Genomic DNA, 144179 nt, shown 5'->3' with positions numbered 1-144179 from the left:
GATCTTCGGTATTGCGTCGTACAGCAACCGCACCTCCATCGGTTGCTGCCTTTAGTTTCCCGGATAGGGGCTCACGGACCGGCCCCGCGCTGGGCCAGTGTATGGTCGGCGCTGCGGCGACAGGTAACGTCCTGGTGACGGCGAGCGTGAGGGTCGTCGTGGTTGCCACTGGGCTCCGGCGAGGTAGTCAGCGATGTCGCGTGGTCGCTCGCCAAGCTGTGGACGTGGCGCGTTGACGGCGAACCCTCGTAGGCCCATCTCGCGGTATGGGCATCGGCGGTAGACATGGCCGACTTCCCCGCAGTGATAGCAGAGCGGGCGGTGGTCGGGGGCGCGCCAAATGTCCGTCTTCCGCTGGTAGCTGCGCTGGGCGACGGGCGGGCGTGCTGGCGGCGGCGGCGGTGGACGACGGAACTGCGGCGTTACGGGGCCCTGGCGCGAGCGCGGAGGGGGGCCTTGACGACGGGCGACGGCGGCGTAGGTCATCGCTTGCGGCTGTAGTTGAGGCGATGCCGGAACTTCTGGCACTTCCAGTGATCGCTGAACCTCTTCTTTAACTATGTCGGCGATTGAAGTCACCTGAGGCTGCGACCTTGGGAATAATTTCTGTAGTTCTTCCCGTACAACAGCTCTGATCGTCTCGTGCAGGTCGTCGGCGCCTAGAGCTTGTGCTTCGGCGTAGTTTGTCAGCGCACGGCGGTTGTATTGTCTGGCTCGCATTTCAAGCGTCTTCTCGATCGTTGTCGCCTCCGAAACAAATTCTGCCACAGTCTTGGGCGGGTTGCGCATCAATCCAGTGAATAGATGCTCTTTGACGCCCCGCATCAAGAACCTAACTTTCTTTTCTTCAGACATGTCGGGGTCGGCGTGGCGGAAGAGGCGAGTCATCTCCTCCGTGAAGATCGCGATGCTCTCGTTCGGCAATTGAACTCTGGTTTCCAGGAGAACTTCAGCCCTTTCTTTTCGTACGACACTCGTGAAGGTCCTCACGAAGTTCTCGCGAAATAGGTCCCAAGTCACCAGGGTGGTCTCCCTGTTCTCAAACCATGTCCGAGCAGCGTCATCCAACGAAAAATAGACATGGCGCAGCTTGTCATCGTCACTCCATTTGTTGAATGTCGCGGTCCTCTCGTACGTCTCCAGCCATGTTTCAGGGTCTTCAGCTGATGATCCACGGAAGGTCGGTGGCTCCCGAGGTTGCTGCAGCAGGATGGGGGACGCTGGGGCTGCCATTGAGGTCGTTGACTTGGCCTTGATCGCTGTGGTCTTCTCGGGAAGAAGTCCGTATTCTGGCAAAAGACCTTGCTGCCTACGGCTAGCTCGCTGGTCCTTGGCGACGTTGGTCTCGTCCTCCGGTTTCGGGCTTGGGTCGCGGCTTTGCAGGGGCGTCCGCTGCATGGACACAAAAGCACCTCCACCAGATGTCACGTAGTAGTGACGCTGAAGAAAACAGTCGTAAAACTGTGTACAACGAAACTGGTTGTTTATTGGGCGAACCTGTGCCCACAAAAGCAAGGTACACTCAAAGCACAACGATAGCGGCGAACACAGTCGGCGATCGTCGAAAATCTGATCAGCGGCGAAACGCGTCGGCTTTTATACCTGAGTCATCGAAGGTTCTAGATTAATCCCTGATGCCCGCGTGTCTTCCAGAAAGTTCTAGACAATTCGCGTCAGTCATGCAATCAGATAACATAAGCGTCGGTGAAAACAGGCAATGGACAGAAGCATCGATAACGTTCTAGAAACTTCCGATACAGGCGCGTCCTGCGCCGAGCGATAACGTTTAACATTTGTTAGCCGGTGGAAAGCGGCCACCGGTGAAAGATAAACATCTATACGTGTCAATATTCATTGTTACATGCTTAATTAATGTTGTATACTTAATACTGGTATTGCGCGCGCTATCGCATCTTATCCTAAGAGGATCATTTCGTGTCAACAGCACGGTTTTGAAACGGCCTTGAGACGGACACCCCACCATGAGGTATGCATAAAAGGCTGTCGCATTAAAAAAAAAACATCTGCGCTAAATAAATCATAGTAATTCTGCCGCTTTCATCATAAAACGCCACCACGAAATCGCACTGGTTACGCTACCAGCGCGCAAGCAGCGCTCGTTCTTGCCCGGAGCAAGATGGCCGCCAACCGGTTTTCCAGGCTTCAGCCGGTCGCATGGGCGCGCATAGGGGATCTCCACTGCAGAAGTTTTTTTATAACCTCCTTGCTAGTGCCTACCAAGCGAAACTAAATTCCGACGAGCTAGGGTTGCCAGATGGACCCAACAAAAAATAGCCAAATGATCTCAAAATGTAGCCCAAAGATAGCCAGACCCAAATTTTTTGTGACCCAAAAGTAGCCAAAAACATAGCCAAAAGCTTGATGATGTTCTGCAGGTGTCTTGTAGATGGTGCAGATGGTTCACCGCGTATTTCCTACTCCAAAACTACTTACGCCGCATGCAACCAGCACAACAGTGGCCCCAAGATCTGCGTAAAGAATTCTAGTGAGAGCTGCCACTCAGGCGTTGATTTCGACACCACTTATTGAAGAATTTTGTTTCCGATTGATTCATGACGCTATGAGTATTTACTGAGCCATGTTGTGAGCTAAATTTAGTTCACGCCTCGCTTTACTCCAGGCATTTTTCTATAAGTGTCGGGCAAAATACTGCCAGCTCCAGCCTCTAGGATCACCTTCGGCTGGTCACGATCGAGTGCCCAAGAGGCGGCCCGAGCTCAATGCATTTTAGAATAGCGATGCCTTTCCTATGCCTTATTCATAAAATAAGCATGTTATTTCTATCCCCCTCTCTCTCTTTTTCTTTCTCAATTTTGTATTTTTTACTCGGAAGCAGCTTGATGCTGAGTTGGCAAATGCTGCCGCTTAGAGGCCCACTGGACTCTGGAGAAAACTTGAAACCTTCTCGCATTTTACTCGTGCAAGAAGGGAAAGTTGTGACTGCAATTCGCCTTTGAGTGCAAAAACGTAACGACCTGCTGGCCCGTAGCAGAAGAGGTGAATTAAAGTTTACAGTTTCAATTGCCACCTATAGATTACGGCGCTGGCAATAATCCAGGTGGTATTAGTATCGAAGCGTTGAATTGCGCAATTTTTAAACAGGGATTCCCTGACAAGATTTATGCAATCTCATAACGTGTGCGTAAGTTTCTGTGAATGCAGGCACGAATGCGTGTGTTGCCAAATTTCCGAGGGGGGCTAGCCCGTGTACCTTACCTTCAGTGTGACTTGAAAAAATAAAGAAATGTAATTCCACTAGGAGACACGTACGCGCGCGGCGACGATGTTACCGTGTTAGGACTTTAGACGCAACCTCACAGCGACGACCACGACAGAAATGCGCTTGGAGTGTCCATAGAATTGCTATCGCAATAAAAGGAAATACCTCTTGCTCAGTTACCTGTTATTTTATCACAGACAACCACTTTTGTTAAACCTAGTGAAAGCATTCTCACGTTCCAAAAATACTCATTTTACGGGTGGTCAGCCCGCAGGGGCAAACAGTAAAGGAATTGAGCCCGCGTACTCTGATAACTTGTTCTTCACGAACACACTTGGCTCGACCAGGCTGGCTCACCCTCCGTTACCGTCACTATGTTAAACTAACTTAAAATGGCGCACGTGCGTTCTTGCTTCTGCAAAAAGAAAACGCAATAAATATCCCATAGCACATTCGATTACCCTTTCTTTAATAAAGCCGGTGGGCCGGCAATATCTGTTAGTTTCCAAAGACTAGAAGGGCAAGAGGGGACGTAACGGCAGCGGTCCTGAACCCGCACCTTGCCGTGGCTTCCGATCTTGAGATAACGGCAGACGATGAGCGAGTACAAAGTGCGTCCACCGCAAGTACGAAGTGCGACAGTGCGCTCGCGCCTGTGCCGAAGTACGTGATCATGTAGGAGCCTCACGCAATACCTTGACCCTACCTTAAAACATCCTCATTCTTACCTGCAATATTTTAAATTTTGAATGGCTTTATATGCTTTGCAGATGCAATAGTTGCCTTCGAATGCGGAATGAATTTCGGACATTTTGTAATAGAGTAAGAAATTTGCCGAGTTTCTTACTCCATTCAGAAACAACGCACCACCAGACGCTTTTAAAACCAAATATGCGCATAAAGTAAAATTTACCTGTGAAAGAGGGGTCCTTCTCCCATTCCTTCTTATATGCACGGCTGTATTTCGCCCACTTGCCCATGCTTAGTTTTGAGAACAGTTTTCTTACTGAACCACGCGTGAAGCGGTAGCAGATGGCGCCGAAACCAAAACAAACAGAGCTTAGCCTGGAAAGACTTGTATACATGGCAGCGATGACTTAACGCCATCCACTCAGCGCCGACATTGCCTAAAAACACAGCCTTCGAGATTGCCTACATAACATTTTCGCAGCAATGAGCTTTGGGTTTTTATAAACAGGCGTTGGTAAATTTTGTCAGTGCTGACGTGGTCCCCGGAAGTCCTTAATTCAAAAATAGCCCAAATATAGCCATGTAGCCAACTCGGAATTTTCGACGCCAAGCCGCGTAAAAAGTAGCCCAATTTGGCTATTAATAGCCCAATCTGGCAACCCTAAGTCGACAGCGCCACCGCATTTTCGTGACGTAGATCCGTGGTGTAGGTGTAGGCCACTCTTTTACGTAGTCGCCGCAAAGCTTTCGTTTTCTTCTCATTTTGCTCGCGCGAAATTTCTCTTGACGCGCCACAGAAATGCGTGTTGTGAGCATGCGAAGGTTTCCGTGAGCAGGCTTTCCAAGCTTGACCCTCACTGTCGTGTCTGTCTGAAACTGTTCTCTCTCTCGCGCGCGCGTGCGAGAGAGAGAGCAGGCTCCGCGTGGCTGCAATCCACTCCAATGAAATCTCTTGAGGGGGGCAGCGGCGGCAGCGGGCGGCGAAGCCCGGGGCCCGTATATTCAATGTTGTCTAGGCGCCCTAGCGCCGCTGTCGCCTGGCGCGCTCGCCAGGGGACCGTATATTCGATGTTGTCTAGACGCCCTAGCCCCTCTGTCGCCTGGGTGTCGCCAGGGGACCGCCTACATTCGTTGACCTGTTGCCGTCTCTCGCTTCGTGCGCGACAATGCCGTTATTAAATGTGCGATGGGTGCGGTCTCCGAGATACTGTCGACGCGCGGTAAACTTTTAATCGGTCATACCAGAAGTTGTATGAATGAGCGCTTAGAACTTGCCCTTTCGATAAAGAACGGAACCAGATCATATTGTCCCTTGAAGTTGGAGTTTATTGGATAAATCCGAATTGGCAAAAATTTTACCGGCGAATGTTTATCGGATTTTTTCGGATAAAAAAGAAAACATGGAGCCCTACCTAAGGCGAACAAAATTATTCGCCGCGATCATGGCCCATAAAGGGGAAGCTGTCGCGATCGTTTTGAAAAACAAAATTCCTTTCTCGCTTGTGCCCCACATTACCAATGTAGAAATGGTACGAGTTTCTGCGTCACAATCCGTCACTGTAACATTCTTACTGGTGCAATTTATAGGTCACTCAATGCTGATATCACTGTCATGAAATCGCTACCCGATTCTTTAAACGAGCACAGCAAACAATTTAAGTGCATCATTATGTGTGGATACTTCAACCTGCTAAAGATAAACTTGGACCTTTTGTGTGCAGAGGCATCAAGTACGCACACTGAATCGCTCATGGATTTAGCTTTCTCTTTTAATCTTAAACAGATTGTAGATGAGCCGACAAGCGTTCATTCAAACTCAAGTGGACTTGTCGACCTTGTTTTTGTCTAGCCTGCCGTGAGCGAACGTGGTTTTGGGGTCGAAATTCTGCTCGGCATATCGAATCACGCAGCAATACTTTTTAGGAACGAACTACAACAAATTCAGACAAGTGAGGAACCTAATGAATATTTAGATTTTAATAATGCTCCAGACGAGAGTGTGCTTGATTTTCTGGACAGGGAATACGATGATTTTTTCACTGAAACGTCCATATGGCCTTGCTACCGTTAATGCTCTGTGACTACAATTTAATAATGCAGTACACCGATGCATCAATCAATATGTGCCAAAAAAGTACAAAAAACGAACGCGCGTCGACCCGTGGATCACTCGTGAGATCATTCAAATGAAACGTCGCCTAAATCGACTTTCACTTTCAAGCGTCAGCGTTTGCAAAAACAGTTTGCAAACTCTTCGTGCAGAGATGCGAGGATAAAATAAAATCATGCAAGCATCACTTCTTTACGTGAAGGTCCACAGATTCTTAACAGACCCGCGGAAGTTTTGGTTGCACATTACAGGAAGTCAAGCCATTATATAAGCAAAACGCAAATCAACGACACCACTGTCACTGATAGCTCCGTCATTGCGAAAACTTTCAATACATACTTTGCCTCTGGCCTTCTGGCAGGTAATACACAGCTCGTCAATTTCAATAGCCCAGGTATTGACTTTTCAGAGCTTACTCGGAGTAAGGAGGGCGTATTCGCTACTTTACTTCATTTGGACACACAGACAAACAAATCTGAGGACCCGAATGATATACTAAACACCATCCTTTACAGATACGCTGAATGGTGTTCAAAGTACTTTTGCATCATATATAACGAAAGTTTGCTGAAAGGGAAGCTTCCCGTGGACTATAAATTGGCTGAAGTAATTCCCATTCACAAATCCGGCCATAACTGTTCTGTACCTAACTATCGAACGGTCTCACTTTTGTGTACCTCGAGCAAAGTACCCCAACACTTCATTTACAAGCACCTAAGCACCCATTTAGAAGACAGAAATTTCTCCGAGAGACAACACGGGCTTCGGCGGGGCCTATATCAACTGTTACACAAGTGCTCCACACGACTAATGACGTAATGACAGCACTAGACAAAGGAGGGCAAGTATATATATATATATATATATATATATATATATATATATATTAGATTTCCAAAAAAGCCTTCGATGGTGTAGCTCATGCCAATCTAATGATAAAAATTAGGTGCGTTCTTCTAAATCAGCAGATTCCTCAATGGCTGGACTCCTATTTATCCAACAGAAAGCAATATGTTCACGTAGGCGCATCGGACTCCCCACATGCACCCGTCCTCTCAGGCGTGCCACAAGGTTCAGTCCTTGGGCCACTCCTCTACTTATTTAGACGACCTAACGCTTGATTCACCAATGCGTTGCCATTTAAATTATACACAATTGTGTTCTCTACTTGAATATTTATTCAGCTGATGATCAACTAATATCGGATGATTACCTGAAAGCCATAGACAATTGGTGCCAGGAAATGCAGATAAGCCTTAATATTTCAAAGTGCGCTCACATATGTCATTAACAAGAAAGAGGAATTCGTTAGAACACACATACATAAACGTCTCTCTCTCTCTCTCTCTCTACATAAACAATGTCGCAATTATGAGGGTTGACAAATACAAATATCTCGGTGTGATCATACACAACATACTGAACTGGAATGCTCACATTGAATACATAGCATCAGCAGCCTTATACAAATTGTGGTTACTGAGACACTGTTTGACACACGTTACAAGAAAAACAAAGCTGGTCGCTTACACATCATTAGTAAGACCGTTACTTGAATATGTTGATGTCGTTCGGGACCCGTATTCTACGACATATATTGCCCTTATCGAAAGCGTACAGAAAAAAGCACTTCGTTTCATTTATAATCCTACAACCGAAATGCATCTGTTAGTGAACTCCGAATTCGATCAGGCCTTCCAACACTCGACTCACGCCGTAAATTGCATCGACTAAAAATGATGTACAACATTATGAACAATCAGACGAAACTGGAATTGGAAACATACATGCAGTTAAACAAATCAAGACGCATGAGACGTAAGTAAGAAAAGACTATTCTAATACCACAGTCACGAACATCCGAGTAACGGTTTTGTTTTTCCCACGAACTATCGCGGAGTGGAATTCACTGCAGGAAGAAGTTACAAATTTAGCGAACATTGGGTCATTTTAGCTGCCCTCCCTGACCAAGTGTGATCTATCAGATTTGCTGCATCGATTTTTATTTGCCATATCAGAGGCGCACACTGTTGTCTTGCTACTATAATGTCTATTTTTTTTTTCCAGTACACTTGCTGTCCACTAATTCATCTAGCTCTTCCCATTTCATCGGTGTAATGTCGAATTATCATTGAATCTGTGCTCTTCGTTACACGAACGTGTTTTCAGATTATTTGAAAGTGACCTTGATTGTGCTCGAAAACCTTCTTGCTTTTTTATTTATGCTTTTTTCTCCTTGTATTTTTGCTGTTTTCTTCTCTTTTACTCTCTTGTTCTGAAATGTACGCCCCTGTACCTAATGTAATGCTAGTACTTCATTGTTAACCACTCCTGCTCTGGCTGCGAAAAGGCAGCTGGCAGTATTGTACAAATAAAATAAAATCATCTCCAGCCGCTTTCCCCCGGGTCATGTCTTGCAAGGCCCTTCTACTTGATCGTTAGTTAAAGAAGGAGCCTCTGTATTCTTCTCATCACTACTTCGAATGAAAGTAGCTTGGTTGCGCTGGCCACTGTACAGGTCAGTATAGAATTCTTGCCCTGCTTTTACTACGTCAACGAATTTGCTGATGATATTACACTGCTTATCTTTCAGGGCATACATCTCGCCTTTTCCTATGCCAAGTTTTCATCTCACTGATTTCAAGCTGCGTCCGTATTTTACGGTTTCCTCAATCTTTCCGATGTTATAACTTCGAATATCCCTTACTTTCTTCTTGTTGATCAGTTTTGACAGTGCAGCGAATTCTATCTGATCTCTTGAGTTCGACACTTTCATGTTTTGTCGTTTCTGTTTAGGTCCTTTGTTACTTGGGAGATCTTATGTACTTGTTGCCTTGGTGCCTTAGCTCCCACTTCAATTGCTGCTTTTGAGATCACCCTAATTACGATTTCATTCATTAACTCTATGTTTTCTTCATCTTCCTGTTCTAAAGCTGCATATTTGCTCGCGAACACCCGCCTGAATTGGTCTGCTTTTACCCTTACTGCGTCTAGGTTGGCCTGTTTCCTCTTCACTAATTTTACTCTTTCTCTCTTCAAATTGAGAGAAATCCTAGACCTCACTAACCTATGGTCACTGCACTTTACCCTACTTAGCACTTCTACATCCTCCACTATGCTGGGATCTGCAGAGTGTATGAAATCTATTTCAGTTCTTGTTTATTCATTAGCTTTTCCACGTCTACTTCCTGTTGCTGCGCTTCCCGAAGAAGGTATTCATTATTCGGAGCCTATTTCTTTGCGCGGATTCTACCAAGAACTCTCCTCTAGTGTTCCTAGAAGCGATGCCGTAGTTGCCAATTGCTTGCTCGTTAGCCTGCTTTTCCCCATTTTTGTATTGAAGTCGCCCATGACTACAGTATACTGAGTTTGCACCTTTATCATCACTAATTCAACGTCTTCATAAAACTGTTCTATTCATTCATCATCGTGACTCGACTGTTGGGCGTAGGCTTGTAATAAACTTTATTACGACGACTGCTACCCTCTCATTAATGCTGTAGAATTCATCAATATTGCCCGCCGTGTCCTTATCGATTAGAAATCCTACTCCGAATTCTCTCTTATCTGGAAGACCTCTGTAGGAGAAGACGTGGCCGTTTGTTTGTCAGCACTGTGTAAGCCTCAGCAGTTCTAACCACACTAAGGCCAATAATATCCCAGGAAATGCCTGACAATTCCTCAAATGGCCCTGCTAAGCTAGAATCACTCGAGAGCTTTCGCGGGTTGCCAACGTTAGAAGGTTCAGTTGCCAGTGGCAGCTTCTCCGGATCCAGGGATTCTTAGCACCCTCTGCCACGTCGCAGGTATGACCGCCGCTTTCGTCAGGTGCTCCACTGCCGCGGGAGACTGAGGGCCATTCAGGGGCGTAGCCAGAAATTTTTTTCGGGGGGGGGGGGGGGGTTCACCGCCCGACCGGGGAGGGGGGGGGGGGGCAAGCTTCTGCTTTCCTCTAGGTCACGTGATCGATAATAAATGGCGGTAGTTTAAGCACACTTATACATGTATAACAAAGACATGGGACCCCCCCCCCCACACTCGCGTGTGCTTGTGAAGAAATTAAGTAAAAAGTAAAGTAAGCTCAGTAAATACAGTAAGTACGACAGGTACAGTGGGCGTTTGGAGCAACGGTCTCTCATCGCGCCACTGAATGGACCAGTCTTCGAAAACGCATCATTGAGACGACCCGTGCGATCGGAGAAGACATCATTAATTGTTAATTTCCGTTAAGCGTAGATGGCGTCGTCCTCGTCGGGGCGAAGTGCGTTTCACAAGTCAAGCACGGCTATACGCATGAAAATGCACGTGTGACCAGGCTATACCTACTCCCATAGCAATAGCTTGTTCGCTGCGTCTTTGCGCTAGAAAACTTAAATACGCGCAAAAACGCGTCTTTTTTTTTTTTTTTTTCGAAGCTTTCGTCGCCCTGCTCCCTCATACGAGAGGGTTGCATTTCTTGCGGCAAGTGCATGGGCCGCTGTGTTACAGTGTACTCTAAAATGCCATCATCTAAAATGCGGCTGCCGCATTTGTTGCTTCATTTGTTGCACATTTGTTGCTTCATAATGCGGCCGCCACATTCTCGCCCAAAACTTCACGGAGTGTCAAAGCGTTGACAAACACCGTGACAGCTTTTTCCATATGCAGACATGATTCGCTGTAAATTACCAACCAAACGGAAGCGCCCAGGAATGAAATTGTGGTAGTAGCACCGGTTTCATGAATTATGTCAGCGCGAAGCGACGAAAACAAAGGGCGGCCGCGCGTAAGGGGGGAGGGGGGGGGGGGCTGCGGAAAAAATTTCGGGGGGGGGGGAGATTTGAACCCCCCCAACACCCCCCCCCCCCCTGGCTACACCACTGGGCACAAGAGTCGATAATTCCAATGCTCTCAATTTCCCAAAAGGATTTAAGCTCCTTGGACAAGCTGGTTGCGTCAGCGAACACTCCGGCACGAAGCACTGCCATGGTTGAACAGCAGGCAGCTGAGCTACTGCTGGGAATCGCTCCTTGCAGGGTCCAACCAAATTCGGTCTTCACCGCAACCAGTGCACCTTGCAGCTTCTTGACTTCACCACACATTAAAGTCCAGTAATAGTCAGCACCGATAAGAATGTCAATCCCGCTTCCCGTCAAATGGGCTGATGGCACAGTGACATCTGCCATTTCATCCATGTCCGCTTGCACCTTCTTTAGGATGTGCTCAGGAACATGAAGCCGATCAGAGCAGATCTCCGGTATTTCCAGAGCTTCGATAGAGTGCTCTTTACGGTCGTATTGACTTCTTAGCCAAATTCTTACTCTTCTGCGCTTGTCTTTCATAACGTTTCCTGTTCCTCCGAATGGGTAGATTGTGATGTCCTCTTCACCTACGACCTCTAGCTGCAGTTCGCGTGAGAGGCTTTTAGTGACAAAGCTTCGTTGGCTACCTCCGTCAAAGAGGAGACGGGTGAGGGCTCTTCTTCGTCCTTCTGCCCATACTTGAGCGGTTTGGAGAAGCACAGTTGGTACTTTTTCAGATTTCTTTTCTGTCGAAGAGTACAACTCTGTGGCTTTGTTCTCGGGTGGCTTCCATGTCGGGTCACACATCTGAGTCAGATGTCTTGTGCTACATTCCTTGCATTTTATTCTTTTGTTGCGGCAATCCCTTGAAGTGTGTGCTTTTATGCAACACCGGAAGCACCGACCAGCCGCTGTGAGTCTTTTCTTCTTTTCATCCAGTGAGATCTGCGCCTGACACTCGTGAGTTGCATCATTCTTTGTAGCACAGAATGCACACGGATCGGAGTGCTTTGAATTATCAGCAGAGAAAAGAGAAGCTGCTGAACCTTTCTGAGGTTTGCTTTTTCTTTGTCTCGATGCCTTCGACTTAATTCGCTGGCTTCGCGATTACCAGTCTGCAGTGCCTTTTTCCGGCTCTCTACTTCTGTTTTCAGAAAAGCCTGCAAACTCTTGATGCTGAGCCCGTCATCTTTGCTTGCAGCGGAAAGTCCTTTATGGTATGCAGTGGCGCACCGACGGGGGGGGATTCGGGGGTTGGAATCCCCCACCCCCCTGAGGCCGACTTAACCCCCCATTTTGTTTAACCCCTTTTCTTTCCTTACGCATTTGAGTACTGCAACTAAGATGTAACACGCGCAATCGTCTGCACACTCGCAAAAGGCGCATTTTTTTAACAATTTCCCGTGAAGAAATCGAAATTAGTGCTGTTTAGATGGTATTGGCAAACTGTCACCCCCCACTGGCAGAGATTCTGGGTGCGCTACTGATGGTATGCGACAACAAGATCGGTTGACAGCATTCGCAGGAGTGCGGAGGAGAGCAGGGCACCGTAACTGTCTGCTTTGACTCCAAGCGCAATGAGACCAGCGATGTTGCGTTGCAGGTGGTCATAGAACCGACGTAGGCCGATATGCTACTTTTCATTCCGTACCGGTGGCAAGTCGAGAAACCGAGTCAGGTGTTCTTGTATGAGTGCATCTCGTCTACCGAAGTGCTCCTTTAGAAGTTCGATGACACTGGTGTAATTTGCCCCAGTCACTTGAATGCCGGCAATGGCCACTGCGGCTTTTCCCGAAAGTGACGATCGCAAGTACAGAAACTTTTCAGTGTTGGAGAGGGCGTCGTTTCCGTGCACCGCTTGCTCAAACTGCTCCCAGAAGGACTGCCACTCCGTGGCGGCGCCGCTAAATCGTTGTAACTCGAGCTTCGGCAGTTCCACTTTGAACCTTGCCCGCTGGCAAATGGGGCTCGAGTCATGGTGTCGGTTTCGGTTGGGTGTGGCGTCCCTAGGCCTTTGTTGTTGAAGGTGCGCCTCGTCGACCGTTTTTGCCCGACGATCGTTGCTGGTTTCCCCCGAGCTCGTTGTGCGGTTGACGTCTGTTGAGCTCGTTGCCTCAATGGGAAGTTCGATCGTTTCTCCCGGGTTTCGGCACCAACAGTTTGAGGAAATTATGGCAGGTCAAAAAGAACCGAATGCTTCGTTTGAGGGGAACAAAACAACTAACTTTGTTTCGATAGGGATGCCCGTTGCCGAGCGAGTTCGGAGGAGTACAGGGTTGCCCGTTGACGACGAGAATGAGGCTAAAGTTGGCAGTTTCTTCACGCGTATCCAATCCCCGTCCTCGAGCCAGCAGGCGACACCTCACCTGCTAAGCTAACACACTGGGACATGGCGCACTGATGGCATCGTGGCAAACACGATTCGATATTAGCAAAATAAGTACCTGCATCTGTCACGTTACGGGCAAACCATCTATAAGTAAACGCACCAGGACCCACTTTGTGCTCGGTGTCTTGCTCCCATTCTTTTTTATACTTTCTCGCATACTTGGCCCACTTCCGCATGGTTCGATTCTCCTCTCCGAGGAGGATTCGATCTGAAGTCTAACCTATGGAAATGAACCTCTAATGTAAGCACAAAAAATTCATCTCTCAGGAAAAGGAAAATAGAGATAAAGCTTAGCGTGAGAAACGTGAAGCAGGTCGAAAGCTGTGCCCGGCGCGATAGTTGACCAAGAAGCCATGGCCATGAACACACTGGAGCGTGTCATCTACCCGTGCTTCTATTTTATTGCTATCTGAGCATAGCGATGTTAGTACAACAGTACTACAGTGCACTGTGAAACACCCTCTACTCCCAGGCTCATCCCGATACTCGGAGATCGGGTGTCTCACGGTGAAGCGCGATGTAAGTTTAAGTACATCAAAGATCAAAGCCATCGGCTCAGACAACGGCGCAGAGAATGGAGGGGGAGGGGAGGGCGGGGGGCATTTCTCGCACGCAGGTACACACGCACAGGCGCGCCTGCCGGCTCAGTCAGCTAAAACATAGCCATCGAGATTTGTTTCTAAACGATCAGAGCAACCTCTGGAGTGTCCATTAGGGCGCCACTTATAGCCCGAAACAAAGCCAAGTCGCAGATTTTCACTAGCCCAAATATAGCCACATAGCGAACTCGTCCAAGTCGACGCCAAAATTTTTTGTAGCCCAATTTGGCTATATGTAGCCAAACCTGGCAACACTGGACTTCGGAGCGCTGTGGTGGGAGAGGTTATAGGGAGAAGGAAAAATGCGAAAAGGTATCATTGAGTACGACAATGGAACGTATGCACAAGCAAGTGCCTGATTTTTGTCGTGTGTGAAAGTGTGATAATGTGATGTATTCAATAAGTCGATAAACAGAAGTGATCGCCGTGTGTTTAGATGTGTGACATAAAACCCCTGAAAAATAAACCTATTTTTTCAGGGTGTTTACACTGAGAGTTTATTACGACTTGTTCAGTATTTTATGGCTACATCGTGTTGGCAGTGCTTTACAGAATATTTAAGTCAGCAAAACGCTTGTACTGGCAAAAACCATCCCCGCAAGCAAGCAGGGCTGGACCCGAGTGTGTTTGAATGCAGACGCGCTCAGCGTGGACGCTCCTGAAGGCACTGGAAATGGACATCCGGGTAAGCTCGGCGCAGTAGCGCACCCAGGATCTCTGCCAGAGGAGGGGGGGGGGGGGGGTTGACAGTGTGCCAACAACATCTAAACAGCACTAATTTCAATTTCTTCACGGGAAATTGTCAAAAAATTCGCTTTTTGCGAGTGTGCAGACGATTGCGCGTCTTACATCTTAGTTGCAGTACGCAAATGCGCAAGGAAAGAAACGGGGTTAAACGGGGTCAGGTCGGCCTCAGAAAGGGGGGGGGGGGGGGCTTACACCCCCCCCCCCCCCCCCCCCGGCGGTGCGCCACTGGCTCGGTGGCGCTGAGAAATCGCTCGTTTTCAACGTGACGCACTATGTTTTGAGAAGGTCGAGAATGCGCCATCTCGAATGTCTATTCGCGTTTGCGTTGTGTACTTGATGCGATGCAGCACGCGCACCTATTAGCAACGACGAACGCCGAAGACGCAGCTCCCGCGCTAGCGAGCGCGTGCCAGTCCAATGCCTCCTTTACTATAGTAAAGGAGGCATTGGCCAGTCGAGCCCGGCCGTGCTCGTGGCTAGCCAACGCCTCCTCTAAAAAGTAGAGGAGGCGTTGCCAACGCTCCCTTTCTAGAGGAGGCGTTGGGCTAGCGCGTCCGTAGTTTCCTTGTTGACCGCAAAGAGGCGCTGCTGCAGCTGCTAGGAGAGGAGGCAGAGACGAAGGAGAATACGCACGAGGCCGCGGCGGAGGGATAGTCGAGCGAACAACTGGCATTCGAACAGTAGCTCCTTGGCCGCCATTACCTCGTTCTTTTGTGCATTCGGTGAGACTGCAAACTCTCGGTGGAGCTTTTTGTCCGCTGCTGCTCTGGTGTTGCAAGAAAACAGAGCGACCTGTCAAGCATGGAACGTTCGCTGCTTGAGGCTACCTGTGCCGGTGGCAGCCGGTATTTCTTTTCGTCGTGGCCCGATGAAGACCGGCTCTTTTTGCGCCAACTATACCGTCGATACGCGTCCGCTGGGGTTCACTCCATGCAAGAGAACGCCGCCTCATGCGACAACCGCAGCCAGTGGCCGCTGTGGAACTTTCTTGCATTCAAGTTGCAATACTCTCTTGATCGGTCAGTGTCACCCAAGCAAATCGAGCAGTTCTTCACTGAAGTGGACGGTGGAGGTGAGGGGCTCGACAAACTGGACTCCCTGCTGTTTCCAAGGGATTCCCCTATGTCCACGTCGGACGACGGAACCGCGGCGGAAATACGCGAAACCAACGGTGGCGTCCCTCCGAACGTAGGGTGGGAAGAGACGGAAGTTGACGCGCCTCAATCTCGGGAATGCAGCGAGAAGCAGGCCTCAGACGCAGGCCGCGTCGTTGGAATGACCGAGAGCCCTTCGGCCGAAGTGACTCTTGTGTCCAAAGACGGCCGACGCGCATCGGATGGCGCGGTTGATGCAGTGCCCGCGCCAATGAACACCGACGTGCTTCCTGCGGCGGATCCGACGGATTCGGTGTCTGTGTTTCCAGAGAGCGACGCACTCGATGACCTCTGGGCGCTGTTCGGCGAAGACCCCGTCGTTGACAACGAAAGCATCGGCGACGACGTAGCGCGGCGTCGAGCGCCGGCCTGCGACGCGAACGACGTTGCTGGCGTCGACTCGGAAGCTCAGTTCACTGCGAATAGCGGGAACAAGGAAACGCAACGCAAATTCGATGGAGACATTATGTCCGAGTTGATTCGTGTTGAAATGGAGCTGAACATGCTGTTTCGTAAAATGCAGGTGCCTAAGGAGTAACCAAGTGCATGGGTGCTTTGGCTGTGGTAAAGCCACATGCTTGGCGCGCTCTGTAAACACGCTCGTGAGCAACTCCGCGATATGCGTGATCGTTATGCGTTCATGTGCTATTTTCAAACTCGCAGAATTGAGTGTTTTAGTTTTTTTCTCTGTTAAGTCTCCGTCGTAAATAAAGTCGACGCATACTCGAATTTCTCGCGGGTGAAAAAAACCTGACGTCTTCCTTTTTCCTTAAAGCAGGTAAGTTTTTCTGGGTATACATGCACGTTTTCTTCGACATCTACCTTAGCGAAAGAGCGACAACCCTGCTCCTCTTCCGCTCTGTTCTCGTCGCCGTGATGTTCTGTATAAGTGCGATAAAATGTGCCTCGCTCGCCGTATGTTGGGTTGTGAGAAAAATGTCGCAGTTTCACCCGAAATGCGAAGCATCAATTACGATAGGAAATTAGTAGAGGGCGGATAGTAGTTTTATCAGCTGTATAAACTTGGGCATGCAGCAGCACCAGCAACGCGGAGAACTGTTGTCGACGCCGTTGGCGTTTTCCCCGCGTTCGCACCGAACGCGTGCGGCGTTGGTGAATGCTGCTGGGGCCTCTGGGGGCGGTTCGGAGGTTTTCGACATTATAAGATGAAAAGTTCGCCCGCACTTCCGGAAAATGCTGGGCTACGATCGCCCAGCTTCGCTGTTTCAAGCGTTGCACGGCCGAGTGCAAGGTTTTAGTGAAACGCCGACTAAAAATGAAAAGTTTTAAATAACTTCAAGATGTTTTCGGCTTCAGTACGCCCATTTTTCTAATAGCATACGTCTGTATAGTAATTTGTGTACTCATAAGAGTAAGTACAGAAAATGAATGAATCCAGACGTTTCTTCAACCCAATGAGAATGGGGATAGTCTGCTACAGCTCTTGCAGTTGCAGCCAATGGGACGCGGAGGGGTTCACAATGAAAATTGCGCTCGACAACCTTTTTGCTTTATGCTTCTTTGTATGTTGCTGTTTTCTTCTCTTTTACTCTTTTGTTCTGTAATGTCGACGACGTTGCTGGCGTCGACTCGGAAGCTCAGTTCACTGCGAATAGCGGGAACAAGGAAACACAACGCAAATTCGATGGAGACATTCCTGTGCTAAGGAATACCTGGATTTGTCACACTGGATTATGACCATTAGTAAATCTAAAAAAAAAAAAAAGGATTGGCTACTAAACAGCACGTCAACGAGTTAACAAGTTTAGTTCAGTGGACGCACTCAACAGTGCCGATTGTAAATGTAGTGCTGTGACGTAAAACTAAATTTTGAGGGTTTATGTGCCAAAATCAAGATCTTATTATGAGATACACGGTAATGGGAAACTGCAGATAAATTTTCAGCAGCTCGGGTTCTTTCACGTGCCCGGAATTCACGGTACACGAGCGGTTTTGCATTCTGCCCCCATTGGAGTGCGGCCACCGCGGTTCTAATTGTACCCGTGAGCTCGAGTTCAGCAGCACAATGTCACAGCCACTGGGCTACCGCGGTTCGTTGCGTTCCACGACCAGAAAGAAACATCAGCGTACACTACACTGCTTTTGAGCCCCCTTAGAAATATAAAAACAAAAAGTGGCAGTTTCGCCCGAAAGACGAAGCTTTGATAGCTATAGCAATGTATTAGACAACTGCGCGAAGCAAGGTTCGTAGTTTCGTCGGCTGTATAAATTGCAGCAAACATTCGTTTACAAATTACATTAGCAAGCATGGGGGTCACGCGCGCACGTGCTAACAAGAACAGATCTCACTCAATGACCGCGAATGCTTGCTATCACTGCGCTGGCTTGATGAAGAGATGAAGAGCGCAAACAGAGGGGACCGAACGCTTCTGCTGCTTCTTTCCTTCAACGCGTCTCCGAAACTTGAAATTACGCTACCTCGGCTCACCCCGCCTTTGGACCCATCGGAGATAACCTCTAACAGGGCGAGCGTGGCGCAATACCGGTTTAGAGGAACCGGAAGGGGTGATGCGTGCTAAACCAACGCCTCCCTTCCCTTCCCCCGCGCGAAAGGCTTTCGCGCGTGTTATCACGCCACGCGCGCCCATCATGCCACTAGCCATCTCGGGTCACGCTCGAACACTTGCTCTCACGTGCACAGTCAACGGCGTGGCTTAGCATCTTATCGCACTTGGACTTCATACGTAAGCTCACGGCAACGCCAACAGATAAATTTCACCGGTTGTGTCCATATATAGTCGCTATAACAAATAAACGTGAATAGTTCTACCTTGTTTAAATTCATGGCCGTTTCATTCGTGAACATTATTCACGTTAAGCAAAATTATCAGTGAGCAAAACATTTTTTTTTTTCAACGCGAGGAAAGAAAACCGAAACTTGCGCCTGTGTTGTGCGGCCCCAATGTGATCCAAAGCCGAAGGCTCGAAGCCATCAAAAGCCTGGCGCCATTTTGTAGTTGTGTTGCATCATGTGCGAGCACGCTGTCGTTTACGGTGGGAACTTCTTTCCATGCTACGTGATTGCGACGGAATGGACGGCCAGCAGCAGCGTGTCGCCGATTTTGTCTTTGCCGACATCGAACAAGTGAAGCTCGCCAGACCGTGGCAAGCACCCGAAGTGTTGCGGTCTGCACTGCGTTGTCTTTCGCACAGAGACGGCCAGATGCATATGAAAGCCTACCAGCATGGAGTGACTGTGCTATTTTTCTCCTAACGCCTCAGGTGAGTATATCAGTTTTTGTTCGAGTTTGCAAACGGCGCGTACTCGGCTCCTCCGGTTTGGCTACATTTTGCGCGACGTTTCTCATGGCAGTTATAGACATTTCCTCGGCCATAGCCTCCTCTATAACTTTTGTGCCTGCGCGGTCGGTCCCTCACCGCCGTCCCCTGATTCTCTCTTTTTACGCCTCGGCGTTCCCCTAGGGGCGCTCGCGTCCCATAATAGCTCACTCGGCGTTCGCTGCAACAGCAGGTGCACACCGCTACGCTGCGGTTTTCCCGCCGCGTGCACAATCAGTTTACCGTGCTTGTTCTAAAACTCTGCTTGCCTGTTGATGTTCTTTCTAGTGTGGTGCGTGTCCCCAAAGTGCTTTGCTAACTGCAGCACTCACTGAGACAGCCGTGCCTGTGTGCGCTTTCTTCCAACTTTTGGTCGACTCGGGTAAGTTCTTTGTTAAATGTGTTACATCGTAAAGAAAATTCGCTTGTTTCAAGGCAACATGCCTAAAAGTGGTATTTTTGTTGTCTGCAGCACTACCGATAAAGAGAAAAGGCGGCTGTCCAAGCTCAGAAGTTTGGTTGCGCCCCGAATGCTGCACAATGCCGTACTGCTGCGTACCGCACTGCAAATCATGGAGCGGCTGGAAAGAAACCGGAGTATCATTCCACGAAATTCCCAGTGACCAAGAACTTCGCGAAAAGTGGCTTAAGGTAATCTCGAGAGACAACTGGACCCCAAATAGCACATCTTGTTATTCCACTGTTTGTAGCCGACACTTAATTCGTCCCGTCCGACTTTAAAGAAGGGTGCACGACGCGAAGACTGAAGAAAGGCGTTGTGCCCAGCGTCTTCCAAGAGTATCCATCATATTTGCAGCCTCGAAAGCAAACCGAAAGAAGCGATGCAGCCCTCAGGAAACGTACCACGACCCTCGAGGAGCATCTCGACAGGGGGAAGACGTTGCTCCCAACACCAGATGTTGCTGCACTAGCAATGGTTGGTGGATATATCGCACGAAAAATCCACGAAACCATTTCCTGTGATGAATGCTTCACTCTAGTAACGAAACCAAACACTTCTACGCCATCGGATGCCTTAATTAGGCACCAGGACAGAGGTGGACTCCTCTATCCGTCTGCTGAGCTTGTAATGGTTCTGCATTCGCTAAAGAAGTACATGGAAGTTTTCCTCGCAAAAGCGAGAAAGATGAAGCAGCCACTAAAGGCTGCCGTTGACAACGCCGCGAAAGTACTTCAGAAACGTGAACAACTCAAGTGCTCAGCCCCAGGCCATCATGAAAAACTCTTGGACGTTGTGTTTATGAAGTTTCTCCGTCCACTTTTTGTGAACTTCGCGACGAGCGTGACTGACAAACACGACTTTGCGAAAGATTTCCACGCCAAACCGTTGTCTCGAAAAGTGCTCAAGCTATGAGCGCGAAATCAAATATAAAAGTTCGCATTGCATTCCGCATACAGTGTGTGTTAAAAATTTCATGTGTGCACCCTATTTAGCGTATACGCATAGTCTAATGCCATGAAGACGTTTCTAGACGATCACCAATGCAAGCGTGCACATAGGCCACGTCGTCTGCTCTTATTGTGGGATCGGGGCGGCTTCTAGCGGCAAGCACCGGAACTATGAGGGACGGACGGCGCCTGTGTATTCCGCGCCAACGCGCGGGCACGAAAAGTATAGAGGAGGCTATGCCTCGGCATGCGCGTGCGGATGCATGCTTACTAGTGGCAGACGGAGGCTTCAGGAGAGAACCTGATATTATAACGAAGCTGTACTGCTAGGATAAACACCGTTTTTACCGATCCTAGTGACGAGCGGCCTGTCGCATTGAAAAATCCGCAGAAGCTATGCAGAAGTACTGCATAGCTTGAAATGTAGAAACAATAGTAGCACCAGTCTGACATTCGCTGCCGAAGACAAGTCGTCGAAAACGTTGAAGACAGCTTGTGTATCTTGAAGATTCACTAGCGCTTCAGGTACATTACCGATAATAATAAAATCACTACAATGCTGTATAAGCATTGAACCAAAATAAATTTAATGTCTTTTTGGCTGCAGGTCAGAAACACATTAGCGAACAATCTAAATCGACATATAATGTAATATTTCTCAAGGGATCTTTATTTTCACTGTTACTATTTAAAAGCATGAATTTGCTGCAACCTTTATATAGTAAAACCTACTAGGCTTCGTGTTCTGTTATGAATTCGTAATATTATTACTGGATTTTCCATTTTGTGTCTTATGTTTTATGGAAAGAAGGTCCTTTCATTTGTATTTTTGTTATTATATTTGTATTTGTATATTTAGCAAGCAGTAATGAGTTCATTGCAAAGTTGTACCTCCCAGTGAGCTGCGTATGAACCCACCCAAGTTAAACCTGTCTTGGCTATTGTAATGTACGTGTAAAAATTTCAAGTAAATACAGCTGTCGTTGGCTTGATTGCTGTAGGATATTTTGTTGTAAAAGTAGAATTCTTGGTATTGTTTTACTGCTTCCATGCAGAAATACCTTTTTTTCGTGTACGAAGAAACTCTGACAGCATTGAATGAAATATGATGAGGTGTGGTGTATTATTCTACTAATTAAATTTTTTTAAATTTCGTCTGTCATGTATCAGAGATTAGTTTACCTTCTTGTAGAAACAATGTTGTGTTATCTCCTACTCTACTGCTGTTTTCCTGCATATTTTTGTAATTTGGAAATGTATTTTATTTTAGGTATTGAAGAAGCGGCAACAGCCACAGGAAGTAGCCATCTTATCCAGCACGTTATGGGTGAGAAATCACAGCAGGCACTTTGGCATTTCTCCTTAGCAGTATGATGCTATTCGTTGCAATTTTTTTTGTCCTCATTCCTGCCTTATTCATTTTAGTATTATTGTGCGAACGGTAATACGGTTACATATAATCGCTCAAGGACGACACATGGCTGGAGGAGACAAGACACACATGCCTCCTTTCTTTGTCCGTGTCTCAATGTTGTGCAGTTACTCTGTTATTTACCAACAAGCCCCAATTTCTCGTCAAGTACGTTTACTAATTCTCTATTACAATTTAATCAACACAACATTGAAAGGACATATGTACACACGCAGGAAGACGGAGACTTCAAATGATGAAGAGCCATAGAACAAGAAGCATTGCTGGAGTCAATGTTTCGGCAAGGAGAATAAGACAAGTCCTCTTGTCAGCTTGTTGGCTCCAGCGACATTCCTTGTTCTACCACAATTTGCCGGTAAAAGGAACCATTATTGCTCTTGCTGAAGTATTATGCATTATGGAATAAAAATTAGGGTGAAATGTCAAGAATCTGAAAATTTTTCTGTATTCTAATGCTAGAGCCAAGACACAGGCAGACAAACAAGAATAAGATTTAGAGAAGCACTTCTTCACTACCCGGCTGACCAGCTTCATTCGCAGCTTGCACTTTATTGCATTAATGACCATAGAAATTCATTAATTGAAGTAGCTTGATGATTTACTTATGACAAGAGATGCTGAACTTGGTATAATGCAGGTTAAAAAATATACAATAACATTTTAAGATGGCAGGCTCCAGCTGACAGGCACATCACTTGATGGCGTGAGCTCAGGTTCGGGTTGCACACTCTTTTTTTGTCTTCGTTGGCACTTTCATGAACATAACTAACTGCTGCTTCGTTTTTGGTGGGATTGTAGTTGTGTTGTAGGACCTAACTGTTTAACTTTATTTGTATTGGTAACCATTTTACACAGACAACTGCTGCATTTTTGTAAATTACGACATGGTAGAACTTGGAACATTTGTACAAATTTGTTGCAGGTACAAGTTGGCGGCTCCTGCTTCTGCGACCACCCTGTCTCGACTGCGCCCACTAGAGTTGGCAGCCTTAGTGATGATGCCCAGCAGGCCAACGGCAGACAGCAAGATGCAGGTAAATACATGTAATCCAGCACCATCTTTTTGACTGAAGCAGCTTGTAGCCACTCAGCAATGAATTACTTGGAAGTAGTATAGGTGCCCCACTATTGGTGCAGCAATGCTCAAGTCCATGTAATTTGTTTTAGCCACCAAAAGGCTATGTGGATTAGACAAACCACAATGCACATTGTCATACTAGTGGAGACCACTTATACAATTTTTTTCTTCCTTAACACAAAAACTATGTTGATAAAGCTTTACCAATTTGAAAGCAATACAATGTGCTCTCAGATCTGGTATTTGGCATATTTTTCCTAGGACCGCCTCATTGTTAAACCTGCAGGTAAACATACGCCGAAACTGAGTTTTCTGCAAGTTCATCCTCATCTTTGTGCACTTCTGCATGAGATATATTTCTGAAACCAGTTTGTGAACTCAGTACATGTCCTGAACACTTGGATCAAGTTAGTTGCCAGCTTTTGCTAGGAGCCATTTCTCTGAAAATAAATTGGGCCATTTTGCCAGTTTTAATGGCCCATAATAAACTGAACATGTTTTACTTTGCTTAATCTGTATTGATGATTCATTTCTACATAAGTTCTTTACTTTATTTGTTTTGGAAATTCCTTCATTGCATGAGCAAGTGCTCTTTTCCGTGCTTTGTACTTGCAGCTGATGGACTGGATTGGTATTCTGTGCACTGTTAATTTACATCTGCTAATGTCATTATCTCTTATTATCATTGTATGCCACTCCTGCTTGGGCCACGCCAAGGCCTGCAGTATTGTATAAATAAATAAATAAAATAACAATGGCCAATGCTCAAGGAATACAATTTTAGGTGTAAGACATCTTCATTTTCCTGAGAAAAATTTGTTCTGCTCTCATATGCCTTTTGGTGCCTTAGAATAAAAACTCACATAGAACTTACGCTAGTAAAAAAATGGGTCACCGAGAAATATTTCATGAAATGATCATTTGTTCTTATATTGAAGGGCCTCCAATTTTTCAAAAGGAAATCCCAAATAGTCAAGCGCCAGGTTGGGACAGTTGGCATGCAATAGCCTTCGTAAAGAAATGGGGCATACGGAGGGCCAAGTGATGTACCCCTGACGTTACGGTAAGATGCAATGATTGATCCACGCAAGACAGAATGACAAGCATTCCATCCTATAAGTAGTTCCTCACATTTATTTATACTTTTTGCACATTTATTTACCTTCAGTCTGGTGACCTGTGTCTGCTTTCATTATTAGCTTACCATCATAAATGGTAAGCTTCAGATTTGTCCTATGGTGAAAAATATTTTGGTGCTTGTAGACGTGGACTTCTGTTTTTCAGGTTGCCGCGAAATTTTACCCAAGCTGTGCCACACTCGAGCCAGGCCTCTTGGAAAGGACGCATAACCAGACTCCATGCGTTGATGTCAGATGATGCCAGGGATCAAGGCAACCTGATGTGCCCCAGCATTCAATGCTTGGTGACCCCTCTACATGTTTCACATATTTCGCAGCTGTACCTCGGCTGCCATCTATCCAAACAGCATTGCCAACTGTGACCACTTATCGAACCATGAGCAAATATTGGCGTGGAGTGTTCCCTCGGCTTGACATTCTATTTGCTCCTTAGGATTCTTAGCAAATACTCCTGTTATAATTTATGTGTTTTTAGTACCCACTTTTTAATATTTCCTTTCTCTTAGAATTCTTAGCATCTCCTGCTATTATACCTGTATTTATGCCCAGTTTCTTGTAGTTTTTTTGTACTTGTGTAGGTAATTGATAGGTTCTTAACTCTTGTAATGCATAAGGCTTAAATGCTGACTTACGTCATGTTTTGTTCATTTATTAATCTGCAGCGCTGTAGAATGTTAAAAAAATTTAACTTCACTAGGGCTCTATGGCAGGATAAATTGAAGAGCAACATAGAGCACTTATTTTAAGTGCCTATTATTTTTGAACAAGGAAAGAACATGGGAGCGTGAAAAAGAAAACAGTATTAGAGTATGGAAACCTGGCTGCCCATCATGAGTGATGTAACTTCCTTTCAGTGCAAGATACCAGTGGCACTGGTGGACGTTTGAAGCATGAAATCCATGACATCCTTGGCATTCGTCAGCATGGCAAATGGGTTTGCGACACTTACGAATGCCAATGGTATTGTATGTTTCATGCACACATTGGTTGTGTTACACCTTATGAGTATTGCATTTCTCGAACATGAAGGTTTACAGCAGTGCTTTAAATGACAAATATATTTCCTAATTTTCAGAATTTATGAATGCAAGAGTAATGGTACAGCTCATGTAAAAATTATTTTACAGACTATATGTCCATAGATACACGCTTCTTCTGATGACATAGCACCGACAGGTGGTGGCGGGATGTATGTCATTATTTAAGATTTAAATATTGCCTTCCATGCCTGGGTTAGTCTACATTGAGGATTCTAAGCCAGAGTCCATGCACTAGAGGGAAGTGAATTAAACTAAGAACCATAACCATCAAAACATCTTGTTCGTGACATTAATATGACAATCAGCAAGGTTCTTTCTACATTCATTTCCAAATTTGTGATATATTTTATATGACTGGTTTCATTAATGTGAGAACAAAAATTTGTTTATTGTCAACACAGTTGATGGCACCCATTGCACACCATTTCTTTACAGGCTAAAAATTCTATATATTAATGGTGTGTTTAAGCTTTTGCGCACTCAATGTTAAGGGATGAAAATGGTGGCATAGAACAGAATGCAAGAAAGAAAGGAATGCAAGTATGGCATTGGGCTTTGTAGGCAGACGCTTTGGTGTGCTATTTCTAAAACTCCCTACGGTCTGCCTAAAGGCATTGTCTAACGCTTCGGTTGAATACATTGGCAGCCACTTATTAAGGGGAAATGTCCCCGAAACAAATTTTTAAAATTATTTCTGCGAGAGATTTGAAAAAAAAAACTGCTGCATAGAGTTTTTATGTATATTTTAGCTCCTCAAGTACGCTAACAGGGAGAGACTCAAACATCTCACTCCTCCTCACATGTTTAAGGACCTCGCCCTCAGCAGATCCCAGGAAATATTTATCAATAAAATACTTGCCAACACAGCTACTACCCCTGACAGAATTCACAAATGGCAGACAGTGGCTGACCAAAAAAAGGCATTGACGCCTCTGCCCCCCCAATATGCACCTTCTGCCACTCCGTATGCGAAGCCAACTTGCAGCATCTCATTTTACACTGTCCCATGTTAAATATGTATCGAGACGACAGCAATATCTTTCAGCATTGCCACATTGAAGCTTTACAGAACGACATTCTCGAAAACCCCGATCACCTGGTAAAATTAGCCCACTTCGGCGTTGCTAGCGGCCTGGCTCGCGCGATTTAGTGGGTGTCTACCTCTCCTCGTATGTCCCTCCTCCCCCACCAGCGACCTTCGGTCCTCCCTTTTCTTAATAAAGAATTCATTCATTCATTTTAAATATGTCAGTGGTTTTTGTGTAGGTGCTATAAATATTTAGTTATGTCCTACACAGTGGCAAAGTATCTGCGGGCACTTTATTGTATGTAACAGTTTCACAAGAATCATCGTGCTGTATCTTATTCAGCTCATTGTAGACCGCAAAGTGCCGATATCTACCCAAACAACATGTAAAAGTACTGAAACTATGCAAAAAATTCATCATGGGCCTATATTTATGTCCACTGCAGGAAGAAGGCCTCTCCTTGTGATCTGCAATTACCCCCGTCTTGTGCTAGCTGATTCCAAGTTGCGCCTGCAAATTTCCTAACTTCATCGCTACACCTATTTTTTTGCCGTCCTCGAGTGCGCTTCCCTTCTCTTGGTATCCAATTTGTTAATCTAATGGTCCACCGGTTATCCATCCTATGCATTGCATTGTAATTTCAATTAGATATTAGCATTCTACATATCTTGAAGAGTATGTATGCCAAATTTCGTTATTATCGGACAATTGTAAGTGCACAAGGTTATTCTCGTGGGGGACTGTGAAAAAATTATTAGAGTTTACTGAGCTTACATGTTATTTGGATAGATATCGGCACTTTGCCATCTACAAAGAGCTAAGTTAGCTACAGCACAATGCTTTTTGTGAAAATTTAATACAGAAGAAAGTGCCCGCAAAGATCACTTATATTGTGCCATTGTTTGGGTCATAACTGAAGAAATGTAGCTGCTAAACGAAAATAACATATACGAAATCGGTTTGAAGAACTCCCTAATTGGCTTAATTATCAAACCTCTAGTGCAAAAAAATAAAGAAAGCATTTCGAGTAGCATCTCCCTTGAAAACAAGATTTAATAAACAAAACTGTGTCCCTTGCTATAGTCACCTATAAAATAGCGACACAAAGTTGAAGGCACTTGTCTAAGCGACTCTGGGCTGTCTTCCCTTGGGCTGCTGTTGCACTGAGTTTTCCTGCATTCTCCAGAAGTGCAATACTAAAAATTTTATGAATGTGCCCTAACAGGGGGAAGAAAGTGCCCTGGAACGCAGATAAGACTATCAATTTGTTCAACATTTACATGTTGAATCCATATCCTTGTTTCGTGTTTTGTTCTGAGTGTTTCAGCGGTGACTGCCTCTAATTATTGAACATAACTGCTTCAAGACAGTGTGGCAATTTTTGCTAACAAAAATTTATAGCAGTGGCAGGCATTAGAATTGCAGTACTCAAGAATTGTTGCTTTGTAAGAAATAGACTAGTGCCAGTTCTGAGAAACACATCCCCAAAAGCAATGAGAGAATAGGATTTCTGTTCCACATAGAATTGTGCTACAGGGCTTACAAAAGGCTTTGTGGCAAAGTAATATCTGAAACAGCAAAGCATGCTCCACCAAGTATGGCAACAAATATTTCAGGACTGCCGGTCTGAGTTCTCTTACAAACTACCATACGTTCAGTGCTGACTAGCCTCAATAGTACAATGTCAGCATTCTGCTGAAGTTGTTTACTTGCTGAAATTATTCTACTTTAATTATTGTGATCTTGTTTAAGAAGACTGGCAGTTATCACACACTTGTAATCTCTTCAATTTTGTAAATATTTGGCAATTATTTTTCAGCCTATGATTCTTGGTGATTCATTGCAGAAAGAGCTAGTACATTGTATTTAATTATACAGGTACTAGTCATTCGTAGATTTTTTGTCTTCAGCATTTGTTCTGCCCCACAACTGTTTCTTGTAATCTGAAATGATGTACTCGTCTCCTTAGCAATGTACAGTGAAATCTGTCGGTATGTCTTGTTTAAAATACAGCTGATAGACCAGATAGTTAGGCTATTTGTTGTTATAAATTATAACGATGATAGTGTAAGATCATAACAGGATTGGCGTTGACTCAGAACTGTGCCCAGCTACATCCACGCAGCTGTACCATATGTGCATGTGCTCAGAACAGCTGAACACCACAGATAAAACGTAATGGCCACTCTAGGCTTTTACTCGTCGTGTGTCATCTTTTAAGAGCAGATTATGCGCCAGATGTAATTTATCATCAGTAAATACATAAATCAGTTATGTGAGGTGTCTTATTTTTATGTTGCAAGTGCAAAGTTCTTCTGATCTTGCTTGTTTTTATTTTGTTGTAGGTTGAGTGATGTAGGTTGCCTCGACACATATTCTAAAAACTGTTTCTTCATCACTGTGAGTCACGAAAGTTAATTTACACATAACTTTTCCGGTTACTAATATCGCAGGCTTCACGTTTAATTTTCTTATGTTTGATGTTATGTTTATCTACCAACTCGTTTTGTCGTACATTGCAACATATTCACCCATTGCACAGGAGGCACCCAAGTTATGAATATCTGTTCTTTCTACCTTGCTCTGGTGTTTTCTTAGCTTAGCATTGGTGCAATGGCCTGTCTGCACCTGCAAAAAAGTAGCAAAGTGGCTAAAGTTAAAGATAACAAGCCATATATTCAAAAGTTTGTATACAATTTAAAAAAATGTGACATGCCCCTATGGTGTGAGAGTTGCTTTCGGCATCAAATGAACTGCGTAGCATATTTGCTAGAGTACACAACAAAGCAAAAAGTCACTCTAGATAGGAGCGCTCGGTAGTGGAAAGTTCAGCACAGAAAATGTTTTATTTCACACACCATTAATATGGCTTATCTGCTCCTGTTGTGTTGTAACGCATATGTTGAGTAGACCAGCCTTCGCACCAATGTTACCTTAAGGGGGCACCATAGAAAGGTAGAAATCAAAAACAGATATTCACACTTGGCTGTGTACTGTGCATTCTGTGGATGTTTCACTGTACAGGTGCCCACAAAATAACTCTGAACACCGGACCGGTGGTCGCACGTCGACGGAGCACACCCGCGGAAAAATATAACCATGGCTTGGCGCGTGCGCAGCATGCCTATAAAGCAAGCCTCGCTCCCTAGTGCATCTGGATAAACGTTGCCTTACGTCAAAAAACTTGCAGTTTGTCCCTCTTAGCGCTGCGACAACACATCTGGGAGGAGGGGGGGGGGGAAATCGGGGCATCTAGGCGACAGTGTGCTCACGTGCTACACAGCGTAATCTCTAAACGCACGCGTAATCCTTATGACGTATTCTCGTCAGAATCTGCATTTATTTTAAGAGATAGTCGTGCTTTCTGGATAGCTTCCGGGGATGGCATCCATCAGCGTTTATGACTGAGTGCTGACCAGTGAGTTCACCATGCTTTACTTTTAATTATACCTAATGTCTTGCGTATCTGAGGTAATTATTTCACCTAAAGAAACTATGAATTCATAGCTATTCTTTCATGTGGGCGAGCGCCACGGCTCGCCTATAATAGCACTAGAGCGCACTTTTTCAACCTGATTATCGTGTTGCACGAAGTATTTTAGTCGTGGTTCAATTATATCCCAAGATGTATTTACTACTTGGGAATAAGATCAGACCTTCGACTGTAACATGACGGCTCCTTTGACAAGGATGACTGCATGCAGTAATAACAGCTTCCAAAATGACATCAGACGGCATATTCAAACACGCCAATTTCATGCATAGGAATTAATTTTATGCATGCAGCACTATAATAAAGGTCTCTTAATGCTTCGCAGTCACAATGAACATAGTGTGCTATACTTATTTACGAAATCTGGCCGCTTCGCTGCGCTTTTAGTAGGGAGTATACTTAACATTTGATCGCATGTCTGCGTTGGTTGGCGCAAACATTCAATTTTTTGTTCAGTGTGGTGATACGTTGCCGATCAAGGGGGTGTTCAGCTGTGTGAGTTAAATGCGTATGAAAAAAAAAACATGCAGTGAGTTCCGATATCGATTGCTAAGACGGCTTTGACGGCGAAAGCTTTAATGCGTTGACGTCATTTCATTTGCAATTGGTTGCTTTTGGTTAAGCAATGAAATAACTATTAATTGGTTATAATTCGATATAATTATTTTCTTGCTGTTACGGAGTCTTGATCCTAATTAGTATGTACTACACTATTTGGAAGTCTTAGTCTTACTTTGGCGTTGACCAGTCTTATCACGGAGTCTCGAATTAATGTTAAGTAGTCTCTATTACTGTTCGCAACCCCTCATTACTTTTAATTATTTGTAATTACTCTTAGTTACTTAGCAATTCACTTTAGCATGCTTTAATAAAGGTGTCGTATGATGTCCATGTATTGGTCGGGTTAATTACCCTAATTACGTTTAATTAGCCTTTGTGACTCTTGAATTACTGTTAATTACTTATAGCTACTTGGTGATTAATGCACTTTTACATGCTTTATTGAATGGTAGAGCTGTAGTACGCCGCTTTCTGATTTTTGCTGCCGCAAGTGTTGTCCACAATGGTCACATTCCGCAACTAATGAGCCAGTTAAGCCTTTCACTTTAAAAGGCGGCGATGCACATTAGCATGCACGCACGAGCGCTTATGCTTCATCGCGTGCACACAGCAATTTAGAGACCATATCCGCACAGCCCTCCTGTGACAACGCTAAGAGGCACCCAGTGCTATTCTTTTGGAGCAAGACAACACTTACTTAGATGCACTGGGGAGTGAGGCGAGCTTGCTAGGGAGACCGCGTATGCGCAGACCCTGGCACTACTTTTTCACCGGCATGCTTCGCCAACGAGTGGCCACCGGTCCGGTGTTCCAAGTTATTTTGTGGGCACCTGTGCAAAAGACTACTGTGGTAAATAATCACAAAGACAACAGAATTAAAAATTAGTGTTATGTGTCAGTCAACCTTCTGTGACCTCCAGTGTTCATAGAAACCCCTTTTTTCTGTATGTGCCAAGCCATAGGGAGGCTTTACGTAACTTAGTCATGCTTTCTAAGTTAAAAATCAGAACAAGAAAAATCACAAGAACTTTATATGCGTGACATGCAAAGGTGGCACCTAATGTAACTTAATGCATTTACTGAGGGTAGATTACAGCCGGTACCTAATCTGCTCTTACAGGGTGGCTTGTGATGAGTAGAAGAAGCCTTCTTCACGTCTCTGCTTTCTGTGTCTTTTGGCTCTTCATGCAGCATGTGTATTGTATTGTTACAGCTGCATGTGTGTAGCTGGGTACAGTTATCGCCTGGTCTGCTTCCTTCCTTGTCCTCGTCATTCATGCGCTATCATTGTCGTAATAAAATACAGCTACCTGTGCTACATATTTTGCCAGCGTGTTTGCTTATGGTTAGTCTTGTATTAGTGCTTATTGCAATCAGTGAAATTGTTGGTGTCTTAAAAAACTTGGTCCTGAAAAAACATGTTTATGTCAACTTAAATAAAATGTTTAGCTTAAATATTGCTGTATGTTTTTTTGTAATTTTGTCAGTTATTAAGTTTTTATGCACTGTTGCAGATTGTATTAAAGAATAAAATTGATGCACAACTTTTTAATATGGTGTTTTTCAGATCAATTTTCAACTCAAGCTAAGAAACATGCATGACTTGTGTGGGAAAAGTGCCAACAAGAGTACCATAAGGTAAGAGCTGTTTTTACTGTTAAATTGGATTATCGATTGCTAACCAGTTGCTGTCTGCATTTTGTAATGCATAGATTATGTAATTTAAGTTGGAATATTCTTGTTATTGCACTTCATTATCTGGTTCTCCTTTTTGCATCGGTGTAGCCCTTCGTTATATTTGTGTACTTTATTTGCATAGGAGGTTAAATTAAGTTCTAAATTAAAATATGCATGTGAGAACAGTGAAATAGGTTTAGCTTAAGAAACTTTTGACATATTATAACCTTATGACTTGTGTTGGGGTGACTTGAACTTTTGCAGGAGTGATTTACTATTTCGGGGTGTCAATATGGTTCAGAGTGACATTGCAGTGCAGTACAGAGTGACATGCAGCTGCAAGATGCATATTGGGTGTTTCTTTAAAACTGCTTTGCTTGGTTAGCCATTGATTCCAGTTTAATAGTAAAGAGAAGTGTCTTGTGTACATGGTGATTCTCTGCTGACTGATACATTTGACACTTCCAGAAGACAATAACAAAGTGTTGAAATATTCACTTTTTGTTGCTAACTTGCCACATGCTTCTTAGAAGATTAGCTATGGATTCGTTATTATTCTATCTTGTCTTTTCACAATAGTAACTTTGCACTGTCAGCAAAATCTTTTGACTCATTTTGAAAAGCGGCTTGACACTGCCAGCCAAGAGTCGAATGACTTAAATGGATTAGTTAGTTTACTCTGTGCAAGAGTCCTGCACCACGCACTAGGGGTAACGCGACACACTAATGGAGTCATCAGACTCATCAAGAATAGTTACCTGACTCCTTCAGCAGTGGTCATGTGACCCTTTATCTTGAGTCGTCTGACTCATCTAGAATAGTTAACACTCCCTCAGGAGTAGTCATGTGACCCTTTATCTTCAGTCGTCTGACTCATCTAGAAGAGTTAACAGACTCCCTCAGCTGTAGTCTTGCAACCCTCTTGAAAGGGTCAAGAAGACTACTAGAAAAGAGTGTGCATGACTATTGTGTGAGGAGTTAAGTAACCACCTTGTATACATCACAGATAGTCGTGGGACTTTCTGGCGAAAGAGAGTTCGGGTGTCTCCCCCAAAGTGTGTCATATATGCAGACTCTGCGAAAAGAATAAGGGATACTCTTTTTTTTTCTTAGTGTGTAACACATGAGTTCTTGATATCGATACTCAGCCCAACATAATATTTTAGCAAGAAGCAATGACCTTTCATGTTACAATTACCCTAGCGTTTACATTCGCACAACAAAAGCACTTCAGGTGTGCGCGGACTGCAGCCTGCGTGGCACTCTTTCAGAGGTGAAGTCGAGGCAAGCGCTGGCTTTAACCCTGCTGGTAAACAATAGCGGGCACCTCCACTCCTTGGTTTGCATGCAGATGCGCTCAGCGTTGATGCTCCTGAAGGCAGCGCTACTGCGCTGGAAATGGACATCTGTGTAAGCTGGGCGGCTGCTAAGAAATCGCACGGTGTCAAACGTCACTCACTATGACAATGAAAATTACTTATTTCCAACAAACTTTGTTGGGGGACCCCCAGGCGAAAAGCTGCGACATACAGCTTGAAAGTGCCTGAAGGCCCTCACATGGCAGCAGTAAGTCTCCTATCAGCATACGTTCAACGTATCAAACACTCATCTGTTATGATGTACAATTACAGTGAGCAGAACAAAAACTGAACATGTAAAGAAATATTCATCTTTTCAGATAATTATATAGCTTTTATAATAAAATCAATTATGCGGAGTGAACAACAAAGCTAAGATGCATATTGTATTATACATCCCAAAAGATTTCTATCAAATTTCAAAAATAAGCAGAACAGTCAACATGTCTAGGATGCACCATATTATTATACAGTGGATTATGAAACACTGAGTGCAAACGAATATTACATACAGTAAAAAATGTCAAATAGAAATTACTTTTTTCCATTCTTATTGAGCATTCAGTCCAGTTTACAAAAATGCGCTCTGATTTCTTATCCATGCAATCAAGGTACTTACGATAACATTTTGTTTCCCTAATTTATTTAACAGCGTAGGTAGGGTATGTCTTAGTGACTACAAGAGATAATTTGTGTGCACCTGTATGGTACTAACCACCTGTCTTTGCTTTGGGTACGCGCGTCACTTTTCTCACGTTCGAGTCGTGACGTATGTTTTTAGAAGGTGGAGAAAGTGATATCACGAATGTCCGTTCGCTTTTGCATTGTTTACTTGATGTAGGGTGTACTAGATTGGGGGAGTGGGTCTAACGCAGGCTCCCCGCTGAGGCTTTTTTAATTTAAAAGTTGGTGGCGCCACTGTCGCTTTGTTCTGATTGAACGGCCCCGCGCGCCGGCCGGACGCTTGTCGCGTCGGAGACCCTGCCACAGCTGCATGGAGCTTTGACAGGCGCTTCACTCTGCTGAACCTAGTTTAGATACTCGGTGGCGGCAACACTGATATACTCCCCACCGATCTTATTGTAAATAAAATGGAAAAAGAGCGGCGGCAAAAAATGCAAACGACACAACGACGGTGCGTCAAGCAGACAGCTACTGAGCCCGTGAGCTCGCAGTAGCCAATGGGCGCTGCCGAAACAGCCGGAGCCAACGTTTATTTGCCCGAGCTTCAGAATAAGACGACGGCAGCGCCGCTGCAATTTCAACTTTTTTGCTTCACCCTCGGCGCTTGCCAAGGCGTCCGCTGGACCCACTCCCCCATTCTAGTACATTACTTGATGCGACGCAGCATGCGCACCTAGGCAACGATGAACGCCGAAGACGCAGCTCCCGTGCTAGCCAGCACGCGCTAGTCAAGCACGACCGAGCTCGTGGCTCGCACGTCCGTAGTTTCCTTGTGGACACGAAAGAGGCACTGCTACAGCTGCTGGGAGAGGAGGCAGAGGCAAAGATGAATACACAAGAGGCCGCGGCGGAGACAGTCGAGCAACCGCTGGCATTCGAACACCAGCTCCTTGCCCGTCATTACCTCGTTGTTTTGTGCATTCGGTGAGACTGCAAGCTCTCGGTGGAGCTGCACAGTTTTTTTGTCCGCTGCTTTGCTGCTGCTCTGGTGTTGCAAGAAAGCATAGCGACCTGTAAATAGAACGTTCCCCGCTTGAGGCTCCCTGTGCCGGTGGCAGCCGGTACTTCTTTTTGTCGTGGTCCGACGAAGAGCGGCTCTTCTTGCACCAACTGCACCGTCGATACGCGTCTGCCGGGGTTCACTCCATGCAAGAGAACGCCGTCTCACGGGGCAATCGCGACAACCGCAGCCAGTGGCCGCTGTGGCACTTTCTGGCCCTCGAGTTGCGATCCTCACTTCATCGGTCAGTGTCACCCAAGCAAATCGAGCAGTTCTTCAGAGAAGTGGACGGTGGAGGTGTGGGACCCGACAAACTGGACTCCCTGCTGTTTCCAAGGGATTCCACTACGTCCACGTAGGACGACGGAACCGCCGCGGAAATACGCGAAACCAAAGATGGTGTCAATCCCAACGTAGGATGGGAAGAGACGGAAGTTGACGTGCCTCACTCCCAGGAGTGCAGCGTGAAGCCGGCCTCAGACGCAGGCCGCGTTGTTGGAATGACCGAGAACCCTTCAGCTGAAGTGACTCTTGTGTCAAAAGACGGCCCACGCACATCGGATGGCGCGGTTGATGCAGTGCCTGCACCAATCAACCCCGACGTGCTTCCTGTGGCGGATCCGATGGATTCGGAGTCCGGTGGTTCCAAAGAGCGACGCACTCGACCTCTGGGCGCTTTTCTTTTCGGCGAAGACCCCGTCGGGGACAACAACAGCACTGGCGATGACATAGTGTCAACAGTATTTTGGGATATGCCTCGGAGAACGATGCACTCGATGACCTCTGGGCGCTTTTCGGTGCCCGTCGTGGACAACGAAAGCACTGGCGATGATGTAGCGCTAACGGAATCTTTGGGATATGCTGCAGAGAATGACGCACTCGATGACCTCTGGTAGCTTTTCGGTGCCCGTCGTGGACAACGAAAGCACTGGCGACGACGTAGCGCTAACACGGCTTGTTTTTGGGTCCCTCGGAACAGTGAAAACAACCTAAATGAAAATGAGGGTAGCCCGCACCACAAACGTATCGCAGGCTTAAACCAATCAAACAAAAATGAATAAGGGTATAACCCAAAAAGTAATTTAAGGAAAAGCCAATTGGAAAAAAAAAAATTTTTAAGAATGCCGAGGGTGAGCCGACCCAAAAGCAGAGAAGATATTCGGCCAGATCCTGTAACAAGGTGGAAGCTAAGTGTCTCCCATGGCATGGCATGTCGCGTCTCAGCTGTTTATTTGAAACACACGTAGTTCACAGACATACATACATAGAGTAAGAAAAGGGGAAAAAGAAATGTAGAACTAGATAGACAAAGGAATGACATAGATCGAACAGCAAGGGAAAGAAAAAGAAAGAAAGAAAAAGGAAAGAATAAGGAAAGAAAAGAAAAAAAAATTAGAGCGAACACCAGCAGCAATAGTCCAGACAGCACAGTTGGCGTGCATGAAGAAGGCGTCCAAGAGGCATCAGCAGTACCGCCAGTCCGGGCCCGTGACATCGAGCAGGACCCAATGACACCAATGACGGACGGCCTGGAAGGCTAGTTCAGGGATGACTTTTAGGCTCAAAGAAGGAGTCATGAACAAAAAAAAAAAGGTGAGAGTGAGTGATGATGATAATGGTATGGACCAGACATTCCGTCCCAACTGTCCCCGGAGGCAAGCTCCACCTTTGTTGGCATAACAAAGGACAGCAGGAAACGAAAGCTGAAAGTGAGTAAAAAAAAAGGGGGGGGGGGCACGCGCTTGAACATGGTTAAATTACGCAGTTGCTGGGAATGTGAATGAGGCTATGAGGTGGTACAATTGAATGAGTAAAGCTCTCTTCCGCCTATTATTGAGCAAAGCATTATAATGATTAGTTGTTATTCTCTTTTGAGAGTTGTCCTTTAACAGGCGGGCGAGATGATGGGTAAGAGGACATTCATTGAAAAAGTGTTGCACGTCGGTGCATGGCAACCCACACGCACAATTGCTATGAGGGGAGAGGTTGAAGCGGAAATAGTAAAAAGGCATCCTGCCATGTGCGGTAATAAAGTGTGCAAGTGGTTTTGGAGGTGGGAAAAAGACAGGTATATTGTTTATGTTGGGAATCCACCGAAAGAGTTCCGTGTCCGTGTTGTCACGCGTCCACGCCACGTTCCACTGCGCATAGGAGGAAGTGCGCATTTGAAGATTTGATGGTGGTCGGGGAGGCGAGGACGAACCGGGACAGACCCCGCGAAGCGGCAGAATTCGCAAAGAGGTCGGCTAATTCGTTTCCTTCAACTCCACAATGCGCGGGGACGTGAAAGAGAGCGACGGGACGGAGCGCACCAATTGATAACAGGTGTTGTTTGATGTGAAAGACATGCAGATTAGTGGTAGTGAGAGATGATAAGGCGGTCAATAGCGATAAACAGTCAGAGTATATATGAACCGGAGTATTGTTTGACAGAGAGCGGATGTATGCGAGAGCTTCCAGAAGTGCAATCGTTTCCGTTAAATAAGAACTTGTGGCGCCAATGATTTTGTATCTGCCAACTTTGGTAAGCCGTCCGTGAGCGTTAAGAAGGAGAAAAGCCGAACCAGAGGAACGTGGCGTGAACGATCCATCCGTGTAAAGATGGTAGACTGGGAGGGATGTGACAGTGGGCACCTCATCAATGTGGAGGCGACGAAAAAGGAAGCGGTGTTTCCGGCTGGGGTGAATGTCCCAGGGATTAAGAGGGAATTGGATTTGCTGCGGGTAGTAGGTGGTAGGGCCATAGGAGGTAATGGCTTTGAGTGTAAAGAGTGAGAATTGAGCATTTAAACGAGTTAATTCTATTGGGAGTGGTAAAGTATTTGCCAGGACTTGTAGTGATGACGTTCTAGTTGTGCGGAATGCGCCGGTGAGTGTTAATAGCAGGGTGCGCTGAATAGATAGAAGTTTTGTCTTAAACTGTGAAGTAGGAAATGGCGGCCACCAAACGGGAGATGCATATGTAAGAGACGGAAGCAGAACCTGATTATAGAGAAGGCGGAGAGCAGATGACGACATCGAGTAGTGCATGCGGAGAAAGAGGAGGAGACGGGAGGAAAGAAGATCTGATTTATTTCGAAGATAATTCAAATGATCATTAAAAGTGAGGTGCGTGTCGCTAACACGGCGCTGAGCGCCGGTGTGCGACGCGTAGACTTTGCTGGCCGTGATCGTGAAGAAGGTGCAGTTTGTTCGCCGGCGTTCCATGACGGGGCTGCGATGGAGCCGGCGAGAATGGCGTCTCAACAGACGATGATACTCCATGGACAGCGCCGACTCGGAAGCGCAGTTCACTACAAAGAGCGTGGACAAAGAAACACAATGTGAATTCGATGCTGATTTTATGTCTGAGTTGCTTAGCGCTGAAATCGCACTGCGCATGGAAGTCGTGTGACTGGGCATGCAGTTGCGTAAAATTGAGGTGCATAAATATTAACCTTGTGGGTGCTTTCACTGTGGCAAAGCCACATCTTGGCATGCTCTGTCAAGACGCTCGTGAGCAACTCCGCGATATGCGTGATCTATATGCGTTGATGTGCGATTTTCGAACTGGCAGAATTGAATGTGTTCTAGTTTAAGAACTCCGTTACGTCTGCGTCGTAAATAAAGTTGACGAATACTCAAATTTCTTGCGGGTTAAAAGAATCAGACGTGTCTTTTTTTTGTTGCGATAGCAATTATATGCACAGTTCAAGCTGATTTCAGCCGTCGGCGTCGCCGCGAGGTTCCGTATAAAGTCCAAGGGCGATAAAATCGTCGGCGCGAGCTGTATGTGCAAGTGAAAGCGTGCGGGGGACGTGCGCTATCACGGAGAGCGAATGCACGGCGGAGAGCAAATGCGCGAAAGGCCGTGCGGGTATGGGAGGGAGCGAAGGGGGGGGGGGTGGCGCTGTGCTGCGGCACAAAATGTGTATCCTGCAACCGGGCGCAAACGGAACTGGCAACTCAATCTCCCACGCGAAAGGAGGAAAGCTCGAAGGCAGTGCGTGAGGGAGGGGGGGCAACTTCTACTCTGCCAACAGCAGCGCTTGCACTTTGTGCCGATGGGGACTGTCGCACACAGCGTATCTTGAAAGTTTTCCCGTGGCACAGCCTTCGTCCACGCTGCATTTTGAGCGGAGTCCAGCGGAAACCTGTACACGCGCACTGCCACTGTCGCCGAAATCCCGGAGATCTCACAGTGGTGACGTAAGTGCTGTAGAGAGGACTTGCGCAGGCCTTCTAGTCTAAGTGGTGGTGGATTTCGGACGACAGTGGCGGTGCAGCACGCATGTCCTATGAAGTAAACTGTGGTAAGCACACGTTTTCGCTGGCTTCCCGGTAGGCATGCTTCTTGCAAGAACAGGGCCAACTCAATCCGCCTTTTGCATGTCCCGGGTGCGCATGCGCTGTACCCTAGCAGCGAGCACCGGAAACGTTTTGTGCGGCGTCGGTGGTTCGTGCAGGTGACGACGCACGCATATGCAGCATAGTCGTCGAGGACGCGAACTCTTTATTGTCAGCACTGGGCCGGTCGACGACGCGGTATTTGCGTTGTGTTTCGGTAGATACTTCAGCTTTTCACAGCGATATTCGGTTAACGTCCGGTACATCACAATATATGCCAACACGACACCGATGTCAGTCAGAAGTTGACCTCACGCCGGCGCCAACGCTCGGACGGCTATAGTTGTGATATTATGCCAGTGGGAGACCTATATTGTCATACAAGTATGACGAAGAAGCGACCGACGACAGCAAGGGATCGTAGTGTGATAACGTTCTGTGCCGACGCCGCCGACAAAACCAGTGTGCTGATCGCCGTGCGAGCGGCCGCCGAGTGAGAACATCGCACCAACAACGTGAATATCGCCGCAAATGCGCTCGTGTATGTATTTATTCATGCTCAAATTTAGTTGAAACGTGCTTCCGACGCTGATATGCACGATTTCAAGCCCTTTACAGCCCTCCACATCAAGTTTGAGGCAGTGTCAATCTCGTTAAGACAGCTTCATTAGGCCTAACACAGCCTACGAGTTCGTCCGCTACCGGCGGACCTGAAATATAGGATAAGCAAGTACGACGAAGGAAACTGCTTACGTAGTTCCGTACTGACCTTACCGACTTGAAGTGAACCACTTCGATGCAGCATGCATCGATGCAGAACCAGTACAATGCACGCACAGAGTGCGGGAAGCGGCGACACGGTGCAGTGCAAATACCGTGGTACAGGCACTGTTCTTGAATGAAGGCTGTCAGTCGCAGTCGCCGGCGCTTCCATGTACGAAGTGCAACTACGGAGAGTATTTTTACGCTGCCAGATTTAGTAGTTACCGAAAACAGTTTGCCTCTTATGCTAAACAGGCAACAAGTCATGGCCCTTTCCATACTGCATCGTAAGCAACAACACCAACAGTGCAGATGCCCGCCACGCGAGTAAGGCAGGCATCGGCATTTTCGCGTGCCAGTGCGGCTAGGTGGTCGTTGTCACCGTTTTCGATGTGCCCGAGACGTTCATGCCTTCTCGTCTCAGTGTGATCGCTTGTGATATGTGCATGAGAAGTGTTCATATATGCTTTGAACATTTCCTCATTATTTCGTGTGAGCGGTGCACAGTTTCTACTGTACTTGAAGCGAACAGCGAGCGGTGGCCGTACGCGTGACGATGTAAACAAATGCGACGTTCTTGCATTGCATAAATACTCTAGGCGCAATGTCGCCCCTTCAAAGAGTTATGGCCACTGTGGGCAAGACTCAGCTGTAAAAGCAGTTTTTATCATCCTACTAGCGTACGTTCACTGCAGATCTAGCAGTGGCAAATGCATGAGCTCGGCTACTATATACGATACGGCTAACCCCCGCTGAGCGGAATCGACCCCAGCTTAAACTTGATGTGGGCGGGGGGCGAGTGCTCACGCTCGTGCATTTCAAATTTCGAAGCAAGTTTGGACTCATATTCGGTACGAATAAATATGAATAACGGGAAGACAAGCATCATAGGCGCTGTGTCAATCGCATTACGGTGCGATGTATTCGTTAAGAGGCACATCGCACGTTGACTGGTTTTGTCGGTGTAGCTGCACGAAATCACGTCATCATATTTCGACGACTTGCGGTTGTAAGTCGCACCAGCTGTCATTGCTGGCCTAGGCATCCTGTACAACAAGCGGCCACTCACACAAAACGAAAATTACGACTGACAAATGCACAAACCCATTTGAGCTCGCTTCTTGCAGCGTGCCTCTGCATCCCGTGGGGCCCCGATGCCGTACATATTGTTTCTCGCGGAGCCCGCTAAAGTGGCGCCGCAGTGCAATGCAAAAGGCGGATTGTATTACATGATGCTTACAACCGTTACGTGCTATTTATTTATTTTATTTATTATTTATTAGTATACCCTCAAGACCCAGAGGGCGTTACAGAGGGGGTGGGTACAATGTAAATAAAAAACAAAACAATAAAAGGAATTCACAGGAAAACAACATTAGTTTACAGCTACACCAGTAACTGCCAACTTGAACAATGCTTGGTCCTCAGTGGCAGCGATGGAGGGGGCAGGTGATTCCATTCTCTACTTGTCTTCGGAAGAAAAGAATGTAAAAAAAGATTAGTGCGGCACAAAGGAACGGCTACTTTATTTGGGTGGTCAACACGTGATGAAAAGTAGGCAGGTTCTGAGGTGAATTCCTGTCGAAGTACTTGATTATGAAAAAAAATTTTATGAAAAAGCAAGAGACGGGAAATCCTTCTTCTCATTACCAGGTCTGGAAGGTGAAGAGTGGATTTCATCAAGGTGACACTGGCAGTACGAGCATAATTATTGAGTATAAATCGAGCTGAACGGTTCTGGACCGATTCTAAGGTGTCAATTAGCATTGATTGAGTGGGATCCCATACGGCTGAAGCGTACTTGAGCTTTGGACGGATTAATGTTTGATATAGCTGTAGTTTAAGGTGTGGTGGCGCTTGGCGAAAGTTTTGGCGAAGGTAACCAAGAGTACGACAAGCATTGTTAGTAATGTAGTTAATGTGAGAGTGCCATGATAAATCATTGGATATGTAAACACCAAGGTATTTGTAAGTACTAACCTGCTCCAATTTAGTTCCATTCAAGGTGTAGGTAAAAGGTTCAGAAGTGTTAGAAAGACGCGAGATTGCCATACTTTTACACTTATTTACGTTAAGAGTCATTAGCGATGTACTACACCAGTCAGAGACTCGATTAAGGTCGGCTTGAAGAAGGTAGTTATCTTTTTCGTTAGTTATTCTACGGTACAGGACACAGTCATCTGCAAACAGTTTTATGGATGACTTGATGTTACGCGGAAGGTCATTGATATATATTAAAAAGAGCAAAGGACCTAAAACTGATCCTTGTGGAACGTCAGGTTTAACTGCGCAGGGATGTGCGGAACAATCATTAGCTGTTACGTACTGAGTGCGGTTGGTCAGAAAGCATTCTATCCATTTGAGGATATTGGAGTCGATGTTTAGCGTGCTGAGCTTAAGTAGTAATGGTTGGTGCGACACTTTATCAAAGGCTTTTGCGAAGTCTAAAAACATACAATCAACCGGAATTCTATTATCTAGCGCTAAGATGACATCATGCGTAAAAGACAGAAGCTGAGTTTCGCACGAGTGGTGCTTACGAAAGCCGTGTTGGAACCTGCTGAAGAATGAGCTGGTTTCAAGAAATGTTATAAGGTTAGAATAGATTACATGTTCAAGCATCTTACAGGGGATACTTGTTAACCAAATTGGTCGGTAGTTTAAGGCAGAGTGTTGGTTACCGGATTTAAAGATGGGAATCACCTTCCCCACCTTCCAATCAGGTGGCAAAGTGGAGCACTGAAGAGACTGCATGAATATGTGTGACAAAATTATAGAAGAGTACACTTCAGTGTTTTTCAGAAATTTCGCGTTTATCTCATCGGTGCCGCAGGCAGACGACAGCTTAAGTTTCCGGATTAAATTAATGACTCCTTCAAATTCAATCACGAGAAAATCCATTGGAAAAAACCTGCTGTCGCATAGCTGCGACACCGAAATTGCTCTTGAATCAGAAAAACATTGTGAAGAACGGAACAGCATTCCTCGTTGCGCAGTGCACGCCCATCGGAATCAGTAAGTGTTATTACGGTGTCTTTCATTGGTTCAACGCTTTTACAAAACTTGGATGGGTCAGTAGACAACAGCGAGGGAAGCGTAATGTTGAGATAGTCACTCCTGGCGTTTTGGATAGAAGTGCGATATGCGGAAAGAGCTTCGCGATAAGCGTGCCAACGAAAAACACTGCTGCAGAGCTTTGCAGAACGGAAGAGGCACTTTTTCTTAAGAAGCCTTTTTAGGTTTGTTGTAAACCATGGCGCTCGCTGCTTTTGGATATAACTTGTGGTACGTGCCTGTCGATCAATGAAACGACTTCGTCTCTAAAGAGGCTCCAATTCTGCTCGAGTGACCTGTCAGAAAAGCCAGGTATATAATTATCGATGAACTGTTCCAGTTTCTTATTTATCGCTGCATAGTCCCCTTTCTTGTAGTTTATTATAATTTTGGTAATAGTAGTTCGGGGTGAAATGTCCACGTTCAAGGTAAATTCAAGGCAGCAATGGTCACTAAGACCAGGAAAATAAGTCAGTAAGTGCACTAAGTTTGGTGTCGTGGTCAGAATCAAATCCAACACGTTAGCAGACGTAAGGCCTACTCTTGTTGGTTTGGTGACCAGTTGAGTGAAATTGAAATCTAAACATAAATTAACAAATAGTTTATTCTCGATGGTCATTTCAGTGTTTGTAGGGCCGGTACCTGACCAAGCAATTTTAGGGAAGTTAAAGTCTCCTAACAGAAACAAAGGAGCATGCGGGAATTGTACAACTAAGGAGTTCAACGCGTCATGTAATAATTCACAAAAATCAGGCGTCACGTTGGGCGGCCTGTAGCACACACAAAAAGAGCACTCTGATGACGCAAAGGGATGTTCGCACAAACAAGCTCAAAGGAAGAATTCACTGGTATCATATGTGACGCTAGGTTATTGGCTACTGCTATAAGTACACCTCCCCCTTTTCCGGTGCGATGATCACATCGATAGACACTGTATTTTTTATCGCTGTCAAATAGTTCGCTGTAAACGTTTCTGTAAGCGCCACAACGTCAGCAGAGCATGAGTCAACGATAGCCGATAACATGTCTCGCTTATTGGTTATGCTTCGCACGTTTGAAAGCAGCAAGGATATGCTTCGTGGAACAGGGGGCGAAACGTTTGTTGTGCTAGGACAAGTAAGTGGCACGACCTGCAGACGTAGAAGCGGACGAGAAATCGTTTGAACTTACGGCACTGCCAGATTCTAGTTCACAAATACTATCGGTTGCTCGCGAGTAGACAAAGCACTTTTTGTGTATATATAATTTGTTGTAACGTACCGTGAACTGCTCCTTACTAGCTTTTCCATATTCAAAAAGCTTTTTGCGCACACTTGTAGCTTTGCTGAAGTCTTCATTAATCGACACGTCACAAGCCCTCAGTTTGGCTCTTGCAGCCATAATGCCCTCACGTAGCTTGGAAGACGCAAATTTGATTGACAGGCTGGCACTTTCCCGGTGTGAATTTCCCCAGCCTGTGCGCACGAGATATGCGTTCGTCATCAGGACCCAGGTTAAGCTTCAACATTGTATTAAGGATTTTACACACCTTTTCTTCACACTGGGCCCATGTTTCGGCAACACTGTCTTCAATGCCATGTAATATTAGATTATCTCGGCGAGAGGGATCTTCAAGCTCGCAAAGACGTTCGGTTAAAGTTGCCAGTTGCGGTGACACGCCCAAGCACGCGTTTTCTCCAGTCAAGTGCATAGTGTCTTCTACCAGAGAAAGCCTGTTATGAATGTCGCAAATTTTTTCCTCAAGCGAGTTCTGCGCTTCTTTGACAGCGTTCAGAGATGACATAACTTCATTGTGCTTTGCATCAACGTTCTTGTGAAGGGATTTTATCAAGGAAAGAAGTTCTTTGTGCTCTTTGCTTGGCTCCTCCTTTAGCGGCCCAGGGTTTAACTCCACATCACCGGCGAGAAACAATAACTTTGTTACATATACACACTCGCAACCAAGAGAGAATAACGCTGTGGGCATGGAAGTACTAGCAAACGATTGCTAGATCTTTTACAGTTCAACGAAGGAGAAGAACCCATCTGCAAGATAAAGCAGAATGGCGATTGAGGCGGCTGCATCACTGCAGTACGTCCATGCCCACTGAGCGGGGGCGGAGGAGGCCAGCTGCTTAAGAAGCCCTCTTGCGATGCATACGACGATGTGGAAGACCAGGTTACGGCGAGTACAGGCTGGTACTCGTGAGGAAATGAAGCGGGCTCATCGCAACAGGCAAAAGGTGTTGCTCGCAGTCCAAGGGGGAACACGGCGTCACATCAAGGAGACGGTAGCTCGGTTTCTGCGCCCGCTTTGCTGGATCCACGTGGTAACAGTTATCAAAGCCTGCACGATAAAGCAGAATGGCGATTGAGGCGGCTGCATCACTGCAGTACTTCCATGCCCACTGCTATGTGCTTCATAGAGCAAAAACGGAACAAATGACTCTGACGCACTGTGTTTTCGTGTCATTTGTTCTGTATTCATGCCGTAAAGCGTGTAGTGCACTGCAAGCCTCAGTTGCGCTTCTGCTTAACCAGAAATCGATTTATCGCCATGTATTCTCGAGTAAAACTGTCTATACCGAACAGATTATGTGGACGGCATAGTTATGGTACGATGTGAAGCGTCCGCCATGCTTTGAGTGCAGAACAAATAATGGCTTAGCAGCACTAATTAGTTTGTAGCAGCACCAGCAACGCGCAGAACTGTTGTCGATGCTGTGTGTGTTTTTCCCACGTTCGTACCGAACGCACGCGGCGTACGTAACTTGCCCGTGCCTCTGGCGGCAGGTCGGAGGTTTTCGACCAGATCAGAACTGGGCATTTGTCGAACTGCGTCAGAAGTCTTTGCAACCCTCTCGCCTCGCAACGTTTCTATAAACATAAGTTTCTGTTGTAACATTTGTGCTTACTGCGCGCATAAGTAACTTCTTCAAACAAAAACTTAGTTATAGAAACGTTGCGAGGCGAGAAGGTGGCACATATGTCCGACGCTGCTTCACGAGTGTCCACTTCTAATCTGGTCTAGGTTGGGTTGGTTCAGTGCGAAGATGGGGAAAACGTGGACGGCGTTGACAACAGTTCTGCGCGCTTCTGGTGCTCCTACATGTTCTTTATTCCACCACGTTTTGCATAGTTAATGGTACAGTATCTGCGGTTTAATGTCCCAAAGCCAGATCCACTAGGTAAGAGAGCGTTGTTGATACCTGTGTAATCGTGGTTACTGTAATGAATCGGAGAAATAGAACAAAATCCACTGCCTTATCTGTATAAGTGGATCTCTGGAATCTTGTGTAAAGTGTCAGTTTCGTCTTATACTGCGTTTTTTGTGCTTTTGTTACAGGTCTGTGAGCGCAACTTCCTTGAAAGTGACTTCGTAGGCTACACCGACAGTATGACTGGGAAAGTGATTGAACTACGCCGCAAGCTGAGGCGATTGAAGCCTGCTGCAATCCCAAGCATCTTTCCCAATTGCCCTGTATACTTGTCTCGCCAAGAAACTTCAACACGCGAGAGCCCAGAAGAAAACTGCTCTCGTCTGGACACCGAAGCGTTACAGGAAGCAATACAATTATCAGTGCATTCCCACGAAGCGGAAGAAAAGAAGAATGTCATCGCCTCATTCAAAGACCTGTTGACAGTAGTGAGTGGACTCCCTGTTACTGATTTCTGGACTAAGGTGGCCACTTAAAGTACTCTTCTTGAGCGTCAGCGACCAAGATGCCCGAGTTGTGCGTTGTGCAGTGACAGTGTCCTCCGACCTTTCTTAGCAGTGTACGTTGGTGAAATGAGGTTAGAAAACCTAGGTTCGTTTTTGCTTCCTGTGACACTCTCCGACTTGAGAGCAGTTTACAAAGTTCTGGGTTTCATGGAAGATGTCATGAATTCTGCAAAAAAAAATGAACTCCAACTGGAGATTCTGCTGAAGCATGTTGTGGCATTCCTAGAGCAACTGTCGTCTTCACCTCTCCCGCACGAGTGGCAAGTGCAAGTGGTCAGATTCGTGACACAGCAACTTCAGGTTCTAAGCAAGGCATCGATTTACCCTGCTGATTTTCTTGTGTTCTGCAGCTCTGTGTACACAATATCACCACATGCATACAGATTTATTAGAAGCACAGCAAAGCCGAAGCTCCCACATCCCCACAGAATAAGACGCATTTGTACATCTTACCATGCTAGCCCATCCACAGAGCAGCAAGAGGCTTCTTTCATTTCTTACGCAAGGAGGCTGGCTTCAACACTGAAAGACCATGAGCGCTTTGTGACGCTTATGATGGACGAGATCCACCTGCAGGCATCATTTCAGTACAAGGGTGGATGTGTGACAGGTTCAGCCGCGAGCAAAGAAAACGCAGCAAAAACAGCATATGTCTTGATGATACAGAGCTTACTATCAACTGACAAGGTTGTTGTGCATATACTTCCAGTGACAGATAGAAGCGAAGCAGCTGCATGATTTTCTCGATCTGCTGATCAGGCACTTGGAAAACATTGGAATACGAGTGGTTGCTGTGGCGTCTGGCAACAACTCGATCAACCGCAAAGCCATGTAATTTATTGCTGATCCTCCTAAGTTGAGCATTGTTCATCGGCACCCATCAAACCCACCAAAGCACTTATTTTTTATTTTGGGGTTCATATCCTAAGTGCCTCCGAAAACTCTGGATGAATCAGCATAATAGTGGAAGGTGCATCTTCTGTCCAGATTTTAGTGCCCTCTCGGAAAACCATCTGTGCTGACAGCCTCCTTTAACACACTGTGCAAGTTGCATGAGGGAGAAAAAAATGAGCTTTTGCGACTCGCTCCAACTTTGATCAAGACCGGCAGAACGTAAAGCTCGCACTCAGGATATTTAACAGTTCGACTATTGCAGCACTAACAAGCACCGAAGTAGCACTCGAGCATACAACTAGAACATTAGAATTTATTATCATTGTCTTGACATGGTGGAATATATTGATTGTCAATGCACCAATCACAGGCCAGCGCCTCCGAGACTCATTTCAAGAACACATAGGTGCACTGCATAGCCGCCAGATGGACTATCTAAAGATTGTGGCTTGGTTGGACCACTGGCAGAGCCTGAAGCATGATGCTGGCAAGTTAACTCGTGAAACGTGCACGGCACTGCGTCATACCTCACATGCCATTGTTGAGGTGTCAACATACTGCATTGAAGAACTTGGGTTCAAATATGTGTTACTAGGGAAGTTTCAAACCGACAGCTTGGAGGACCGCTTTGGCAGATACAGACAGCTGTTTGGTGCAAAATATCACGTTTCAATACGTCAGATTTATGAATCTAAGCACAAACTGAGATTCCAAAAGCTCCTTGATCTGCCCGACCTGGATGCCGTTGCACCTTGCGTTCCCACCACTGATCTAGAAGTTCTTGTCAAGCAATTTGATGTTGCAGTGACGGATGATGATGTGAAGCAAAAGGAGCCAATGCTGCCCGCTACCTTATATGTAGCTGGATATTGTGCGCAAGCTGCAGTGAAAAAACTTGTCTGTTCTTCCTGCCGAGAAAACTTGATTGTCGAGAATCGGAGCACTGAACTGGAAGATGGTGTGCCGATAGCAAATGCAACACGAGGGGGACTGAAATTTTCACAAGCAGTAGTTGTGCATGCCGTACTGACCATTGAAATTGTGCTTGATAAGCTGAGAAGTGCGAAGCATGCATAAAAATTTTTGCTTGTTTAAAGCAAAAAAGTTCTTGTGGGCCTCACGACTTCCCTTGTCGAATGCAATGAAGTCCTGGACTTCTGTGATGGTGGCCACTCACCTGAACTAGTGCTAAGTTATGTTCTCAGCGCTGCTGTCAACACGCTGCTGAGCAATCTGCAAAGTTGAGAGCAACAAACTGACAGAAAGCAAGGCTGCGAAGCGGAAGCTGAAGGCTCTGCAAGCGTAATGCGCTTGCTGTTGAATTGTTCTGCCTGCTTGCATTATAGTATGTGTCATCAATAAATGTATCTCACAATGGAACTCCATGCCTCTCTTAAACTGCACGAAATAGTTGTGCATGCTGTTGACAATCTCATTTGTGCATCTTGATGAAGTGCCTTATGAATTATTTCAAGCCGACCTGTATTTAAACATTCTGCAAAATATAGGTAATAAAAATGTAATTTTGTGTATCGCCAACAAGGCAAAAAACAATCAACAGATTGGTAAAAGGGCAACTGGGAATGAAAAACCGCGATCATGTTCGGTAAAGCAGACTTTAAGGTTGATCTCACTGTGGTGACCTCACGCAGCCATGCACAGGCCTTCTCCTAGTCTAGGTGGTGTTGCGAAATCCCGGAAATCTCACAGCGGTGACGTAAGCGCTGTGGAGGGGAGGACTTGCGCAGGCCTTCTAGTCTAGGTGGTATTGAGCAAGGGCAGCCGCCGCAGTGAGCGAGGGGTTCGCGCGGTCTATCCCTTCAACGGACACGGAGTGGCGAATGCACAGCGCATACAAAGGTCAGAGCCGTGTAAAGATCGCTTTCAAGATACGGTGCGCGCGACAGCCCCCACCGGCGCAAAGTGTTGGGAGTAGAAGCTGCCCCCCTCCCTCCCGCGCTGCCTTCCAGCCTGCCTCCTTTCGCGTGGGAGGCCGCCACCGTCGCCAAAATCCATCACCATTTAGACTAGGAGAAGGCCTGCGCAAGTCCTCTTCTCCACAGCGCTTACGTCACCACTGTGAGATCTCCGGGATTTCGGTGACAGTGGCGGCGCACGCAGCGCGCGTGTACAGCTTTCCGTCGGACTCTGCTCAAAAGGCAGCGTGGACGAAGGCTGTGCGACGGGAAAACTTTCAAGGTACGGTCATAGAATAAAGACCAACTTTAGAGAAGGGAAACTGTAGCTTCCACAGTGGTACGAAAATAAGAAGCGGCAGCGCATGGAACTCACTGGGGTACCCGACAGATGGCGCTGCTAAAACAGGAAGCGGAAATTGTTTTTTTTTTTTGTGCAAAATCCAATATGGCCGTTTTCTACCGGTCGCGCGCGCTGGTACGCGCCGCGCTCGCCCGGCTGGCGTTGCGGCGTGCCTTGCCGCTTAGCTTGTGCGTTCTAATTGCCAGGAGACCAAAGAGCCTCTACTGACGCCCGTACAAACAAGCCACAAGTGAGTGAACAGGACGTACGACTTTATTGGTCGAAGACAAGCAGTGCACCTTCTCGTACAAGAGCAGCAATAAAACTTGCATGTTGAGATACGCTGAAACAATAAATGCGAGCTCGTAAACTGCTCACTTTCGTCATCGCACATGGCGGTCCGGCAACGTGCGACAACCAGCAGCGCAAGCAGATGTTTGCACCGACAGTCACCGTTGAAGATTAGCAACTTGCATACCGAAGCTATCGGGTGACGCAGGCATCTGCTGCCGCACCCAACACAGCAACATGGACTACCATGCGTTTTAGCATTACCTCCTTTCCAAGCTGTACGTTTATGTTTGTCTATCGGGGCCGCTAATATGTCACTGACACTCGGTGCCCCCTTTTCTCTCAATATGTAACTTCATACCATATCAATGCATATCATGCAACATATCAACTTCATACGCTTCTGATCATGTAAGCACGTATGCCAAATTGCGGCTCAGGAAGCCCACAAGCACAATTTGCCCACGGCTGCAGCAGGAAAGGACGGAACGGGGAGCGCCAATCACGGCACGGTGCGTATAAATTGGGAGTCTATGTTGCTGCGCAGACTGCAGGAGCAGGTGCTTACCTCGAGAGACTGCTTCCCAATGCAAATGACCAGGCCGTCACATCCAAGCAACGTAATACCGCGACCATAAACAAGTGAGATAACAGCAAAATGAGATTGCGCATTCAATCACCGCATAAGGGTCAGACAATACATTATACATTGACGTGGTAACAGTGAGGAATGATGTACACGGGTCACTTAGGAGCATTCAGCAGTCCAACTACAGGCACAGTGCTTGTCCTTGCCTTCGTTGCACATGGTGGTCTGGTAACAAGCGACAACAAGAAACGCAAACCGATTAGGCAGCATATCCCACCTGTTTACACCGACAGTCATCATTGAAGATAAGCAACTTGCATTGCGAAGCATTCGGATCACGCAGGCATCTACTGCCGCAGCCAACACAGAGACATCGACTACCCAGCATTTTAGCGTTAACTCCTTTCCAGCCTGCACATTTCTTTTCTTTCGGGGGCCGCTAATATGTGGCTCACACTTGGTGCCCCACTTTGTCTCAATATGGACAAGTCGGTTTCTTAGACATCACCTTCAGCAGTCACTTCTGTGGGCCTTTCCACCCATGTGGCTATCACCTTCATACAATTTCGGGCCATGTACACATGTATGCTGCTCTCTGTTGACGCCAAATCACGGCCAACGAAGGCCACAAGCAAAATTTGCACACGGCTGCAGCAGGAAAGGGCGGAATGGGGAGCACCAATCACGGTGCGTGTAAATTGGGAGTCTATGTCGCTGTACGGACTGCAGGAGCAGGTGCTTACCTCGAGAGACTGCTTCCCAATGCAACTTACCAGGCCCCGCAAATCCGAAAAATTTAGCACAGCGACCACGACCAAGTTTCTGCAACCAGATTCTGCAATCAACCACTTCAGTGTAGCTTGCACAAAAACCCAGGCTATTGAGCAAGAAGAGCAGTTTTGAATGAGACCAAGAATTAAATATGGGAATAAGAAAGCTTGCATTCAGCAAGCCACTCTGCTCTGCAAGCAGTGAAGGCCAATAACATTAAGAAAAGTGAAATGCTACATAGCACACGGTGCAAAGCTTAATGCAAGACACATGCTGATGCCGTATCTGCTATTTCAGGAGAGGAATTTAACATGGCAACGTACAGTAGAGAATACTGCTACAAAGATGTTATGCTAATAGACAATGACGGGCCTTAAGTATGAGCAAAGAATCAGTTCACCTTTATGTTTGGATAAGGAAGAAAAATGATATCTAGCAAGAATGGGGAATGAAAAAGCTTGCATTCATAGAAAAAATATATACTTGGTACAAATTAAATTTGATAAGGCCAGGAAGCTGATTAAGGAAGGGCAAACTGATGGAGCTCTTTTGGCCAGCATCGTCCATGCTTGTTCAGAGGTTGCAGGTGCATCTGAACACGAAGAATTTCTTTTGTTGAGGTACCTGGATGACTCTGCCAATATGCGTGCTGGTGGAATGATGGCTGAGGCGCTTTTCGGTCTTGATACAGTCCTACGTAGACTTGGTATCTCATCCAAATACTTCTGGATCCGCTTCTTTGTTGGTGGTGTAAGAGCCTTGTGAGTTCGGCTCCAACCCCTTCCTGTTGGTGTAGATATATGAGGGCTCCTGTGATGAGTGCCAAGATGTGCTTGGTGCAGACTCTGTTGGGGCAGAACAGTAACACATGAGATACAGCAGAGGTTACCCAAACTCGTGTAGTGCTTTCTATGTTTGAATCCATTATGCTGCACCGTAAATATGAAGAAACATTCATATCATCTGCTACAAACAAATGACAATGTATCTCAAGACTAGCAAGCAATGCAGCATATATCAAGCATATTTATTTCTGAACCCGGTGTTGTTTACCTTGTAGTAGCAGCAAAAGTCCACACGATGACCTGGTTGTAGCAGGCAGTAGCTTCTCTTTAGTGTGTGTAGTGTGTTGCTTTACACTGTGCCGTCCTCTTTACTTCATGTCTGGAAGAGAAATTTTGACTGCATCAAAAAATTGAAAAAAAAAACAATTTCACAATATTAAATGCAAAAAGCTGTGATATATATATATATAGTAATGGTTTCTGACCGCACAACACATGTAAATGTACACTGTATGTTCTAGGGAGCTTAAGCAGCATGTTAAATAACCAAATATTGGTACTAATTACTTAAATTAATTAATTAAATTATGGGGTATTACGTGCCAAAACCAGTTCTGATTATGAGGCACGCCGTAGTGGGGGACTCCGGAAATTTGGAACACCTGGGGTTCTTTAACGTGCACCTAAATCTAAGTACACGAGTGTTTTCGCATTTCGCCCCCATCGCAATGCGGCCGCCGTGGCCGGGATTCGATACTGTCCATAAAATTGATGTCTGCCTAACTACAATGCGTTTGAACACCTGAAGTATTATTAGGATCACAAACGAGAACATTTTTGCGCTCATTTATACACTAGAAGATCTCACACTGCTGGTTCCACAAGCAAACACATGAAAGACATGAATTTCATGTATTACAACTGATGCATTCTTTTTTTGCATGACCGCGATGCACCGCTCCACTACTGCAAAAATAAATGCCCTAAGGTAAACCAAACTTAACAGCAAGAACACTTGGAACCAACAAGTACGAAATATGGGTTAATTATTATGCGTGCAATTGTTTAATACATTAAATTCAGTACTTTCACTTTAGTTTACCAAAGGGTAAATCGGTTTTGTGAACGAAAGAAGTTGCCGGCGGACTCGAAGAAAAAAAAAATATTGATAAGGCTACTCAGTCACCCAAGGCCACGGCTACAACGAGATGAGAAACGTGCTGCGCGTTCCGATATCGCTCTCTTTCTTTCGTGTATGACGACGCTCTCGCAACTACAGGTTTATTTCAGAAACGGCAACGTAGGGTCCCGACTACCCATATGTAATGCAGGATTTAGTTCGTTAACTTGTCTCCGCCTGTGAATTAACGAGACGAGTATTAAATAACGATTCAAGCAGCAATGTTAAACGACTCACCGGTATTGCCATCCTCAGTCGCAGCAGAATCCGGCTCCCGTTTCGATGCATACTTGTTCCGTATGGTTCACGATCAAAACCTAGCTTTCGGGCTTACATCTCAGCTCGCAAACACGTCACTTCACCCGAAGTTAAACAACGCGAGCTGTCGAAGCGTAATAAAGTGGTTTTAGCACAAATAAGCAACCAGCATAAGTGCACCGACCAATGAATCCGTGCTTGCCGTGTCCCGAAAATACCGGTAAAATTTTAAATTCAGGCGAGAGGTCACGTGGGAGGTCGATGATGATGAACGTTATTTTGCCTCTATAATGACAAAAAAAAACAATAGCGTTACTACTCAAAAGTAGGATGTATAATTAGGAATAATAAATATGTACTCTTTGTTATAAAATAACACTTCGATAAGCGCGGGAGTAAGTTTGTAGGTTGAAATTGCGCTTACTACGGCGCCTCTAGCGGGAGACGACGGAACTCACTGGGGCAATCTTTTTGAAAACGCACTAGGCTTAGTTTATTAGCCGCGCCCGCGCGGTCGATTTTTTCGCCCTCTGTGGCCATTTGTTGAACTTGAGAGTGTGAGAGCCCTGGTACAGTGCGCGCGACAGCCCCCACCGGCGCAAAGTGCAAGCGCTGTTGGCAGAGTAGAAGCTGACCCCCCTCCCTCCCGTGCTGCCTTCCAGCTTTCCTCCTTTCACGTGGGAGATTGAGTTGCCAGTTCCCATTGCGCCCGGTTGCAAGATACGCATTTGGTGCCGCAGCACAGCGTCCCCCCCTCCTCGCTCCCTCCCATACCCCACGGCCTTTCGCGCGACGGAAGTCGCGTTTGCTCTCCGCCGTGCATTCGCTCTCCGTGATAGCGCACGTCCCCCGCACGCTTTCACTTGCACATACGGCCCGCGCCGACGATTTTATCGCCCTTGGACTTTATACGGAACCTCGCGGCTACGCCGACGGCAGAAATCCGCTTGAACTGACATATAATTGCTATTGAAAATAAAAAAAAAGCCAAGTCGGATTCTTTTCACCCGCAAGAAATTGGATTATTCGTCGACTTTATTTACGACGCAGATGTAACAGAGTTCTTAAACTAGAACACATTCAATTCTGCCAGTTCGAAAATCGCACATCAACGCATATATATCACGCATATCGCGGAGTTGCTCACGAGCGTCTTGACAGAGTGCGCCAAGATGTGGCTTTGCCACAGTGAAAGCACCCACTAGGTTACTCCTTATGCACCTGCATTTTACGCGACTGCATGCCCAGTCCAACGACTTCCATGCGCAGTGCGGTTTCAGCGCTAAGCAACTCGGACATAAAATCAGCATCGAATTCGCATTGCGTTTCTTTGTCCACGCTCTTTGCAGTGAACTGAGTTTCCGAGTCGGCGCTGTCCAACGCTGACCATGGAGTATCGTCGTCTGTTGAGACGCCATTCTTGCCGGCATCGGAGCGCTGACGATTGCCAAATGCCGGCTCCGTCGCAGCCTCGTCGTGGAACACCGGCGAATAAACGGCACCTTCTTAACGATCGCCGCCAGCAACGTCGTACGCGTCGCAGGCCGGCGCTCGACGCTGCGTTAGCGCTACGTCGTCGCCAATGCTTTCGTTGTCCACGACGCGGTCTTCGCCGAAAACGGCCAGAGGTCATCGAGTGCGTCGCTCTCTGGAAACACGGACTCCGAATCCGTCGTATCCCCCGCAGGAAGCAAGTCGGTGTTGATTGGCGCGGGCACTGCATCAACCGCGCCATCCGATGCGCGTCGGCCGTCTTTGGACACAAGAGTCACTTCGGCCGAAGGGCTCTCGGTCATTCCAACGACGCGGCCTGCGTCTGAGGCCTGCTTCTCGCTGCATTCCCTGAGATTGAGGCGCGTCGACTTCCGTCTCTTCCCACCCTACGTTCGGAGGGACGCCACCGTTGGTTTCGCGTATTTCCGCCACGGTTCCGTCCGACGTGGACGTACGGTAATCCTTTGGAAACAGCAGGGAGTCCAGTTGGTCGGGTCCCACGCTTCCACCGTCCACTTCTTTGAAGAACTGCTCGATTTGCTTGGGTGACACTGACCGATGAAGAGAGGATCGCAACTCGAGAGCCAGAAAGTGCCACAGTCGGCCATTGGCTGCGGTTGTCGCGATGGCCGCATGTGGCGGCTCTTGCATGGATTGAACCCCAGCAGACGCGTATCGACGGTACAGTTGGTGCAAGAAGAGCCGGTCTTCGTAGGGCCACGATGAGAAGAAATACCGGCTGCCACCGGCACAGGGAGCCTCAAGCGGAGAAGGTTCCATGCTTGAAAGGTCGCTCTGTTTTCTTGCAACACCAGAGCAGTAGCGAAGCAGCGGACAAAAACAAAAAAAAAAAACTGTGCAACTCCACCGAGAGCTTGCAATCTCACCGAAAGCACAAAAGAACGAGGTAATGACGGCCAAGGAGCTGGTGTTCGAATGCCAGCGGTTGCTCGACTGTCCCTACTACTGGTGTTTATTATTAATAAGGAAGTGACGCCTAATTCTGCAGCCCATCAGGGAGCATGGCGCAGCATCGTAGGGGAGAGGGGGAGTAGTAGGTAAAGAGGAAAGAGAAGAGAGATAGTTCAGGGGGCTCGTCCGCACATGGGTAGGCAGAAGAGGCGGCAGGGACCGGCAAGGGCAGGTACGCTCAGCGGTATGCTGCTATCCCACTCGCCTCCACGAACTCCACGAGGCTGTGTAGTGCAGGGAGATGAGAGCGGGATGGGAACAGCAGGTTGGTAAGTGAGTCAGCAGGAAGTCCTTGCAGTCTATAGACTCGGATGACCTTCGAACGTTCCTGTGCTAGGGCCGGACAGGCGCAGAGGAGGTGTTCGAGTGTCTCGGGACTGTCCCTCCGCCGCGGCCTCTTGTGTATTCATCTTCGCCTCTGCCCCCTCTCCCAGCAGCTGCAGCAGCGCCTCTTTCGTGTCCGCAAGGAAACTACGGACGTGCGAGCCACGAGGTCGGCCGTGCTCGACTGACGTGCGCTCGCTAGCGCGGGAGCTGCGTGTTCGGCGTTCATTGTTGCCTAGGTGCGCGTGCTGCATTGCATCAAGTAGTGTAGTAGAATGGGGGAGTGGGTCCAGCGGACGCCTTGGCAAGCGCCGAGGGCGAAGCAATAAATGTTTAAATTGCCGCGGCGCTGCTGTCATCTTATTCTGAAGCTCCGGCCAATAAACGTTGGCTCCGGCTGTTTCGGCAGCGCCCATTGGCTGAGGCGAGCTGATGGGCTCAGTAGCTGTCGTCTGCTCGACGCAACGTCATTGTTGCGTGACGCGCGTACTTGCAGCCAAGACAGGTGGTTAGTACCATACAGGCGCACAAATTATCTCTTGCAGTCACTAAGACATACCCTACCTACGCTGTTAAATAAATTAGGGAAACAAAATGTTATCGTAAGTACCTTGATTGGATAACAAATCTGAGCGTATTTTTGTTAACTGGACTGAATGCACAATAAATTACGAAAAATGAAATTTCTATTTGACATTTTTTACTGTATGTAATATCCGTTTGCACTCAGTGTTTAATAATCCAATGTATCATAATATGGTGCATCCTAGACATGTTGACTGTTCTGCTTATTTTTGAAATTTGATAGACATCTTTTGGGATGTGCAATACAATATGCATCTTAGCTTTGTTGTTCACTCAGCGTAATTTATTTTTTTATGAAAGCTATGTAATTATCTGAAAAGATGAATATTTCTTTACATGTTCAGTTTTTGTTCTGCTCACTGTTATTGTACATCATAACAGATGAGTGTTTGATACGTTGAACGTATGCCGATAGGAGACTTACTGCTGCCATGTGAGGGCCTTCAGGCACTTTCAAGCTGTATGTCGCAGCTTTTCGCCTGGGGGTCCCCCAACAAAGTTTGTTGGAAATAAAGTAATTTTCATTGTCATAGTGAGTGACGTTTGACACCGTGCGAATTCTTAGCGCCGCCCAGCTTACTCGGATGTCTATTTCCAGCGCAGTGGCGCTGCCTTCAAGAGCGTCAACGCTTAGCGCATCTGCATGCAAACCAAGGAGTGGGGACGCCCACGATTGTTTACCAGCAGGGGTGAAGCCAGCGCTTGCCTCGACTTCACCTCTGAAAGAGTGCCACGCAGGCTACAGTAGAGCACTCCACGGGCCTGATTTTGTGGCCCGAGCCCTGCCTGGGCCCGTAATATAAAGCCTGAACCGGGCCCGGGCGTACATGACCGAGACCAGCCAGGGCCCGTGGTTTCAAGCCCGGGCCCGGGAGTTCATTACTATATAAGCTTAGCTGGGGCCCGCGTGTGCATGACCAGGCCCGGCCTGTAAGAAAAAAATTCTGTTTTTTTACTTACAAATTGTACCGTACCTGTGAGCCTCACCTTCTCGAGGTTTAATCAGCTGCAGTATATAAGCAATAAAAGACCGAAATCTTTGTTTCTTCCACGGGAACATCAGTAATCCGGCCCATTGCCTGTGCTGCTATTTTTCCGCAGGTGCCCATGCACTTACCTTGATTTGTACGATATGGTTCTGTGATGTGATTTAGCATACAAATATGCAGGGTGTTTTATTTTAGCTGAACCAAATTTTAAAAAAAATTGCCTGTGGCAGATAGCAACAATTACAATCCTTGATCTAAACTACTCGATGAGGCGGCCATTACTTCCACGAGAAATAAAAACGCCTAATTGAAGAAATAATATAATTACGCTATTTACTTTTTAATTAAGTATTTTACTGCACATTTTTAAATCTACGAATTATAGCCGCCGTGTTAATAAGGCGTATCCACTTGGAACGAATTCTCAGGACTAAACCAGTTTCGAGACAATAATTTTCAAAGTGTCCGACGAAATCAATCAAATCAAATCAATTTAGTCTTCAGTTTACATGCTGGACGGTCATTTTAGACTAAAAGCTACAGGTCTTTGACATGACCCAAAAGACCAGGCAAGGCAGTAGTACAGCAAACAGTGTGCGCACATGCACAATAATTCACATATATTTCTAGCTATCGCTGGAATTCCTCATAGACGAAATAGCTATTGAAAGACAAAGAATATTTCTGTCACAGCGAGTTAACAGAATTGGAAAAAGTTTTAACAGAATGCATTTTAAACAACACTACAATAGGAATACTAGCTGTAGAAAACAACGCAACACGAGCTATACAACATAGCATGAGACTGAATTTTATGTGATTAACATTTGCTAAGAAAATGAAACAGGATGTACTTACATTATATACTCAGAACCATACACATAGGCAGAATAATAATCACATCAGATACATTACAAGCGACCAAAGTATGAGCTCAGTTCTTTCTTACTGAAATTATCGACATTTTTGTATCTGCTCAAAGTTAATGGTAGGTTATGTATTAACGACTGATGCTTATACAGTGTTCTGAAGTATGGAATTGACCATATCTCAGGATTTCCTGTGTTCGCATTAATGCGACGACGCTCTAAGGAGGCAAATTGTTTTATGTAGTTCCAAGCTAATTCTGACATGGATGGCCTAATGGATGGTCAAAACGCCTAATTGAATATGTAACAGAATTACGCTATTAACTTTTTAATTATTTATTTTATGGCACATCTTTCAATCTGCGAATTATAGCCGCTGAGTTCGCAAGGCATATCCACTTGGAACGAATTTTCAGGACTGAACCAGTTTCGATGTATTCATTTTCAACGTGTCCGACGAAATGCATGGGCGCTCCAGTTAACTTTTTGAGGAAAACACTGTTTTATGCATTGAAGCACAAAAGTAACTGTCCCTAGCGCTAAAATAATGCCATAGTATCGACACTGGTAATAGTGCAATCGCAAAAGCGGTAACATGGAAATGGTTTGAGGAGTGGTTCTTTGTATAGTTTATTTTTCCTTACGCGGAAACAATGTTCGTTTTTGCGGAAAAGAAAAAAAAATTAGCGTAGCTTGCACTGGCGGCGCAATGCTAAAGAGACAGCGGAGCTGATGGGCACCTAGCTAGTCTTGGCTTTTGGGCTAGGCTAAGCACTACCAAGTCATCCCCAGCATTTCCCAGAATTTATTTATTATTGATTGATTATCAATTAGCTATTGATTGGCTATCGATTGTCTATTGCAAGATATTGGCCACATATTTGGCCTAGGCTAAGCACTACCAAGTTATTCGAATTTATTGATTATTGATCGATCGTAGATCAGCTATTGATTGACTCCTTTACAGTCTGTAAAGGAGTACGTTTATCTAGGTCAATTACTCACAGGGGACCCTGATCACGAGAAAGAAATTTACGGAAGAATAAAATTGGGTTGGAGTGCATACGGCAGGCATTGCCAAATCCTAACTGGGAGCTTACCACTGTCGTTGAAAGAAAAGTGTACAATCGTTGCATTCTGTCGGTAATAACATATGGGGCAGAAACTTTGAGGTTAACAAAGAAGCTCGAGAACAAGTTAAGGACCGCACAAAGAGTGATGGAACGAAAAATCTTAGGACTAACGTTAAGAGACAGGAAGAGAGCGGTGTGGATCAGAGAACAAACGGGGATAGTCGATATTCTAGTTGACATTAAGCGGAAGAAATGGAGCTCGGCAGGCCATGTAATGCGTAGGATGGATAACCGGTGGACCATTAGGGTTACAGAATGGATACCAAGAGAAGGGAAGCGCAGTCGAGGTCGGCAGAAAACCAGATGGGATGATGAAGTTGGGAAATTTGCAGGCGCAAGTTGGAATACGCTAGCGCAAGACAGGGGTAATTGGAGATCCCAGGGAGAGGCCTTCGTCCTGCAGTGTACATAAAATAGGCTGATGATGATGATTGATTGACTATCGATTGTCTATCGCAAGATATTGGCCACATATTTGGGCTAGGATAAGTACTACCAAGTCATCCCCAGCATTTCCCGGAATTTATTGATTATTGATCGATTATTGACTAGCTATTTATTGGCTATCAATTGCCTATCGATGACTAAGTTTAAGTAGTCCCCACCATTCTTTTTTTATTTTTTATTTATTTTATTTACACAATACTGCAGGCCAGTAATTTGGCCTTAGCAGGAGGGGCTACAAAGGATAAATACAATGTAACGAAGATAAACAACAACAAAAATCAAGAGAACACAAAGACCGTAACAATGTTCAACCATCGAAGCTTACAATGTGAGACTCGAGTTCATTCATAAAATCGGCGGATTCAAAAACCTTTCGGGGCAAAGAATTCCATTGAGACACCGTTCGTGGGAAACTAGACTAGACTTATCCTAGACTTATCCTATAGCTAGACTTATCCAGGCTCAGCTTCGCTAGTTCACACGTGTATGTGCCATTGCGCTTGGACCCTTTCTGCACTGCTGCCACGATCGCCCCATATTTTCGGATTCAGCAGACACATTACGCCCGGCAGAGAACTTAATCTGTTTTACTATTTTCTTTGATAAGATATACAGTCATCTGATAAGATATACAGTCAAGAGAGCAGTGTGGATCAGAGAACAAATGGGGATAACCGATATTCTAGTTGAAATTAAGCGGGGAAAATGGAGCTGGGCAGGCCATGTAATGCGTAGGATGGATAACGCATGGACCATTAGAGCTACAGAATAGATACCACGAGAAGGCAAGCGCAGTCGAGGACGGCAGAAAACTAGGTGGGGTGATGAAGTTAAGAAATTTGCAGGCGCAAGTTGGAATACGCTAGCGCAAGACAGGGTTAATTGGCGATCGCAGGGAGAGGCCTGCGTCCTGCAGTGGACATAAATATAGGCTGATGATGATGACAGTCATCTTGCACGTGTCACTTCAGCTTGGCACAGAATGCATTGAACCGTGCAATGCATAACGATGGCGTGTGCTCGAAGGCTTACTTAGGCCCTTCAATGAGCGGGCCCTAGTAGGGCCCGGACCCGTGGCTTCAGGCCTGCGCCCGGCGCGGGCCCGCGGCTTTAAGCCTGGCCCGAGCCCGCCGACAAACACTTCGGACGACCCGGCCCGGGCTTTCGGGTCGGCCCGAGCCCGGCGCGGGCCCGCGGCTTTCGGGTCGGCCCGGACCCGTGCAGTGCTCTAGGCTGCAGTGCGCGCACAACTTAAGTGCTTTTGTTGTGCGAACGTAAACGCTAGGGTAATTGTTACATAAAAGGTCCTTGTTTCTAGCTAAAATATTATATTTGGCTGAGTGTTGATATCAACAACTCATGTGCTACAGCATTCAGGTTTCCTCCTAAAACCAGTTAAGCACAGATGTGTATCCAGCAGGATGTTTACAGCGAAATTATCCATCTGAAACATGGAGGCGAAAAGAACGCGTTTCCTATATTCCACTATTCCCTGATTTCTCTTCGTGGCCTGAGTAAGATGGCAGCGGTCTGGATTCACTTTCGAAGTTTTTTTTTTAAAAAAAAACGTCCTTGGTGCTAACGCATTCGGGCCCGGCCCTGCTTGCTTGCGGGGATGGTTTTTGCCAGTACAAGCGTTTTGCTGACTTAAATATTCTGTAAAGCACTACCATGACATGGTTTACCTATAAAATACTGAACAAGTCGTAACCGCACCATCGGCATAAGCTCTCAGTGTAAACACCCTGAAAAAAAATATTTCTATTTCAGGGGTTTTATGTCATGCATCTAAGCACACTGCGAGCACTTCTATTTATTGACTTCATGAATACCGCACATTTTTACACTTTCACACATGACAAAAATCAGGCATTTGCTTGTACATACGTTCAGGGGCGGATCCAGGTTTTTTCTGAGGGGGGGGGGGGGGGTCAGCTTCTGTCAATGATGATGATGATAGTAGTAGTCTTATTTACCGTTTTTCCTCACGATAAACCCGCGTTTTATACGGCTAAAGCAACACCTGTAGCCCTCCGTGGTGGCTCAGTCAGCTCAGGCGTTGTACACGAGATCGCGGGATCAAATACCGGCCGCGGCGGCCGCATTTCGATGGAGGCGAAATGCAAAAACGCCCGTGTTCTTGCGTTGTAGTGCAGGTTAAAGAACCCCAGGCGGTCAAAATTAATCCGGAGCTTTCCACTACGGCGTGCCTCATAATCAGAACTGGTTTTGGCACGTAAAACCCCAGAAAGAGGAAGAAGACCTGTAGCGAAGCCAGGTATCGGTTTCTCCGAACTTATAGGAAAAGGACGTTACCCAATACAGCCATGTGCATGCTTGGCGGCTGCGCCCAAGCATGCACATGGCTTGGGTGTTACAGGGTGTTAAAAACTAAGCTTTATGGTTTTCTTAAAGTTAGGCACTGGGAGGCATGCGAAGACCACCTGTGCAAATAAGTTATGTGGCTAAGGGGGCACAAAGTGAGATGATAATTATCGGTGTGAGCAGCCCAATTAACTAAATTTGAACAATTATTTTTTTGTTGACTGCAGTAAGTGGGTATGTTTGTATTGAAAACTTAGAGACAGTCGAGTTTCTACACAGTATCAGTCGGAAGAATTATTCTAGCGTGTCCGTGCTCCGATATATCAGACTCCAAATTTCAATTGTCGTACTGCGCAGAATAATCGAGAATAAGGACGCGACAATTCTCATGAATTCCCGTGAATGATCATGAAGCTCAGTGACCACTTCTGTGGAGGGATGGCGGTGCCATCTTCTCTCTTGAGTCGTGGTGGTGTGTTGACTAGAGGAACGTTCTTGAATACGGGCGTAACTGTCCGCTCCAACGCAGCAATCACTACTACGCTGGTTGGTTACGATATGCGAATCACCGCGTATGAAGACTCGCGACGCCACCTACAAGAATAACGATGTGGCGTAGTAGGCGAGAGCGTGAGCCAGCGTCTTCATGTTTTGTTTCCCACGCGACGTCATCCTTTTACACAAGGCACGCATCTGCTCCCGTTTCTTTAACCACGCGACGCGATCCTAGGCCCGCGCGCTGGCGTTGGCCGCTGATGTCGCGCTCCCCCACTTCGCAGCCGCGGCTCGAGGCTTCGCCCCGCTCCGCGAGAACGCCCACTCAGATAAACGGATCCGGTGGGCTTGAGCCTCCTATGCTTAATGTACAATAAAACTGCGAAGTTACAATGAAAAACTTGTAGTGTACGAACGGTACTGTGCTCGTACTGGATATTGTCAACGTGTAACTGTGATCACGTTGAGTGCTACAGTTAAAAAAAGTTGCCTATGCGTAGTTCTTAGTTTAGCTGTTAGTTGTTATTATTTATACATGAACACTTCAGCAAGAGATCGCTTTCATTAAGCAGGTTCGTCGCGGAACCGATGACAGCCAATGAGGCAACCGTTGACACCCCAAGGTGAAACTAAGTTAATCAGGCACGAAGGCGCTCGAGCGGACCTCGGCGTGTTTGGCAAAAGGGACGTCCCCTCGTTCATTCGACGCCACCGACGGGACGAGTAGGGCACGGCAGGCGCCAGGAGGTCCAAGGTGTTCATGAGAAAAAATAACTACGGCAACTTCGCGACACCACACTCCTACGGAATACAACTAAGCTTGTGAGCGAGCTAGGTTTACGTCTACATGGCTGATACCACTGGTACTCGCGAAAAATACTTTTGAAGAATGCTGGTGGCCATTTTTTTCTTTTTGCGACAGGGCCATCCCCCTGTCAGCGAGGGGGAGATGCAGAAATCTGAGGGGGGGGGGGAGGGGTCAGGACATCCGGACATCCCCCCTGGATCCGCGCCTGCATACGTTCCATTGTCGTACTCAACGTTACCGTTTCGCATTTTTCCTTCTCTCTAACCTCTCCCACTACATCGCTCCGAACCTCACCGGCCTGGTGTGCCCTAGCGCGATAATTGCACCAAGAACATCTTTCTGGACAAGAGCCATGCCCCACAACATCGAGTTAGTATACTAACTCTAGAGGAAAAGCTGGGCGAAAAAAAGCGGGAACCGCGATGGCGCCGGCATGTTGCTACGACTCGTTTTTGTAGCACTAAATATATTCAATATATTAAGCAGAAGCTTGCAAACACTTGTACGCAGCACGTAGGCACGGACAATCTTTGAAGTTTATTCCGAATATTTTTCATAAAGACCGGATGGCTATTTAGAAAATTGTGTCGAGAGATTTACGGTGTAAAAGGCTGTGTTTGCAGGTGCCTTAACTAGATGGCGCTACCGTACTGACGGCGGCTCGGGATCGCGTTGATAGCGCGCCTCGTCTGAATCGCATCGCATCTCGTCGTGTGCGCCTGCGCGCCTGCATAGGGTAGCAACATGGCAGCGCCCTTGCGGTTCCTGATTTCAATACTTGGGCGCTTTGGGAAGTTTTCCCTCTAGAGTTGGTTATATTAACTATATCACCTCAACGAGCGCCTCCTCTATTTTTTCAATGCCTCTTTCAGTTTACAAACTCCGGCGCCGCGGATGTCACCCTTCCCTGTGCCGCCGAGAGGGGGCGCGCTCGTCGCCGTTTGACTAGGATGCCTCGATGCCAGCGCCGCCGTTCAGGGTGGTGCCATCCTTTGACCGAACCCGCGCCGCCGCTTTCTCGCTGCGACGCCATCTTGAGTCACAGCGAGCGGTTGCGAGTGCTTGGTGCCGGTGCTTAGTTCGAGACAAAGTGCGCGCGGATGCTTCGCTGACGCTTCTACTTGCTGGACAGTGTTCAGCCGCATGAATGACAAGCTTGTCAAGTGCATCGAGTCGCCATGACGGGCTGTTGTGTTCCCAAGTGCATCGGATCGACGCGTAAAGGGCTTCGTTGTTTACGCTTCCCCCGGGACCCAGAGCGAAGGAAGAGATGGGAAGCCCAAGTAAAGCGGTATCACTGGAAGGCAACGGATAGCTCCTACATTTGCGAGGTAAGTGTCAAGAAAGTTTAGACTATCGCATCGTGTTTTTCATTTAAATAAGAAAGTATTCTCTGATCCTCGCTCACGAACTAAGCACTGCACCGATGCTGTCTGAGTAGCCTATGGTTTGCGAGCGCGCGTCGCATAGGCTTTTGCCGTTTTGATCGGCGCAGTCGATGCGAGTAGTAGTACCCTTATTTTAAGAACTGACGAAAATGCTTCGCCGCGAAATAGCCTTACATTAGCTACAAATCGTCATGTAAACCACCTATTTTACTTTTTCACGGGAAGCACACATCGTGTGTCTCTTGTTTCTTTTTTTTTTTCGCTCAGTTTTTTTCCCTCAGTGTAAGTGGCAAGCGAAGCATAGTGATTTTCTCTGATTTCTCAGCAGATATCTTGCGGATCTCAGGTTGTTACGTTATATAGCTGATTTTTTAGACAAATATATTTGTAGCGTGGTGCTCGTAAGCCGATGGTCATTCGTGCTCATTCCCGATCGTAGTGGGTACTGTGACGGTCTTTAAATGCCTGTGCACGGTATGCCCAGGTGTAGTAGAGTTAAGGGGCATCATGGGACCAAAATGTTTCGGCGCTTTCTGGCATGGTGTCTGTTGTAGCCTGTGCATTTCTTCGAAACGTGTGAAGCGAGGTAATACAGCATTACTTCTGCGAAAATTTATTTTTAAGCACTGTAATGCATTCTCTGTATTTACAAGGCAACTTTTCATATCAATAATCACTTTTGTTGTTTTACTTGTACTTAGAAACACTTTGAAGAGGACCAGTACGAGGGAAATCGACAGGATGGGCGCCGTCTGTTAAAGTCAACAGCCCTACATCATCATGGACTATATTTTCGAAGTGAAAAACATTGCTAATCTGTATTTGACTGTCTTAGTTTCATTTACGGTTTTGTACGCGATATGTATGCAGTGTTGTTTATTTTTTCAATGTAGTTATCAGTGTTCTAATGGTTATTTATAAAATGTTCTGTACTCGCCATCGATGTGTTTGGCTGATGCGGCGTATTCGATGGTAGCTGATGTATTCTGGCTGGATATCTTGATTAATATTACCCGCGGTTACGTTTTCTTGTTTGCATTCTTGTTTTCGATTTATATTGTGTGTAATAAGGTTGATGTACTCACTTGAACCCCCCCCCCCATGTAATGAATAAATTAAAAAAAACTCTCACTATCCCGAATTGTGTGTCGAGCCTACCTTGCGAAATTTTTTATCTCGTCTTTCAACATAACCTTCAGGAGCCACACAGTACATATAATTTTTCATGTACATATCTCTTTCATGATTGATTGTACTAGACATCATAAGGAAATGTATTTTGTGCATCGTTTGGTTTCTTGTGTGTACTACGCAAGATTGACACAGACAAGTTACGTTACATGTTTCTCTACAGCACTAACTAAACCTTATTTTCACATCGCAGTTATTTTTACACCAGCTTAATCCTGTCAGCACACAGTTTTGTGGGGAAAAAAAGCAATATTGCGCGTAGATATCGGCACATTATTGCAACGAACGCGAAGAGCACGCGCAACGCAAGGGAAACTAACCGCCGTGCGCGAGTGGCTGGCTACGGTAAAGGAGGCGTGACGTGTAAACCAAAATACAACAACGAAAAAGAAAAACTTCCACACACAGGGGGTCGCAAACCTTATATACCAAGCATCGAAGCGCAAAAAAATGTGCGTATTTCAAACATACAGACGGAATGTTAAATGTAAATTGAATTAGGCAACTTGGGGCATGTTCCCGGCGCCATACATTTACGTCTTGGACCTTCGACGAGTTAACGGCTATTGGTTATAAAGATGTGCAGTTGCGATACCGATAAAAAAATCCTCATCAAGGCAAAGCACTTGGAAGTGCGCCGCGAGTAACACTATTTATGAACGCAAGCGTAGCTGAGTCAGCTCGTGTGACTCAATATGGCGGCGCCAGCGGGGTTGTCTCCACCCTGGACGGCGGCGCTGGGCATCGAGGCACCCTACGTTTGACTAAAGCCCCTCGATCTTGAAAGTAGCGACACTCTCCTCCGCGCGCGCGCTTTCCTCCTCAATTCTCCTCGCCCGCCGCCTGCGCGCGCTGCGCACGGCACGCTATTGCGCCTGGGCTCCCGCGGACGGGCCGCAGAATTCGATGGAGGCGCATTATTTTGGGCCAGTTGCGCGCCCCAGTGGCGTAGAGTATTTTGAAAAATGGTGATAACAGTATGGAGAATGCTGAAGGCAACGTTTATGAGGAGGTTGGTTCTATCTTAAAGCCGTATGAATGACACACACTGATGTAAAAGGAGCTTTGAGGCGAGTTCTATACTCCAGTTATTTTTTCTGCCACACGATACGCTGCTTTACTTTTTGCATCTGATCTAGTATTGCTTGTGGCAGACCGCTCTATGTTTGGCAGTTTTTTCTTGTATGTGCGCGCATGTGCACCGCAGGTATTCACCGCGACAATATTCAGTGTGCCTTCTTATAATGAATTACTGGCGAGAGCATCGTCCGTCCATGTGTTTGTCTCAATGTCAAAGTAGCTTTTGCGCTGTGGTTTCTGCATTGAATAGGACGGTTGCGCAATTTCAGTACGATGAAACGGTGCCGGCAGCCACTCATCACCCACAATAACAGAATCTGAGGAAAGGTATTTACAGATTATTCTTTAGGCGTCGGTGTCAATGAAGCTTAAAAAATAATCGGTATACCTATGGGAGAAGACATTCTATATTTTTAGGCAAACGAAACGCCTCTGGAAAAGGTATTTTGATAGTTCACACCAACATACCGTTAAATTGTGTAGTAGGCGGATAGTTAAAATTATGATTTTGATTAGAAATCAGAAAAACATTTATCACACAAAAAACTAAAAGAATGGTCAGTAAGATGCTTTATTTTCGTGCACACGCAAAAAACGTTATTTGACAAGATACAGATAACGTAGAAGAGTATCATATAATATTCAGAATGAGAAACAATGCTAGTGTACAAATATGCCATTTCCGATTGAATAAGAGTTGACGACATGCGAGGTGATGGAGTCCCAGCAGAATATTCAGCATTCTGAGGAGAACCCCATTTTTATGCAACGTACAAATTGCTGCAGCAAAAACGCTAATGAGCAGGCCGGAAGAATTGAAAAAAATACAGCATTAGGGGATGCTTTGATACGTTGCAATAAGAAAGGCGCCTTACCTCGCAAACAACACTGTTCCTTGTCGGAACAAAGTTCTTCCGGCCAATGTTGTGCAGCCACTGCTTCTTGCGCAAGCCATCACGCTTTCCTTGCCGTATCGTAAAAAACTGTATAGCCATCATCACGCTTCTTGCTGCAGTTATATGCGCAGCAGCACGGCATAGCGCCAGCAGAGTGCACGAAACAGCGTGCAATGTTAGCGTGCGACGTCTCTATACGCCGAGCTGAGGCGCAAAATGGCGCGAACGAAAAAGCAAAACACAAGCAAAACGCAAGCTCCGCTCGTTTCCAAGGGCAACGGCAGGGAGACAAATCATCGTGCAGGAAAACGGGCGCAAAACCCTCTGCCGCGGAGGGGACTCGCGAGGGGCGAGGAGGCAAGGAGGTCGCGCGCCGGCGGCCGAGTACAAAGAGTGGCGGTACTTTCCCACATCAAGGGACTTTACATTTGACCGGTTTGACAGAGGTAACGGAGGTGTCGGCCGGTGTCCGCGGTGCCTACGGCTTCTTGGCCGCCACGCTGGCGTAGTCAACGCAGGCGTGGTTTTGTGCCGGGTGTCTTTTTTTTTTTTGCCTTCAACAAATCTAGTTACATTGCGGTCAACTTTGTTGCGTAGTGATCGCAATCCCTGTGAGTCTCAGCGAGATATATCGACGCAGCTCGTGCGGCTTGTGCTCCCGCTGCAACTTGTGACAAGGATGCACTTTTTCTTTCGAGATTTTAATCATCGATTAGAAAGCAAGGAAAAGATGGCTGAGGCAAACTAAAAAGCGCGTCTTTTGTAACTTTGGCTTTTGAAATGTGATTCCCAGTTGATGTTTGTTGCATTGTTCAAAAACTTGACAGTCACTTTAGCATACGCTAAAGAGAATGAATGCGAAAGCATGCGCGCTCACGAGAAATTCATTAGATAACTTGACATTCTCATTCGACTGCGTCGTGAGCTTTAAAAAATAATTAAATTCTGGTGTTTTATATGTTCCTAAACCACGATATGATTATGAGGCACTCCGTAGTGGGGGACTCCGGGTTAATTTTGACCACCTTTAACATGCAATTACTTCGTATTACTTGTTCTTTCCCGCCAAAGGTCGTGGGTTCGAGTACCTTAATTAAGTGTACCCTAATGAACTTCTTCCTTATTAAAGCGAAAGTCGTGGGTTCGAGTGTCTTAACTATATATTGATTAAATGTGCCCTAATTAACTTCGCCTTAATTAACACCAATTAATGGTTGAGGATTCGACTACCCCCAACGGTCGTGGGTCCGCGTGCCATTCTAATTAACTATGTCTTAGTTCACTTTGCCTTAAGTAACACTAAAGGTTGTGGGTTCGAGTGTCTTGATGAACTCTGTTAACTAAAGTAGAGTTAACTAAGGCACTCGAAACCACGACCTTTGTTGGTGGCACCATGAACTTAGGTGCCGTAACACCGGAGGAGGAGGAAATAAATTTATTGAGTCCTGAGGAATCCCTCCCCACCCACTCTTGGTTTAGTGGTCGGCAGGGGTCGCGGGCCGCACCCACGTTGGGACGGGAAGCCCGTGAGCCTCTGCGCTTTCGTGAGCCCTCTGGACGGCCCGGAGCTGGGTGTGGTGGTCGTCGCTTCGCAGGGCGTCCTCCCAGTCTTCTTCTTTAGTGAACATGGTGCCACTTAACGCGGAGCATTGCCAGAGCATATACGCTAGCGAGCAGTATGATTTGCCACAATCCGGACATTGCGGCTCTAGCTACCTCTGGTGAATAAAGCTCACACCGGACGTCGGATTTTTCGGCCCATGAGCCATCTACGGTTTTCGCCTTAATAAATTGTTTTCATTTTGACTTGTGTTGTTCTCGTCGTCTTTCGCATTTTATAGCCTTAAAAACAGCGAGCTTTCACTGAAGTACTTCGCTATCTTGCTTTTAAAAAAGCGTATCCTGGCATTGAGTGTTCTCGAACAGACGAGTGGTTCTATATTTCAATATTTTTCGGCGGCATCAGATACAGATGTTCCGTGACCCACCGTAAACAAGTAATCTTATATAGAACTGAATTAAAAAGAACTGAAGCCAATTAATCTTCACAGCTGAATGGATAAGAGTCCCGCATAGCACAAGCTAGATTGAGGCATCTCAGTCACATCTCTGCCGTGTGGAATCGCTCTAGTGGCTGAAACGATACTCTAGTTGCACAATCGAAATAACGTTTGCTCACAATCTCGAAAATAACTCCCCGTACACAGAATTAACTGCGTAAATTGCGTTTAACGCAGCGCGCAGGCTCCGTAACCATGATGCAAGCGGGCTAATGGCGTCGGAAGCGCCACCTCGCGAGCGGGAACCGAAATGGGCCACTTTTAGCCGCTGCATCCCGGCGGAGTTTGCAAACTGGCAAAGTAATCTAGTAACGTGAGCGCAATCGCCCGCTTCGCAATGGTACAATGGGAGCCGCTGGTCCGCCTTAGTTGAGTGAGCTGCCGCGATGTGACACTACCCAGAGGATACAACTAAAGTCCCTATGTAAGAAAAGTACCGCCATCCTTTGATAAACGCCGCTTCCCTCTCTCCTGTATCTCCGATTGGACGATGATAGCGCGCGCTTTTCACTTCTTTATATTTTCTTTTTTTCCGCCTCAGAGCCATGTTGAAAGTCCTCTGCGCAGCCGCAGTCGCCGGCGGCGGCGGCGGCGCGCGCCCGGCGCTTCAACGTGGACTTTCTAGGTGCGCCACCGTCGACTTGGCTTTCGCAAGCAAAAAGTAAAGAAAAAAGCAAGCGCTTTAGGAGAGGAGGCGGCGGAGGAAAGAGTAGATGGCGCTACTTTTCTTATATAGGGACTTTAGATACAACTGCCTGCGTCACGCGTGCGTCTGAGCCGCTGAGCGCGCGCCGCTGCTGTTCCGGGGGAGATGCGGTAGACGACGCGTCTATCAGGATTACTTCCTCCTACTTCCGTCGTGAGGCGCCACCCTTTCTTTCTTTCTTTCTTTCTTTCTTTCTTTCTTTCTTTCTTTCTTTCTTTCTTTCTTTGGGTTTATTAAAGGCAAATTCGGTACAAAATTGCCTTGGGTGACACGGCTAAAGGCTGAGGAAATGCCTGACCATAGCCTCCTCGATAACTCTGTGCCTGTCAAACAGCGCTCGATCGGCCGTCGCTTTCCCCTCTCCCTATTGGTCGTTTCCACCGAGAGCTGGCGCCACCGAAGTTGACTAGCTCATGACTCCTGCCGTGTGCCCGCGTCTCCGTCTCTCCGTTACCTCCGCTGGGATCGCAAGTCGGGTGCATTGTTTTTGTCGGTTTTTCTCGTGCAGTACGGTCAAACCTCGCAACGTTGGTGCGGCCCACGCATTTTAAACCTTCTTGGGTGATCGTGGACCTGAGCTTAACGCTGAGCGACCGGGATTGCTAGATGCTTTTGACGTGCGATCACGTTATTAAAAAAAAAAGAAAGAAAAACCTTCGAAGAGGCCACGCTCTTTCACAGACATCATGTGCGGGTAAAGCACCGTGAACTTCTTCACGTGGATACATATGTAACTTCGAGCAACGCATATATAGTGACAGAAGCGCCCTCGGGATTTTGTATGTCTGAACTGTTTGCATCTCGGGATTTTTTTTTTTTTTTGTACGTCTGAACTGTTTGCATCTCGGGATTTTGTATGTCTGAGCTGCATGCATCGTTCAACAAAGCGTTTGCAATAAAATATTTGCTCGCATATTGCTTATTCAAGGCATGCGGCGCTTTTTCTATAGGTCCTCAAATATTTGTTTCTATTTTTCCTGGTCGCCAAGGCACACGGACGTGGTAGAAAGTGCAAATGTTTCTGGGTATAAATATTCACGTCGGCCACAACGCTCATCTGGTGCAAAAGGACTTGGGGAAAACTTGTCTGAAAGTCGTATAAATAGTATGCTACTAACGTGCGCCGAGGCCCGAAGGACGGCTCACTATAAGAATGAAGGAAGAAGGACGGCTCACTATAGAGCAGCGTCGCAAGCAGTTTTTGACAAGATATAGCTGTAAGAACGCTTGCGACTTGCGTATTCTCTGCACTTTAATACGATAACTAAGAGCGTATTAACCACAATAAACAAACTCGGGCTTTTTTTTTTTTTTTTTTTTGCTACGTGCGACGCGCAATCCACTTTGACGCTGCAGTTGCTGCAAGTGCGCTCGCACTTTCACAGACTGTATTCGAGACACTACCATGGTGCTCTACAGCGTTATAATAAACAAGGCTCTGGTCACCCAGTGGATCGTTGTTCCACCATCGCAGCAATTAAAACAGTCGGCGTCGCGCCCGCCACGCAGACGGGAGGCGCGGTGGCACTCTACGTCGATGGCGCCCTCAGCGAAATGAGCGGCGGCAGTTTGCAACTCTGCCGACGGCGCCTCCCTATTGTTCTCTCGGCGTCTTAACAGGCACAGAGTTTATCGAGGAGGCTATGGCCTGACTTGGCCGTGCCACCCTGGCAGCAAAGCAGCGACATGATGCAGTGGGAGAAAGAGAAAAAAAAAACAACAATAAATGCATGTTTATGCTGTACAGGTAAAAACAGAAAAGTGAGTTGATTGTACATACAAGTAATCGGTGTCCGCATGAGAGAAATCGCAGTACTAAACAAAATTGTGAAAGGCACTATTAGCACTATTGCACAGATATAAGGAACAACATGTCAAAGTGTTAAGGTACGTCAAGTGTTTTAGACATCGTGAGAACGTTCGTATTCTTCAGCTAGTAGTTCTCTTGTTATTCTTTTAAATGCTTTAGATGAAGTTCCACACTCCAGTAAATGTAGTATGGTTGGGTATTGATTCAGCATGTCTGGTATTTGATAAGTTAATCGTTGGTCTCCGTAGTTGGTGCGTGATCGAGGTTTGTATATTAAGCTCTGGCGTAGGTCGTATGGGGTTTGCGTAACATGATATGTATCCAATAAAAGTGATGAATTTAACCGATACTGACGTAGTATCTCCAAACATAGCTTGTGTCTGTAAACTGCTTGATAGGCAATATTTTATAGGTTTTGAAATATGGTCGTGTGCTTTCGCGAAGTGAAATGTTTGAAATTGCACGTATTGCACGCTTTTGAAGAATTAGGAGGGAATTAAGGTTTGTGTCAGTCGTTGTTAGCCACACCAAGGAACAGTATGTTAGGCGGGAATGAACTAGAGCGTAGTAAATTTGAAGCTTAACATTCGATGGAACGTAATACCTTAGTCTATTTAAAATGCCGATTATCCTGGAAATATCTTTTTTTATCATGTCAATTTGGGGGGACCAAGAGAGATGTTCGTGGAAATGCACTCCTAACAATTTTATTGTTGTCGATTGCTGAATCTCGCTACCTTGGAAGTAGATTGGTCTGTATGGAATGTTTGTTACTCCTTTAGGTTTGAAAAGCAGGTACTTTGTTTTAGCTATGTTTAACTGAAGTTTGTTTGCATTTAACCATATATTTAACTTGTTCATCCACACGTTAGCTTCTTTATACAGTTCACATACGTTTGGACCTGAGAAAAATATGTTTGTGTCATCAGCATACAATATTATTTTCTTATATCCCTCAATATTTACTATATCATTAATGAACAGCAAGAACAGGACATGTCCAAGGATGGATCCTTGGGGGACACCATATTTAATGAATTCAACTTGAGACTGTACATTATTTACTGTAGTGTATTGCTTTCTGAATGCTAGATAGCTTTGTATCAGTTGCAACGAGGTACCACGAATACCATAGGAGGGAATTTTCCGCAAAAGCCGGTCGTGCTGTATGCAGTCAAATGCCTTTCTGAAATCCAGAGATATCCCAAGTGTATATATTTTATTTTCAATGTTGTCAAGAATGTATTCTTTGATGCTAAGTAAAGCGGTCTCTGTAGACTTGTTTTTGCAGAATCCATACTGCTCTTTTGTGATAATACTGTTTCTCGTTAAAAAAACCTGTAATCCTCTTATTTATAATGTGTTCAGCAATTTTTGCAAATACAGAAAGGACAGATATCGGTCTGTAGTTGTTGAGTTCATCAAACGACCCACCTTTAAAAATCGCAGACACTCTAGAAAGTTTCATTTGATCGGGAAACACGCCTGACGTTAGTATTAAATTATAAATGTGCGTCAGCGGTACAGCGACAATGTGACTTATAGCTTTTAATGGCTTCGGCTTGACGTCATCAAGGCTGCATGCACAGTTATCCTTTAATGACAAAATTAACTGTTCCACTTCGTTCTGGTCAGTAGGATACAGGAAAACACTGGACGGGCAGTCTGTGGCTATATAGTTATCACAAGGCGTTTGTACGTTGTCATTTGTAAACCCTCCTACAGTTAGAAAGTGTTTATTGAAAGTATCGGCGATTTCTGCATCCCTCATGCCCGGCCTTTGGAACTTGACTCTTCTTGTGCCTGCCTTTTTGTTAATTAGCTCGTTAATTGTGTCCCACAAGAGGCGTGTGTCTGCTGAATGAGCAGCAAATTTGCTAATATAGTATTCTGACTTAGCTATTTTCAGGTCTTTATTCAGTTTATTACGAAATTGTTTTGTAATTACGTAAATCATTTCCATCTTTGGAGGACAAAAACACTTGAAAAGGCCATTTCTGAATTTAATTCTGCTGGAAAGTTCAGCTGTTATCCACGGCTTCCGGCATTTTCTGTGTTTTTTGAGGGGCTTAGGAGGGAAACACTTTTCATAGATGGATGTAAAGTAGTCTAAGAATAGGTTGTAGGACTTATTGGGATCGGTTTCTTCGGTAATAGTGCTCCAATTAACACCATGCAGTGGCGAGGTTCTTGAAGATGTCTATATTATGCTCTGAGTAATTCCTAAATAATACTTCATCATTATTTTGGATTACACAGTTGCCTGGTAGGAAGCAATATATTGGGAAATGGTCACTAATGTCGGACATAATGGTGCCTGCTTTTACGTCATCAGGATCGAAGCTTGTGATACATAGATCTAAAGTTGTTTCAGATGTAGCGGTTATTCTTGTTGGTGTGTTTATTACATTTGTACAGCCGTATGTTTCGATTAATTCATTTAGGCGTACATAGCAGGGGTTATCTAGTGACACATTGATATTGAAATCGCCAACTAAGACAGTTTGCAAGCGAGATTCAAGAGATCTTTCCAGCAGTTTCTCAGTGAAATTCAGAAAACTTTCTATTGATCCAGAAGGAGGGCGATAAATAACAGAAAATAACATATCGAAACACTCTATCGTTATACACTCATAGCTATCATCTACGATCTTAAATTCTGGGATTAATCTATATGGCAGGTTTGTGCGGATATACATACAGACGCCACCACCACGCTTTCCTAATCGGCATGCACAGACGCAGTCATAATCGTCAAGCATGATACTATCATCATCTGATGAGAACCATGTTTCACTAAAGCAAACTAAGTCAAACAGATAATTAAATTCAGATAATAAAATATTAATTTCATCAAATTTGTTCCGTATGCTTCTTGCATTTAAATGAAAAACTGAAAGTCTAGAGCCATTTCTTAAAACAGGGATATGGCGTAGAAATTCGGTAGTGGAGTACGACATCAAGGTCACCAATGATGCACATGCATGATGCCACCCGCCTTCATGTCAAACGTGACAGGTCCTCGCTTCCTCGAATGACCGTCGCCCTTTCTCCGCTTGCTCGCCTCACTAACACTTTACCGTTTGTATGCCATACGAATGCAAAACCTGATTTCGTCGCCCATTCCTTGGCCATTGAGAGCAGCTCGCGTGCCTGTCGAGTCATGTTCTCGCATATGTATGTACTGCTGCTTTCGCTTCTGAGCAGTCGCCTCTTTGAGAGCCACTTGTCTCTTAATTCCTGGTTAGCAAATCGTACAATAACACCGCGTGCCCTGCCTGGTTTAGCGGGTAGGCCGATGGATGTTTTCAAGCTCATTTCGGGACACAGGAGGGAGTGACATTTGTTTCGCAATTTCGTTCACTTTTGTCATGAGATCCTCATTTTCAGTTTCTGGAATCCCGTGGATTTCTAGATTCAAACGCCGGCTGCCGTATTCTAGCTTGTCTAAATCCTGCGCCATCTGCTAATAAAGTATTATTATTATTATTATTATTATCAGAGCTAGATCTTTATTTACCTTGGTTTCCTCTAACTTATCGACTCTTTTCGTCAAATCTTTCATAGCTGCTTCTTGGGCGTGCAACCGTTCGCGGAATTCGTCAAATTTATTTGACAGAAGCTGCACAGATGTTTCCATGGCTTCAATTTTGCTTGGTAAAGCGAGGAGTGCGTCGATTTTGCGTTCGACCGAGTGGAGCTGCTGCGCTACAATTCTGTCAGTCAACGCCCCTTCCGTTTCGGCCCTTATTTCTGGGCACCGCCCTTGCACTTATCACACTTCCATGGCTTTCTCCCTCGCTTTTTGTACGCTTCTTCCGAAACGCCTGAGCATGCATCTAAGTGGAATGCGAATTTACAGTCTGAGCAAATCGGCTGGGAGCGTCCTTCTTATAATTCAAGACGGCACGCACAACAACGTAATTGTGACATATCACTGCGACCACAGTGTGATCAACAATGCACCAACGCTTGGCAGCAGCGGCAGGGAGCGAGATAATGTCACTAAAGTAGTCACCAACCTGTAAAATACGGAGCAAAATCTCAGACGTTTGCACGCTGGCCGCTGCTGCCAAATGGTGGGTCACACCCTTCGAGGAACTACGCTGGTCGTGTCCGGGTAGCGTCGCTGCCTGCAGCCGGTGACAATCTTTTCGCGATAGTTTTTTTTTTTCGGTGAAAGGATGGCGCCACACAGGTGCCCAGGAGCGCCGGCCAGGTACGGCAGTCGATGTCTAGCGTCCCAGCCTTTTTCCTGTTGCAGGTGTAAAATACGGAGCAAAATCTCAGACGTTTGCACGCTGGCCGCTACCGCTGCTGCCAAAATAGGTACTCTCCCCCACGACCGTAAAGCAGGCGCGGGAGAGAGTAGGAAAGGGTGATCGGAGAGGTTGGTGAACCGTTGGATCGGCCGCATCTGGCTAGCATTGAAAAAATAGAGGAGGCGATGCCTTAACTAACTTGATTTACAATCTACTAAACGCACGAGAGAGGAGGTGCCAGCGCACTGACACGAATGGCGCTACTTTAAGCGTAAGCTGTTATGGGCTCATTCCAATAGCCGTTTCGGGTCGCGATGATGCTTCTGCCGCGTAACCGCTTTCGCCAGAAACGCGAAAAAAGTACCCGATTCCCACCGCGATCGAGCCCGCGCCCGCTGCGTGGAAGCCGATACTCTACCACTGAGCCACGCTAGCGCTTGCTATAGCCTATCGGGTCGCGGAAAGTATACCCTTAATGCAAGCACGCAGGGGGAGACGACTCGAGCCTCCGCCAGTATGGTGGTGCCATCTAGGTAAGATGCCTGCAAACGCAGCGTCCGCAGGCGCAGACGACGATATGCGATTCAGACGAGGCACGCAATCAACGTGCTCCCGAGCTGCCGAGCCTCCGCCAGTGTGGTGGCGCCATCTAGTTAAGGTGCCTGCAAACGCGGCGCGCCCGACATGTAAGTTGTAGTTGTAAGGCTTGATCGGGCTTAGCAGACTGCTGTGCAGAGAACAATACAAGCCTCAGCTCGCCGTCGACGCTGGGCGGACAGTTCAGATCGTTCTCATCAAAACAAGGCGAACAGACTGCCGCGAAGACCCTGTTGTGCGTGGTGCCCAAATTGAAGCTACTCTTGAGCCGCTCCACCAGCTTACGCTGTGACTGTGTTGAGTGTGCCGCGCAGGCCTTTTTTGCGGGAGCTTTAGTTTTTGTCGCTAGTGCGGACATACCATTAGGCCGGGCCGTAGCTCCATTTTTCTTCTGACGGGTCTGGGCAACGACGGCACGCAGCGTCGAGCCGAGACGTCATGGCGTTCAAACGTGGCTTCCTGGTAACGCGGGATCGTTTGTTGCCGTGGGTTATGCGTTTATGCAAAGAAGAAAACGTCATTATATGCCACGATGCTGCCCGCAGACCTGACAGGAGGCGTGGCGCCTGATCTACGCTCAATGTGATAACTGATAATAGCGTCATTGGAGAGTGAGGGTCCGATATTGCCTGATGAGGAATGCACGTCGGAAGGAACAAAGGAGATCTGCGGGCGTCTGACGCGAACACACGACGAGATGGGAGCGAGAGCAGGACGAGAGAGCCCGGAGAGAACTGCGCATCTCTGTGTCGATGATCATAAAATGACTCTTGTGCGTCACGTCTCGTTGCCTGCGGTGCTCAGCTTGACAAGCTTTAGGAGATTTGGCTTCTGGCCATCGCAGCGAGGCGCTTGGTATGTCAGCGACTGCGCTTGCTCATTCCATCTATCCCTGACGACCCGGATGTTTGAATGAGAGGACATGTGTGCGTTTAGATGAACATGAAGGGACACTGAAGGGAGCTTAGTGCGGGCAGATGCTGTCGGCAATGACCTGCGTTTGCATGGCCTGTATGGTAGTTGGCGCGCATATGAGTGTCCCAAAATTCAGGCGCCATGTAATTGTGATAGAAAACACAAGGTTTATAAACAAAAATGGTTAATTACAGCGCAGCTGTTTACCTCTAGCCCCCGTATGCATCCCCCGTATGCGATCCAAGGGGGGGGGGGGGTACCCTGGTCGCATTACGTAACATGGCGCGTGGAAAGGAATACGTGAGCCGATCCCGGAGGTAGTGCAATACCGGGTTGGCCGCGGCGGTGGCGAAGCAGGCTTCAAACCCTCCGCCAACTTCCAAGAATAAGTAATATCTTTGGTCCAAATAGCACCACACAATTTCTACGCTGTTTATGACATTATGTTGCCACGTGGTGTGGCACAGCACACCATGTCTCGGCATCGCGCGTCGACGCTTATGCTTCATAAAGTACAAATGCCTGGATACTCACCCAACGTGTACTGCAACAAGGTATACGCGACAATTTGGTGGAGCTTGCTGGGTACACTCAACTTATGCAGGAAACCCCACTGAGCAACAAGAAGACCGCCCCACAATTGGGGCTGACTCCAGTTCACCGCACAAGCCGGCGAATCCGAGGCCTCGCCCCAAAATTTGGAAACCTCCACGAAAAAGTGGTGACTGCGACCACTGCGACCACTATACGGAAAGGGCGACGCCGACTTATCTGACGATGCTCAACCCCCGATTGCCGACGGCTTTTCATGGCGACACATTTGAAGATGTGGAAGATTGGCTGTCGGAGTTCGAGTGCGTAGCTGCGCTTAACGAGTGGGACAACACCACCAAACTCAGGAACGTCTACTTCAGCCTCCAGGATGGTGCTCGCACCTGCTTTATGAACCGCAAAAGTGCCCTGTCATCATGGCCTGAGTTCCAAGGCAAGCTACTGGAGACTTACTCCAGCCCCGATCGCCAGGAAAAAACGGAGCGAACCCTTCAGTCACGCGTTCACAAGCCCAACGAGAGCGTCACGGTGTACATGGAGGACATGACGCGTCTCTTTCAGCGTGCCGATCCGAGCATATCGGAAGAGAAGAAGGTGCGTCATCTGATGATAGGCGCAAAGGAACAGCTCTTTGGCGGTCTTGTCCGGAATCCGCCCATGACTGTTGCGGAGTTCTTCACCGAAGCCACCGCGATGGAGAAGACGCTTCAGCAACGGTCCAACTTGTACACCATCATCATTATCAGCAGCCTATATTTATGTCCACTGCAGGACGAAGGCCTCTCCCTGTGATTTACATCCGGCAAGTAAATGTCGCCTGTACTCCGGATACGCCGGTGGGCTTCGGGTGCGACGTCGCCTTGCTTGGCGAGCTGATTCGCTCCGTGGTTCACGACGAGCTGCAGAAGCACCACGGTACGTCGCCACCTCCAGTCAGCTTCCTCGCCAGCATCGTACGCAACGAAGTACAGCAGGCACTGGAGGCATATCTCTCTCCAGCAGTGAAGCGCCGCCTCTGCCAAGCGAATTACAGTCAGCTTCCTCGCCAGCGTCGTACGCAACGAAGTACAGCAGGCACTGGAGGCATATCTCTCTCCAGCAGTGAAGCGCCGCCTCTGCCAAGCGAATCACAGTCAGCTTCCTCGCCAGCGTCGTACGCAACGAAGTACAGCAGGCACTGGAGGCATATCTCTCTCCAGCAGTGAAGCGCCTCCTCTGCCAAGCGAATCACAGTCAGCTTCCTCGCCAGCGTCGTACGCAACGAAGTACAGCAGGCACTGGAGGCATATCTCACTCTAGCAGTGAAGCCCCGCCTCTGCTAAGCGAGTTCCGGCGCAAGACTTAAGCCCCAACCAGACGTACGCGTTGGAAAGCGTCCGCACGCGCCGCATCACGCCTGGGCGCGTACGGCGTCAGGCGCGGAGACTGCAGCGCGTGTGGACGCGTTGCGGCGTGGACACCTACCACTGCTAGGTTTTCTGCGCCCGCGCCGGAAGATGCCACCGCATCGCCCGCGCGACGCTCCTCACGTGACCACAGAACGCCTATGACGTGACCACGGCGAACCAGCGTGACTTCCGGAACGACTCCTTGCGCGGCGTGCAGGCAAGCCCGGGCAAGCTGCGTGCTTTGTGTTGGTCGTTCCGCGCGTTTGGTAGGTGAACGTGGCAGCCGCGACAAAACGCGCAGGGACGCGCGGCAACTCGCGCATCGTTTGGGTGCGCGCCCTCTTTCTCTATCGGACGCGACGTGACGTGACGTCGAGTGAGCGCGGCGCGTGCGGACGCTTTCCAACGCGTACGTCTGGTTGGGGCTTTACGCAGACAAATTGCTGAGCCCCGCCCAAGCTTTCGCACCTACTCATGTTTCGTCGCTGGTCGCATTGCAATCGGCGCAAGCCACTCCGACAACTCTGCTACCGTACTTCAACGACCGCCGAACACCGCGAGGAAATCAGAGCTTTGGCGAGCACCCGATCGACAACCACTGTGCTACCACTGCTGCGAAGCTGGTCATGTATATGGGGAGGGCCTCTTCCGACGACTCGGACTGTGGGGTTTGTCTATCGATTCGCCCCGACCCGATTCGGCCAGAGGCCTCCCGACATCGCAGAATTCCTCGACCAGGTGCGCAGGCCGGTCACAACGCAGCGGCAGTCACGCTCACCATCACCGCGACGATATTTCCCTGCAAGTAATACCGCCCCGAGGACGACGCAAGGGCGATCACCAAGTCCACGCCGGGAAAACTGACGTCGGCGACCTTCCTAGACGAGGCCCCTGATACTCGACGCACTGAAGAAATCGTATCGTCCCGAATGCCAAACAACGAAAACACGATGTACGCCAGAACCAGTGCCCGTGAACATGATTTCACTGGACATACCTGTGTTGATCGACGGCAGAAAAATGAGAGCACTTGTAGATACCGGCGCCGGGCAAACTGGCGAGCGTTCTGAAAAAAAAAAAAAGTAACGTTACCCTGGAATGGGGCACCAGTTCGTATGGCAGGTGCCCACGTTGTCACAACGCTTGGCTTATGCACCGCAGGAGTAGAAATTCGCAGTGCTGCTGAAATTCGCAACTTGTCTGGTTCTGCGCGAGTGTTCCGGCGATTTAATTCTTCAGCTCGATTTTCTCCGGGAATATGGCGCTATTATTGAACTCCGCGAGTGCTGCATCACTTTCTCGACAAAGACGGCAACATGCAGCGCAGACCGACACCATCGGACACAGATCCGCACTTCGTGTTTCGGACAACAGCATCACCATACCGCCGCGTGCGAGTGTGATGGTTCCGATCAAGTCCGACAAGCTACAAGACGGTGAAGCTATTGTAGCAGGCAACATTTCTATGTTGCTGACCCAAGGTATTTGTGTAGCGCGAAGCCTTGTGAAACTTCGTGATAGCCAGACAGCGGTCCTCGTTACCAGCTTTACACGCCGAACCATCAACGGACGTCGTCGACGCTTCCTGGGCCTTTGCGCATACTACCAGCGTTTCATCGAAATTTTTTCGAAGATGGCGGAGCCGCCGACTCGCCTCACGGGGGACGATCTATCGTTCGTCTGGACCTCAAAGCAAAAGACTGCTTTCGCTGAGCTTCGACAGCGCTTGGTGTCAGCACCAGTTTTGGCCCTCTTTGACGAAGAGGCGGACACGGAAGTTCATACCGACGCCAGTAACGTTGGCCTTGGTGCGGTGCTTGTACAACGGCAGGAAGGCATTGAAAGAGTGATCGCCTACGCAAGTCGCCCACTATCGCGTGCAGAGATCAACCACACCACCACGGAGAGAGTGTCTTGCCTCCATATGGGCGCTGGCCAAATTTCGACTTTACCTCTACGGCAACCCATTCAAAGTTGTAACCGATCATCACTCCTTATAGCTTGCTAACCTGCGGAACCCTTCTGGACGACTGGCACGGTGGAGTCTACGTTTGCAGGAGTATGACGTGACCATCGTGTACAAGTCGGGCCGCATACACGAAGACGCTGACGCACTCTCGCGGCCGCTATCGACACTACCGACCAAGACATTGAGGACGAGGGAGCTTTCCTTGGGGTCGTAAGCGTTACTGATTTGTCCACACGGCAGGGTGCAGACGACGCACTGCGACCTATATTCGAACATCTAGAAGGAAGAAACCCATCAATACCCCGGCATATCGCTCGAGGATTGTCGTCTTTTTGTTTACGACAGGCGTCTTGTACAAGAACTCCGCTGCCAACAGCAAGACCTACCTTTTGGTCATTCCAGCAGGCCACCGTGCCGAAGTTTTGTTCGCCTGTCATGACGAGCCTCCGTCTGGCCATTTGGGTCTACCGCGAACGCTTGCTAGAGTGCTCAAATCCTACTACGGGCCACGGCACCGCCACTGTGATCCTGCGCCCACCGCTGATGTTTTTACAGGTCCTGTTGCTGATTTTCCTGGGCCGGCCATGGTCCGTTTCTTCGATGCGGCCCGTCCCGACAACACCCATGCGTGAATGGCACAACGATACAAGCTCCCCCTGGCTGGTTCTGTCGAACTGGTTCTGAGCCGCGGCTTTAAGTTGAAAAACACCAATTTGAGCATCTCGCGAGATTACTCAGAAACAGTTCGCGAAAAGCGACGGAAGCTTCTCTAGTTCTCGCGAACCATGAAGAAAGACGGGGATCGAGTACGTCTTGTTTTCAACAAACTGCATTTGGACAATGACGTTTACGAGTGGAACACCAATGAAGGCCAGGCTGTTCTTGTTTCCCGGCGCAGGGATGAATGATGTTCCTCCTTCGTTTCCTTAGGCTCAGGTTCATCTACCAGCTTACCCGTAAAATTGCATTGTCGCACTGATAAAAAATTTCCCTTTTTATACACCAGCGATAGAAGTGTTGTCGCTAATGGTATTGCACTCTCATCGCTCATCGATTCATTTCAGGCTTCTTTAGTGTTACTTCCCGAGACCTGGTTTAACGACACCATTCACGATAACAGCATCTTTACGAGTGAATCCACTTTCAAGTTTTTTCGATGTGATAGACAACAGCGTAGAGGGGGCGGTGTGCTCATCGCGGTAAAGGAAGAATTCATTGCCGCACCCATCATTATCGATTCTTTTCTTGAATGTACTTGGATTTCCTTGAAGGGTACTGCATTTAGTGTGATCATTGGCGTTTTTTACCGTCCACCCGACAAGTCTGGCGCGTTTGCCGATGAGTATCATCGGGTGCTGAGCGAGGTGTTCGCGCTTTTTCCGCGGTCGGTAATTATCATATTTGGCGATTTCAATTTTCCAAATATCAATGGTCGTCACTCCCCGTATCGGCCACGAATGCGGCCGCACATTCTTTTCTGAGCACTTGTCTTGACTTTTCATGAACCCAACTTATTGGTCAGCCAACATGATCCACTGAAACCTCTGCCAATTTACTGGACCTAGTTTTAACTAACAATCCTGATATATTTTCCGACATAACTCATTTCATTTCATTTTATTTCGGCATTATGGTACATTATAACATGTACAAAATGCTGGGGGCACAGACTAAAAGCCAAAAAAAGGCTTGACGGGGTCTGTACCCGATAATTGCACTTTGACAGGGGCAACAACAACAACAAAAAAGTTCCTATGCGACAAGCTTACAATGGCAAAACTATACATCGGAAAATAAAACTAACAGTGTTGAAATTAACATTGAAAAGCAAATATATACTTTTCTGCACGACATCAAAATTTATGAAAACTTGGAGAAACTTTCCAGTACAAAATCAAAACTTGATAGCAGCTGCATTACAGAAAACAATGCTGGTTGTTTAAAAGAGTAGGCAATGTATATGCGATCATTTGTCGGCCATAATTAGTACGGGTCCGTGGCGTAAACCAAAAAGTGATTCCGCGCGTGTCATAAACATGCAATCTTTCAGTCAAATTAGCAAGTTCTTTCAAGCACAGATTGTTTGTTTTAATGCCTTGTTTGTAGCGTTTTATTAGTAAAGATTCGTACAAGTCGTCAACAGGTATTACGTTTAGATTTTTACAGAGGGGCCTTGTGTGCGCGTTATACGGAGCATTGACAATCAAACGGACAGCCCTTTTTTGTAATCTATAAATCCTCAGAATGTTGGAAATTGTGGTGGTTCCCCAGACTAAGTAGCAATAGCACAGTTTTGAAAGGAAAAGTGAGTTATACAATAACAGTTTTACTTTCTCAGGCAAAAGAAAACGTGTGCGCGATAATATACCAACCGTGCGAGAAAGACTGGAACAAAAGAATCAGACTGCAAATCCCAGGACATGTTTTCATTAAAGAGTACACCAAGACATTTCACAGCAGGAACCACCTCAATTTTTGATGGACCAAGAAAAAGCGCTAAATCAAAGTTGACTTTCTTGCTTTTAGCTCTAAATAAAACCGCTTTTGTTTTTGACGTATTTGTAGTTAGCGAGTTGTTCAAACTCCAGGTATGCAGTTTCGCGAGTACGTTATTTGCTCTGGTTTGAATTTCCGATAAATCTGATCCTAAAAAAACAAACTAGTATCGTCAGCATAAACTATAAATTGGGTATTTTCATCTATTCTTACTACGTCGTTAATATATACATTAAAAAGTAGAGGCCCTAGGATGCTTCCCTGCGGTACTCCGCTGTTTAGGGACCGAAAGCTTGATTTATAGTTATTAAGTTGTACCTGCTGCTTGCGATCACTCAAGTAGCTTTGCATAAGTGTAAAAAATGCCCCACGGAATCCGTAATGCTGTAGCTTTTTTAAAAGTGTGGTATGATTAATCCGATCAAAGGCTTTTGAATAATCGATAAATATTCCAACTATGTAAAGTTGACGCTCAAAACCACCTAGTATGATTTCTTTTTGAAGAAGTAACGCGGATTCTGTGGAACGTTTTTTACTAAAGCCGAATTGAAACGGCGTTATGATGTTATGGCGACTCAAAAAACTATTCATTCTTATGTGTATTAACTTTTCAATAGCTTTGGAAAAAATGGGCAGTATGGAAATAGGCCTGTAGTTTGATACATTATTTTTGTCACCGCCTTTGAAAATAACGGTAACTTTAGCAACTTGTAGCTGTCTCGGGAAATCGCCAGAAGAAAAGATTAGATTGATCACATGTGTTAGGGCTGGCGCAATGATGTCAAGTACGTACTTGACCGGTCGAATTTGTAGATCATCAGGGTCGGGGCAGTAGCTATTTTTGAGGGATAAGAACATTTCTACAACTTCTGGCTGGGAGACGGGAAACAAATACGCAGATTCACGTGTTCTCGAAGGCATATATTCCATGCAGAAAGTATTATGCACACTGCTTGCGACAGAGGCAAAAAAATTGTTAAAAAGGTCAGCTAGCTTACGGCCAGTGAATGTATCGTTATCTAATTTAATCTCAGTGGGGCCAGCGTTTTCTTCAGAATAACCTTCTAAGAAAGAATTCAGCCTTTTCCAGACAAGTTCCGGTTTTCTAGATACTTCGTGATTAAACAAGTTATAAAAGTATCGTTCTTTTTGTCTGCGCAAAAGGTTATTTGTTTTATTCCTATATATGTTTCTTAAACGCTTGTAAATCGGAGGCGCTTTTTGACCTAAGGAACCTTTGAAACTGCATTTTTATCGATGATAGCCTTCAAGCATTCCGAAGTAAGCCACGGCTTTCTTGCCTTACGGGGACGGGTCTTTTTGATGTAAGGAAAACTTACGGTGAAGGCTGTTTTAATTTTGTCTATTAGTAGTTCATACGCGCGAGTTGCGTTACCACTGCTATAGATGGAGCGCCAGTCTGTAGCTAATAAAATTGAACGAAAACGCTGCAGTGTCTCCTGGTTTACGTTACGGTATGTGACAGACCTTTCATGTTTGTTTTTTGAGTTTGGTTTGTTAAAGCTTTGTATTATGTATATGGGCAAATGTTCACTAATATGTGATCCGAGAACTCCTGAGTCAATTGTCTGATTTTGACAGTTTGTTGCAAAAGCATCAATACATGTTGACGTACTTAACTGTATACGTTTCGGTTGTTTTATCACGTTTACCAACGCATTTACTACGAGAATTTCCGTAAGTTGAGCCTGTGGCGCTGAGTTGCTCAAGAAATCAATGTTAAGATCACCTCCCAAAATTAGTTTGTAATTATTGTCGTTAATCCAAGCAAGAAATTCGTCTAAAAAAGATAAAAATGAAGGTAGCATCCCTCCAGGTGGGCGATACATAACTGATAAAATACCATATATGCACTTTACCGTAAGAATTTCGTAATCATCTGTAATTCGAGAATAATTCGAGAGCAGTTCGCTTTCAAATCTGTCTTGAACCATTAACGTAAGACCACCGCCTTTTTTACCGCGACGATTTAGAAAGTGAGACTTATAACCAGGCAATTGCAGTACCTCCAGTTCACTTGTATACCAAGTTTCGGTCATCATAATTACGTCAAAACGAAATTTAAAACTTTCTATAAAGGTTGTGATGACGTCTTCTTTGTTCATGAAGAAGGCATCCCAGACCATGATGTTATAACTGGATGCATTAACTCTGATGCAGCGCTGATGATCTGATGCAGCACAGGGTGCTTATAGCCAAAGGTCAAAGTAGAAGCGTAACGCTCGAGCAACGCGGTACCTGCAGCGAACCGACGCGCGACAGTGATCACAGATGCCAGCGCAACTGATACAGCCGAGGTGCTAAATTTCGAAATTACCTTTATGTCGCGCAGGGCGCGTGTGAACGCAGACACAATGTTTTGGTGGGCACAGGGGCTGAATATATCTTCCATAGGACACGATTTTTTTCCAGATCGTTGCGAACTGTATTTACCGACTAGTTCTCTTGCAGGATGCTTCAATTTGTCTCATACCGGTGTCACACGGCCACTTTTGATAGCGATCGAGCCCGATCTGGATCAGAATGTTTGACCGCGATTGGCTCCCTTCCACAGATTGAGCAAAGAAGCCAATCGCGACCGAGAAATTCGATCCAGATCGGGCTCGATCACGATCAAAAGTGCGCCGTGTGATCCCCATATTAGGCACTGGAATGAAGTCGTGTTTGAAATAATAACAAGTGCAGCCTCTGCCGCTACATAGGAGAAAATATTGCATCGAAGAGCTGAAAATTCTTGCAACCTATTGGGAAATGTGCCGAAAAGGGCTTACCAAAATGCGTTATTTAACATATGTGTGCATTGGGTCATATTAGACTGAAATGCTAAGTCCTCAGGTGATGCAGGAAGCCGGTGAAGCGTGAACATACCACATCGGTAGTGGTCTCGTGGAGTGCTGTGTTGTAGGCACATTATAGTCCCCAAAATCGTTATTTTCCGCTGGTTTTTTGGGCACCCATACACTGCACAGTGCTGGCCTGTAGCCTTTTGATGAGTATATGCCATTATGTACGGGCGTAAGTCATTCGTGACAAAAATAAACGGAAACATCGAAGGAAAGCTACCACTCCGCAACGCAAGCGCAAGGCATGCTCACAGTCCAGACCAAACAGGCAACACTGACATACTCTAGACGCCAGACCGTCAGAAGCTTAAACTCGCTTCTCCAGCCACGAAACTGGCTGCTTATAAAGTGCTCGTGCGCCCAATATTAGAATATGCATGTGAAGTGTGGGATCCTCCTCCCCCTCCTCTCCTTGTCTCATCTCCTCTCCTCTCGGCATTCCTCCTCTCCTCTCGGCATTCCTCCTCTCCTCAGACGCTCCTCTCCTCTCCGGATTGCGCAACGAATGGCAACACCTGCGGCTCCGCGCGCGATAATGCGAAGCAGCTTAGGTTTGAGGCGCTGCATACTCCGCTAGGGGGGGGGGGGGGGGGCTTTACGCTGGGGGGCGCTTCAACCTGCGCTTAATATCCTCCTAAGGTCACATGACGCTTGGTGAACAGCTGCACATTCGAACACCTCCGATCAGGCAAAAGATCATATGGACACCTGGCCACGCGGGGCTGGAGGGAAACCAGGCGGCGGACAGGGTCGCTCGAGGGTATACAAGCCGAGCACCCGATCACCCTGCCCCTGAGGCACCCGTTCCAGTACCGTGTGACTATACGTCCATTCTAATTTATTATAAGGGTACCCGAAGAAAATACTCTCCCCCCCTCCCCCCATCGCTCGCTCACCAAAGAGGAGGCTACCAGCTGGAGACTTATCCAGGCAGGTACCTACCCCAACCTCCACCTCCTCAGCAAAATCTACCTCACGGCATACCCTTCACGCTGCCCGTGGTGTTCCGAGAAAGCCACTCTATTCCACATTACATAGGCGTGTCGTGCAATTACTGCCTTACCCCCCCCCCCCCCCCCCATCCAACACCCGGAGCGGTGGGAGTCGCTGTTGGCCAGCGAGGCCTTGGACGATCAGCTTAGCCTGATTGACAGGGCACGCAGAACGGCGATGGCGAGCGGAGCCCTAGACTGAGCCCCCCTCCCCCCCCCCCCCCCCCCACACACACACACACTGCGAGACCAAGAGCCTCCGATCTTCGAAGACTCACCGCGAATCTTACCATCGCTCCATAAAAGTTTTCATCCATCCATCCACAACGCGCAGAACTGTTGTCGACGCCGTCGGCGTTTTATCCGCGTTCGCACAGAACGCGCGTGGCGTTGCCGACTGTTGCCGGTGCCTCTGGGTGTACTCTGGGGGCGGCTCAGAGGTTTTCGACGAGATCAGACATTACTCGTCGAGCAGCGTCGGAAATCTTACCTACGCAACGCCGCGATGAGTGCCACGGACAGCGCCAGCGTCAACGCCAGTGTCAGCGCCGTGGTCGACCCCATGGCTGCTTCGCATACTACTCAGGGTTCCCCTACGGGAAGATGGTGTAATTTTTTTTCCGCTAGCGTGGCCGTACCCTAAGGGTACGGCCACGCTAGCCCCGCTTAGGGTACGGCCGCTAGCATGGCCGTACCCTAATGGCACGTACACACTAGCGGCAAAACGCGCGCGGCGCGGCGCCGGCGGCAAGACGCGCGCCGCGAAAGCAGCCGCGAAGCAGGTGTAGCGCCCACCGACGCTGCTAAGCGCGAACGCTAAGGTCAGCGTTCTCGGCCGGCGCCTTGGGCCCGGCTGCGACAGACGAGAAAAAGTTGTCGCAGTTTCACCTGAAAGGTGAAGCATCAATTGCGATAGCAAATTTGTAGAGAGATATACGGAGTAATGATATTAGCTTTATCAGCTGTATAAACTTGGACACGCAGCAGCACCGGCAACGCGCCGAACTGTTGTCGACGCCGTCGGCATTTTGCCCGCGTTCGCTCAAAATGCGTGCGGCGTTGGTGACTGTTGCCGGAGCCTCTGATATAAATAGGCACTTGGTGCCGCAGCTAAACGTCGCCTCCCTTCCCTCCCCCTTCCCCCCCTCCCCCACGGCCTCTCGCGCATCGGAAGAAGGCGCGTTTGCTCTACATATATGGTGATTGTAAAGGAGGAAAGAGACGCCTACTTCTGCAGCCCTTAAGGAAGCACGGCGCAGAACGCGCGTTTGTTCTCCGCCGTGCGTTCACTCCCCGTGAAAGAGCGCGTCCCTCGCGCCCTTTCACTCGCACATACAGCGTTCGGCGGCGCGCGGCCACGATTTCATCTCCATTGACGTCATACGGAACCTCACGGCGACGGCGACGGCGACGGCGACGGCGACGCCGACGGCAGAAATCTGCTTTTGAGTGTCCATATAATTGCTATCGCAATAAAAAAAAAGTTGGGCGGCGCGTGCCAGCGGCGCAAGCACGGCACGCGCTAGTCCGTTCTGAAAGCCTGCTGAGCTGGTCCTCTTGTTCTGGCGCTCCGCTGCGACCCCTCGGTTCCCGACAGTGGTGACTCCGGCCTAAGAGATGACCGACCCCAGCAACCTCCCGCCCTCAGGCAACCTCCCGCCTGACGCTACCTCGCGCCCACGGGACGTCGCAGCTCTACAGCTCCGCCTGCCCACGTTCTGGCGCCACAACCCGCAGGTTTGGTTCGCCCAGGTCGAAGCCACCTTCGATCTGCACAACATCACCTCGGAGACTTCGCGGTTTCGCCACTTGCTTTGCAACCTGTCTCCTGAGGTGGCTCAGGAAGTGGCGGACGTTATCGCTGCACCTTTGAGTGATGCCCCATACCAGCAACTGAAGCAGAGCATTTTAGAACGTACCACGGCGTCTGAGAGCGCGCGCATCCAGCAGCTGCTTACCTCCGAGGACCTTGGAGATCGCCGCCCTTCCCAGCTGCTCAACAGCATGCGACAGCTCCTGGGCACAAGCAACGTCGACTCGAACAGTGCGCTGTTGAGGGAGCTCTTCCTGCAGCGCTTACCACAGTCCACCCGCCTTGTCTTGGCCGCTACAGAGGACTTGACCCTCGACCGCCTCGCCCGGCTCGCTGATCGAATCCACGACGCGACTTCTCCTTCAGTCGCCGCCCTCTCTTCAACGCCACAGTCCTCAACCATGGCCCGCTTAGAGTCCCGGATCGACCAGCTCGCCGTTTCCATCGACGCCCTTCGGACGTCCTCCCATGACGAGCGCGGCTCCACCTCATGTCCCAGCCGCCGTCCTTCTTCCTCGACCAGTCGCCGCTCGCGCAGTCCTCGACGCTCGCCTATCTGCTGGTACCATCGCACTTTCCAGCACCGCGCCCGTCAGTGCAAATCCCCATGCGAATGGTCGGGAAACGCACCGCGAGATCACTGACGGCGGCATGTGACCTCGCCTCACAACCCGGCCGCCTTTTCATAGTCATGGATCGCATTTCCGGCCTGTGGTTCCTTGTAGACACGGGTGCCGAGGTCAGTGTACTGCCGTCCTCCAAGCGTGACCGCGCTTCTAAGTCACCTGGACCTACACTCCGCGCGGCAAACTCTACTTCCATCGCCACGTATGGTCTGCGGTCCCTCACTCTCGACCTAGGACTGCGGCGCACATTCCGGTGGGTCTTCATCGTAGCCGACGTCCATCAGCCTATCCTCGGTTCCGACTTCCTGACTCATTTCGACCTTGACGTCAGCATGCGCCGCCATCGCCTGATTGACAGCAAGACGCGCCTCTCAATCCCTGGCGTTCTGTCGGCTGTCGCTCCCACCGGCATCCGCACGCTGATCCCAACATGCCCGTATGCTCGTATCCTCGAAGACTTCCCTGAGGTGACAAGGCCCTGCAATTTAAATCAGCCTCCCAAGCACAGCGTCACCCACCACATTGTCACACGTGGTCCACCTGTCGCAGCCCGTCCGCGCCGCCTCTTCGGTGAGCGTCTGGACGTTGCTAAACGGGAATTCGAGCACATGCTCCAGCTAGGTATTATTCGCCCGTCGTCCAGCAGTTGGGCCTCCCCGCTTCATCTGGTACCCAAGAAAGAACCGGGTGACTGGCGTCCGTGCGGTGACTACCGGGCGCTCAACGCTCACACGGTCCACGATAGCTACCCCCTTCCACACATCCAAGATTTTACAGGCCATTTGGAGGGATGCAAAATCTTTAGTAAGGTGGACCTTGTCAAGGCCTATCACCAAATCCCCGTTGAGCCGGCCGATATCCCGAAGACAGCCATTACTACACCCTTCGGCCTGTTCGAGTTTGTGCGCATGCCCTTTGGGTTACGCAACGCAGCTCAAACGTTCCAACGATTCATTGCCGAGGTAACGCGCGGCCTCCCGGCTGTATTTGCCTACATCGACGACATCCTCGTCGCGAGTCGCAATTCACAAGATCATGAGCGTCACCTCCGGGAACTCTTTCAACGCCTTCAACAATTTGGCCTGGTTGTCAACCCCCAGAAATGCGTATTTGGATCTTCCGAGCTCGAGTTTCTGGGCCACCACATCTCGGAGCTGGGAATTCGTCCGTTGCCCTCTCACGTCCAGGCCGTGAAAGACTTCCCAGCACCCACTACCCTACGCCAGCTGCGTGAGTTCCTCGGCCTAGTGAATTTCTCCCGACGTTTCATTCCGCACTGCGCTGAGCTTCTACACCCACTGACTAACCTTCTTCGCACGACCAAGGGCTCCTCATCTGCGATTTCCTGGTCTCCCGAAGCTGACGCTGCTTTCAGGGCTGCTAAACAAGCCGTTGCCGATGCGGTACTTCTCGTACACCCGAGAACTAACGTGCCAACCCGCATCATGGTGGATGCTTCCAGTGTGGCCATTGGCGCTGTTCTCCAGCAGAAAATCAACTCCGAGTGGCGCCCACTGGGTTTCTTCTCTCGGAAGCTCCAACCTGCCGAGACTCGCTACAGCGTTTTTGGCCGCGAGCTGCTCGCCATCTACTCCACCATCCAGCACTTTCGGCACTTCTTGGAGGGCCAGCCATTCTATATTCTAACTGATCATAAGCCTCTGGTGTATGTCTTCCGTACAAACTCTTCCAAGTACGTCGCACGTGAAGTTCGTCAACTGGTCTATATATCGGAGTTCACCACGGATATCCGGCACATCAAAGGCACCGACAACGAGGCAGCTGACGCACTTTCACGCATCACCTCCCTCGGCACTTCTACATCGACTGTGGATTGGGAGGGTCTAGCTCGTGCGCAGATGGAAGACCCCGAGCTGCAAGCGCTGCGTGACCATCCCCGTTCCCTCCGTCTACAACTCGTTCCTCACCCGTTTGTGCCCGGCTCCCTCTGGTGCGACATGTCAGCGGCTACACCTCGCCCCTTCATTCCGACTGCCTTCCGTCGTGCGGTGTTCCAATCACTTCATGACATCTGCCATCCCAGCGTCCGAGCCACGCAGCGCCTCGTTACACAGCGGTATGTCTGGCCAAGCATCAACACCGATGTTCGCCAGTGGGCCCGCTCATGCCTTGCATGCCAGACCGCCAAAGTGACCCGCCACACGAAGACTCCCACACAGTCGTTCTTGCCCCCTGGCTGCCGTTTTGACCACGTCCATCTTGATTTGGTGGGACCACTTCCTCACTCTCACGGCTGTCGCTACATTCTGACAATGATCGACCGCTTCACCCGTTGGCCCGAAGCCGTGCCCATTCCGGACATCACTGCAGAAACGGTCGCCAAAGCCTTCGTTTCAGCATGGGTTTCCCGCTTCGGCTGCCCCAGCATCGTGACAACTGATCGCGGCCGGCAATTTGACTGCACACTTTTCACTTCACTCAACCGCCTGCTTGGCACTAAGCACTGCCGTACCACTGCATATCATCCCTGTGCCAACGGCATGGTTGAGCGGCTCCATCGCCAGCTCAAGGCTGCACTCACTGCGCGCCTGGATCGAGAGCACTGGGTCGACCACCTTCCTATGGTGCTTCTCGGCCTACGTGCCGTCCTTCGTCGCGACCTTGGCTGTTCAGCGGCCGAACTCGTCTACGGTGCACCCCTGCGGCTTCCTGGAGACTTGTTCGTTTCTTCGGCCCCCTCGCCCCAGCCGCTACAGTACCTCCAACGCCTACAGGACTGCATTCAGCACCTGCGCCCCGTACCACCTCGGTCATCGGACCACAGCATCTTTGTCCACCCGGACCTTGAGTCCTCGTCCCACGTCTTCCTCCGACGAGACGCTATCAAGGCGCCTCTTACACCCCCCTACGACGGACCATACCGTGTCCTCCACAAGACGCAGAAGTCCGCCACCATCCTATTGAATGGCCGCGAAGAAGTCGTTTCGCTGGACCGCCTCAAACCAGCCTACGTCGAAACGCCTCCCAAGGAGCTCCCCGCGGATGTCGCTGGCGCACCCGTCGATATGCTCGACACCAAGACAGCCCCATCTCTGCCTCGTCGACGAGTCCATTTCGCCGTTCCGTCTAGGCGGGGGGCCTTGTAGCGCCCACCGACGCTGCTAAGCGCGAACGCTAAGGTCAGCGTTCTCGGCCGGAGCCTTGGGCCCGGCTGCGACAGACGAGAAAAATAAAGTTGGGCGGCGCGTGCCAGCGGCGCAAGCACGGCACGCGCTAGTCCGTTCTGAAAGCCTGCTGAGCTGGTCCTCTTGTTCTGGCGCTCCGCTGCGACCCCTCGGTTCTCGACACAGGTTTTCCTTGCCGCGACACGGATCGCTCCTGGACCCATTTTTTGCGGTTTGTCGCGTGCCGCTGATGAAGGCGACCAATGAGAGCGGCCCACTTCTGTGACGTGCGCGCGGGAAACTGGTGTCATGCGGACCCGCCCGACCGCTCGTTTCGTACTCGCGTCCGGTGATAGCCGGAAACTAGTTACGCACTATCATCTGCACGCGTCAGCTCCCTGACCGAGCTGACGGATAGTTCGAGAAGGGGGGAGAGAGTCTAGTCTGTCACGTGATTGCCGCAGCGGCGCGCCGCCGGTTGGTGTGGCCGTCCTGCCGCTGCTGCGTTTTGCCGCCGGCGGCGCGCCGCGCGCGTTTTGCCGCTAGTGTGTACGTGTGGATACGGCCACGCTCACGGCAAAAACATGCGGCAAAAACGCGCGTCAAGAGCGCGCGGCAACGCGGGGCAACCTAAAGTTTGCCCGCGCGGCACCAGCGCCGCCCGCTCCCCTGGTGGAAGGATGAAAGTGTCGAAGGTCGCCGCCGGGCCAGCGCGCGCCCGTGTTCTCTACGGCGCGAGCGACCGCGTGCGTTGTTTTCGTGACGGCGAGCGCGACCTCATCAACCAGGAAAGGTGGCACGCAATACTGCTGCGTAGTTTATTGCCACAAGAACCTCGAAAAGTCGAAAGCCACCCGTGAAGTTCTACAGAATTCCGGAGAGGTGGTACGAGGAGGACAGACGACAAGCGTGGATAACTGCAGTGCGCCGATCGAGTCAAGTAAGTCACGTAGTTTCGCGTGCAATATCACGGCCGCTCGATAAAAACGCAATAGTAACAATGTGCCTGTATTTAGCGCATGACCGTTTGTTTAGACGTGTCGCGTAGTTGAATCGTACAGTGAAATCCGCCGTGTTAGCTTAGCGGTAAATGCATACGTGTAGCGCCGCTAAGCTCGACGACGCGAGCTCGATTCCCGGCCACGGCGGCCGCATTTCGATGGGGGCGAAATGCAAGAATACAGTTCTTGCCATGTACTTTGATTTTTGTGCACGTTAAAGAACCCCCGGTGGTCAAATTTATTCCTGAGACCCTCCATTACAGCGTGCCTCATAGTGATATCGTGCTTTTGGCACGCAAAACCCACGAATTTAATTGATTGTGCTGTTCGTTCACTAGCGATCGGCAAAGACGAGCTCAAGATAATTATATCTTTTTCCAAACGCTGCAATATAAATCCCTAGTTGTGCAGGCAACAAAAGGTACCGCACGTTACTCGTCTTTTGTGTGGTGGCAATCCGTATTTAATGCAAGCTGCGGTCATCGCATGCGTCGGTAAGCGGCAGATCGCAAAGCAGCTACCCGAGACGCGCGCGTTATGTTTGTTGCTTGGCCATGCTTTCTGGGTTCACAATATCCAAGCATGTTTTAAAGTAATTGCAACCTTGCACATTCTTCCTGCTTCACTCTTCCCGCCAAGAATCTTCGTTTCATGTAGTAGCCGGCCATCGGTGTGAGCTTACTTTTGCTGTGGCGGGGCATTCGCCCGACGAGAAACTAGATTTGCTTTGGTGAGGCATGTATCGCTAATTCTTGCGCTCGTGCTGCTGGTCCCAAGGTAATCACTGGTTACCGTGACCTGGGTTCATTTCGCGGAGCAGTTTGTACGAGTGATTTCTCATGACCAGTGAAAAGATACCTTGCTCAATAATGCAATGAGTTGCCATGACTCTAACATCTTCATTGAATAAGGCATGATATACATTAAATATTTATACAGCATGATATAAGGCATTATGCACATATGTAGTACTTACATCGTTAATTAATTTTATTGGCTTACTGGTGCCTAATGCATGTGTTCTTTCTGCTCTGACAGTACTGATACCACGTGCTCCCTGGGAGCCAAAATGAGAGCAGCCGTGTGTGCGCGCCCAGCGACCAACGAAACCAACCGCAATCGTCACCGTCTCTGCAAGCATGCATGACCGCTTTGTGACTGCATCATAGAGAAATAAAAGTGACTAAATTACTGAACTCGGCGTGTACCTCTAACTCGATGTCGTATACAATCTTGTTGGACACCTCCGACACGCACTCTTTCACTGTCACATCACCGTCCACAATTTTTCAACACCACACACGTGTGGAAGCAGACGCTCCCCTTTCTTGAGGTTGCCGCCACGAAAAAAAAAAAACTGTTGGCGTCGGCAACCGTCTTGAAATCGCACTGCAGTCTTTGCATCGCTGTTCAGCAAGCAGGCGATCTGCCGCCGTCGAAAATGGAGCGCCGTGAGCACGAGCAGCGAAGGAAAGCGCGGGCGAAACAATGTAAACAAAGCGGAGACTGCACCGCGGAGCGACCGCGCTGCTTGGAATTTCCACATTGGGGGCGCTGTCAGGAGGCGCAGCAGTTTTATATAGGGGCTTTGCGCAGCAGCGCCTTCAGGCGATCGTTTTCTCGCATTTCTGCGGAAAATGCCGCGTGCCGCGAGATGAAGAACCAATCAAGAGTGACGAGGGTGACGTCACGGAGCCATGGCAACCGGACCGCCGCCGCTTCGCACCGGCTTTCCAATCGACGATCGTCGTCTCTCGCGGTTCCATGGAGGGATTTGTGGACGCTGTCCGTTCGTGCCCTTTCTGCTCACGGTGATTCAGCGTTCCGAGAGCGCGCGAGATCGTATCGCGCTGCCGCGCGGCAACTTGCCGCTCGCGGCATGACGCGCGCGTTTTTTGCCGCTAGCGTGGCGGATTCTGAAATGCTCCTAACCTTAGACCGTCTCCCTACCTTACGCAAGGAGTCCTTCATGCTACCTAAACGTTAGGCGCCCTCAGAAGGCCATCGCGAATTCTTAAAGCTTCCTTTTACCTTCCCCGCGGAAGGAGCGCCTCACTAAAGTCCCTAGATATTTTTTTTTTGCTTAAAATCTAGGGACTTTACGCCTCACCAAAGGAAGTGGAACGTTACAGGCTTCTGGTTTTGAGATTACTTACGAAAATATGCAAAATATTTCTAATGAATTGCCAAAGTAAACTTCCGGCGCTGTTAGAATTGCATTTCTACTTCTATATAAGGGCATAAATACCATTTCTTTCATCAATGACGTAAAAATAGCTCAAAAATGATGCACACGGCAGGAAAGCAAGCTCAGCCTAGCAACTTTGGCAGCATCTGACAGTTCGGTTGGTCAGGCGTCGCTTTCTTTTTCTTTTTGGCCTGCGTTTTGTTTCGTGCGTGTGTATGTGTGTATTTGCCATCATGCCATGCCGGGCAAAACTTATTTCACGGAGGAAGAAAAATTGGCTGTGGCTTAACTCAGTTATGCCTGGATGTGCGTAGCTAGAGGTACGGTTAATCTTATTGTTTAGCTTGGTTCTCTCTACGGTTACGTCTTTTTCATTTAGCTTCGTACGTCTGAATGTTTAGGTTTGGTTGTTACCTCTCGTTAAGTTATGGTTATATTAAAGACTAGACATTATTAAATGGTAACGTATTTATTGTGAAAGTCTTCATCTTATTGTTTCTCAATTGCCACAAAGACGGCCCGATGGTCGGTGAGGCGGGAGGATAAGGGGTTGTCGTCCAGTGACTTGAACACGTTTCGGGTGCTATCCAGATCTGAATCCACTCGCCTGGCCACTTCGTACTTACGACGCTTCTCGAGGCGTGCGGCTCGTTCTTCCTCCGTCTCTTCTGCGTCGTCTACACCGGGGCTTTTAATGGGTATATAAGTACAATCTATGGACCCAGTAACCCCGGGGAATCCTCCAATGGCATAGAACCTAGTCATGACTGACCTCGCTTCACTGGCGTTTGGCAGCCGAACGTACTTGGGATACAGACGTAGGCATATCAGCTGTGTCTTATCTCAAATGCATCGGCATATAGAGGGTTGGGATACACACACAAGGTCCCCTACAACAGCTTGCATGGCAACCGTTCCGTAAAAACGCAGTGCGATGAGGACCTTCAACAGAGCAGGTAGCGGCGCTCCTCTGTTGTCAGTGTTACAAAGCAGTTGCAGCTCTGTCAGTATGGTTGCAACAGCTCGCTTGGAAAAACGATACCGGGCTAGAAACTCCACTTCGTTGTAGTGTTCCAGTGGATAATGCCTGTCAATCACATGCCAGACTGGAGTCAACGGCGGAGGCTTGTACACAGTCATAGCTTTCGAAGCTTCGGATAAATATCGCAAGGCCGTCATTCTCGCCGCTCGCTTTTCACAGAAAAACGGAATCACAAAAGAAATGGCACAAAGCGCAGTCTGCGGAGCCAAACTGGACGTCAATACACGGCGGCTGGCTGCCGCGGCGTTGGCTGCGCACGGCACCTATCCAAGCCGAGCGTACCGCGTGCAAAGTCCTGCGGAGAAGCATACGTTCAGGTAGAGGAGCGCGGTTAGGAAGCATGAAGGTAGCATGCCGGCTTCCTAAGCGTGAGGAAGCACCAAGGAGGCCCTAACTTAGTGCCCCTTAGTAAGGGACGTTCCAGAATTGACGCCAGGTCGCCTTACAACGTGTAAGACGTCCTTAGTAAGGAAAGGAGCGTTTCAGAATCCGGGCCTAAGTCTCCTATCGGCATACGTTCAACATATCAAACACTCATCTGTTACGATCTACAATTACAGTGTAGCAGAACAAAAATGCAACATGTAAAGAAATAATAACCTTTTCAGATAATTATATAGCTTTTATGACAAAATGTAGGTCCAATCCACGTCGTGAACGTCGATTATAGCGAAGTTGTTGAGATTCACCAAAGGAATTATTAAAGAAAAGAATATGCGGTATACAAAAACAAGCGCCTGATAGCGCCACAATTTCAGCCCTTCCAAACGACCGATCAAGAAACGAAATTCGCATATCTGTAGAGTGGTTCCGGGACAGGCCACCGTTACCGGTGACCGCAAGGACGCGCGCCAGCAACTCTCGCCAGTAAGATATGATCGCGAATGAATATAAGAACAGGGCAATTGCATTTTCCTTTCCGATGAAACAGTTCGATGGTCAACATTTACTCACGCCCGAGTTTGCTTTTTTTTTTTCTTGCCTTGTCCGTTCAGGGTTCATTTCACAAGCGGAGCGAATGATATGCTTATACCACGTCACGTCGAAGCGCGACACCTTTATCACCGCCGCTCGCTCTGTGCGCCCGATCGTGACTGGGCAGGTTTTTTTTTTTTTTTCTTGGAAAACAAGCGCTCGGTAGTGCGGCAAGACCGGTTTCCGCATGGCGAAGATATGGCAATGAAGATATGCTGTTTTGTGCCTTCAATTGCTGACAACAGGGACCATATCATCTGTCATGTGATTTTGACGCTTGTTTTGTACTTTTTCTTTTTTGACAACAGGGACCTTATCAGTTTTTTGCTGGGCACACGAAAGAACCGTTGGTTGGTAGAGGTATATAGCTTGGCTATAAAAAAATCAATTACGCTGAGTGAACCACAAAGCTAAGGTGCATATTGTATTATACATCCCAAATAATGTCTATCAAATTTCAAAAATAAGCACAACAGTCAACACGTCTAGGATGCACCATATTATGACACAGTGGATTATGAAACACTGAGCGCAAAAGGATGTTACATATAGTGAAGAATGTAAAATAGAAATTTCATTTTTCGTAATTTATTGTGCATTCAGCCCACTTTACAAAAATACGCTCTAACTTGTTTTCGAGTCAAGGTACTTATGATAACATTTTATTTCCCTAATTTATTTACCGGTGCTGGTAGGGTGTGTCTTAGTGACTGCAGGAGATAATTTGTGCGCCTGTATGGTACTAACCACCTGTCCTGGCTGCGGGTACGTGCGTCACTTTTCACGTGTTCGAGTCGTGACGTACGTTTTTAGAAGGTCGAGAAAGCGCCATCTCGAATGTCCATTCGCTTTTGCGTTGTTTACTTGATGTAGGGTGTACTAGACGGGGGAGTGGGTCCAACGCAGGCTCCCCGCTGAGGCTTTTTTTATTGAAAAGTTGGTGGCGCCACCGTCGCCTTCTCCTGATTGAACGGCCACGCGCGCCGGCCGGACGCTTTTCGCGTCGGAGAGCCTGCCACAGCTGCATGGAGCTTTGACAGACTCTGCTGCGCCTGGTTTGGATACTCGGTGGCGGCAACAGTTATATTAAACCCCACCGATCCACTGTAAATAAAATGGAAAAAGAGCGGCGGAAAAAATGCAAACGACGCAACAACGACACTGCGTCAAGCAGACGATAGCTACTGAGCCCGTGAGTCAATAATGGGCGCTGCTGAAACAGCCGGAGCCAACGTTTATTGGCCGGAGCTTCAGAATAAGATGACTGCAGCGCCGCTGCAATTTCAACTTTTTTGCTTCACCCTCGGCGCTTGCCAAGACGTCCGCTGGACCCACTCCCCCATTCTAGTGCACTACTTGATGCAATGCAGCACGCGCACCTAGGCAACAATGAACGCCGAAGACGCAGCTCCCGCGCTAGCGAGCGCGCGTCGGTCGAGCACGGCCGAGCTCGCGGCTCGCGCGTCCGTAATTTCCTTGTTGACCGCAAAGAGGCGCTGCTGCAGCTGCTAGGAGAGGAGGCAGAGGCGAAGGGAAATACACAAGAGGCCGTGGCAGAGGGACAGTCGACGAACCACTGGGCATTCGAACACCTGCTCCTTGCCGTCATTACATCGTTCTTTTGTGCATTCGGTGTGACTACAAGCTCTCGGTGGAGCTGCACAGTTTTTTGTCCGCTGTTTCGCTGCTGCTCTGGTGTTGCAAGAAAAAAGAGCGACCTGTCCAGCATGGAACGTTCGCCGCTTGAGGCTCCCTGTGCCGGTGGCAGCCGGTATTTCTTTTCGTCGTGGCCCGAAGAAGACCGGCTCTTTTTGCACCAACTGTACCGTCGATGCGCGTCCGCTGGGGTTCACTCCATGCAAGAGAACCCCGCCTCATGCGGCAATCGGGACAACCGCAGCCAGTGGCCGCTGTGGCACTTTCTGGCCCTCGAGTTGCGATCCTCTCTTGATCGGTCAGTGTCACCCAAGCAAATCGAGCAGTTCTTCAGAGAAGTGCACGGTGGAGGCGCGGGGCACGACAAACTGGACTCCTTGCTGTTTCCAAGGGATTCCCCTACGTCCACGTCGGACGACGGAACCGCGGCGGACATATGCGAAACGAAAGATTGCGTCCCTCCCAACGAAGGATGGGCAGAGACGGAAGTGGACGCGCCTCAATCCCAGGAATGCAGCGAGAAGCAGGCCTCAGACGCAGGCCGCGTCGTTGGAATGACCGAGAGCCCTTCAGCCGAAGTGACTCTTGTGTCCAAAGACGGCCGACTCGAATCGGATGGCGCGGTTGATGCAGTGCCCGTGCCAATCAACACCGACATGCTTCCTGCGGCAGATCCGACGGATTCGGCGTCCGTATTTCCAGAGAGCGACGCACTCGATGACCTCTGGGCGCTGTTCGGCGAAGACCCCGTCGTGGACAACGAAAGCACTGGCGACGACGTAGCGCTAACGCGGCGTCGAGCGCCGGCCTGCGACGTGTACGACGTTGCTGGCGGCGATCGTGAAGAAGGTGCCGCTGGTTCGCCGGTGTTCCACGACGGGGCTGCGACGGAGCCGGCGTTTGGCGATCGTCCGCACTCCGACGCCTGCGAGAATGGCTACTCAACAGACGACGATACTCAATGGTCAGCGTTGGACAGCGAATTCGCTGCGAATAGCGTGGACAAAGAAACGCAATGCGAATTCCATGCTGATTTTATGTCCGAGTTGCTTAGCGCTGAAACCGCGCTGCGCATGGAAGTGGTTCGACTGGGCATACAGTTGCGTAAAATGCAGGTGCATACGGAGTAACCTAGTGGGTGCTTTCGCTGTGGCAAAGCCACATGCTTGGCGCGCTCTGTCAAGACGCTCGTAAGCAACTCCGCGCTATGCGTGATCTATATGCGTGCGATTTGCGTGCGATGTGCGATTTTCGAACCGGCAGAATTGAATGTGTTCTCGTGTCTTCTCTGTTGTATCTCCGTCGTAAATAAATTCGACGAATACTCGAATTTCTTGCGGGTGAAAAGAATCCCACTTGTCTTTTTTTCATTTATTTGAAGCACACAACTTTCTCCGGGTATACATACATGCACGTTTTATTTGACACCTACTTTAGCCAAAGAGCAGTGGCGACAACCCTCCTCCTTTTTCGCCCTGTTCTCGTCGCCGTGATGTTCCGTATAAATAATTGCGATAAGATGTGCCTCGCTCGCCGTATGTTGGGTTGTGAGAAAAAGCACGCGAGGGGGAGCCGAGAAGGAGGTGCCGAGATGCGCGAAGATTTCTCGCGCGCCCAATGTTGTAGGTGACGTGATCAAACGCGCACTAGACAGGGGAGGCGTGACGATACGTATATACCTAAAAAAAGTTGTCGCAGTTTCACCTTAAAGGCGAATCATCAGTTGCGATAGCAAATTTGTAGAGAGCTATACGGAGTAATGATAGTAGCTTTGTCAGCTGTATAAACTTGGACATGCAGCAGCACCGGCAACACCCAGAACTGTTGTCGACGCCGTCGGCGTTTTGCCCACATTCGCACAAAATGCGTGCGGCGTTGGTGACTGTTGCCGGAGCCTCTGATATAAATAGGCACTTGGTGCCGCAGCTAAACGTCCGCTCCCTTCCCCCCCCCCCCCCCCCCCCGCGGCCTTTCGTGCGTCAGAAGAAGGTGCGTTTGCTTTACATATATGATGATTGTAAAGGAGGAAAGAGACGCCTACTGCTGCAGCCCTTAAGGGAGCACGGCACAGAACGCGCGTTTGTTCTCCACCGTGCGTTCACTCCCCGTGAAAGCGCGCGTCCCTCGCGCCCTTTCACTCGCACATACAGCGTTCGGCGGCGCGCGGCGACGATTTCATCTCCATTGACGTCATATGGAACCTCACGGCGACGGCGACGGCGACGCCGACGGCAGAAATCTGCTTTGGAGTGTCCATATAATTGCTATCGCAATAATATAACTTTCTCTAACGGACAATGCTGCCGACACCGGATTTTCTGCGACACGGGGCCCTTCATGTTATCGCGTTAGTACGTTTCAGCGAAACTGTTTGTTGGCTTAGATGGTATTTGCTGAAGGACATACTTAGCCGCGAATCAAGACACCCGCAAAAGGGAGAAACATTGACGTCATCCATGTTTCTTTTATTGCGGTAGCAATTATATGGACACTATAAGCGGAATTCTGCCGTCGGCGTGGTCGTCGCCGTTGCTGTGTGGTACCGCATGACGTCAACGACGATGAAATCGTCGCCGCGCGCCGTATTCTGTGTGTGCGAGTGAAAGCGCGCGCGGGACGCGGGCTTTCACGGGGAGCGAACGCACGGCGGAGAGCAAATGCGCGTTCTGCGCCGTGCTCCTTGAAGGGCTGCAGAATTAAGCGTCCTTTCCCACCTTTACAATCACCACACATATATATATATATATATATGAGAGAGAGAGAGAGAGAGAGAGAGCAAACGCGAGTTCTTCCGTCGCGCGAAAGGCCGTGGGGGGACGAGAGGGAGGGAGGGGAGGCGACGTTTAGCAGCGGCACCAAATGCGTATTTATACCAAAACGTTGCGAGGAAAGAAGGTGGTAAAGACTTCCGACGCAGCTGAGGGAAAACGCGCGCCGCGTCGAGTCAACACCGGCTTGCATCGGGCTCCGCAATTTCACGAGTTTTCCATGGTATTTTCGCCATAAAACGCCCGGAAACATTCTCACCAGTTGCCTAACGTTCTAAGGAACGTACCGACACCAACCGCGTGGAAATCCAATCACCAGGGATCCCAGGAGGATTCTTGGAAGTTTCGTTGCCACCGCTGAGCCGCGAACCCTAACCGGTAGCGGCAGCCGCTCGCCTCGCCGGCGGGGTTTCGCGCGTTAGCCCTTGGCCTAACCATGGTGAACGAAGCGACTACGATCGTCGAGCCCCTCCATGCAACCTCCGGAGGACCCGAAGAAGAGCGCATGAACCTGACAACCGAACCGGTGAGACAACAAACTCTATACCATAACACCGTGAGAGAAGATATTAACTGGCAATCAGTCCGAACACAAAAGCAACGCAAGCAAGAAGCCTTGGAGAGGCGACGCATTAGCGTAAAGCCCAAGACCCTGCCACCCACACGAAGAACTCTTCTCATCGCCAGGGTAGCGCGCAGCAAAATTGGCTTCACAGAGGACGAAACCATAAGATTGGTACAAGCCCTCGTTATCAGCCGTGTCACGTACGCACTCCCGTATCAAATTCAGTGCAAGACTGAGACCGAGCGCATGGACACTCTTATCAGAACGGCGTACAAGACTGCTTTACAGCAACCGTCAGGCACAAGCACAAAGAAATTATTAGCGCTAGGTGTATACAACACATTCGAGGAGCTGGCAAACGCCACACTCATAGCGCAGAGGGAGCGCCTCAACAAGACGAAACAGGGAAGGCACCTTCTTCAACGCCTAGGGTACCCGCTAACACCCCAGTACTGCAAAGAAAAAACACAACTCCTCCCTAACCAAATTAGAGAAAATATTATAGTAGACCCTATCCCCAAGAACATGCACCCAGTGCACAATCAAGGCAGGAGAGCCGCGCGTGCCCGCATGTTGCACAAACGCTGTTTCAGAGACCCAGATGTAGACTACACGGACGCTAGCGCGTATCCCTCGTCGCCACGACGCGAGACGAAATACACGATCACCGCTGTCAATCAGGGGAACCTCGTTGCCTCTGGCTCCATCCGCGCCACATGCAGCGCAGCAGCAGAAGCAGCAGCGATCGCTATCGCACTTCGTGACGCCGAGAGCAAGCAAAGAGACGCTCACGTCCTTACGGACTCACAAGCGGCGTGTCGTTTATAAGTGAATGGAACACTTCCTATACAAGCCATTCGAATCCTGGGCCGCTCACTAGAGGGGATTCACGGGATCGTCTGGTGCCCCGGGCACAAAGGCCTGCGAGGCAACGAAGAGGCGCACTGCGCAGCTCGAGGTCTCACTAGTCGAGCATTCCGACCACACCGTCCTTCAGCCCCCGACAGACCGAGTAGCGACCCATGAGTTAACCACGAGTCAACAAATACTGGAGGACCAACGTCTTGCAAGAAGACAATACGCTCCCCCGCACAAAGCTCTCAATAGACTCCAGGCTAGGGACTGGCGCCGCCTGCAAACAAACACATACCCACACTTGTCCCGACTACACGCCATCTCCCCAGACAGATATACGTCCCGGAAATGTCCCTGGTGTAGCACACACACAGCGACACTCGCGCACATAACGCACCAATGCACAGACAGACCGGACGAGGCAATCTGGCCACGAGTCACGTCACACACGCTCACTACGTGGTCTTGGGAGGCAAGACTCTCCGAACTGGACCTGGGAAGCCTACAGGCGACTCTCGACCAGGCCCGGCGAGCCGCGATTGCTAGTGGAGCCCTGTCAGAGGTAACCACCCAGGAATAAACCGCGCATAGCTTACGCGCATAATGTTTCACCTCCTCCTCCTCCTCCTCCTCCTCCGACACAGCTCGACGAGTGTTCTCCGAGCCGCACCAAGAGGCACCGGCAACAGTCACCAACGCCGCCCGCGTTCGGTGTAAACGCGGGCAAAACTCCGACGGCGTCGACAACAGTTCTGCGCGTTGCTGGTGCTGCTGCATGTCCAAGTTTATACAGCTGATAAAAATACTATCCTTACTCCGTATAGCTCTCTACTAATTTGCTATCGCAATTGATGCTTCGCCTTTCGGGCGAAACTGCGACATTTTTTGTGCGTCTCAATTCGCTTCAAAGTATGTCCTTCACTTAACTAGCATGGAAATAATGGTTAGTAACGGGCTAGTACATGAATTCGTCTGATCTTCGTGCTTGTACCGTCAGGCGTTCTTGTGGCTTCGTTTACAACGCTTTGTCTGGCTTTATTCGCCTAAATGGGAACATCGCCATCATCAGCTTATTTTTGTGCACTGCAATATCAACGCCTGTCCCAGCCATCTCTGCCTGCCCCTGTCTTTGCTGTCTTTGTCCAGCTGATTTTCTTCTTGCTTTCATTCCATCATTCCGAAAGCACAACATATAGCCGCTTCGTAACTACGTGTCAGAGAAAGTGGCGGACACGGCCAGCGTTGTTCGATCACGGTCCATATTAAACATCCCCAATTGTGGCTGCGTCAAAAATATTCTCCTAGCAACTATTTTACACTTTCTTTACCTATTCACATTAACGCAGCGACGCTGCTGACCCCTATAGTTCTATTTCGTGGCAAAAAATTTGGAGGTCGCTTAAGCTTCGCCTTTAAGAGTGGAACGCGATAGCCTTCAAATATCCCTGGCTGCTTATCAGGCTTTATTCTCGTATATTCAAATTACAATCCGACGCTCTAACCGGGTTTTACTTTGAGAAATTCAATTTTGATTCACTAACACTTTGCGCCACGCAGAGGGCCTGCGTAAAACCCTTATATATAAAAAGTAGCGTCAAACACTTCCCTCCTCCTCAGTTTCACTGTCGCGCTCGATGCGGCCAGCGCGATCGAGACGCTATATCGACAGTGGCACCGCCTACGTCGGGCCCGCCGTGGCAGACGACAGCTAACGCGCTACCAGAGGAAATCCGCGGAAAACTTCGATCGCGCCCTGCGGAGAAGTTTTTGAAGCGCGATATTGCTTCGTCAGTCAGTAACTGGCCTTAATAATGCCGTTTTGGAAGTAGCAACGCGACGATGCGAGACGGCGCAAATAGCAAGTGTGCAGCAAGCGTTTGGGCTCGCCGGATGATGAAAAAAAAAAAAGCCTTTTTGCCCTCGCCTTGTCGGTTGCGGCTACTTAAGGCACAGCAGCATGCCATCACAACGAAGTTCTTGTCCCTAACACGTTTGATCCGTTTGTGCGTACAGCACTTTCGTCGCACAGGCCCGAGAATGGCAGTTGGAGCGCGCTGGAAAGAAAAAAATATACAAAAGCGCAACGCGTGCTTCTACGTGACATGGATTGGCCAATGTGGGAGCGGAGGAGGCTGGGGTGACATGAGGCGGCGAGGAGCATAGAGTTTCACACTATAGATCTTTTCACAAACCGACGTTTGAGCAGCGCCATTTGCCGACTGCGGGCGACGTCTAGCGTCAGAACATGTTATGCCGCCATTTTGGACTGTGCGCCTTGCGAGAGCAGGCCGGCCGCACTTCGGTTGTGTGATCTTCGCCGCGCATTATTTCGATTGTTTTCTTCCGTTTCGCTTGTATTGTGCGGCTTGACTTGTTACATGTTTCACGTGCTCGCGTGAGCGCTCAGTGTGGTGTGTCATGGCAACAGCAAGCCCAGCCAGTGGATGTGATGTTTCGTCGTCGGTAGCGGCGGCAGCCGCGTCTGCTTCGTCGAGACCTGGCGTGCTAATCAGCGGTATATTTCATTGCTATTTCTGGACACATGTGACCGTATCGTTGATTGAATCTGATCACCATTAGGTTTCGCGGTTGAGGGTTGCCTCATTTAGCGAAAGCAGGCGTGTACGTAGCTGTCGGGAATGCTTAGAACCAGGCGCCGGCGGCCCGACGACGCGTGTCAGTGGTTGGTAGATATGCGGTGGTTACTCCATACGCTTCCGACGCTTCCGACGCAACTGAACAGCTCAATCATGCAAAATTTATTGAATCTGGTGCGGTGCAGTGTGCTTATAACCAAAAGTGTGCTTATAACCACGCATAAGCGTGGCGATCGAGCATCGCGGTACCTGCAGCGAACCGACGCGCGACAGTGATCACAGATATGCCAGCGCAACTGATACAGCCCAGGTGCTAGATTTTTATTTTTAGTATTTAGTAGTTATTTATTTATACATACTGTCAATCCCAATAGGGATTATAACACGACTTGTTATAAAGATATATTTGTTTACCTATTTCTTACGTTTGTTTACCTGGAATGACTGTTCTTTCGAATGTCTGAATTTTGAACAAGCTTCGCTCACGGTGAACCTTAACGTAGATCGTGCGCGAAGTTTGTATTGAAGATATCGCGTACGGAAAGAATTGTTCATGTGCGCCATCTCTGAAGCGAAATAAGATAATAATATTGCAGCGTTAGGGCCATCTCTGCTCTTTCTCTAGTTTCTGCACAATGTTCATAATAAAGTAATGTCGAGTCTTGACAATTGTCGAATAAATACATATGCGTATGACCGTAAACCACTACTGACCGTGAGTGAAAAGCGCTTAGTGGTCAGCGAAGCGGTCACTGCACACACGTAAGTATTTCACTTGATCGACTGTGCGAATAATTTTTTTTCGTTACTGTTATTCTTGAAAGTATGATGCTATTGTCCGCCCGTACCCATGCGAATACCATTTTTTACGTTCTAACTTGCGCGGTCTCACTTAGCGCGTTTCTACGCCATGCACAGTTAGCGCATTACGGTTCCCGAACTCTAGCACTGGCGCTAGGCCGCGCTGATGAGGTTGACACGTTCGTTTTTGCATTTTCTTGCTGCCCAAGCACATAACAACGCTCAAAGATGGGTGAGCTCGATGTGGCACCACACTGTTGAATGAATGAATGAACAACTTTATTTGTCAGGATTAAAACCCTGCAGGATCTGCGGGGGTGGGCGGCGACAGAGACATCTACTCGTGGTAGAGCCCCATCACCTCCACGGCCCAGCGCAGGACGTCGTCCTGCAGACCAGGCTCGGAGCTGCCTAGGGCAGCCCCCCACAGCTCCACACTCTTAAGGCGGGGGGGGAGGGTGGTGGTGTTGAAGTTATTAACTTTATGGGCAGGGCCGCGCAGGGTGCGTGTGAACGCAGAGACAATGTTTTGGTGGACACAGGGTCTGCATACATCTTCCATAGGACACGATTTTTCCAGATCGTTGCGAAGTGTATTTACCGACTAGTTCTCTCGCAGAGTGCTTCAATTTGTGTTATACCGGTGTCACACGGCCATTTTGATAGCGATCGAGACCGATCTGGATCAGAATGTTCGACCGCGATTGGCTCCCTTCCGCAGATTGAGCAAATAAGCCAATCGCGACCAAGAAATTCGACCCAGATCGGCCTCGATCACGATCAAAAGTGCGCCGTGTGGCCCCCGTATTAGGCACTGGAATGAAGTCGTGTTTGAAAGAATAACAAATGTAGCCTCTGCCACTACATACGAGAAAATATTGCATCGAAGAGCTGACAATTCTCGCAACCTATTGGGAAATGTGCCGAAAAAGGTTTACCAAAATGCGTTATTTTACTGATGTGTGCATTGATTCACATTAGACTGAAATGCCAAGTCCTCAGGTGATGCAGGAAACCGGCGAAACGTGAACATATCACATCGGCAGTGGTCTCGCGGAGTTCTGTGTTGTGGACACACTTACTCCCCAAAATCGTTATTTTCCGCTGGTTGTTTGTGCACCCATAAACTGCACAGTGCTGGCCTGTAGCCTTTTGATGAGTATATATGCCATTATTTACGAGCGTAAGTCATTCGTGACAAAAATAAACGGAAACATCGAAGGAAAGCTACCACTCCGCAATGCAAGCGCAAGGCAAGCTCACAGTCCAGACCGAACAGGCAACACTGACACATACTCTCCACGCCAGACCGTCGGAAGCGCCCTCGTGAAAACGTCTATAAAACCTAAAGGGAAATGTGGCGCTGCTGCGCTGTGGTATGAACGGGAATGCCGGTATATTGTGGATTCGGATTGGCATCGTTCTTGGAGAGCGCGAACTGCTTGAAGACGCGTCTGGCTAGCACCGTTCCGTCTGTCACAATGATTAATTTCCTGCTAAAACAGGACGCAAAAAACTGCTTTAGCTTTATTATTACACAAAAACACGTTTTGTTTAATTTTGAGGACACACTATTGGATGCACAATTCTATGAAACGTAAAAAGTATCAGCTGGCCGCTAAAGTTGGAGGGCAGACGACAATATTCTCGCTCGCTTTGGAACAACTTGTCGTCTGTTCTTGCTTTTCTTCGCTTGATGCTACATTGTAGGTGAGTAAACTTTATTGAGAGATGTAATATGGGGGAATGAAAGCCCTTTATGTAGATTTTATTTTAAGAAAGCGTTATTTCTGTAGCCATATCCACGTTTTAGACGAAGCCTCATAAAACACCAGCCAACACAAGCCTCGCAGACACATATCCCGTCATTGCCATGAGAGCACGGCAGCCCTTTAAGAAACTCGCAATACGGTGACGCCAGTTTACCCTCTAGGTGTTATAGTGAGAAACTATGGCGAGGAGGAAACACAGGGGTGAGCGCGGTGGCGGCAAGATATAAGAATGGCGCTACTTTTTATATATAGGGGTTTTAGGCCTGCACGGTCGGGGTGGTTCGGGATATGATTATTTCCGCCAACGACGCCGGCGAGCCCGCACCCACGCCGGCACCGATACCGGATTTTTGGCGACACGGGTCCCTTAACGCTCGCGTTAATATAGGTCTCATTGATGCACACATGTTCATTTTGTTGCTTGCTGCCCATATCTTGGTCAAATCAATAGAGCGCATATGCTGCTACAATTGAGCTCAAATCCTTCGTAGATGTATGCCAATCTCAGCAACTGATACATCAAAGACAAAGAAGCTGCATAAGTGGCTTGTCACTGGCTTCGGAAGTACATATATATACAGAGAGAGAGAGAGAGAGAGATAGTAAACTTTAGAACCAGCAGTTTAGTCGGCTGGTCCTGGGCCTCCCACGATGGGATGTCGAGGTCTTGCCTTTTCGCCGCTTCTTATGCCTGCTGGGCCCCACAGTTGGTCGTCGAGATGGGAGCTGCGCAGGGCGTCGTGCCATCTCGACGAGAGGGTCACGGGATTTAGGCTGTGTATTGATGTTTGCACTCCCATAGCATGTGGGGTAGTGTTGCTGGTTGAGTTTTACATATCTTGCACGTGTGGCTTGTGTAGATGTCGGGGTATATGATGTGATATCGGGTGAGGGAGGGGTATGTATTGGTCCGTAAGCGGCGAAGGGTGGTTGCCTGTGCTCTGTTTAACTGGCCGTGAGGGGTGGGAATGATTCTTCTTGCGAGGTAAAATGACTTCACAAGGTCGTTGTATCTCGTAAGGCGGTCGCGTCCTGCGGGTGCACATACACCATCTCCGCAACGTTAGGCTAGTTCTCGTGCTGCGGAGTCTGTAACCTCCTTGAGGTTGGTAAGGTGCGGGTGGACGTCGCCGGCGTGTGCTGGGATCCAGACGAGGGTGATTTGATTTTCAGATGAATGCGGGGCTTGATGTAAGATACGGAGTGATTGTTGAGAAATACGACCCTTGATGTAGTTGTTGATTGCCGTGCGAGAGTCGCTCACTATTGTGTGAAAGGCTGGGACAAGAGTGGCCAGGGCGATGACCACTTCCTCGGCCGTCTCGGCATTTTGGGTAACGATGCTGGCAGCATGTTGGAGTACGCCGCCTGCTGTGGTGACCGCCGCAAAGCGACGACCATCTTGGTATTCATCTGCGTCGACGAAGGTGGCGCCCGCGGTGTTAGCATAAGCTTTGATGAGGGACGTAGCTCGTGCCTTCCTGCGTTCTTTGTGGTGGTCTGGGTGCACGTTTTTTTGGAATAGGGTCTGCGTGTATCCATTGCTGAAGGTCGCGTGGTATTGGGTGTTGTCTCCATGTTGGCAATGGTAGGTGATATCAAGCTTGGTTAGAATGCTGCTGCCTGTTTCCGTGAGGGTAAGCCGCTCCAGTTGCGATCGACGTTGCGCTTCAATTAGCTCGTCTAGAGCTCCTCTAGAGCTCGTCTAGAGCTAGAGCGTCTAGAGTGTTGTGGATACCTAATTGTAGTAGAAGTTCCGTGCTAGTGTGGTTGGGTAGTCCTAAGGCTTGCTTATAGGCTCCTCCCATTATGACGTCCAGTTTAGTCTTTTCAGCTTTGTACCAGTTGAGAAAGGGCGCAACGTAAGTAATGTGACAAATGATAAAATATTGGACAAGGCGGATGAGGCTTTCTTCCTTCAGTACCCCTTCGTCGGTTGGCCACTCGTTTCAGCAGTCTTTCGAAGGATCTTGGAAATAGCCGTAGAGTTGGCGCCGTTGGCTTCTATGGTCATACCAAGAACGCTGATGCTAGGGACCACGGGTATAAGTCTGCCATCCTTCAGGTGGAGTTGGATCTCCTCGTAATGACGTTTATTCGTGGAGCCCCGTGGGGGGCGTCCGCGTATTGTGGGGTGGTGTAGGAGAAGCTCCGACTTTTCAAGGGAACATCGGAGTCCCGTGCCTTGCAGATAATTTTATACTACATCAATGGCGTCTTGTAGGGAAGTTTCGATTTGGCCGTCACTGCCCTTTGCAGCCCAGATAGTAATATCGTCGGCGTATATGGTGTTTTCAATGCCGTGGAGTTTTTGTAGTTCTTGTGCTAGTCCAAACAAAGCCAGATTAAACAGTATTGGGGAAATGACAGAGCCTTGTGGTTTTCCCGCACTGCCGAGAGAGAATTCTTCCGATCGAATATCTCCGACAGAGAGGAAGGCCTTCCGATTGGATAGAAAGTCTCTCACGTAGTTGTAAGTGCGTTCTCCAAGGTTGAGCAAGGAGATGCGTTGGAGGATGGTGGAGTGGCTGATGTTATCGTAAGCGCGCTCCGAGGTCAAGGCCCAAGATCGCCTTTGTGTGACGGGATGTGCCATCTAGGATTTGTTGCTGAAGTTGGAGCATAGCGTCTTGGGTGGAAAGATGCTCACTAATGCCAATTATCGAGTGGGGGTAAGCAGATGTGTCTTCGAGGTGAGTGTTTACACGGGTTAGGAGCGCGTGCTCCATGACTTTGCCTACACATGAAGTTAGCGAGATGTGCCGGAGATTGGCGAGGCTAGATGGCTTACCGGGTTTGGGGATAAGAATTACTTTGGCCGTTTTCCATGTCGGAAGAATGGATGCTTGGCGCCAGCAGTTGTTGATGTATTCGGTGAGTTGTTTCACCGAGGGGTCATCTAGATTTTTTAGTGTTTTATTCGTAACACCATCTGGCCCTGGGGCCGAACGGCTGTTCAGCTTACGCAGGGCAGCATGAATCTCTGGCATGCTGAAATCTGCATCAAGGGTATATATAGGGTTGGAAATCGCCGCGTATGGCCCGTGAGGTTGAGTGGGCCCAGATGGGATGTGCTTTTGACACAAAGTATTCTTAACATGATCCTGGCCATGCTTTTTGCTTTCTGTAAATAAGAGCTTGGTGAGGCGATCTTGTTGATATGAGCGAGTGGTGGTGTTATCAAGTAAATGTTTAAAGATTTTCCACTAGCGGGGGTGGTGGAGTTGCCCATCTAGAGAGTTACAGAGCTCTGACCATTGCTGTCGACTAAGAACGCGGCAGTGTGCTTCAATTTCCTTGTTGAGAAGTGTGACCTTTCGTCTGAGTCTTCTATTGAGCCGTTGTCCCTTCCGTCTTGAGAGGATGGATGTTTTGGCCTCGATGAGGTGGGCGAGTCTGCTGTCCATGCGCTCTGTCGGGGCATCTGTTGTGATAGTGCGGGTGACCGATTTAGTATCAGACTGTAGATCGCTTGACCATGAGTCTATGTCGGTAATGGGAGTGTTCGTTGTTGCTGTTACACGGCGTTAACGGAGGGCATCTCAGTCCGTCCAAGGGAAGTCCATTGTTCTTATCGTAACGGCAGTTAGGTGTGGGAGAGTAATTTCGATGATAGAGTGATCGCTCCCGAGGTCGTGTTGGGTGCTGCGCCATTGCGCGTTGTCTGCGTTTTTGGTGAAAGTGAGGTCTGGTGTCGTGTCTCGCTAAGTGGAAGTGCCGAGGAGAGTGGGGAAAGCTGGGTCAGTAGTGAGTGTAAGCTCGAGATCATGGGAGTCTTGCCATAAGTTACGACCCGCCGTAGAGCTGTGTCTGTAACCCCATCCTGTGTGCGGGAGATTAAATTAAGTCGCCTCCGATGAGGAGGGGGCTGCTGCCAGCGATGTTCATGGCCTTTTTGAAGAGGGTTAGAAAACGGCTATGGCGTTGAGATGGGGTATTGTAGATGTTGAGGGCAAAGATTCCTTCCTTTCGATTCGTGTTCGATTCGCCGATCGTGAAGATCGTGTTCGATTGCGGTAATTCTTTTTCGAACGAGTGTGGAGACTCCGTGTGGAGCGTTGGTCGCCGTGAAAGGGTGATATCCGGGAAGGGTGACCGTAGTGTCGTATGTTTCCTGGAGTAAGATAACATTAGGTTGACATGAAGTAGTACGGAGGGGTTAATGGAGAACGGGTTGTTTGTGGAGGTAGCCTCGGCAGTTCCACTGCCAAAACATTATTTCAGTGTTAGTGTGGGCCATGATGAAGAATAGGGGATGCCACAGGTGGAAGGGTGGCGGCGACGGTTCCTGTTGTGCCCATGGTGGAAGCTCATGGAATATTCATGGAATATTAGCTTGGAATATTATTGCCATGGAAGCTAATATTCAAACCCTTTTCATAAGAATCGGAAGTACTATAGACCAGATTTTTTTATACCCTCGTATCGTGAGTGTCAGCTGTGCCGCTACTCTCGACACTAGGTGCTGCCTTCTGGTGAGAACTGCGGGACACCGGAGAAAATGGCGCTGCGTGCTCGTATATTGTTGTGTTTTCGAGCGTGTTCTTGCCTAGGTGTTTGCTTTAGACGTGTGTTAACAGCATTTTTTGAGCGGGATGTACAAAGGTTATTCGTCCGAGCGGCAATGTGCTATCGTTGGCTGCACCAGCATCCAGCACACCAGCAAGCTGCTCATGCAAGAGCACTGCTATCGATGTTCCCGGAGACACAAGAAGTTTGTGTTTGTGTGGAGTGCATTAGGGTCTGTTCACACCAGGTTCCCGCGGAGCGTGAGAAACGACACTATAGGATAAACGAGAGAGAAGGAAAACCGAGGGGCTCGAGTTTTGTTAAGCGTGACCATATGAAGCCAACATACAATGAAGCCAAGGAAAGCATCGGGGCAATTAGCTGTGGTTGAAGTTGAAATGTAGAAAATAATGAAGGAAACGAAACTGGACGAATACATACTTTGCCACCAGCGGGAGCCGAACCCACAGTTGACTTTATACGGTCATGATTAACAAAAATTGATCCCCTCGGTTTTCCTTTTTTCTCGGCCATTCATAGCGAGGGTCTCGAATACGGCAGTCGAAGGTGACAACAAACATAGTGACATCGCCGCAACTGCTGAGGCTCTGGAGGTACTTGAAGTGTGTACGGCTTGGTTCACTGACATTTCATTTTCTCATATTGGTAGTCTGAACATAAATAATAGGCTAAAAGAGCTTTGTCGTGCAAGAAGCAACAGGAAAGAAATAATTGTCTCGAATTTGAGAAAACAGCACTTTTGCCGTCTCTGAAACGGTAAATCGCATATTGTTGCGGTCCACTTAAGATTCATCACTGTGGCAGCTTGAGCACGTTAGTATTCCGCAGGAACGTCATAAAGCGCAAACTCGACACGGACGAACAATGGCGCGCGCGCGCACGCACGCACGCACGCACACGCACACACTCACTCACTCACTCACTCACTCACTCACTCACTCACTCACTCACTCACTCACTCACTCACTCACTCACTCACTCACTCACTCACTCACTCACTCACTCACTCACTCACTCACTCACGCACGCACGCACGCACGCACGCACGCACGCACGCACGCACGCACGCACGCACACACACACACACACACACACACACACACACACACACACACACACACACACACACACACACACACACACACACACACACACACACACACACACACACACGTGTGCGTGTGTTGTAAACGTGCCTTTGTTCGCCCGTGTCCAGTTAGCGCTTTCTGAGGTTCCATTTAAATCTATTGTAGTGAAGAAGAGGGACGATGCAGTGGGGCATCTTTACCAGCGCTGTCTAGTGGGTCAGTCTCTCCAGCGCATCGCTCGGACTACGCCGCTCGCGCTCGCGGTTCCCTGAACTGATCGGACGGTCAGCCGTAACGCCTGCGTGCAATAAACGCCTTTACAAGTGGTGGAGAGTGCTACGCTCGAACGCATCCTGGAGCTTCGATCCCGTACCCTCTCTTCAACCATGTCTCAGGACGCATCTCAGCCGACGACCCGGAAAACGCCTCCTACACCTTTCGTCATGTGCTCTGGTCTACCTCGCCACAAGGATCCTCCTGTTTTCAGTGGCACAGACGACAACGACGTGGAGGACTGGCTGTCCACGTACGAGCGAATAAGCGTCATGAATAAATGGGACGATGCCGCGAAAATAAGCAACGTGCTCTTTTACCTCGCCGGCGTGGCAAGCCTCTGGTATAACAACCACGAGACGGAACTTCCTACATGGTCCGCGTTCAGGACCTCGTTAATAGCTGTGTTTGGTCGTCCTGCTGCGCGCAAGGTCCGAGCAGAATCCCGCTTGCGAGAAAGAGCCCAACAGCCAGGAGAGTCCTTCACTAGCTATATCGAAGATATCCTGGACTTCTGTAAGCGCGTGGACGCGACGATGTCGGAATCAGACAGAATCAGAAACGTTATGAAGGGAATCGAGGACGCCGCTTCAACATGCTGCTCGCCAAGAACCCCCAATCCGTCACAGAGATTGTTACGTTATGCCAAAGTTACGAGGAGCTACGTAGGCAGCGCTCATTGACTCGTCGGTCTTCCTCACGCGACGAACACATCGCTGGTCTGGCTACCACCTTCGACCAGACCGCACTGCTTGCGGAAATGAAGGCATTCATTCGGGAGGAAGTAGCGCGCCAACTCTCCTTGGTACCCTTCGCTCAGCCGCCGAATGTGCCACAGCCCGCTTCGACTATCGTGCCTCCGCTCCGCCGCGCCATCGAGCAAGAAATCGCCGACGTATTGCCCATCCAACGTCACCATGTTCCTGCGCCTGTTCCACTGAGCTACACCGAGGTCGTGGCTCCACCCCAACAGTCTCTGGCACCAGCACCGCTCAGCTACGCTGAAGTCGTCGCGAGGCCCCACCCACTCTCTGGGCCTGTGCCCCTCACTTATGCCGACGTCGTGGCTAGGTCACCAGTGCAGCCCGCTATACAGTCATGTCACCACTGCGAACAGCCACTGCGTACCGGTGGCGTACGTCTGACAACCGGCCTATATGCTTTGCCTGCGGCTACGCCGGTCACGTGGCTCGTTTCTGTAATCGTGTGCAGCCGCCCAGCGTCGCATCATCCATGCCAAACCGTTCGCCCCGTCCATCTTACGACCCACCTTCCGGTGTGTCACCGACATACCGCCCGCCGCCGAACACCCGCCGTTCCCCATCTCCACGCCGGCGCTCGTTGTCACCGATGCGGCCTCATCCCGTCACTCGGGATGAGGAAAACTAACAGTCGCAGTCCAAGAGGCAAGGGGTGCGTCAACGTCGAATTGCACAAGTCCTCATTGCAGCCCATTAAATGTGATAGACGTGTTTGTCGACGGTGTCCGCGCGTCTGCACTCGTCGACACAGGCGCAGCCGTATGTGTTATGTACGCTACACTTTGCCTCTTACTTCGTAAAGTCACGACGCTCCTGTCCGGACTATCCCTTCGCACAGCCAGTGCTCAGCATATTCGACCCTTGGCGTCTTGCACTGCTCGTGTAGAAATTCAGGACGTTGTCTACGCCATAGAATTCTTCATCCTTTCCTCCTGCTCTCACGATGTCATCCTCGGCTGGGATTTTCTCTCGCGCCACAATGCCGTTATCGATTGCGCACGGGCCGAAATAGAACTATCGCCGCTGCTAGATTTGACGCCCACTGACGCTTCGCCGCTTTCCAGGAAACTGATCGTTGAAGCCGACACTCAGGTTGCTCCCAACGCCTCAATGATCGTGTCCATGCGCTGCAGTGGCCTCTCGGACGCCATTGCATTACTTTCGCCGTCTGGCCGTTTCCTCGCACGGAAGGGCCTGTTGCTACCGTTTGCGACCGTGGACATCATCGAGGGCACTAGCACAATTTTCGTTTGTAACCCGTGCCCATACCCTGTCATGCTGCTCCGAGCAGAATGTGCAAGTTATCGACGTGCCCGACTACCCGAATTGCGCCACCTACCGTACGCTCAGTGCTGTTTCTACATCAGAAGCATTGCCCAGAGATGTATTTGGTTCTTCCATCGCTGGAACCCTTACAGCGGCCCAGCGTTCCCAGCTGTTGTCCCTCTTGGAAGAATTTCGTTCGTCTTTCGACGTGGCGCAAGCTTCCTTGGGTCGGACTTCAACTGTAACGCACCACATCGACACTGGCTCTCACCCACCATTGCGACAACGCCCGTATCGCGTTTCTGCCTGCGAACGTCGTGTGATTACCGAGCAAGTCGACGACATGCTTCAGCGCGAAGTAATTCGACCTTCGAAAAGTCCATGGGCTTCTCCTGTCGTACTTGTTACAAATAAGGACGGCTCCGTAAGGTTTTGCGTCGATTATCGCCGGCTGAACAAGATCACTTCGCAAGGACGTCTATCCCCTGCCACGCATAGACGACGCAATTGACTGCCCGCAATGAGCCGAGTTCTTTTCATCTCTGGATTTGCGCTCCGGGTATTGGCAAGTTCCTATGGAAGAAGTCGATCGACCGAAAACAGCCTTTATCACGCCCGACGGCTTGTACGAGTTTAACGTCATGCCTTTTGGACTCTGTAATGCGCCCGCGACATTCGAGCGCGTGATGGACACAGTTCTGCGAGGCTTAAAGTGGCACACATGTTTGCGCTATCTTGACGACATTGTAGTTTTCGCGCCCGACTTCCCCACGCACCTTGAACGCCTCCGGCGTGTTTTGACGTGTTTATCGAGCGCCGGCCTACAATTAAACATAAAGAAGTGCCGATTTGCTGCACGGCAACTCACGATACCTGGCTATGTCGTATCCAAGGACGGAATTCTCCCCGACCCCGACAAACTTCGCGCCGTTGCCGAATTCCCCAAGCCAACGTCCATCAAAGAATTGCGTAGTTTCATCGGTTTGTGCTCATACTTCAGACGCTTCATTCGGAATTTCGCCGCCATCATATCGCCCCTGACGAAGCTCCTAGGGAGAGCAACGGGCTCCTCACATCGTGGTCATCTGAGTGCGACGAGGCGTTCACGAGTCCTCGCCGTTTGCTGACTTCCCCCCCCCCTCCCCCCCCCCCCCCCCCCAATTTTGCGCCACTACGACCCGACGGCATATTCGTTCCGGCCATATTCGTATGGCCGCCCATTTGATGTCATCACGAACCACCACGCACAATGTTGGCTGGCGTCATTGAAAGATCCGTCCGGTCGTCTTGCACGTTGGGCGCTTCGCCTGCAAGACTACGACATCCGCGTACTCTACCGCAGCGGACGACAGCACTCGGACGGCGATGCCCTCTCGCGCTCTCCCTTGGCTGACAAACAATATATCTCAGTTGACTGTGTCTTCCATCGACCTTCGCACCATCGCTACCGAGCAGCGCAAGGACCCCTGGATTGCGTCGCTTATAGGCTGGCTCCCTGATCCATCGACCAGGTCAATAATCCGCGCATTGCGCCGTCAAGCTCACCATTTCGCCATTCGCGACGACCTGCTTCACTGGCGCAATTACAGCACCGACGGCCGCCAGTGGTTGTTAGTAGTGCCTCGCAGCCTGCGTTCCGAAATATGCGCAGCTTTCCACGCCGATCCCCAGTGTGCCCATTCTGGCGTTTTCAAGACTTACCAGCGCCTTCAACAGCGGTACTACTGGCGAGGGATGTACAGCTACGTTCAAAAGTTCGTACGCTCTTGTCCCGATTGCCAGCGCCGGAAATCTTCACCTCGCCTCTCTCCAGCTGGGCTGCAACCTTTACCTTGCCCCACCCGGCCCTTTGGGCGCGTCGGTATAGATTTGTACGGGCCCCTTCCCATGACATCGGCTGGAAACCGCTGGGCCATTGTGGCGGTTGATCACCTTACGCGATACGCTGAAACTGCGGCGCTTCCGGCAGCTACTGCGCGTGACGTTGCCTCCTTCCTCCTTCGTCGATTCATCCTACGTCATGGGCCACCCCAGGAGCTGCGCAGTGACCGCGGACGTGTCTTCCTCTCCGAAGTAGTTGAAGCTATCTTTAAAGAGTGCCACGTTGTTCATCGCACAACAACAGCGTACCATCCTCAAACCAATGGACTCACGGAACGGTTCAACCGTACGCTCGGCGACATGCTCTCAATGTACGTCTCCTCCGACCACACAAACTGGGACGCCATTCTGCCCTTCGTCACCTACGCGTACAATACCGCTACGCAGAGCACTACTGGTTTTTCGCCATATTTCTTATTGTATGGCCGGCACCCATCGCACACCATCGACACAATGCTACCATACAGGCCCGACGCATCTGAATGTGCGCCCATTTCTGATACGGTGAGACATGCCGAAGAGTGCCGCGACCTCGCCCGGGCTTTTACCTCGAATGACCAAGAGCGCTAGAAGAACACTCGCGGTGACACCACCTTTGCGCCCACCTTTCTTTCTGGAGCACTTGTGTGGCTCTCAGTTCCTTCCGCGGCACCTGGTCTGTCTTCCAAGTTAATGCCTAAGTATGAAGGTCCCTACCGCATCATCGAGCGTGCATCACCCGTCAACTGTGTGATTGAGCCCGTTGAACCATCTTCCGACATGCGCCGTCGCGGACACGACATTGTCAACGTCGAGCGCCTCAAGCCGTATTATGATCCCCTAATAGTGACGAACTGTTAGGTCGCCGGACGGCTCCCTTTTTCGTCCCCGGGGTAATTGTAGTGAAGAAGAGGGACGATGCAGTGGGGCATCTTTACCAGCGCTGTCTAGTGGGTCAGTCTCTCCAGCGCATCGCTCGGACTACGCCGCTCGCGCTCGCGGTTCCCTGAACTGATCGGACGGTCAGCCCTAACGCCTGCGTGCAATAAACGCCTTTACACTACGAATAATAGTTTGTTTAGGCAGCAACACCCATAATATCTTGTTTAAAGGACCTTTAAACAATTTTGACGATTCTGTAAAATCGTACTGAGTCGGTATAGGTAGGTCTTTCTGATCGTTAAAGTACAGATTCAAGCGTTCTCAGTAAAGCATGTAATTTATTATAAGGTTATAAGAATGTGCATCGCTACCGATCGCAGCGGAGCCACTCCCCTGCGTTTTCAGCCGCCCCTTATTATGCCATGTAGCTTGGGTGAGTGTTAACACTCGGGTGAGAAATCCGGATGGTTTCACACGTTAAAGCACCGTGAATACTTTAGAGATGCCGCTACATGAAGCTTATTTTATTGCGCCAGCAATTATATGAACCCTCGAGGCGTATTTTTGCCGTTGGCACCGCCATGATGTTGCGCATTAAGTCCAAGGGCAATGACACCTTCGCCACGCGCTGTATGATGTATGTGCGAATGAAAGCGCGCGAGGGGAGCCGACGATCGCGGCTCATTCCGGCGCGCGCAAGGAAGGAAAGCTGACAGGTAACACCACGTTTCCTCGCGCAAAAGGCTGTGGGAGGATGGGAGGAGGGAGGTAGGGGGGCGGCATTGTTCTCCGTCAGCAACTGCGTATCTCGCGACCGCGCGCATGGGAAACCGACGATCGCAGCTCAATTCGCGTGCGAAAGGGAGGAAGGCGCGGGAGGAAGGGGGGCGGCGTTCAATCCTTTATCAAATGCAATTTTCGCGGCTGTGCGCGCCCTATCTTGAAAGCGATCTGCAGGCAGCTCATACCGTTGTGCGTGCAGTGTACTCGCCGCTCAGTTTCCGTTGAAGTGATAAACTGCACGAACCTTCGCTCGCTGCTGAACACGCGCTTGCTCACGTCAGTGTTTTTACAGTGGTTGTCTGCGGTCATCGAGTGTGATCTATTCATGTTTGCTTGTGCGCGATGACATCATGCTTGTTAATTCAGTTAGTAAGCGAATGTGTGCAAGTTTATAAGCCGATAAAACTAGTATCCTTACTCCGTATAGCTCTCGATTAATTTGCTATCGCAATTTGATGCTTCGCCTTTCGGGCGAAACTGCGACTTTTAACGGCGAAGCTTTTGAAGCCAGCCGTAATTTGTAGTTCGTGGTTCGTATGAAGCAACTATGAAGAAATAAAGTAAACTTTCTTGCTGAGGTGGGACTCGAGCCCCCGTGCTCCCAGTCCCAAGGCGAGCGTCGTAACCACTAGGCTATGCAGCCACACTTGCAGAACATGCATTTATGCGAACCATATGACTGCGTTCGAGCGTCTTCGTCCACAGCTGGCACATTCGCACGCTTGTGCTTTGCGAGGTGAAGAGGTTTTGCGCGCTATGAGAACGAGAGAGAGAGAGAGAGAGACGCATTCACGCAGCGGGTTTGCTGTAACGCGTTGTCGGCATTGGAACGCGGTGTCGGGTTGCAAGTGCGTTTTGCAACGCGCAGTGACGGCCGTAAGTCCGAGACGCGCGAAAAGAAATTATCATCATCAGCAGTAATAAGTTGAAAAGTTCGCGCGCACTTACGGAAAATGCTGGGTTACGATCGCCCAGCTTCCCTGTTTCGAGCGTTGCGCGGCCGAGTGCAAGGTTTTAGTGAAACGCCGACTAAAAGTTAAAGGTTTTAAATAACTTCAAGACGTTTCAGGCTTCCGTACGCCCATTTTCTTTAATAGCATACATATGCATAGTAATTTGTGTACTCATAAAATAAATACAGAAAATGAATGAATGCAGACGTTTCTTGAACCCAATTCCTCCTGAGAATGCGGATAGTTTGCTACAGCTCTTGCAGTTGCAGCCAACGCGGAGGGGTTCTCACATGCAAATTGTGAGCGAAAACCTATTTACTTTTTGCTTTATGCTTCTTCCTCTTTGTATATTGCTGTTTTCTTCTCTTTTACTCTTTTGTTTTGAAATGTACGTACCTATACCAGCTCGGACCCAGAACAGCCACAAGCCCTGGTCAACCGAGCCCGGACGGCGGCAAAAGCCAATGGTCTTCTGGACTAGGAGGTACAACCACAAAATGACTATTCATTTTTCACCAATAAATGTTTTATTCTCTCTTCTATGAACCTAATGTAATGCTAGTACTCCTGCCCCGGCTGCCGATAGGCAGCTCGCAGTATTGTTAGAAATAAAACAAAATCTCCAGCCGCGTTGCCCCGGGTCATGTCTTGCAAGGCCCTTCTAACTTCATTGCTAGTTAAAAAAGGAGCCTCTGTATTCTGCACGTCACTACTTCGAATGAAAGCAGCTTTGTTGCGCTGGGGACTGTACAGGTCTGTATAGAATTCTTCCACTGCTTTTACTACGTCAACGAAATTGCTGATGATATTACACTGCTTATCTTTCACGGCATACATCTTGCCTTGTCCTATGCGAAGTTCTCGGGCACTCCTTGAACAGCCAACATGCCTTGAAATGCTGGACGAATCGGCAGCATTGAAAAAAAATTAAGATGTCGTGGTGGTGGTGAAACTTTATTTCCGAAAAGGGTCCTGAAGGACACCCGACTGTTCGTCAAGGTGTAGAGGCCACCTCCCACGTCGGGACGGGGAGCCCTAGGCTCTCCGCCGATTCGCGGGCCTTCTGGACAGCCCAGAGTTGGTCTTGGAGCTCGCTGCTCCTAAGAGCGCCGTTCCACTTGCTCTTGTCCACCAGATAGGAGGCCTGGAACATCCCCACAACATGTGTCCCAAGTTCACATGTCCACCACACTGTGCACAATTGAAAGTTCTGTCGGAGTCTGGGTCAATTAGGCTCATACGCCAAGGATTGGGGTACGAGTTCGTCTGTAGCAAGCGGAGAGTCATTGACTACGCCCTGTTAAGTTGCTTTTTTGGAAGGGAGAATTCTCACCGTCCTAAATAAAAGTGCTTAATGAGCTCATTATATGTCTTAAATTGATCGTTAAAAGCCTTAGGAGGAGACGAGGGGGTCTCAGGGGAGTGCGGCTGGCAAGTCCTCGCACGGCACTATGAGCGGATTCGTTAAGGTTCCGCGGTCCTCACACCAAATCGCCCATATGGTTGGGAACCAGACTATAGAGTGGAGACTAATGCATCTACCTTCCAGTAACTTAGAAACCTTCGCATCCACTACTCCCCTAGCAAAGGCGCGAGTAGCTGCCTTAGATTCGCTATAGATTACCGAGTGCTCTGGATCTAGCAGAGCGAGTGCAATGGTCATTTGTTCGGCCACCTCCGGATTCTTGGTGTAAACAGAGAGTGCATTGAAGATTCTTTCGTGGGTGTCTATTACGGCTACCGAAAACGCTTCGCGACGCGGCGTCTACGAAGGCAGCTTCTGTGGAATCCGTAGCCTCGGCAAGAAGAGCCTTCGCGCGGGCAAGCCTTCTTCTTTGGTTAAAGACGGGGTGGACGTTCCTGGGAAAGGGACGAACCACAATCGCATCCCTGATTTCTTTGCTGTATGCCTGTTGTTATCCTTTTCATGTTCAGTAAACATGCCCATAGTGACCAGGATGTCCCTGCCTGCTCTGGTGCCTGACAACCGGACGATCTGAGCTGTGCGCTGAGCCTCAGCGATTTCAGCTAAAGTATTGTGAACTCCTAGTTTCGAAAAGAGCTCGGTGGATGCGTTCAACGGTAGCCCCAGGGCTACCTTGAACACTCGGCGGATTGTGGTGTCAGGTCGTTTCTCTTCTGTTTCTCCTGTGGAATGCTGCTCTTTCTGTCTCCAGAGTTTTTGTGGTTTTTTGTGTAATACGGGGATCATCGCTCTCCTGCGGGCGGCGATGGATCCCGACCCCGTTGTACGTAGTCCCGACATGGCATTGCCTTCGACGTCGGCCTCAAGGAAGCGGAACAGCCGAGATGATGACAGCGCCAGTGACAGCACTGAACTGTATACGGCGAGTAGCGATGACAGCGAGGACGGCTTCGTCCTTATGGCGACGCGCAAGGCGAAGAGGAGGATCCTCGGTGGGTCTTCGCCGGGAAGTACGTCAACCGTGAAGGCCTCCTGTGGTCCGCCGCGCCACACTATATTGTTTGTTCCTGTTGATTCTTCGGCTAACCTGAGGAGCATGAATAGTCAAGTCATCTCGGTACGTCTTGAAGCTCTCGTGCCGAATCAGATAACCGACATTTCACTTAATCGCCGTAAGAATATCCTGGCCATAGACGTCGAGCAATCAGCCGCTTTGCATACTTGCAAACTGTCACGGAGCTTGGCGACATCAGAGTCCATGCTTACATCCCGTAGGACAGAGGCATGACAACGGGCGTCATATATGATATCGACGTCTCTATACCGAATGCTGACCTTCCTGTCTTGGTCAAGCCAGCTGCTGACACTACGGACATACTGCAAGTTAGCCGAATAGGCAACTCCCGTTGCGTCAAGGTGATCTTCAAAGGCGACTGCCTTCCTTCACATGTGAAGGTTGGTCATTTTCTTCATGTCGTTCGAGCATATATTCCGAGACCTCTTCAATGCCGCAAGTGCTTGAGAATGGGCCGCGTGAGTGGGGTATGTAACAACAAGCCAACTTGCCCGCGTTGCGCCGAACCCCACACAGCAGAGTCCTGCAAAGCGACGACCCTGAAATGCAGAAACTGCAATGCAGATCATGATGCCTCATCAAACGATTGTCCACTAATCAAGAAGGAGAAGAGAATCTTGAGGCAAATGGTGAAGGACGGCTCGTCACGAAGGGAAGCGATAACGACTGTTAAAAGACGACGTTCCCGTCGACGGCGCACTTCCAAGAAAGAAAAGAGTACTGTTTTGCCCCCAGACCACTTCTTCACGCCACCGCCGCCACCGCCACCGCCAAGCACCCTACACCTACATGGTCAGAAGAATACCGAAGCTCAGCAAAAATCTGAAGCTGCTTGGCCTGCTCTACCCCAGGCACACTTCTCAGAGGATCGACAGCATGCATCGACTACCGCCGAGCGCTAATTGAAGTTTGAAGTTTATTTGTAGCGCAAGAGCAAAAAAAAAAGCATACATCTTAGGTAGTACATTAGGAGGTCCCAAAGTATAACTGTCCGAGGGACCTCCTGTTTTACAATGGATGCGATATTAATCACATAAACAGCAGCAGGAAGCATCCAACAAGCGATAACAACTTTACACAGATAATCAAGCTACCCAAGATGTCCAGGCCGTTGCTGTTCTGAGGTCACTGATGAGTGCTATGCGCTCCCTTCTGAATACCATGCAAACACCATCCGCTAAATGCGCACTGCAAGTCCTCGACTCCCTTGAACCAGTACTTGCGCGTCTACAGTAACAAGATGGCTTGCCATCCGGCCACAACCACTGCGACCTTTCCGGGAACAAGTCAAGTGCGCTTCCATACTTGAATGGAATGCCAGAGGTCTGCAGTCACGGATGTCAGAATATCGGCACTATGTTTTTGAGAACAAGTTCCAGATTATCATCATTTGTGAACCTCATTTTTCAAAAACAATTCGACTCTCGGGTTACGAATCATTTGTTTCTTCATCATGCATTGAACGAAGTCAAGTTGTTGGGTATATTCGCAAGGAGCTCACATATGTTCAACAAAAAGTGCAGCCTCACGAGGACAATCATTACGTATGTCTCCGTGTCAAAAAGAAGAAGGTTTCATTACACTAATAGGTGCCTACATATCACCATTACGTCAACTTGATCGACAGAGACTAAACGACATACTCACGAAAACTCCAGGTCCTTGGATAATCATGGGTGACTTTAACGACCATCATCCACTTTGGGGAAGCTTGAGGACTAATCAACGAGGCACGAGCCTAGTTGATGTCGCTGCCGAGCACGGACTGAGAGTTTTGAACGATGGCAGCCCGACTTACCTCCGAGGAGTGACTTACAGTAGCTGTTTGGACTTGACATTAGTGTCTCATAGTTTACATTCTAAAGTTCAATGGTTCACAGACATTAAAACTCATGGCAGCGACCATATGCCTACCTACAGTAATGTCAGAGGCTTTGACAGTTCTATTTCGCCTATGCTGTCAAGCCAGATTGACTGGCAAGCGTACCGACTTTCGATCGAGGACAAGTGCAGACATGAACATCCCGAGCCCCTTGAAGACATTATCATACAAGTGCTGCAGGCTTCTACGTGGACGTATACACCATCGACAAGACGCACAGATTTCGACCAAGAACTGGAGAGGCTTCGTGCGATCCGCCAGTGGGCCGAGAGACGATATAGGCGTACTAAGTCTATTTATGACTTGAGGGAAGCCCGACGCATTCAGAAGAAAATTCAGCGTGATATTAACAAACAAAGATGAACAAACCGACGATGGAAGAGCTTCTGCGATTCCCTGGATCCTCGCAAGCCGTTATCCCCCGTGTGGAGAACTCTTCAGGGTCTTCGATCACTTCCACAATAACGGCGTCCCTTCACAGCGCTCGCTCTACATCAAAATCGAGCAGGGCTTGAAGTCGCTGGTGATTTTTGTGCAAAGGTTACTGGTGACATTTTTCTACTGATGGACCTCTCACAGCATGACGTCCCTGTCGCAAGAGATCAAAGTATGGAAGTGCCTTTTACTATGGAAGAAATGCAAGCGGCTTTGGCTATGTGCACGCGGTCGTCATCACCCGGTCCCGATGGGGTGACCTACGCTGCCGTAAGGCACTTGGGTTCAACAGCGCAATGCTGTTTGCTGGATATCTTCAATAAATCTTGGCATATGACGGCATAGTCCCCGGCGAATGGCAATGCAGCTGACTGGTGCCTCTACTGAAGCCTGGAAAGTCTCCACTGGACCTTACATCGTACCGACCGATTACACTTGCGAGTTTCATCGGTAAAGTCATGGAGAGGATGGTGCTGACACGTATGGAGTGGTACCTTGAATACTAATAGCATCTACCCTGATACTATGGCTGGTTTTCGACGTGGACGGTCTTCAATAGACAACGTCATTGATCTTGTGACCTCCGTGCAGTAACAAAAAGCTATGAAGCGTCTCTCTGTGGCACTCTTCTTAGACGTAAAAGGTGCCAACGACAACGTAACCCACGAAGTCATTCTCCAAGCTCTTGAGGCTGCAGAACTTGGAGGCCACGTTTTCAGATGGATTAGGAGCTATCTCTCAAGGAGATCGGTGTTTGTTCTTACAGAAGATGGTCCGACAAATAGACATATTTCCAGTCATGGTGTCCCACAAGGCGGAGTGTTGAGTCCGACTCTTTTGAACCTCGTTCTAGTGGGGCTTACCGAAACGCTACCACAGACAGCCAATGTCTCGCTCTACACAGATGATATTTGCATCTGGGCGTCCGGCGTGACACGGCCACAAGTGCGCGCTAGAATACAGAAAGCAGCAACCCTGACAGTGGCATACCTTCGCCGACAAGGTCTTACAATATCTACGGAAAAATGTGCACTATAGTCGGGTACAACTTTAGAAGACAGGAGCAGGCCCCGCCCAGTTGACCGAAGTGCAGCAGCCAATTCCTCCGCGACTAAAGAAATAGTCCCGCTCAAAAAATTGACTGCTTCTAAAACGCGTATTTGTCGGTATAAATAAGATTTGTGTATCTTGACGAGTGGTTTGGTAAAACTATCATGATGTAAATGCTACCGTACATGCCGGATCGCGAGAGAAAAATAACTCCGTGCCTTCTACAACGCTGTGCGTCGTCTGTTACGGAGCAAGATCGACGGCACCGGGCGTAGCAGTCGCTGGCTTAATAGCATAAGATTCATATATACTTTTTGTGTGTTTGCACAACCTTGTTTTTTTAATGTGTTGGACTTATTTTTAATTAATATTTTTTCGCGGTTGCGAACCTGTGACTCGTGAGTTCACGCACGATCGCACGCCGCATTCCGTGCCAGTTTTCCGCCATGGAGCCCAGCGAGGTGTCATCGGAACGCGATCCTTTGTTGCCGAACGAGCCTTGTGTCGTCTCGATGACCACACCACCAAGGAGCCTCGGCAAGAACAAGAGCGGCCACATCCTGAACAGCGATTCACGCAACATGATCTTCCACTGCTACACGTTTTGGCGTAACAGGCAGCCTGAACGCAGCGTGGAGGACACGAGCAAGTTTGTCGCCGACATGCTCGGTGTCAGCGAAAGGACTGTGTTCAGGGTGAGGGAGGAAGTTAAAGCTTCGCATTTTTCGGGTGGCAAACTGACAACGCCCTCGCGAAAGCACCCACGCAATGCGGAGAAGAGGAGACGCAGCGCGAAGTTCGACAGCTTCACGTTGTGCGCGCTGAGGTCATGTGTGCACGATTTCTTTCGCCGCAACGAGATACCGACGGTCGAGAAGGTAACTACCGAGTTCTCGGAGCGTATGGAACTCCCATCACTAAGGCGGTGTACTGTGCGTCGCCTGCTTGCCGAGATCGGCTTCAAGCACGAAAAGAGAAGCCGCAACTCGCTGCTTATCGACCGGCATGACATCACCGATTGGCGGAATCGCTACCTCCGTGACGTGGAGCGCTACCGGGCGGAAGGCCGAAAGATCTTCTACCTGGACGAGGCATGGTTGACGGCGGGACACTCGGTCGATCGTGTGGACAGACACCGTGGTGCAGAAGCGCGGACGCCTGTTCGCTCGAGCAAATGGCCTGACGACGGGTCTAAAACAACCTTCTGGGAAAGGTCAGCGCCTGATCGTGACGCACATCGGCAGCGAGGATGGTTTCGTCGACGGCTGCTTGGATGTATTCAGAGGCCAAAAGACAGGCGGCTACCACGAAGAAATGGACGGCAATCGCTTTGAGGGCTGGTTCAATGACGTTCTGCAGAAGTTGCCAGCTGGTAGCGTCATTGTTTTAGACAATGCACCTTACCATAGCCGGCGAGAAAAGAAATTGCCGACGACGGCCTGGAAGAAGGAAAAGATACAGGAGTGGCTCACAAGCACGGTGGAAGAATATTTAGGTGTTGACACTGCGCGCGAGCGAGCGTCCAGATTATGTTCGGCCGCGCGCGGGCGCATCGAGTAGCTCTGCTGTGAGCAGATAGATGGCGCCGCGGCCAGCGGTCCCAGCTTAGCGGCGCCGGCGGCTTGGCATTCCTCTGCCTCCGCTAAATTTTCGTTCATAGTGGAGTGAGTAAATCTCAAAGCGCGAAAAAAAATCGTTATTTCACATTAAAGTGATAAGTGTACCAGGCTTCGCTAACATGAAGGTTCCTTGTGCAGGGCGTGGATGACGTGAACATGAATCAATCGGGCAGCACTCGAAGCCCACTGAAGTTACCCTCGCGCGCACAATTTGTTTCGCCCGGTCTAGCCGTTCATCCAAGCATAAAAAAATGAAAGTGTTAGCCCACGTGCTACCTCTCGATCAGAAGAAAATAGTGACTGCACCAGAAAATGCATTTCATGCTTATCGCTGCTTCTATTCACACTCAGAAAACCGTTCAATCATCGTTGCGCGAATTCAATGTGGCCGCGATATAAATTAAGAAATGAAACGACGCAAGCTTGCGATATGCAATGCACTAGAGCAAAGTGGCTGTTCATGGCTAGAACTTAAGATGAGAATGCACATCAGCTATGTAAAAAGTCTTTCAAATGGGAATTTATTAGGCGGGACGAAGGCAGGCGTCTATCTTGAATTAGAGCATCACTACCAAAGTTTACTGATGAAAACCTGAGCAAATGCCTTTTTTATTCCAATTCCACTTAACATAGACCGTGTATATTATTCATTGGGCTTTCGTCCATGGAGGACTGAGTGGCTCTTGCAAGATCTAAAGAAAGAGGTGACTTTCTCTTTTCTTAAATTGCTTATGAGAACGTGCCAATGTAAGCGTGTTTGACAATGCATGCTACAGCCTGTCCACAAATACACTTACACCCACCACACAATAATCCCATAGACCTTTTTTTTGCGTAGACACAATACGAAAAAACTTGTGCATGAAGCAGCTCGATAATTTTAATAGCTGATAACCATCCCAGAAGCTTGCGGTCTCATACACTCCCACAATGGAAAAATGTTGTTTAAAAACATGCAAGCGTGTAATATACACCGCACGCGTACTTAAAAAAAACAGTAGCCAGGATGGAACAAATTTGAAAATCAGGCACACATCTGCACAGAAAACAGCAGTATTTTACAGGGTGCACAAATATTTCAAAATATGCAAATGTCACGTAGCTGGACAGAACCATAGTAACGTTGTTGCCGTCCCTTGGAGATACTCAGTTATTTTTTACATTCCGCCGAATTAGATAATTATATAGTCTTATTTATTGATCAAATTCGCAATTATTATAATTATATTAAAAGTATCCATGAGAAAATTGTAGAGCAACATGAAAGACTCCCGATACAGCTTTCTATTGCTCAATACGCGCTACGTAGAAGTGTTTTTCCGAGCATGAAAGAAGCTCACTAATACACGCAAAGTGCCTCGAGCGGCCAGTCGCGCGGCAATATTGCTGTATTCGCGGGTTCCGTTCCCGCTCGGAAAACACTTTTATGTATCACGTATTGAGCAACAGAAAGTTATATTGGGAGTTTTCCATGCTGCTGTACAATTCTCTCGTTCACACTTTTTATCCAATTATAGCATTAAAAAGTTGATGAATCAATTATGAAAATAATTATGTAATTAAGCAGAATAAAAAAATAATCTGAGTATCTCCAAGCGACGGCAGGCAACATTACCTTGGTTCTGTCCAGCTACGTGACATTTACATATTTTCAAATCTTGGTGCATGATAGTGAACCACCCAGTATATATCTTGTACATGCAGCAAAATTTGCACAAACTACTCTGGCACACAGGAGGTTCTCTCTTCCGCAGTGGCTTTCGAGGTTTATTTGACCGTTGAGGTTCTTTGGACAGTTTGGAAATAAGGTCGGAGCGCTCCGCGTAATATGCCATCGATATCGCATCCTCTGAAAATGGCTGGTGCAGACATGGTCAGTAGGCGTTAGAGTTCGGTCTGCCCTCAGATTTGCACGGCGCCACTGCTCTAGACGACCGCTGTCGGACGGCGCTTTGAATAAAGGCACACGCTTCGCACAAGTCAGGTATCCAGAATTGCAGTTCCGAACGAAGCACTTTCTAGCCAGTTCAAACGCCCCTCAGAAGGCCACTGCCACCTTGATCGAGGGCCCGTGGCGACAATACCCAAGTACAAGCTCATGAAACGCGAACAAAAATCGTGCCTTCAAAACAGCGCAACCGCACATGCAAGCAGGAAGACGAAGCAGCGGCAGCACGCGCCTTGCCGCCGAAGCTGGGACCGCATACCGCAGCGCCCTCTACGACGGCGCCGAACCAGCTGCAACCAAGCCGAACATAATCTGGACGCGAGCGAGCGGCGCTTTCGCGCGCGTGGGGGGGGGGGGGGGGAGAGAGAGAGAGAGAGAGTCAGCACCTCTCTTATTCTTACACCGTGCTCACAAGCAAGAACATCACCTACGGTGAAAGGATGATAAAGACGCAGCTGCTTGAGCTGGTGGCATCTGTAAAGTCACGCTTTCTGAGCTACATCGTAGACAACAGAGCTGTAAGGGCCGGTTGCATTGTACTCAGGCTCCCGCCGTACCACTGCGAATTTATTCCCATTGAGCTTGTGTGGGCCAAGATCAAAAATGGCATCGCTGCGGACAACAGAGACTTCAAGCTGTCCACGGTCGACGTCATCTTGAGCGAGAAAATCAAGTAGGTAACGGCGGAAGACTGGAGGAAGAGCATTCAGCATGTGATGGACTTGGAGGCAAAGTTCAGACTTGACACGTCTGGGAGTGAGCACATTCAACCCATCATCATCATCCAGCTGGGTGAAGATGACACTGAAGAAAGCGACTCCGACTGCCAGCTGTCTGGCATTGAGCCACTCGACGAAGCATAAAGGCTTCTAATAAACAAAAGAACAGCCCTTATTAGGGATACCAAAATTTTGCCGGTGGGTTCGCAACAGCCAACCATCCATTCCGTGACCTCTCAAATAAATAAGCAGTTCCATTTATGGCATATTCCTTATAATAGAAGGTCAATTCTGATAAGCAACGTCCTGCACACATTGTGCTCGATTTAAGAAGTGGCATAGAAACACATTTAAATGCTGGCATATCTGAATTGAAACACTATTGTTAACCAAAATGCTCGTTCGGGCAGCCACCGTCGAGCTTGACGCGCCCCATAGTGAAATAGCAGGAGTCAGGGCGCGCTTTATGGTTCTGTTAGCAGTCTGCACTGGAAATCACAGTCATGTCATAGCGAGTGGTGGTGAAATAGCAGCAGACAACACGAAACTGACAGCCACAGTCAGCAGCTTGAATTCCAAAGTACATTCATGTGGTTGCATTGTTTATTTTGTTGTCTGGCTCACACAAGTAATGCGAATAAGAGAACAAATATAAGACATCATTAGCTTAGTGAGGCCCAAAATGCTCATTCAGGCAGCCACCGTCGAGTTTGACGCGCCCCATAGTGAAATAGCAGTAGTCAGAGCACGCTTTATGGTTCCGTTACCAGTCTGCACTGGAAATCACGGTCATGTCATAGCGAGTGGTGGTGAAATAGCAGCAGACAACACGAAACTGACAGCCACAGTCAGCAGCTTAAATTCCAAAGCACAATCATGTGGTTGCATTGTTAATTTTGTTATCTGGCTCACACAAGTACTGTAATTAAGAGAACAAATATAAGACATCATTAGCTTAGTGAGGCCCAAAATGCTCATTCAGGCAGCCACCGTCGAGTTTGACGCGCCCCATAGTGAAATAGCAGTAGTCAGAGCACGCTTTATGGTTCCGTTACCAGTCTGCACTGGAAATCACGGTCATGTCATAGCGAGTGGTGGTGAAATAGCAGCAGACAACACGAAACTGACAGCCACAGTCAGCAGCTTAAATTCCAAAGCACAATCATGTGGTTGCATTGTTAATTTTGTTATCTGGCTCACACAAGTAATGTAATTAAGAGAACAAATATAAGACATCATAAGCCTAGTGAGGCCCAAAATGCTCATTCAGGCAGCTACCATCGAGTTTGACGCGCCCCATAGTGAAATAGCAGAAGTCGGAGCACGCTTTATGGCTCCATTAGCGGTCTGCACTGAAAATTGAAGTGTTGTCATAGCCGCTCGCCGTGACCTAGAGGTCACCAGTCGCGTTCGCAACCGTACCGCCAGTCCGTCCTCCCGCTCCCCGCCACCTCGCCGCGCCCCGTCGCCGAGCAACCGTGGCTCCTTCACTCCGGAAAACTAAACGATGCAGCGCCCGGAGGTAACGCTGCATCGACGACTCTGCCCCGAAAACCCTCTAGTTACTCTGCCGACTCGACGCTGTGTGTTGGACGTTGACGTTGATCGCGTGACGATTTCTGCACTTGTCGACATCGGGGCTTCTATTTCTGTCATGAGCTCTGGTCTTCGCCGTCGCCTAAAGAATATGGTCACACCTGCTGTTTCCCACGTTGTAAGCGTGGCCGATGGAGGAACTCCCACCATTCTTGGCATGTGCACCGCCCGTATCACCATCGCCAGTCACCCAACTTATGTTTTATTTGCCGTTCTTGAGCAATGTCCGTACGACGTTATACTTTGTCTGGACTTTCTCGCGACTCATTCTGCCCTAATTGACTGCGCAACTGGCCTCCCGCAGCTCGAACTACCTCTCCTGGCCGATCCCCAAACCACGCCTTCGGCCCGTCTCTGCTCTCTCGACTATGTGCGCATGCCCCCGCAAGCCGCCATGTATATCGCCATGGTCTCGAACCCTCCCGTCGCTGATGGCAATTACGTGCTATCCCCGGTAACAGACGTTCTGCTCACCAAGAACGTCGCCGTGCCTAACACCCTCGTGACTGTCCCCGACAACTGCATCACCATTCCTTTTTTAAATTTCAGCGCCTCTCCTGAACTGATTCCGGCAGGCATGTCACTCGCCGCCATCACTGCTGCCGAAGACTGCGACATTTGCGCGTTGGATCCCACCAGTCCCTCCAGTTCGTCCTTCATTTGTACCACAAGCAGTTCGCCGCACGAGGTCTTTGTCGGAATTATCCCTGCTTACCTTCTTTCTGATCAAGCTACTGACCTTCGCCGCCTCCTCGAGACTTACCACGACATTTTCGACTTCGACGATCGTTCTCTGAGCCAAACGTCTGTTGTCCAACATCGCATCGACACGGGGAACGCGAGCCCTATCCGCCGCCGTCTTTATGGTGTCTCCCTCGCCTAACGTCGTGTGATCCAAGGCGAAGTTGACAAAATGCTCGCAAAAGGCGTTATCGAACTTTCATCCAGTCCGTGGGCGTCCCCTGTGGCACTAGTAAAAAAGAAAGACGGCAGCTGGCGCTTTTGTGTTGACTACCAACACTTGAACAACATCACACGCAAGGACGTATACCCCCTGCCCCGAATCGATGACGCCTTAGACTGCCTCCACGGCGCCACGTACTTTTCCTCCATCGACATACGCTCCGGATACTGGCAGATTACCGTGGATGCCATGGACTGCGAAAAGACTGCGTTCGTCACACGAGATGGACTTTACCAATTCAAGGTTATGCCTTTTGGATTGTGTAATACCCCCGCGACCTTCGAGCGAATGATGGATTCTCTCCTTCGGGGCTAAAAGTGGTCTACGTGTTTATGCTATCTAGATGACGTGATTGTCTTTTCGCCTACTTTTGAGGACCACCTAACCCGCCTGTCGGCCATTCTTGATGTCTTTCGCCGCGCTGGCCTACAACTTAACTCCTCCAAGTGTCGTTTCGCTCGGCGTCACGTCACCGTTCTCGGTCACGTTGTTAGTGCTAGCGGTGTCGCGGTGTCCAACCTGACCCCGACAAGGTGCGTGCCATCCGAGACTTTCCTGTTCCTCGCTCAGTTAGCGATATACGGAGCTTTGTCGGCTTGTGTTCCTACTTCCGCCGCTTTGTTAGGAATTTTGCCGACATTGCCCGGCCGCTTACTGACCTACTCAAGAAGGGCGTCTCTTTTTCCTGGGATCGTGCACAAGCTGCCGCATTCACCACCCTGGTCAGTTTACTGACTTCACCGCCCATTTTGGCGGATTATGACCCGTCGGCCCCTACAGAAGTTCGCACCGACGCTAGTGGCCACGGCATAGGTGCAGTACTCGCCCAACGCCAGAACGACCAGGACCGTGTCATTGCCTACGCCAGCCGCCTTCTCTCATCGTCGGAGCGGAATTATTCGATAACTGAGCGCGAATGCCTCGCTTTGGTCTGGGCTGTGGCGAAATTCCGCCCTTATTTGTACGGCCGAACGTTTTCCGTCGTCACGGACCACCATGCCCTTTGCTGGCTCTCGTCGCTGAAGGATCCTACAGGAAGGCTTGGTCGCTGGGCGTTACGATTACAGGTGTACACCTTTGACATTCTCTACAAATCTGGCCGGGTGCACCAAGATGCTGACTGTTTATCACGCTACTCTGTTGACCCTCCCGACACCGCCGAACCTGATACCGGTGATTTCGTCATGGCTATTGCAGATCTGGCCAACATACGCGCTGAACAGCAAAGTGACGACACGTTACGATCTATAATTGGCCGCCTCTATTCTCGTTAGCCCGACCCATCGCTTCGTCTGTTTGAGCTTCACGACGATATTCTTTACCGTCGTAGTACCACTCCCGACGGCCCAGAGCTTCTGCTTGTTCTCCCCAAGCATCTTCGTGCTACGATTCTCAAAGAACTCCCAATGCTCCGACCGCTGGCCATCTTGGCGTATCCCGCACATACGATCGCGTGCGGCGCCAGTTTTTCTGGCCTGGTCTGTACCGATCTATTCGACGCTACGTTGCTGCGTGTGACCTTTGTCAGCGACGTAAACGGCCCTCGGGGTTGCCTGCAGGCCTTCTGCATCCTATTGACATAGCCCAGGAGCCATTCTACCGCATCGGTCTTGACCTCCTCGGTCCATTTCATACGTCTGCTTCTGGGAACAAGTGGATCGCAGTTGCGACCGACTACGCTACGCGTTTTGCCATCACGCGAGCTCTGCCGACTAGTTGCGCCACTGACGTCGCCGATTTCCTCCTTTATGACGTCATCCTTCGTCATGCTGCCCCTCGGCAACTGCTCACAGACCGAGGCCGCTACTTCTTGTCGAAAGTTGTCGATGACCTCCTTCGTTCCTGTTCTGTGGAGCACAAGCTCACTACTGCGTACCACCCGCAGACCAACGGACTCACCGAAAGGCTGAACCGCAATTTAACCGATATGCTGTCGATGTACGTGTCTGACGATCATCGGGACTGGGACAGAGCTTTGCCATACGTCACGTTCGCGTAAAACTCCTCCCGTCACGACACGGCCGGTTGTTCGCCATTTTACCTGCTGTGTGGACACCACCCTGCATTGCCTTTTGACACGCTACTACCTTCTGTTGTACAACATACCACGGAGTATGCGCGCGATACTGCCGCGCGAGCCCATCTGGCACGTCAGATCGCTCATGAACGACTCTCCGACTCACAATTATGCCAAAAGGACCGTTATGACCGCAGCCACCGGCAACTCTGCTTTTCTCCGCGATCTCTTGTGCTTCTCTGGACTCCTTCTCGTCGCGTCGGTCTCTCCGAAAAACTTTTTTCGCGTTACACCGGACCTTACAAGGTTTTACGGCAACTTAGTGACGTGAACTATGAGATCACCCCACTGAAGAGTTCTTCACCATCTACCCTGCCATCTCGTGACGTCGTGCACGTATCCCGACTGAAGCCGTACTTTTCCGTCGCCTCCTCGTATAATTACTTTGCGCCGAGACGGCGCTCAGCCCGCCGGGGCGGTTAGATGTTACGGGCCGCCTCCTTGCATCAAGGAAGAAGACGACGATCGCCGGGGGACGCTGCGCGTGTTAGCCATCTTGGCAATCTCTGCCAACAGTCCCTGTTTATAAATCTTGTCCCGCTTCTATCTATTTGACACCCCGTCACAATATTTATTGTCCCGATGGGTGGTCATCGTGACGATAAGTACGCACACACATTCGCGTATCCCCTCTGTATTTAAATCTGTACGTCACGTAAGACGAACATACCCCCTTAGCAATGGCTCATACCCCCTTAAACGCGGCCTCCCCATTACAACAACAGAGGAGAAGTTAAATTCTACACTGGAATGATGAGCAGTGGCACGAGCGCGATTGTGCCGAAGGGGGCGCCTACCGTTTCCCCTTGGTCGCCTTACCAGGCGCACTCTACGTCACGGACTACATCATACATTCACAGAGACACATCGTTTTAGACACGGGTTAAACCGAGCTCCGACGCGAGCGGCGATATGCGTTTGCTTTAGTTGCTGACTCTTTCACTCTCACTTTTTAGGCGAGAGTGTTTCCGCGAGGACACCATAAAATCCCGGATCCTATCCATAAACAGCTTCGCTGTGAAAGGGAAGTGTTTGTGCGTAGCGTGCCTCGCAAAAGTGAAAGCACTTGCGCGTCGCGTCGTCTGCTACTTTCGGAAACGATGGAATGTTGAATTGCTTTCTTTACATGGCGATCACACGCATAATGGCACACAGCTAAATTATATTGACATTTGCTTTTTTTTTCGGGCTTGTGCGTGCGCGGCGGCATCACGACGATTTGAGAACTACGAGGCAACGTTGCAGCGCACGCTGTAATGCGATAACCTGCAGCTGAGCCTAGATAGGTTGTGTTCTCGACGCGGCCGCTAGGGCGCGAGCATTTATTTAGTCGCGAATTTTGTGGGGACGCTCGACTCTCTCCACGCCTAAAATCCCTACATAAGAAAAGTACCGCCATCCTTTGATAAACGCCGCTTCTCTCTCTCCTGTATCTCCGATTGGACGATGATAGCGCGCGCTTTTCACTTCTTTATATTTTCTTTTTTTCCGCCTCAGAGCCATGTTGAAAGTCCTCTGCGCAGCCGCAGTCGCCGGCGGCGGCGGCGGCGGCGCGCGCGCTCGCTTCTTACGGCCTTCTCACCCGTCGGGGAAACAATGGGAGAGTTTCTCAGCACGTTTCGCCACCCGTCGACGGTAGGGGCGCTGCGACCCTGACCCTTCTAGAGTCACTGGATCACCCTTCCTCCCCTGCTCCGCGTACATGCGCTTGCCTTCGCGCTTGCACGATCGTTTTCCCGCGCATTTTATTCGGTGGTTTGTCAGTGTTGTTCATCATCATCATCATCAGCCTATATTTATGCCCACTGCAGGACGAAGGCCTCTCCCTGCGATCTCCAATTACCCCTGTCTTGCGCTAGCGTATTCCAACTTGCGCCTGCGAATTTTCTAACTTCATCATCCCACCTGGTTTTCTGCCGGCCTCGATTGCGCTTCCCTTCTCTTGGAATCCATTCTGTAACCCTAATGGTCCACCGGTTATCCATCCTTCGCATTACATGGCCTGCCCAGCTCCATTTCTTCCGCTTAATGTCAACTAGAACATCGGCTATCCCCGTTTGTTCTCTGATCCACACCGCTCTCTTCCTGTCTCTTAAAGTTACTCCTAAGATTTTTCGTTCCATCGCTCTTTGTGCGGTCCTTAACTTGTTCTCGAGCTTCTTTGTTAACCTCCAAGTTTCTTCCCCATATGTTAGCACCGGTAGAATGCAATGATTGTACACTTTTCTTTTCAACGACAGTGGTAAGCTCCCAGTCAGGATTTGGCATTGCCTGTCGTAGCCGTATGCACTGCAACCCAATTTTATTCTTCTGTAAATTTCTTTCTCATGATCAGGGTCCCCTGTGAGTAATTGACCTAGATAAACGTACTCCTTTACAGACTCTAGAGGCTGACTGGCGATCCTGAATTCTTGTTCCCTTGCCAGGCTATTGAACATTATCATTGTCTTCGGCATATTCATCTTCAACCCAGTTCTTACACTTTCTCGATTAAGGTCCTCAATCATTTGTTGTAATTCGTCTCCATTAATTGTTGCTGAATAGGAAAATGTCATCTGCAAACCGAAGGTTGCTGAGATATTCGCCGTTGATCCTCACTCCTGGGTTGTTCAGTATGAAGTAATTTGTGGGCTCCTGAAGACGGTCGTACAGCCTTTAGTACACGCGGCCACAACCAAGACTTGGCACCGTTCATTGCACATCGGTAAATAACTGCTGTGTGATGGTGTATTGCTGTCTTCCGTATTGCAAGTCCCGTTCCAGGAAAACACCCGGTGTTTCTTTTCACCAGTTCCCAAGCAGTGAGTTTCTAGCCCGAGTTTCTAGCGCTTTTGGACAAGATAGTTGGACAAGATAGCATCAACTAACGAAGGGGAATTACAGGATGGACATAGCAAAGATCGTAGCCTTCTCCTCCGGATACGCTACTCGGCAAATACATAATTTCACTATAACTCTTTTTTCCTCACGCAGCAACTCTTTTAAGTATTATTTTTTTTTCGCGCACAATAGTGGACTGGAACCAACTAAAAAATGACGTCGTCTCTGCGCCAACATTAACTTCTTTTTTATCATGTTTACAGTGACATTATTTTGTTTGTGCCATGTTTGCAGTGACAGTGTTTTACTTCTGTAGTGTAAAGTTGCGTGTGCCCAACCTGTACGCTTTGTATTTATTCAAACAACAGTTTTCTTTATTAACCTGTGCATTTTCTGTACATACCAATGTATTCGTTATGCTTGTACCAACCTGCTAAAAGAACCGCATGGTGATTGCAGTATTTATAAAATAAATAAATAATAGCGGTTTTTTTTCGATAAAGACTCCGAACACCTGCCACGAAGGAATGTACTATAGAAGTACTCGAAAGAGCAGTCCAGCCCTATTTACAACGCGCTCCCATCTTGAGCTGCCCTGAAGATGTTGACGACAGTCATGCGATACGATCCGCTAATCGGAGAAGTTTCTGAGAATACTTCTTGTAAATCAGTCAAACCAACTGACTGACCAAAACGACAAGCCTTCGGCCTATATACACAAGCCGCCAAGGAAGCACTTTAGATTGTAATTGTGAATAAGACACATTTGTGAGCTACTCTGTCCGCAAGGGTTTTCGCCTGAAAGTATGGCAACCATTGTGAGTGCATACGAGGAATACATATTTATTTTCATTCCTCAAAATGCATTTGATGGCGGAGAGTTGTTGTCCCGGCGCATGCATCTCTAGTGGATTTAAAGAAGCTCGATGTATTAATACAGTTACACTGCATCCATTTATAAGAAGCCTAGATGAACCATTTACGCGTCCTCTACAATTAGGCGACTTGTTCTTGAATGCACGGTGAGGTACGTAAGAAGCGCGCCCGACCCAATCTTCCAGCGTTGCGCGCGCTGCACAGATCGGCTGGGAGCAGCTGAGCAGGGTGGGGTCGCAGCGGCCCCCTCCAAGCAGCGGCGATAGGCATGAACTAGCCCCGATGCGAAGGCCGTAAGAAGCGAGCGCGCGCGCCAGTCGAGCCTGGCCGTGTAAGAAGCGAGCGCGCGCGCCAGTCGAGCCCGGCCGTGGCCCGGCCTGAAAGCTTCAACGTGGAGCGCCACCGTCGACTTGGCTTTCGCAAGCAAAAAGTAAAGAAAAAAAGCAAGCGCTTTAGGAGAGGAGGCGGCGGAGGAAAGAGTAGATGGCGGTACTTTCCCTATATAGGGATTTTATCCACGCCGCCTGATGTTTTCCCCGCGTGGCTCTCGAATCTCCTGTAGTCCGGCTTCCCGGCGTAGCTCTGCGCCACTGGAAGACTCGGTGTAGTGTGAAAGTAGTGCAAGAGATGGCGCTAGTGTTCGGATGCTTTTGATGCTAGCGCTACCTAGTGGCGTGAATACGCCAGGTTCATCACACCTGCAGCCGGGGGCTCACCGGCGGCACGCAAGCAGAAAGTGCGCTACACGCAAGCAAGAAAGTGCGCTACCTCAGCCTCCTCGTGGACCACTGGCTCAACTGGTAACCGGCTGTGGCTGCCCTGCGCAAGGGGACCAAACGGGTGGCGAGTGCCGCACGCGCGCTCTTGGCCCGCGGTCAGGGCTGCTCCCCCACCTTGGCACTGTGCCTCTACAACTCGGTGGCCTCGGCGAGAGTCCTGCACGGCCTGCCACTTGCTGACCTCAGCCCAGCGAAGTAGGAGGCACTGGACACGGATCACCGAGCCGTCGTCCGACAACTCCTGTGCCTCCCACACACGTCACAAGTGGGCGCCACACTCGCCGAGGACTGGCAAGACTGCTGTCTCTCCGCGCGCGGTGGGGAGGGCGCTCAACCATGTTGAGCGCCTACACCAATCGCCACACGGGCAGCTGCTGATGGACCGGTTTCGCTCCTTGCCCAACTCCGGCATTGGGCGCCGCGTCACCGAGTTCACCAGACTTGTCGGCCCAGGTCCATCGTGTGCGTGGCTGCCACCCCCTCATCGCCGCCGGCTCAATATTCGCACCACCGTGCCTGGTGTTAAAGGGAAGCTCAACACCGCCACATGCGCCCTGCGATAGGAGACGGCTGCGGTGATCGAGGAGCAGCTCGCCGGCCGTGTGCTGGTGTACGTACACTGACGGCTCTGTGCTTCGAGACAGCGCGGCTTCGGCGGCCTGCGTTGCCCCCGAGCTCTCGGCACAGAGCCAGTGCCGTGTTCTGTGCGCGGTGTCATCTACGTATGCCGAGCTGGCCGCCATTGACCTGGCCGCGAGCCACTTCCTGTCCAGCGAGCGGCCATCCTGACGGACTCGCGTGCGCCGCTGGGCATGCTGGCCAGAGAAGATCACGGCGCCATGCTCATCCGCCGGCTCCAGTGCAAGCTTGACAACGTGTGCGAGCAGGGATGCGACCTCGTCTTCCAGTGGGTGCCTTCCCACGTTGGCCTGCAGGGAAACAAGGAAGCAGACCGGCTCGCAAAGGAGGCCCATTCTTTGCCGGTTTCGTTGTCACGGTTCATGACGCGGTTTGACGTCGCCCGCCACTCCGTGGCCGGCTATCTGAAGACGCAGCACCCCGACCCTCGCGTCGCCGGCGGCATGCCCCCCAAGTTGCTGCCCCGCAGGGGCCTGAGCCGGCGAGACTGCGCTCTAATCCTGCGTCTCCGCATCGGTTGCTGCCGGACGGCCGAGAGGTTGCATTGGCTGTCGGGTGAAGGCTTGCCGTCCTGCGACAGGTACGCCGACATCGAGACGGTTGAGCACGCCCTCCTTCAGTGCCCCGCACGGCCATCGGAGCGCGGCGCACTTGTCGCGGCATACCGTCGCCTCGGGCTGCCCGCCGACACCACACAGCAACTC

The 144179-nt window shown here is 48.7% G+C and overlaps 1 protein-coding gene and 1 long non-coding RNA gene across 2 annotated transcripts; both read left to right on the top strand.

Annotated features, from left to right (window-relative positions):
• The first annotated feature begins 18735 nt into the window (after window positions 1-18735).
• On the top strand, window positions 18736-23263 carry LOC125946996 (uncharacterized). Its single transcript, XR_007468057.1, has 3 exons — window positions 18736-18954; window positions 21692-21748; window positions 22776-23263. It is a non-coding gene; the product is annotated as an uncharacterized LOC125946996 (long non-coding RNA).
• Window positions 23264-34934: 11671 nt separating this feature from the next.
• On the top strand, window positions 34935-103158 carry LOC125946986 (uncharacterized). Its single transcript, XM_049671265.1, has 2 exons — window positions 34935-35208; window positions 102168-103158. The coding sequence occupies exons 1-2, from the start codon at window positions 35058-35060 to the stop codon at window positions 102944-102946; spliced, it is 930 nt and encodes a 309-aa protein (XP_049527222.1). The 5' UTR covers window positions 34935-35057; the 3' UTR covers window positions 102947-103158.
• The last annotated feature ends 41021 nt before the right edge of the window (window positions 103159-144179 follow it).

The sequence above is a fragment of the Dermacentor silvarum genome, chromosome 7 (assembly GCF_013339745.2).
Source record: "Dermacentor silvarum isolate Dsil-2018 chromosome 7, BIME_Dsil_1.4, whole genome shotgun sequence".
NCBI lineage: Eukaryota > Metazoa > Arthropoda > Arachnida > Ixodida > Ixodidae > Dermacentor > Dermacentor silvarum.
Note: the sequence above shows the minus strand (reverse complement) of the source record. Positions and strands in the feature narration are given on the sequence as shown.

Bases quoted from the DNA above. Each gene is read 5' to 3' on its own strand.
- LOC125946986 (XM_049671265.1), top strand. From the start codon at position 35,058: ATGCAAGAGAACGCCGTCTCACGGGGCAATCGCGACAACCGCAGCCAG. The intron at 35,209-102,167 runs GTGTGGGACCCG...TGCACGGTGGAG, and splicing joins CAGAGAAGTGGACGGTGGAG to GCGCGGGGCACGACAAACTG.